The following is a 144,179-nucleotide window of genomic DNA, read 5'->3' on the forward strand; positions in this document are numbered from 1 at the left end:
CACTAACACTGCAATATGCCTCTCCCTACCATGTCTCCCAAATGTCTAATTCCAGCAAGGGTTGTTAATAAAAAATAGTGATGATTCATTGAGTACTCACCCTGTGCCAACAAAATACTCTCACCAATTTAGCTAGTGAACATTTGCTGCTGCATGGAGGCACTGTGCAACATGCTAGAGATTCAACAAGACACGAAAATCCCAGTCTCTCATCCTCACTGAGTCTCATTAGTTTCTTTATCTATTGTAGTCTTCAGTGTAGGAAGGTATTATTCTCCCAATTTCATAGCTGAGAATGATGAGGTTCAGAAAGATAAAGTACCTAGCTTATGATCACACTGTGAGTGCATGTCAGAGACCAGATTCAAATCTAGGTTTGCCTAATTCATTTTTAAATTTAATTTTATCTTTTAATTGACATATGATAATTGTACATATTTATGGGATACATAGGGAAACATATTTGTTTCCATACATATATAGTAATCAGATCTGGGTAATTACCATATCCATCATCTCAAATGTTTATCATTTCTTTGTGTTGGGAAGTTCAATATCTTCCTTCTAGCTGTTTGAAACTACATAATATATTATTGTTAACCATAGTCATCCTACAGTGCTATAGAACATTAGAATTTATTCCTCTTATCTAGCTATAAGTTTGTTTTATCTTTGAACAAATTTCTCCTTATCTCCCCTTCTTCCTACCCTTTCCAGCCTTTCCAGCCTCTAGTGTCCTCTGTTCTACTTTCTAATTCCATGAGATCACTATTTTTTTAGATTCCACATAAGTGAGAATGTGTGGTTTTTAACATTCTGTTTCTGGCTTATTTTGTTTAATAGACCCTATTATATTCACAATGGCATGCTGTCCCCAACTACACTTAGGGTTTAGCCCTTTTTGTCATGAGAATTCTAAAGTCTACTCTTTCAATGAAGCAGTCACAGATCCAGAGTGACTCTTTGCACTTAATTTTGTTTAAACCTTGTCTCAGGATTTAAACGATGACTGCCATCTATGCATGGGTTACTTATTGGGTTCCAGGCACCATGGATCTTTTGCTTACAGTTCCTTGTTTAACCTTCGTATCAATCCAGTGAGGGAAGTGTTTTTACCTGTTGCTATCTGCATCTGCAGGTGAGGAAACTGAAACCCCAGAGTTAAGTAAGTGAAAATGTTTGAATTCAAACCTAGTTCTCTGATTTTACACACTGCATTTGCTTTCCACAGTGGTGGAGGGTAGAGGTGAAGATGAATAATGTGATTCTGGATTATTATTTCTTTCCAGTGTATTCAATGAAGGCAACCTGAGTATAGCTCTGATTTGTAAATAACAACATTGAAGTTTAAAATTCTTACTCCCCAGCTTATTAGCCTTATAGTCTTTGAAAACTTTGATTCATTCTTCTGATCTACCAAAGAAAGCTAAGCATACTTTCCACTGTTACTATAAGGATTAAATGAGATAATTTATGTAAAAATGCTTTATGAATTATAAATCAAAGAGGAAAGTGAAGTATTAGATACTTAAGTGTCCTTAACTTTGTAAGGTGGGGGTATGAATTTATAATTCTAATAAGTAAGATAGTGTTTTCTTGGCCCCAGCTTCAAGGCAGCTCATGCCTGGAGAGAACTGTTAGCCTTTCCTTGCCACTACAATGATCCTATATGTGCCTGCCTTCCTCACTTGACAGCAAAAATCTGGAGAAGAGGCACCATGAGGTATTCATGTCTTTCTGTCTCTGGTGCCTGGTACACACACCAAAAGGAGACCCGTAATAAATATTTTGAAGAATGAATGAATGAAACAATGAATGGACGAATGAATTGAATTGTCTATTGGAAGGTGAGAGTGTGAGGGGAACATCAAGCCCTGGTAACTCATCCTCAAGTTCTGCTACTAACTAATGGCATGAGCACCGTTAGCCATCAGAGATGGTCCAAGATTCATATGGACCTTTCACATGTGGAAGTATTATATCTCTTTAACTACCTGAAACTATGAAAATACTAGCTTTTGGCTGGGTGTGGTGGCTCACGCCTGTAATCCCAGCACTTTGGGAGGCCAAGGCGGGCAGATCATGAGGTCAGGAGATCGAGACCATCCTGGCTAACACAGTGAAACCCCGTCTCTACTAAAAATACAAAAAATTAGCCGGGCATGGTAGCGGGTACCTGTAGTCCCAGCTACTTGGGAGGCTGAGGCAGGAGAATGGCGTGAACCCGGGAGGCAGAGCTGGCAGTGAGCCGAGATCACACCACTGCACTCCAGCCCGGGTGACAGAGCGAGACTCTGTCTCAAAAACAAAAAACAAAACAAAAAAAAAACAGAAAGAAAGAAGAGAAAATACTAGCTTTTATACTATCAGATGGTATGCCCTAGATTTATGAATTTATGGAAATTAAAGTTTTTAATACGTTACATTTCTGTGATTTAAATGTACACATTCTTAAAGATTTAGCCTTGATTTAGCCTATAAAATGGGCGGCCCCATGCCCCAAGTTGCCCAAAAAGTCCAAGTGTTTAATCTCCTGTCCTAGGGTAATTATTAGTTCTCCTTTCATTCTCAAAAATGTTTTGTCTTAGACAATTAAAGATAAATGGACACGGATATCATTTGCCAGATTTCTCTGCTCCCACTAGACACTGGAGGGAGCAGTATAGTTAAATGGTTAGGAGCATATGGGCTTTGAGGTCTAACAGCCTGGATTTTAGTACTGTTCTCTTTATTTACTAGCTGTGTAATCTTGGATGCATTATTAACCTTTTAAAATGTTATTAATAATTACTGTTATTAAAAGGAGGTTAATAACAGTATCTACTTCAGCAGTCATTGTGATGATTAAATGAGATAACACATGACAAGGAAGAGCAGAAGGCCTAGTGTGCAATAACCACTCAATAGCTGTTGATTATCTGCTATGAATGTAATTTTTCCCCTCATTTTTGTCCCATTGAGTTGGAGCACATCCACTAATAAAGGTATTTGGCTGTATCTGGACCTATGCCTAGGGGAAGAGCTCAGGAAATAGGCTATGATGGCAGACAAAAATGTGGTGGTAAGTGGCTTGTAAGTGATAAGGGCTCATAATCTGGCAGATCAAGATAACTTTCCAGTGAATGGAATCATTGTCCCATGTCTGTCTTCCTCCCAATCAGCTATATGCCCCATGAGGAGATGGACTATATCTGACTTTTTAACCATTAAAAAATTTGATTCTGAGCACCTAGCCCAACACCTGGCATATATGAAACATTAAATAGATATTAATTGGAAAGGTAAATAAATTGGGATAGAGTATTCAATTCACATATATTTATGCACATATATGAAGCCACCATTTCTTGTCTTTTACCTCCAAGCCAACCACTGCCCTTTATGATATAAAGACTTAGTCAATCAGTTTTGCCAGTTCAATCCAAGCTTGGCCTTTGGCCCTGCTGTTGGTTGAAGATATTTGATATGGTGGTACAATTCTTGATTTCTTCTGTTTCTGAGGAAATCTGCCATCTCACTGAATTATCAATTGAGGAGTCCCCACAGCACTGGAGGCTGGGGAAAAGAGATGGCAGGGAAGTAAAAAGACATGGAAGAGCTATTTCTTGTATTCCCAGGACATACATACTTAACTTATGAATAATCTTTTATGGAGCACCTGCTATGTGGTGAGCACTGTATTCTGCACAGGAGACACAGATATGAATAAGACAAGGTCCTTGTTGAGAAGTTGAGTTCAAGGGACAGATAAGGAGTGTTCTGGGGCAATGTCTTAAGTGCAATAATAGAAGTCCATTTAAGACATAATAGAAGCATAGAATGAGGACTGGGAGAGATAATTACTTCTGCATGTGAGCATTGTGGAAGGCCTTATGGAGGAGAGACACTTGAATCAAGTCTAAAGAGCAGATTTGCAAAATGAATAAACAAAAAGGACATAGGCATAGGTAAAGAGATAATCATTTGCAGAGGGATGGGATGAACAATGCTAACAGTGTGGGAAGTGATCAAGAACATGCTAGAGGTAAGAATGCTTGAATCATCAGAGGCAGAGGTGAGAAAGGGAAGGGAGACACCAGTGCCTTAATATGTCAATTGCTTGACTTAAGGAACATAAATTTATTTCTCCATGCTTCACTTTTTTTATCAAGAAGATGGGGATAATAAAAATACCAACATCATGGGGTATTTGTGAGAATTAAATGAAATAAACATCAGTTATCTTATGATTACTATGATTATTATTACTCTAATATCTGTTATTACCATAATAATGATTATTACTATAATTATTATCCTATTATATTATATATACCATATGATTTATACATTTTTAACATGTAACTTGTATTATATACTAATATATAAAATATATACTAATATATACAATTATTATTATACTCCTGGATTTGAAGATTTGAAGAGGTAGTAGAATGCTCACAGATTGACAGAGATAAGGATGATGGTTTCTAAGCATAAATAATTTACATCAAAAACCTCAGCCAACACAAATGCTCTAGAAGTTAGTGGATTAAATACTTTGTGGTGTGGTCAAAATCCTAAATTTCTTGGGACAGCCAATCTGGCAAAATCATTTAAGTCAGTTAAAGTGATAGAAATGTAGACTTACTCAAATCCCACTTTCAAATAGTTCCCAAGATGCCTTATCTCTATAGAGTGGAAATTTAAAACCAGGGTAAATGTATATTAAAATAATGAGAATGGACGATGTTGTTTTTTATCACATTCAGGCAGAGTTCATAATCAATGAATCTTCAAAGAAGTAAAAATAATCTGTTATTGAACTTATTTATTAAAAATAAAAGCTGAATTCTTATTTCAAAAATGACTACAGATGGTGATTTACCAGAGAAGAGACAAGAGAAGAGCTGGGGCATTGACTTGTCCTGGTCATCAGGCTGAATAAAAGCCTTCCCTTGGGGCTTTGGAGTGAGGCAGCAATGTCTTAGGAAAGACAGTACGCAAAGGAAGGTTGTTTCAGTGGAGTTTCCGTGAAATCCAGGAACACTGAGATGAATCAAATTGGAGTGTCCTTAGTCTGCATGATTTCTGTGCCATTTGGGCACGGAAGAATAGATAGTCAGCATGCAGAGAAGAGAGAGAACTTCGTTACCTGACTTAGTAGGCCAACACTGGTGGGCTGTGCCCAGTGACCACCCTGTCATTATCCCAAGTATCCTACAGGAATGTGATCCTCCACTCATTCACTTTCAGGTATTTCTCATGTGTGAAGTCTGATTCACATGACTCTGATGTTCAACAATTGCTACTCCCAAGGGTTTGAAATTCTACTCAGACTAGATGAAAAGATTAGGCCCTGCTAGTTTTTGTGACTTTATCTATATCACTGTATTTTGTTACCTAAGTCATTTGTATTTCAACTCAGCAAGAAAAACTAATAACACAAGTACTTTAACATTTTTTTAGAAATTATTCAGGTTTAACAAACAGTTTAGATGATAGGTTCTGATTTTTTCTTATGTGAAAAATTGCCTTATACTTTACCTCATTTTGTTATGTATAGACATAGCCCTTGTCTCTGCTCAAGGTAGCCATGGCACTGTTGTTTTTTCCTGCAAAATTCTGTGAAATAGCAGTGCAAAAAGTACTTAGATGGTAATAGACAGCGGAGTTGGGGCCAGGCTGGAGGAAGAACTGTGGCTGCAGTTTGAAATGCTTTGAACTCTCAAGGCAATGAGCCAGTGCGGTGCAAACAACTTTGATTTTCCTTTTCTCCAGCTCTTCTCTCTGCACGTTTCCATCTGTGACTACTTCCCCCACGTTCAAAAGGAAAGGGCAGTGATATGTGGTAGGGTTCATGGTCAATGCATTTCAGAATTCATTAGAAAGGAGAGCCAACAATCCTGACATGCAGAGCAATAGGCTTTCTGCATGGGCAATTTAGGGTAAGGTTTTAGCCATTATTGTATTCATTCATTCATTCATTTGACAAATATTTATTAAGTATCTACTATGTGTCAGGCACTATACAGCTTTTGGGAATTCAGGAGTAAACCAGACAGAAATGAAACAGGGAGGGATGATAGGGAGTGTTGGCATAGAGTTGCAATTTTAATAGGATTATCAGGAAAGACCTCACCGATAAAATAATATTTTTATAAAAATCTGAAGGAGATAGGAGAGCAAGTCACATGGCTATCTTCAGAAAGAACATTTTGGGCAGGAGGAATGTGAGGGCTGAGGCTCTGACCTAGAAACCTTCCCAATACGGTTAAGGAACAGCAAGGTCTAGAGCAAAGGCAGTTGAGTATTAAGAGTGTCAGAGAGTTTATGACAGGAGGGTCTTGCAGATCAATATAGGAACTTTTTCTTTTTACTATGAATAAGTTAGGAAGGATGTGGGCAAAGGAGGATGTGGGCAAAGGAGGCACATGAGCTGCCTTGCATCCTAGCAGGATATCAGTCTGATGGCTGTGTGGAGGATATATGAAGAGGGCCAAGGGTAAAAGGCAGGGATACTAGTTAAGAAGCTGCTACAGAGGCAGGGGGAATAGTTAAGAAGCTGCTACAAATAAACAATAGTGGTTTGGATGAGGCTGTTGGTAGTGAAGTCATGAGAAGTGGCTAAATTCTGGATATATTTAATTGGAAATGATGCTCACAGGGGCTTCTACGGAAACTGATCGAAGTCAGGGGAGATTAGTGGAGTAAAATTTTGGAATTTTCAGAGAATTTATCATGGTCGGTGTGGGCTTAGCACCTGCCTTGCAATGCTAGTGACCCACACCCATCCAAGAGTGAAGAGGTTACCTAAGGAAAAATTCAGCCAGTTGGCAAATGTTTGCAGACAAGCCATTACAGGCAGGGAGTGCTGAAGGCTTCAATGTCATTCAGATCCTCAGATTGACTGGGTGAGAAGCAGGCTGCAAGCTTTAGCAGATGGCAGGAAGTCCATTCCCAAGATAATTCTGGGGTGACCTCATGCATGGTTGTCCCCGCATTGGGTCAGAAAAGGCATCTGATTTGAAGAGAAATAGGCCAAAAAAAATGAGCTGAGAAGGTAGACCCTTACTCCCTAACCAAAATGACTGTTTAAGGAGCTTGGTGATAAAGAAAGCATAATTGGAAGAAAGAAAGAAAAGAAAGAAAGAAAGAAAGAAAGAAAGAAAGAAAGAAAGAAAGAAAGAAAGAAAGAAAGAAAGAAAGAAAGAAAGAAAGAAAGGAAGGAAGGAAGGAAGGAAGGAAGGAAGGAAGGAAGGAAGGAAGGAAGGGAAAGAAAGAAAGAAAGAAAGAAAGAAAGAAAGAAAGAAAGAAAGAAAGAAAGAAAGAAAGAAAAGAAAAGAAAAGAAGGAAAGAAAAGAAGGAAAGAAAAGAAGGAAGGAAGGAAGGAAGGAAGGAAGGAAGCCAGCCTGTGTTTCCCAATGTGGTAACCATTAGCTACCTGTGGCTATATTTTGTGCACTTGAAAAATGGATTGAGATGTATTGAAATTGTAAACTACTTATGGATTTCAAAGTATAGTAACACTATAAAATATCACTTTAATAAATTTTATATTGATTACATACTGAGGTGATAATGTATTGCATATATATTAAATATATTAACATATATTAAAATTATTTTTACCTATTTCTTTTTATTTAAAAGATTATCAGAGATTTAAAATTATACACATGGCTCACATGTACTCACATTACATTTCTATTGGGTAGGAATGTTTTAGAGTGTGCAAAACACTTTCCCAGACATTAAGCCATATAATACTTCAAGGTAAATGCCAATTTATCTCCATTTTACTTGAAGAAGTCCAGGTTCCAATAATACTTGCCAAAGAATCCCCGGCCAGTGGTTGAAACTCTTACTCTGTCAGTCATGATAAGACGACTACGTATCAAGAATGTAATTCATGGATATTCAAAAGCTCTAGTAGTTTAATTGGTCCACATTTGGTCTAACCCAAACATAAGCTTTTTTTTTTTTTTTTTTTTTATGGAAACAGGTTTCAGTGGCCCTGTTCCCAGATGTAACATTTTGTCCTTTAGAGGTCTGTTCCATCCTCACATCTGGTGTCCCTCATTATAGATATATTTGAAGCACAGAAAAGTCCACAGAAAAGTGTGTACCATGGCTGGGACATCAAGGCTTCTCCCTGAAGAAATGGAGTTCTTTCTTGATGGTGGCTCTGCTCACAATAGGGCCATCTCTGCATCTCTGACTACAGAGTTTTCACCCATTGTGACTCCTAGAACCTGGATGGGTTGTACATAATTCTGCAGGACTCCAAGAGATCCTTGTTCACATGATAAGCTGGTTTTGATTTCCTCAAGGCCTGGTTACAGAGTGGGAATGAAGAAACTAAAATTTATTGAATTCCTATGCTGAGATAACAGATAGATCTGCGGTGGTAGCAGGCTGCCTGGATATGGATCGGAAAACTCATCGCCATCAACAAGCAGGTTGAGAAGGACAGACAGGGGCCTTGGCATCATATAGTCTCCAGACATTGGCAGCTCCCAGTGCCTCTCCAGATCCTTGGATAAACTTAACACTACATGTCTTATATCTATAAACAGACCCTGCTATCAGAACTCTCAAAGACTATTTTGGGCATTGCAGTATCTAAAAGCAATCAAGATACTTACGCACTTAGAAGTAACTTCAGACTTAAGTTATTTATATATGGTTATATGCAGTGCTAAGAGTATGCAGTTGATTCTTTACTGACCTTTATACACACATTTTAATTCATTATCAGAAAGCATTATATTCAAACAGTTGGAATATGGACAGATATAGATATAGATAGATATTTGAGAGTCAGTAAGTGTTGGTAAAATGGGTTTTCATCTATGAGTTGTCATTTGAGAGGCTCAAGAAAAATAACTTCTAAATGTTTTGTTTATGTAAATTTCATGGTGATTTGGACTCTACCATTCTTTCATGTTCTGTTTTTTGGTCCTTTTCAAAAAAGACTTTTGAGAAAGCCTAGAGATTGGATTAATACACTGTAAATTAGTAGAAACTTAGATGTGAAAAAGGCAGCTTTTTAAAAAAAGGAAGCTAAGACCCCAAAGCCAGAAACTCCAACTTGAAAATAATCCAAGATCCAGAGGTGATCCTAAAAAAGCCAAAATATTGCCAATAAAATTATCTATGACCTTAGTCCAAGAAGAAGAAAGGGAGGTATCCACAGCACCATCAAGACTCCATAGGACCCTCTCCTGTGAGCTCTCCTGTGAGCTCAGATGGTTCCAGAAACAATTGAAGAATACACAATATATATATGAGTAGAGAAGATCAACATCCAGAGCACTGGAAAATCTGCACTTTTTTTAAAAAAAAAGCTATATAAATGTAAAAGATAAAGGGAAGAAATGAATTCATCGCTTGTTATTAATTCTAACAGCTGACAGAGAAAGCTGAATTCTTCTTTCACTTATTTCTATATTGTATACCAAAAAGTATGTTTTTTGTACTGGAAATACTAGGCCAATTACCATGAACAGGCAATTGATGAGGACCCCTGGGCCAGATGACAATGTGTCCCCAAGTGATCATTTCTATCTTTCCCAACTCCCGTTAAAACCATATACATGATACAGAAATAAAGGTGAGGAGACCAGCACCCTCACTGAAAACTAGAAAAGAATGTTATCACCATAACAGAAACACTAAGATGTTTCTGCCAGTAATGGAGTATGAGAGACCATTGGAAGGAGATGTTGTCAACTCCTGATTTCTCATCTTGGGGAAATAAGCACCACCTTCGGATGTAAGTTCAGGAGGTTTTGGTGAAATTCCCTAACTCAGAGTTACTATGCTGGAAATGGCGCTCTCCCTCCAGGGCAGTGAATGTAATTGGAAACTACTGGTATTCCTGGGCTGCCTTCAGAATTTATGCCCAATGAAAGTGGTGGCAGGAATTGACTATGGCATGACAGGAGTTGTGTCCTGGCTAGGGTGGCAGCACAAGGAAGAAATCTAGGCAATGCCACTTCCTGTATCTGCCCCAGGAAACCAGATCAAAACAAAGGCCAGGTCCCATTAGTACTAACCTCCTAGTGATGGTTGTTTTATTGAAAGCAGAAAACAAATGATGCCAAGACAGCTCACCGCCAGGAAAGCTGGCAGCTCTGGCATTTTCCGTGTCACTTCTGGGAAGAGCTTGAAAGACTTGAAAGTCCATTACTAGTTCTAAAAAAAACTGAGAAAAGCCCATATTGTAACTAGGAATGAGTAACTTCTTAATACAACAAAGATTTATCTAAAAAAATTACAATAATCCCGCCCACTGGTAAAATGTTAGTTTCAGATCTATTAATGTCAGGAATAAGATAAGATGCCCACCATGAGAGGTGTTATCAACATATTTTCTGGAAATTACAATCAATGGAATGGTTCACGAATATGAAAGTGTGTAAATATTAGAAAGGAAGATGCAAACTTGTTGTTGTTTGCAGATGCCATGATAGAAAACCTCATGACATTAACTAAAAAAAAAAAAAAGAGACAATATTAAGAATGGTGGTCAAAATGCCTTAGTTAGATGCCTATATAACAGTTCATTTTTTCTGAAATAAGACTGTTTGCAAAAACTACAAAATATAAAATAACTGAATAGTAACTAAACAACTAAAAATAGGATCAAGTTTACTGAGGGACAGATAAGGAGACATCACTATATAAAGGGCATGATGAGTGCTAGGTGCTCAATAATGGCATCCAAATGAAAATAAGCAAAGAACATGGAATACAATTCCTAAAATAAGAAATGCAGATAGTTAAAAATATTCAAACAGATGTTCAGTCTCACGTTAAAAATTCAAATGTGTAATGTGATACTATTTGTTTCACTTGTCAGATTATCAGAGATTTAAAATATTGCTAACACCAACTGCTGAAGATGATGTGGAGAATTCAGTGCTGTCATACAGAGCTGGGAGGAGCATCATTTGATGGCATGACCTTTCTGGAGGAAAAATAGCAAAATCTACAGAAGTCATCAGCCAAGAAATGCCACTTGTGGAAGTTTATCAGAAAACATCACTAAGTTTTATGCATAAGAATACTAATTGTTGTGTTTCTTATACTTTGAAAATGTTTAGAAATAACCTAAATAGGTTAATGGTATGGGATTAAAATGCAGTATTCTCTAATACTAGGCATAAAATGCAACATTCATGCAAAATACCTAGTAAATTATTCACATGCTATTACCCAAATACAAAAATGGGCTACAAAACTGTGGTCTATAACATAATCAAATTTTTACATACAAAAGTATATTGCTTGCATAGAAAAACGCATGGAATGAAAATAGAAGTGTTTGTGTATATATGTACATATATACCTATATGAGAGAGATTGATCATCACTCTTAACCCAGGGCAATTTAGCTCTTCAATCAGTGGACATTAGGCAGTATCTGAGGACGTAGTTTGTTTGTCACAACTGGACAGGGTGGTAATAATAGCATCTAACAGGTAGGGCCCAGGGATGCTGCTAAATATCCTACAATGCACAGGACAGCTCCCCACAACAAATAATTATCTGGACCAAAATATTAATAATGCTGAAGTTAAGAAACCTTGACACATATGAATATATATCTATATTTATAGTACTTATGAGAACATTGTTTGACTTGTCTTTGCTCCTTTATATTTTTCTGTGGTTCAAATGTTTTTGAAAATAGCACTAGATTATTTTCAGAATCAGAAAAGTTAATAAAATGATATCTAATTAGGGGAGGTTGCCCTTAAAGAGTCACATTCTCCTTGCCTCTTAATTCTTGACCAACCTTTCTCCTCCTTTTTCTGAATGGCTATAATACTTCTAGTTGGTATCACATCATTTAAGATAATTTGTAATTCACTTGGTTTTATTATGATATACTTTTCTGTGTGTTCATCTGAACTCCTCTCCAATTAAATTCAGGAACCACAACAACTTGAGGGGAGGGATCATGCTTCCCAGTTGCCTATCCTAGAGCCCAATATATGGGAAGGCCTTGGTACCTGCTAAGGAAAGCATGGAATAAAGGAAGGAAAAAGCAAAGAGAGAAAAGAAGGGAGGGAGGAAGAAGGAAGAAAAGGCTAAAGACTTTATAAATCTTTATACTTTCCCCTGCCCTTTCCCACCCTGCACCTGGCTCAGGGCAGCCCACAGAACAGGCACCATTATATGGGGGGAGGGGGAGCAATGTGGTATAGCAGAAATGGCACTGGCTTTGGGGTTAGAGAAGTGGGTTTAAAGTTTGATCTTGCAACTCACTATTTTATTTTTATTTATTTTTGATTTAGCAAACACAGTGCTTCCTACTTGCCAAGCACTGTACTAAACCTTGCAAATATTTCTTGTGTCATACTGGAAAAATGCATGAAGTTTCCAGAGACCTGACTGTTCATCTTTAAAATGGGAACAATAGTACCTTGCATGGTTGTTGTAAAGTTTAGAGGCGATAATGTATATAAAGTGCTAGGGACAGGGCATGATGCATGGTAGGCGCTCAATACATGGAGTGATTTTCATCATCGTCATTGTCATTATTTCCATAGCTCTGATCACTCAATAAAGCCTTTTCAGATGATAAGTTAATCATCCTAATAGACTGTAAGATTTAAAATAGATCTTGAAACTATTTCTACAAATGAATTACTAGCTTGTTAGAGGGTAGGACTGCTGTTTACACACTCTTGAAGGAAGAAATATTATCTTCTTTTTTGGAAGATCATCCTGGCTGGCTGACTGCAGAACCTGAGGCATATTATACAGAGAGGGTGGGGAAAGGGAGGCAGCACCCAGCCATATCATCTGAATTGAGCTCAGGAGCAGTGGGTGGCCTTCCTGTGCATCTGTCAGTCATCAGTGTTCTCGGCAATCTGTCTCAACCACTCTATCTTTGATCGTTGGTAAGCACCATGACTGCATGCTATGTTCCTGGAAGCTGTGCTTGAAGACCAAAAACTGAGTTGTGGACTACAGGGTAGAAACATGGAGAGAGAGAAACTGCTGAAGCAAGGCGAAGAGAGTGCTTGGCACTACAGGGAAATAGATTATTAACAGATATGGGAGGAATGACTATTGAGTTTTCAAACTTGCACATGATCCCAGCATGTTATGCTACATGGAATAAAGTGACATCAGGGCCCATTGACCCTGGAACTTGCCCAGAGCTGAGTTAGTTCAAAGGAAAGATATGAAAGATGGGAAGCTTGAATAGAAGAAACCCAGATGGATGGGGTGGGGTTTCCTTGGATTTACTTCATTGGTGTATTCAATTCACCTCCCAAAGTTTTCCCAATCAATAAGCCAGGCAACCAAAGTATTTCTTTAACAACTCTTCTTACATGTCAAGCTCATCTGAAGTGATTATTCCTTTGCCTTCTGATAACTTCACTCAAAATTCAAAGTCCCTCTTTCCCCTTTGTTATGATATCTCTCTCTTATGTTTAAACACTCATTTAAGGCGTGTTTTTCTCTATTCACACCTTCCCAGATAACACTGGAGGGCATTCTAGCCCAGTCTTCACTGTCCTCCATACTCCAGAAAGCTAAATATGTCTTTTAATCCTGTAACCCAGCCTTTAGCACTAAGTGGCCTTCCAGCTTATCTTGGTCCAAATGGTTCCATGCCCATATTGTGGAGACATCTGTTACCAACTACTGCTCCTTCGCCTGATCAGTTCTCTGTCTTCCATATGTGTGTAGACCTTTTCCTGCCTTCCTTTCATCCCTAGGACCCATGCAAATTTCCAGGATAACATCAAGGATACCAATTAGCTAGCATCCTGAATATTTTTCCCATCCCTCTCCCATGGAAAAATTGCCTATCCCAAAGATTTGCATTATTCATTTCCAGAAATATGTTGGCACCTGGCATTTTATAATTGCTACCCCCAGATGCAGACACTGTAGCTGCACTGTCTCCAAGTCAACTCTGTACCAAGCCCTTTAAATAGTATGTCTCATCTGATTAGCAAAACAATTCAATAACTACTACCACTACTACTACTACTACTGTCTTCAATTTACAGAGGCAAGAGGAGAGATGAAGTGAAGTAAAATAGCTTCTCTGAGGTCATATAGCTATAGGTAGTGAAGTAGAGATACTAAGCCAAGTTGGTCTGCCTTCAGAGACCATATTGTAAAAATTCCACACTAGATGGCTTGACTGAGGCTTTATCTTTAATCATCATTCTAATAAAAGGAAAACAACACTTGCATTGTGGTTTTCAAAAAGATTTTTTTGAACTATTTCATTTGATCCTTACAATAGCCCTGTGAATTAGAAGAAGAATCTCAGGCTGAAAGTGAAGACCAGTGTCACTGTCCCAGGTTGGTTCCTCCAGGGAACTGACTCTAAGGGAGAGGTTAGTGTGCAGGTCATTTGTTAGGGAGTAGGTTGTGGTTCAGCACCCGTGGAGGGGAGAGGAAGGAAGTGGTGTTGGCAAAACTAAAAGTCAAGCCTGGTGCAGGCTCAGTGGCAGCCTCCACCAAGCCCGGGAGCTCTGGAGGTAGAATGACCCTAAGTACAGGTCAGGAGGCTGAGCCTCATTACCTCACAGTGATGGGTCATTGGATATGGACTGATCCTGGCAGGCTGTGTGATCTTGTGTCTGTCAATTTTCTGCTGCTGCTGCTGCTGCTTCTGCTGCAATCTCTGTAGAGGCTGGTAGCTGAAGGAAACCTGAGTAGGTTGTTGAATTGTCCCTAACACTTACCAAATAGTCAATGATGTACCCAGAATAAAAATCTGGCCCACATATACCCACACAAACACCCTTGCCCGTGTACCACACAACCTCTCTAGAGAGACTTTCTCTGTACTGACAATTCTTAGCTGATTCTGAAGCAAAGTCAGAATCCAATAATTTGTGCTGATCAGGTTGCTATTTCCAGTTGCCTACATGGGTACCCAAAGTAGATGGTGGCGGGTGTCCTAGTGGGAGTAATGGTTACGGAATATTAAAACAGGTGAAAGTGGAACCTATGCCACAGTATTGCGTCTATTACAAGAGAAGACTAAAATTTCCTGAATTAGAAATAATTGTGAGGCATTGTTGAATTATTTGGTGTCCTTGAAAATTTATATAGGAAGAGAAGAATTCTAAATTTTTGAGGAATATATATAAAACCTGATGCAAAAATGTGATCAGTCTTGGCTTTTCACTTGTTAAAAATTATGAATTTACTGTATTTCTCTAATCAATCATTTTGCAAGCTCTTGCTTTTTCAGCCCCAAACTGCATTCCAATCCGAAAGCCACAATCTGGGAATGTGTTTATTTTTATTTACCTTCACATAGTATAGCTTGTCAGATTTTCCCTTTGGTGGTTTTAATAGAATCATCTGTAGTTGAGTTAAAGCCCCATATCTCTTTGAACTTCCAAGATTCTTTGAATTATCTGAATTATTTTCACTGTTCTAAATATTTTTTTCTCAATAGAAATCAACAGGAAACCAATCAAGAAAGACTCGCCTCTGAATATTTTTCCTCAGGGAGTTGGAAAGTTATAGTCATTTGGGTAGGGCTATGATGGCAGGTTGCTCCTGATAGTGGTGGCAGTAATTTTGTTCTTGATGGTGGGGTAATGTTGTTGGATGATGTTGTTGAGGGGTGATGTTATTGTTGGGTAGGAGTGATGTTACTGCGTGGAGTAATGTTATTGATAATGGTGTTGGTGGTGATGGGGTGATGTTGCCAGTAGGAGTGGTGTTGCTGATGGTAGTGGTAGTGAAGGAGTGATGTTGGTTGGGGTAGTGGTGGTGGATAATACTGTTTTTGATGCTAGTGACAATGATGATTGTGAGTTATACTAAGAAAGTCACACTTCAAACCATCTATCAAGAGGAGCTAAATATGAGTTAGACGTATATGTTTCTTGTCCAGCTTCTCAAATATTTAAGGCAAAATGGGGTGAATAGTATTAGATAAAATCCTTTTCTGAGACACATGACTTCAAGATGGCCAGCTAGAGGCATCTGGTAGGCACTTGCCCTACAAATAAGAACTGAATTAGCAGGTAGATAATCACATTTCCAATAGATCACCTAAGAGAATACTGGAATTCAACCGAAAAGTGACAGCAAACATCTAAAGCAATGAAGGAGAAGGAAGTGAGGCAGCCTACTCTACAGGGCTTGGCTGGGGGCCTGAAAAGGCTCCCTAACATGGGAAAAAGTAGATGAGTGACCCTCAGTGGTCCATATTCCCACCACATACTACTGCATCCTAGCCACAGGAAAGCCCCTTAACCTCAGCGGGCCTCATGACTAACACAGGGAGCTGCCTCGAGACAATGTGAAGACATTGCTCCAGAGATGGAATCCATGCTGGGTCCCAGAACCTATCTAAGTCATAAGCAGCCACAGCAAGAGGCTATTCCTGCAGTAATGCTGCACATTCCCTGAGGCTACAATAGCACCTGCATCTCCACATCTCTGGAGACCCATTGACATTCCCTGCCTATAGCCACCACCACGGTTGGCTGCTACCTTCAGAGCTGAAGCATGAACCACTAGTAAAGATTTCATTGCTTTCATCAGTGTAGCCACTGCACGTTTTCATGTGCACCAAGGACAAACTCACCCACCCACAGCAGCCACCACTGTGGGCTACTGCAGCTGGGGCTAAAGCTCAAGTGAAGTACACATTCCCCGAAATGTCTAGCATAAGTCTGTTGCCACTGAAAGGAGCCCCACCCTCCCCAGTGGCAGAGCTGAAGCTCAGCTGCTGCTGCCACTACCTAAGCATTTAGCCTTGGACCTGAGGCTCACCTTTCCCCTGTCTACCATAATAAGTGCCTGCATGTGCCCCTGGGGGCCTCAGGACAGGTCTGACTGGGCTGGCTTTGCCCTTTTCTCCCCATTCTCCAGTGCTTGAGTGGGGACAGGGTGCCTGGGGACTGTCCAGCCCAGTCCACCACTGTTAGCACCTGAGCATTCCCTTCAGGGACCTGAGGTTAGGCTCATCCAACCTGCTACTACCACCACAGTGGGCACCCGTCTGTACGCACAACCTATGGGCCTGGGGACTGGCCTGCTCAACCTATCACAACCACTTCTAACACCAACATTTGGGATCCAGAGGTTAGTCACTCCACTGCTACTGCCATCACCCATGACACACCCACTTCCCAGAAGCTTAAGAACCCACCCACCTACCCAGTCCACTATTGTTACTACTGGCACCTAAGCAAGCTGCCTGGAGCCCAAAAATCTACCTCTTCGGACTCACTAACACCAATGCCAACTTATGAAACCTGTTGCCCAAGAACAGGCATGCTCAGCCCACTGCTGTCACTACTGGGGCCCAAGGATTCACCCGGCATCCCTGTCTCTAGCAAAACTTCGCCACTGCCTCCATTAACAACCACACCCCAAGCCACTGAAAAAACAAAACAAAACAAAACAAACAAACAAAGAAAAACCACAGATACCACTGACATTGTTTACAGCAAAAGAAATCATATGAAGACTACACTACTGCACCCAACCAGAATCAAAGTCAAAGTACCCCACTCATGTGGCTTGGCTGCATCCCCATCCAAATCCCATCTTGAATTGTAGTTTCCATAATCCCCACGTGTGGTGGGAGGGACGCTGTGGGAGGTAACTGAATCATGGGGGCATTTCCTTCATGCTATTCTCATGATAGTGAGTGAGCCCTCATGAGATCTGATGGTTTTATAAGGGGCTTCCCCCCTCACTCACCTCTCTTCTTCTTGCTGCTGCCATGTGAAGAATAATGCGTTTGCTTCCCCTTCTACCATGATGGTACATCTCCTGAGGTCTGCCCAGCCCTGTAGAACTGTGAGTCAATTAAACCTCTTTCCTTTGTTAATTACCCAGTCTCAAGTACGTCTTTATTAGTAGCATGAGAATGAACTAATGCACTGACCCAACCAACACAATAAATATCACAGATACCTCTTCAGGAAAACATTCTTCCCCATGAAGACAAATTTTAAAAATTGAAAGAAGTGACTGTTATACCTGAGTGCCAATATCAGTGTAAGGACACAAAAAACTTGAAAAATCAAGGAAACATGACACTTCCATAGGAATACAATAGTTCTCCAGCAACAGATTCTGAACAAAAAGAAATTCATGGAGTCCCAAGTAAAAAATTTAAAATATTGATATTAAAGAAGCTCAGTTAGATACTAGAGAATACAGGAAAAATAATACCAAGAGATTAGAAAAATAATTAAGGATAAGAATGATGAATTTATCAAAGAGCTAGATACCATAAAAAGGAACCAAGAGTCATTCTGGAACTGAATATTCATTAAATGAAATACAAAATACATGTAAAATCTTCAACAATAGTGTAGATCAAGCAGAGGAAAGAATTTCAGAACTTAAAGACAGGTATTTGGAAATAGCTCAGTCAGACAAAAATAAAGAAAAAAGAATTAAGAAGAATGAACAAAGCCTATATGACATATGAGACACCATAAAGTGATCAAATAATCAAAATTTTGCCATCCCAGAGGGTGAAGAGAAAAGCATTAGAAAACCTATTTAAGAAAAGAGTAGCTGAAGACTTCCTAAGTCTAGAAATACATTTAGACATCCAGATACAGGAAATTCAGAGAACCTCAAATAGATGAATACAAAAACTTCTTCTCCATTGCAAATGATAGACAGACTGTCAAAAGCCAAAGACAAGGAGGAAATTCTAAAAACATCAGGAAAAGTGTCTAGTTATTTGTGAGGACACCCCCAGGGTATTTCTCAGCAGAAACCTTACAGGTCTTGAGAGAGTGGGATGACATATTCCAAAAGCTAAAAAACAAAACAAAACAAATAAAAAAATAAAACACTGCTAGCCAAGAGTGCTATATGCAGCAAAATTATCCTTCATTAATTAAGGAGAAATAAAGTCTTTCCCAGACAAGCAAAAACTTAAGGGACAATACGTATCATCATGAAAACACACAAAAGTATGCAACCTACTAGTAGATCAAACACACAATTAAGAAAGAGAAAGTTTGGGCAGGGTTGCTCATGCCTATAATCCCAGCACTGTTGAAAGTAGAGGCAGGTGGATCACTGGAGCTCAGGAGTTTGAGATCAGCCTGGGCAACATGGCAAAATCCTGTCTCTACTAAAAATACAAAGAAAATTAGCTGGGCATGGTGGCAGGTGTCTGTAGTTCCAGCTACTCAGGAGGCTGAAGTGGGAGGATGGCTCCAGCCCCAAAGCGGAGGTTGCAGTGAGCCAAAATTGATCCACTCCACTCCAATGTAGGCAACAGAGTGAGACGCTATCTCAAAAAAAAAAAAAAAAAAAAGAAAGAGAAAGGACTCAAATGTTACCACCATAGATGTTACCACAGTGATTAACAATGAGACAAAGAAGGAACAAAGGAGATACAAAACAAACGTGAATCAATTAATAGACTGACAAGAATAAACTCTCACATATCAATAACAATTTTGAATGTAAACATAGAGGTGAAAATGCTCAACAAAATATTAGCAAACTGAATCTAACAGTACATCAAACAAATAATAGACCATAATCAAGGGGGATTTATCTTAAAAATGCAAGAATGGTTCAACATACGCAAATAAATAAATGTAATACCTGATATCAATAGCATGAGAGACAAAGAATATATGGTTATTGCAATAGACACAGTAAGACCATTTGATAAAATTCAACATCTCTTCATGATAAAAACTCTCAACAAACTAGGCATTGGTGGAACATACTTCAGAATAATAAGGGCCATGTATGACAAACCCACAGCTAACATCATAAATATGGAAATACTGAAAGTCTTTCCTCTAAGAACTGAAACAAGACAAGGGACTCACTCTTATTTGACATAGTATTGGAAGTCCTGGCCAGAGCAATCAGTCAAGAGAAAAAAAAAAAAAATCCAAATTGGGAAAGAGGAAGTCAAATTATTCCTCTTTGCAGTTAACATAATCTTCTATCTAGAAAAACCTACACACTTCACAAAAAAACCTCTTAGGTCTGATAATAAATTCAGCAAAGTTGCAGGATACAAAATCAATATACAAAATCAGCAGCATTTCTATGCACCAATAATGAACTAGCTGAAAAAGAAATAAAGACAGCTATATAAAATATAACATACCTGGGAATTAATTTAACCAAGGGTATAAAAAACCTCCATAGAAAAAAACTACAAAACACTGATGAAATTGAAGGGGACACAAACAAATCAAAAGACACCCTATGCTCATGGATTGGGATAATTAATATCTTCCATATTAATTGAAAGTGATCACACTGCCCATGGCAGTCTATAGATTCAATGCAATTCCTATCAAAATACAAATGTAATTTTTCACAGAAATAGAAAAACAGTCCTAAAATTTATATGGAACCATAAAATAACCTAAATGGTCAAAGCAATTCTGAGCAAAATAAAAAAGCTGGAAGCATCAGACTACCTGACTTCAATAAATTACAAACTACAGTAACCAAAACAGCATGATATTTGTATAAAAACAGACACGTCAAACAATGGAACAGAGTACACAACCCAGAAACAAATCCACATATTTACAGCCAACCAATTTTTGACAAAGGTGTCAACCTCATACATTGGGGAAAGGACACCCTCTTCAATTAGTTGTTGTGGGAAAATTGGATTGCCATATGCAAAAGAATTAAACTGAACCCCTATCTCTCACCACTTAGAAAAATAAATGCAAGATAGATTAAAGACTTAATTGTAACACCCAAAACTATAAAGCTACTAAAAGAAAACATGGGGAAAACACCCCAGGACATTGGTCTAGGCAAAGATTAGGGCCTCAAGAGCACAGGCAACAAAAGCAAAAATAGACAAATGGAGTTATATTAAACTAAAAAGCTTCTGCACAGCAAAGGAAACAATCAAGAGAGTTAAGAAACAACCTGTTGAATGGAATAAAATATTCGCAAACTATTCATTCAAGGAACTAATATTCAAAATATATAAGGAATTCAAACAACTCAGCAGTAAAAACACAAATAATACCATTTAAAGTGGGCAAAGGACATGAATAGACATTTCTCCAAAGAAGACATACAAATGGCCAACACATATATGAAAAGATGCTCAATATCAGTAACCAGGGAAACGCAGATCAAAACCACAACGAGATATCATCCCATTCCTACTTAGAATGGCTATTTTTAAAAAGGAAAAAAAAAAAACAGATGCTGGCAAGGATGTCAGGAAAAGGGAACTCAGAGTGTTGATGGGGATGTAAATTGTACACTCAGAGTGTTGATGGGGATGTAAATTGTACAGCCGCTGTGGAAACAGTAAGGAGATTTCTCAAAAAAACTAAAAATAGAACTACCATGCAATCCTTCAGTCTCACTACTGGACATTTATCCAAAGGAAAAGAAATTCACATATCACATATCAAAGAGATACTGGCATTCCCATGTTTATCACAGCGCTATTCACAATAGCAAAGACATGAAATCAACGTAAGTATCCATCAAAAGATAAACGGATAAGGAAAATGTGGTATATATACAGAATGGAATACTAGTCATCCATAAAACATATAGAAATCATGTCATTTGCAGTAACATGGATGGAACTGGAGGGCGTTGTGTTAATTGAAATAAGCCACGCAGAGAAAGACAAACACTGCATGTTCTCACTCAGATGTAGGAGTTAAATAGTTGATCTCTTGGAGGCAGAGACTAGAGGCTAGGCAGGGTGTGTGAGGGTGGGGGCATAAAGGAGGTTGGTTAATGGGTACAAACACAAAGTTAGATTGAAGGAATTAGTTCTCACATTTGATAGCAGAGTATGGTAACTGTAGTTAACAACAATGTATTGTATATTTCAAAATAGCTAGAAAGGAAGACTTGAAATGATCCCAACACATAGAAATAATAAATAATTGAAGTGACGGACATCCCCAAAACCCTGACTTGAACATTATGCAGTCAGTACATGTAACAAAATGTCACATATGTAACCTATAAATATGTACAGATATTTGTATCAACTAAAAAACTCCCTTTCTGAGATGCTCACCAGAAATTCTTTCTCTGGAAACTACATGATATGGTTTGGCTCTGTATCCCCACACAAATCTCATGTTGAATTGTAAACCCCACACGTCAGGGGAGGGGACTGGTGGGAGGTGGTTGGATCATGAGGGTGGATTTCCTTCTTGCTGTTCTTGTGATAGTGAGTGAGTTCTCACAAGATCTGGTTGCTTGAAAGTGTGTAGCGCTTCTCCCTTTGTTTGCTCGCTCTCTCCTGCTGCCATGTGAAGACATGCTTGCTTCCCCTTTGCCTGCTGCCATGATTGAAAGTTTCTTGACACCTCCTAGCCATGTTTCTTCCATAGCCTGTGGAACTTTGAGTCAATTAAACTCATTTTCAAAAATGACCCAGTCTTGGGTAGTTCTTTATAGCAGTGTAAGAATGCACTAATACACTATATAATCCCTGGTAGAAAACAAGTCAGAAAACAAAATTTCTGCACTTTCTGAGAAATCAGTGTCCTCATTCCTGTTCTCACTTCAGTTTCACTTTCAGCTGATGTCCTGGCACACTCCTGCAGCCAATCAGACCGCCTCTTTCCTTTGACCCTTCCAAGCCACTTCACACTCCACTTTGCCTTGCTTACCCTCTGGCTTCTCTCTGGCATCCACTCATCCCCTGCAATCCTTTCACAATTGTATTCTTCAAGATTCATCTCAAAATCAAACTTCTCTACAGGGCTAACCCTCTATCTTGGTAGAATTCTTATGTCCCTTACCATCAATATCACGTGGTTTAGCACCATCATGTATCTGTATTGTTCTCGGTGGTGTCATGTCAGTTTATCTGGTAGATTTTCAGCTTTACAACAACAGTGCCCTTGTCTTGTATGTTCTTTTCATTCACCACAGAATCCAGCACTAAGTAGATGCTTAATTGAATACCATACTTTACTAAAAAACAAAAAGAAATAATACCAAAGTGGAAATGAGACCTTCTAGCCCAAGCTCTGCCCTTTATCCGCCGCATGACCTGAAGTGTTCACTTCTCTAGCCCTCATTTTCTTTATCAATAAAGCTCATTATTAAACCAGATTACAATAATAATTATTGTTATTGGATACTATTTTCCAGACAGGTAGATGTCATATAAATTTCTTTCGTTTTAAAACAATGTTATTCAGTAAATTGAAAGTCTGACTTTTGATTTCTTTTTTTTTATTTTTTATTTTATTATTATACTTCAGGTTTTAGGGTACATGTGCACAATGTGCAGGTTTGTTACATATGTATCCATGTGCCATGTTGGTTTGCTACACCCATTAACTCATCATTTAGCATTAGGTATATCTCCTAATGCTGTCCCTCCCCCCTCCCCCCACCCCACAACAGTCCCCGGAGTGTGATGTTCCCCTTCTTGTGTCCATGAGTTCTCATTGTTCAATTCCCACCTATGAGTGAGAACACGCGGTGTTTGGTTTTTTGTCCTTGCGATAGTTTACTGAGAATGATGTTTTCCAGTTTCATCCATATCCCTACAAAGGACATGAACTCATCATTTTTTTATGGCTGCATAGTATTCCATGGTGTATACGTGCCACATTTTCTTAATCCAGTCTATTGTTGTTGCACCATTCATATTATTCCAGGATAAAAAGTAACTTCAGAGTTCTTGTTCTGGATGTTCCAGACGGAAGCTTGAGCACAGACTGAATCACCCCTATTTTTCTGCTTCTCTCATAGACATGATAAAAGACAGTATTTCAAGATATTGATTTATGTCTGGCTGGCTCAAAAAGAAAAGCAAAAAGGGGGCCAAAAGCAAAAGCAAAAAGACCAAAAAAATTATGATGTATGTATCTCTTTAAAGAAAAAAAGAAAGAAAGAAGCAGCAGCAATACACAGAAAACTCAGAAATGAATATGGGCTGACTTTGAGGTCCGGAGAACGCTGGAGATGGCATTGGGTAGTACTGGAGGACTTAGGGGCTGAGTTTGTGCAGCTTCTTCTGTAATGGCCATTATTTAAAGACACAATACAGACAATGCATATGCAGTGTTTGCAGGTTAAAATAAAATGTAAACATGGGGTTAAAAAAAGGAGAAAAGGCAAATATGCCCAAAATATTTTCTAGTGGTGGTACTGTGAAAAACAGCTATTTTCTTCTTTGTCCATTTCTGTACTTTTTAAGTTAAAATACAGACAAATAACTACCACCCCATCTCCTCATCTCATTGCTCTGTAGGTCTCTCCTTATGCCCTGAAATAATTGCCGAAGTACAAACAATCTGAGCTCTAAGCCCAGCCTCGAGGTGGCTAAAGTACTGAAAACCAGGGCCTCAGGAATCAAATCTGAAACAGAAATGGTGGCCTCTTCCTGGTTGTCACTGGAATTGTCCTTGGCAAGATCAGGGTGTCATCTTTATGGCTCCTTGGTCTCTTCCTCCATGGAATTCTTACACAACAATACACGCATTTTATAATTAAAAGCTAAAAACACACCGGCTTCTGTTTTTGAGTCATTTCATTGTTTTGATACCTTGTGGCAGGGCAGAGATGAATGGAAGACAGGCTGACCTAATCTAGTCTAAATATTCAGACCCCGGGAAGGGAATCCTCCTCAGCAGAATGCCAACCTATGTCTCTTAATTGCCTCGGCTCCTGATAGATTGGCTCTTACCCTCTTTGAATTCCTTTGTTGTGGAGGAGTTAAAATTCATGAGCGTCCCATGCCTGGGAATACTTACTCCAGTGCTGCTATTTTCCTGAGCCAAGCTGGCCAACACCGCAAAAGAGTTGGAGGTCTGTTGGGCCATCTGTTACATAATAGTCAACAATCTCGAAAATCTAGGGAAACAGGGAGGGGGAGAGCAAAGATGATGAAGCATTTAAACAGAACAGATTGCTGCCTTACTTACAAGAGAAAAAGGGAGAGATGATATGCTTTGATGGAGGCAGAGACAAGCTTTATTAGCATAGGGAACAAAACAAACTTTAAAAAAGTGGCACCAATAAAGCTGACAGTCTAAAGAGGCTTGGTGACAAACCCCATGTTGAACTGCAGGTCACAGAGGCCCCAAATGTGATTGGGAGACACAACACACACATACACACACACACACCATACAATGTACGCATTGCACATGGACGTGCAATATCCCTGATGTATGAGTGAAACCACTGAAAAATTGCTGTTGTATTTAAAAGCTAAATATAAGCCTGAACTAGAATATCAAATTTTGCAGACCTGGGAAAAGCACTTTGCCTTAACCATCTTCCAAGTAAATACCTTCAGCATGAGGTGAAAGGAGTCAAGGCCTACTTTGACTATACAAAGCCCAGGCCTTTGCATTTGCCTAGCAGACTCTCAAGCTCCCTGATTTAGCCACCAGTAAACTTTGTAATCTTTACTAAACACAGGTCAGCTTTTAGCAGTGACCTATAACATTTGACCTGAAAAATATTGTTTCTAAAGGAGAGGAATGAAACTGGAGGTAACAAAAATTAGAAAAAAAAAAAAAAAAAAAAAAAAAGAGAGATTGGGGATAATTACGGTGAGAGAAGAAATAGTGAAAGATAAGAAAATCTGGGAGATACATGTCAGTAAAGAACCTCAAATATAAGGCAATAATGAAGTGTCTTAAAAACCAGCTAGTTGGCAAACAAATATTAAGAGTTAAATATTAAACTCTATTTAATGACATGCAGGCTGAAATGTTTAAGAAGCCAGATGATATAAGCAACTGACTTTGAAATTCACCAAAAAGTGAAATGGATTGATGAATGGATAAAGGATCAGACATAATAAAACTTTTTTTTTTTTTTTTTTTTTTTGAGACAGTTTCGCTCCTGTAGCCCAGGCCAGAGTGCAGTGATGGGATCTTGGCTCACTGAAACCTCTGCCTCCTGCTTTCAAACAATTCTCCTGCCTCAGCCTCCCAAGTAGCTGGCATTACAGGTGTTCACCACCACACCCAGCTAATTTTTGTATTTTTAGTAGAGACGGGGTTTCACCATGTTGGCCAGGCTGGTCTAGAACTCCTGACCTCAAATGATCTGCCTGCTTCAGCCTCCCAAAGTGCTGGGATTACAGGCATGAGCCACCGCACCCAGCCATAATAAAACAATTATAGATAAATGTTCACTGTAGAATCTAGGTGGTGAGTAGATACTATGCACCATAAAATTATTTCATCTTACCTGTATTTTGAAATTTTCTGTGATAAAATGTTGGGGAAAGATAAATGAACATTGAGACTCCCAGAATTAAAATAGAATGAACACAAATAAAAAAAAATAGAAATTAAAAACATCCTAGACATTTAAAAATGTCTAGGTATCCCTTTCATTTCTGTTTTCCTTTTACATGATATTGTCTCCAAATATGTATCTCAATGAAAGAAGCTGGTTAAAGGTTGTGATTATCAAGTTTGAGTGACTAGTTTTGCTGCTGTTATTTCATTGATGTTATTTTGAGGTTGTTGTCTTTAGTAAACTAAAATTAATGAGATTGTTAAAGTCATAATTTGGTAAAAATTTTGCCCAAAGTAGATTTTACTGTCACTTTCTTCCAAATGGACTCTCTCTGAGATGAACAACACAGATTATTAATTCCATCTCACAACTCACAAGCTGCTTCTTACAGATAACAACTTAAAAACATAATAGAACAAAGAACAGTTTACAACCCCATATATTTCAGGGTGCTAATTTGGGATGGTTTTGGAATGTTTTACCCCAGTCAAATTAGTTTTATCTGGTTCATTTTTCTTGCAAATCTTCAGTGGATCTACATAACTAAATTTGGTAGACTTAATTTTCACTGAGGACTGGCCCCAAAGTTAAGTGCATCAGGGAGAGAGAGAGAAAAGAGAGTGACAGCTTCATTTTACCCACCTCTTTGAACTAACCTATAAAATGACAGTTTTTATTTTGTGATTGGAGAAATCAGACAGGAAAAGGAAATGCAGAGGATAGCAGTTACTGTTAAAGGAAATCTAAAACCTCCATGTGAATTTGTCTGTATGTCTCAAAGAGGCTTTATCTCCATACTCAAGGCATTTTACGTATAACTCAACTTGTGCAGCAAACTACCTTTTTCAGTAATAACTAACAGTAAAAATATAAACATATATATTTTAATCAAGTCCGCCTAGAGTGTCAAAGACAAATTTTTAATCATAAGGCATTGAATTTCAAAGAGAACATATGCAATTCTATTTAATACACAAAACTGCATTGTGGGGAAGCCTCACAGCTCAAAACACGATCACACAAAGGGGGCAAGGTTGGAGGCTGGGGTTAGTTTAAAAATATCTGTCTCTGAGCAGCACATTTTACACTGGAACGTGACAGGCAAAAAGGTTATTGTCTGCAAGTTTTCACCCCAGGGAATAAATAGAAAGGGGAAAAAATGGGAAAGTACTTAAGCAACTTTCTGCCTTTGAAAAAGCAAGTGCAGAATAGTAGACACTGTGGGGTGTCCTCTTTTCTAAGCCAGCGACAGCATTTCCAATACCCTGACCCATGAAAGGAGGCGTTGGGAGTTCAATGCTCACCAAATGGCTGGTTTGGAGTCTAGAATTGGAAAATTAGTGGGTAGAAGTAGAAATAATTTATAAAAGCAAAATATGGCAGAGGATCTGGAGGAGTCCAGGCTCCCTGACTGGTAGTTTATCTTTGGTAGCATTCCTGGCCTTTGTCACTCTTTCCTCTTTGCTCAGGTCATACCTCAGTTCTGAGGAGTCAGGGGGTTCTAGGAACCCAGGACAGTAGAAACTCAGAAAACCAAGAAAACTGCTCTACTGTGGGTGTCAGAAACTTGCTTCCCCATCCCCATGGCTGGGATTGTTTTTGCAGACTCATGGCAGACTTTTAAGGCCTCACTCCATTTATGTGAGAGGAATGAAAAGTCACCTCTCATTTTATGAGTACCTCCAAAGGCTGTATAGTTCTAAGTAGTGTCTACAAAGTCTTTCTCTAATAGGAGAACAAGACTTTGAAGAATCTATTTAATGAAATCACAGGACTGTTTGGGGAAATTTTATGTAACTGTAATCTGTGAAACACAAACAAACCAAACACTGATTAAGAGCCAGATGGCCTGAATATTAATCCCAGTTCTGCCATTTACTATTTATGTGCATTCAGCTGGATTTTTATATCTCTAGTCTCAGCTTTCCCATTTGCAAAATGGGGATAATAATACTATACTAGTACTGCTACTAATCATCATTATTATTATCACAGGGTTATTTATGGTAATGATCAAATAACATAATACAGCACATACCATGGTGAATCACACAGATATTAAGTTTTAATAATTACTTAATAACTTCATTACTCCTATGTTTATCATTATTATTATCTTCCAGGTCTGAAAGAAAATATAAACTTGGGAGACTCTTAAAGAGTCTTGAACAAGTACTTCTGTAGCTTGGCTTGAATTGCTTTACAATAAGTTACTTTGGCTTCATTCTGTTAATAGAAAAAAAGAAGTCAGAGGAAAAAGAGGAGATGAGGAGAAAAATGGTAAAAGAGTACATTTGTAGGCAACTTTGGCTGGGAATACAAAGCCTCTTTATCTCTCCAGAGTTTTGTGGCTACTTGCAGTCACCTTAGCAAGACTGAGGAAAGTCCCATGGTGTTTTCCACCCATAAGCCATATTTGAAATGCATGAGGTAAGTCCCTTAATGAAAAATGAGATATCATAGAAGCAGAGAGTACAGTTTTCTGATGTTGCCATGGGCTAGGCAAAGTAGGTGCTGGTATCAGCTTTCATCACTGCAAGGCAATAAGAAAACTCTTCCAAAATGGATTTATTATACTTGAGAGTTGAGCTTTAATAGAGTCCTTGTAAATGATGCTAAAAAGAAACTTTTTATGGGTAATATAGTCTTGATGGGGGGCAGAGAAATTACTTAGAATTCACAACTTAAAAAAATCACATCATCCATTTGCATGTAGCTGGAGTTGGCTGCTGGCAACAGAAACTGACTTGGGCAACTTAAGCAGAAGGGGATTTTGGGGAAGGATATAGATACTGCTTAGGATGACTAGGCTTAGAATGAGCAAAAACCATGGAAACTCTGGAGGGCTAAACCATTGCTGCTTGAGATGCATGATTGACAACCGTCTTTATATCATTGTGTCCTTCTCTCAAGATTCAAAATCCCAGGAAAGCATATCTGATTGGCAAAGTCCTGGTCATGTGATCTACCCTGGATATATTGGGGCTGTCCTGTTTTCAGTAGACATCATCTTTTCCCATGACTACACACAATGAGGGATTATCTAGAAAAGCAATCAGGATGCTATAAGGGTTAGTACTGAATATTGGAGAGTCCCCGTCCCCCCAAAAAAGTCAAACTAAAGCATTTCAAACCATTTAGAATTTAACTCTGTTATTTCTAATTATGGCTATTGTCTTTCCCACATTTAAAATAATCCTATTCTTACTCCACAAAGGTAATTCTTAGAGTTCTGACTTTTCTAGTTCCGGTTCCAGTTCAGTTGCTCTTTGTCAATCTCAAAGAGCCATTTAGAGAAAAAGTAGAGACACTCACGGCCATTGACAGAGATGTTACAGTTCAGGCTCACCTTCATCACTTTGAAAAAGATGAACTAAAATTAATTTTTCTATGAAATTGACCAACATAAAAATAGAATGATAACAAGTGGTGGTGAGGGTTTAGCAAACCACTCTCATACATTATTGGTAGAAGATTAAATTGATACAGCCTATGCCATGAGCAATTTGACATTACGTATCAAAAGCCTTAAAATGTTCACATCCTCTGACTTACTAATTTCATCTCTAGAAATTTGCCATAAAGGGAAAAAACAGTGTAAACACAAAGATGTTATGAAAATATTACAACATTGTATATAATTGTGAAAAATTAGAAACCACAAAAACATTGAACAAAAGTGAACTGGATGAATAAACTATGGTACAACAAAATGACAAAATACTTTGCAATCATTGAAAGATGTTATGGAATTGTGTTTGTTAACATTTCAGATATGTAAAATATGTTGTTGAACAGAAAAAAAAGCAGAGTCCAAACAATATGTAAAGTATGGCGACCTTTTGATTTAAAAACATGGATATAGAGTTTGTGTGAATTTATATATATATATACATAGAGAGAGAGAGAGAGAGAAAACTATCTGGGAGGTTATACATCAAAATGCTAATACTAATCTAGAGTGGCAAGATTATGGGTGGTTTTTATGCTTTTACTTGTTGTTTTCTGTTTCTTTTGTCTTTATGTAATACATACTACAATAATATATATTTCAATACATATTATGTAATTAAAACATAATAAAAGTTATTTATAAGGTTTTTTACATTAAGAAAACATAGGGCTGGGCGTGATGGCTCATGCCTGTAATCCCAGCACTTTAGGAGGCCGAGGCAGGTGGATCACTTGAGGTCAGGAGTTTGAGACCAGCCTCACCAACATGTGAAACTCTGTCTTTACTACAAATACAAAAATGAGCTGGGTGTGGTGATGCATGCCTGTAATCCCAGCTACTCAGGAGGCTGAGGTGGGAGGATCACTTGAACCAGGGAAGTGGAGGTTGCAATGAGCCGAGATCATGCCACTGCACTCCAGCCTGGCCAACAGAGTGAGACCTTGTCTCAAAAAAAAAAAGAAAGAAAGAAAAGGAAGAAAGGAAGAAAGAGAGAGAGAGAGAGAAAGAAAGAGAGGAAGGAAGGAAGGAAGGAAGGAAGGAAGGAAGGAAGGAAGGAAGGAAAGAGAGAAGAAAGAAAGAAAGAAAGAGAAAGAAAGAAAGAAAGAAAGAAAGAAAGAAAGAAAGGGAAAGAAAGAGAAAGAAAGAAAGAAAAGAAAAGTAAACACAGGTTAACATAAATGAGCATGAGCATGTGGAGGCAAAACCAATGTCACAGATAATATATCAGAAAGTGTGTGCTTTAGAGTAAGTTGTGCTTTTTAACAATTGGAAACATCCTTCTATTTTTATGAGACAAAGAAGAATGTTATTTCGTATGCCTTTTTTCACAATATGAGGCTAACACATTTTTCCCCAAAGATTATCTACCAACTGTGGTTTGCATAAACCACTGGGTAATGGGAAATGGGGAGCTTCATTTGGCCATGGGAAGAAGATGAGAAAACTCCTGCATTTTGACAAATTAACAGAAAGCCTACTTACATACTAAGAAGGCTTCAGCCTAAATGCCATTCAGGCATGGCTCATGGAAGAACTCAGTAGATAAAGCAGCAAGAAAAATGGTCCTGACCCTCATTTCTATAAGGGCAATGTAGGCTCATGGAGCATGCTTAAGAGGGCCCCTAAGTATGCAAAAGACACATTAACCTGTAGAAGCTCAGGATGAACACCGCACACTTTTTATTTAAATTAAGCCTTTATAGTAGTTTTTACAGAGAAGGAGGCCTATAAAAATGCAGGAAAAAAGCACTAATATATATCTCTGTGCTGTCGTTAAAATTAAGTCTCAAAGGAGGAAAACAACCTAGTTTTATACCCTTATTTTGGCTTCTAGTTTTCATTTTCCTAAGCAGTTATTTTCTAATTCAGTTGCCTAGTAAGAATTTTCAGGTCAAAATGAAGAAAGGTACTTTGTAAAATGAAGAACTAGCATTATGTCAAATTAAAGTTTGGCCCTTTGCAGTGAAGGAAGCATTTTCTATATAGAAATCCATGGCTGTTACACAGAGGTTAATTTTTTTTAATTTTTCTTTTTTTTTCCTTTTTTTTTTTTTTGGTTCTTTCTAATGAAACTTCTGTCTCTCTCTTTTTTTCCTGCTGGTTGTTATTGTGTCTCAGAATTGAATGCAGCCCACCATACTTTGCCACTGCTTCTCTCTCTCTCTCTCTCTTTTTTTTTTTTTTGTAATGTACGACAGTAACTACTACACAAAATTTGCTCTGTAAAGCCGCAATTGTGTGAGGCTGGTGTTCACTTGGAATGTTGGTACAGTATATGTCACCATGTCACCATATTTAGTTCCCTGGCCCCCTTTTTTATCTTGGCTTGAAAAACCTTGTTCAACCATTACATGAGAGAACAATATGCCCAGAAAAATGGGAGAAAAGATTGCAGAGAAAGTCTGTTTACCCAAGACAAATGGACCAACAGCCAAGATAGCCTAACCAACTTTGTGGTTTAACTTTTCTTACAGTAGAAACCACAGGACAAAGCTCATGGAAAACCATAAGAGAAATAAATGTTGGTAGCATCCCCTCCCTTTTTTATTAGTCATACAGAAGAGAACGATTGAATTTCAGAAGGACAAGCACAGATGGTAGAATCATATCTTTTTCTATATATTATTGATGAGTGACAATAACTCAGATGGAAAAATGAATTCACTCCATTCAATAAAAGCAAACCATGCAGATTTCTGGAATTGGATCCTCACTGTGGTGTGACAGAACCATGGTAAAATTTATGTGTGGGTCTACTAAGAAGTCCAATTATTTTAGGTTCTTGCAATTAAAAGGCCTTACTAATTAATAAAGATCACTATTATATTTCTCACTCTATGGCTCTATCAAGAGTCAAGCCCTTAAATTTGACTTCGGTGTTACCAATCTCAGACTAAAGTATGTTTTGCTTTCATTCAAGCCACCCCCATAGTTCTAATTACATTTTAAAAATGCCTAATTTATAACCTTGATTTCTTATGGTCTAGCTTGGCCTATACTATACCGATTTTTTTGATGGTTAGACTTACATCATGATGGTCTAGTTCAATTTCTTTCTTTAGTGCTATTTTTTGTTCCCTGAGTCTCTGGACCATGGAGTGAGCAGATGCTAAATCAAGTTCATCCTAACTAATGGATTTGCTGGCAGTTGTAAATCATAGTGCTCATTTGAGTAAAATGTAATATCTTGGGATAACCAATAAATAAATTGGCATTAGTTTCATATTACTCCAATATTTCTTTAATTGTCTCTATAATGTAACACATTTAAACACTTAATTGTGGAATAATTTACTTAATCCATGTGGAAAGTGAAACTATTTCCTACTCTGGTCAATTAAGTGTTATTAAAAAATCATGCTCAGTCTTGAACCTGTTAAAATCAAGACTAGAGAAACTCTAGAAAAAGCTCCCTGAGATATATATGCATCCAGAACATTATTCGCCCATTACAACTCATGGAGGAATTTGTATATAATAACATTTCTTGATACAAATTTATATTAAGACTGCAAAGCTGTAGAGTTGGACTAGTCGGTGCATAATCCTTTATTCTTGTTTATCCTGAAAATCAAGTTGTCTTTGTAGAGGGTCAGGTGGCCCACATACCCAACTACTTGATACCTAAATATTTACTTGTCTTCGGAAATCTATTTTGGGGTCCAACGGAAGCAAAACCATTTTCAAAGACTGGGATTAAATTGCATCCTCCTCTCGTTGATTTTCAAAAAAATTCCCCTGCTCAGAATTAGTTCTCTGTAAGTAATGCAACAAAATTTTTTTTCTAAATTTGGGACCATAAAATGTAGTGATTCTTAAACTACTTCCATGGAACATTGTATGATAAAGGTTGCCCCAAGAGGTTCCACCACTAAAAGTAATATATTTAGGATTACCAGTTTAGCAAGTAAAATTGCAGGACACTCAGTTAGATTTGAATTTCTGATAAACATTGAATTTTTTAGTATAAAGAAATAAAAGTATGTCCCTCTGCCTTCTGTAAATGTCCAAGAACTAACCTAGTGATATGGTTTGTGTCCCCACCCAAATCTTATCTTGAATTGCAATCCCCAGGAGTTAAGTGAGACACTTGGTGGGAGGTAATTGGATTATGGGGGCGGTTTCCCCCATGTTGTTCTCATGATAGTGAGTGAGTTCTCATGAGATCTGATGGTTTTATAAGCGTCTGGCATTTCCCATTCTCCCACTTCTCCCTCCTGCCACCATGTGAGAAAGCCCAAGCTTGCTTCCCCTTTGCTTTCTGCCATGATTGTAAGTTTCCTGATGCCTCCCCAGCCAAGTGGAATTGTAAGTCAAACCTATTCCCTTTATAAATTACCCAGTCTTGGGTATTTCTTTATAGTAGTGTGAAAAAGGACTAATACACCTAGTCATAAAATTAAGATTTTTTTTTTATTCACTCTATGTTCCTTGATTGAAGAAGCATCTTTAAGGCTTAAATTAGTAAATCTGGATATGTTATACCTCACAGATGTATCAATGAAATATTGCTCATTATTTTTTATAACATCCTTCCCCTATACAATAGCTTATTTTTGCACCCATATTAAAATTTTCCAGTTAGCTCAAATCTAGGAAATTTACATAAGTATATTTTGCAGGATGAATTGATAAACCAAAAATTTCAGGTATATATATGCTCCTAAAATTTAAGATAATGCCATAAGTTAATAAATCTCTGTCATTGCTGATATTTGGGGATTGATTTATTTTTTAATTTGAAAATTTAGTAGAGTATTGAGTACCTGGTCTATGTTAGGCACTAGAGATACAAATATAAAGTAACATCCCCTCCTTCAGGAATCTCGCAGTTAAATAGGCAAAAGCAGAAACAGCTACATGCAAGAAAGTGTCAATGTTGCTATAAAACTTCAGAAACATCTGCACAAATTTGATACTTGTGTTAAGAATACATATTCTAGAAAACTGAAGTGTTTCTGAAAGTGATTAGGTAAAGCATTTTTAAAATTAGCTTTTATTGACTGCACACCATAGGCTAGCCACTGTGCTAATTTAGGTTAATCCATAATCTAAACGAATCCTCATAATTCTGTGACGTAGACAACATTATTATTCCTTTTTCAGGTAAGGAAGCTGAGGCAGAGTGAAGCAGAATCACTTATTCCAGTACACGCATCTACTAAAGGGCGGCCCAAGAGATTCCTGCTATGAATAGAAGAAACCAGGATATAGGATTGAGTCAAAGTGACCTGTAGTTTTTGTTTCTTCTGAGAAAATTCACTTATGGATCAGAGCCTCTATTTCTAATATAAAAAATACTGGAATGGTCAGAATATTATTGGAGCAATCCCTGACTATATCTGAGTTCTTCTCTTTTGGACTGACTCATATACATATATTTTTCATAATCATCATTTTGCTCAAGAAAATTTTCATAGATTATAGCCTTAACCTGTATATGAAGAGTTCCTCAGCATCAATTAAAACATCGGAAGGGAGTGTATCTGTTTTTTTGAGATAGAGTCTCACTCTGTCACCCAGGCTGGAGTGCAGTGGCACAATCTCAGCTCACTGCAACCTCCACCTCCCAGGTTCAAGCAATTCTCCTGCCTCAGCCCCCTGAGTAGCTGGGATTACAGGCGCACACCACCATGCCTGACTAATTTTTGTATTTTTAGTAGAGATGGGGATTTCACCATGTTGGCCAGGCTGGTCTCAAACTCCTGACCTTGTGATCTGCCTGCCTTGGCCTCCCAAAATGCTGGCATTACAGGCGTGAGCCACCACACCCAACCAGCAATGTATCTTTCAAAGTGATTAACACTGGAAGACACCGGATGGCAAAATCTCACACTCAGTCCCAGGATTAAGTTGTAATCACTTGGCCGGGCGCGGTGGCTCACGCTTGTAATCCCAGCACTTTGGGAGGCCGAGGCAGGCGGATCACGAGGTCAGGAGATCGAGACCACGGTGAAACCCCGTCTCTACTAAAAATACAAAAAATTAGCCGGGCGTGGTGGCGGGCGCCTGTAGTCCCAGCTACTCGGAGAGGCTGAGGCAGGAGAATGGCGTGAACCCGGGAGGCAGAGCTTGCAGTGAGCCGAGATCGCGCCACTGCACTCCAGCCTGGGCGACAGAGCAAGACTCCGTCTCAAAAAAAAAAAAAAAAAAAGTTGTAATCACTTGATGTTGTCTTAATTGAAAGGCAGATTACCCAGGTAGGCCTGACTTAACCAGATGAGTCATTAAAGGGAATGGGACCTCCCTGAAGTCCAAGAAATTTGATGCAGGGGAGATTCTCCTTTGCTGGCTTCAAAAATGGAAGAAGCCAAATGGCCAGGAATTGAAAGTGGCTGCTGAAAGTTTAGAGAAAACCCCAGCCAATAGCCAGGAAAACAACAACAACAGAGACCTCAATCGTACAACTGAAAGGAACTGAATTCTGCTAATGAATGACCTTGGAAGAGAATCAAGAGCTCCAGATAAGTACCTAGCCACAGGTTGACACCTTAATTTTAGCCTTGTGAGACCCTGAACAGAGTATCCAGTTGAACCCTGCCCAGATGTATGGCATACAAAAGTGAGATAATGACTTTGTATCGTTTTGAGTTGCTGAATTTATGGTAATTTGTTATTCAGCAATAGAGAGCTAAGGTAAACAAGTACCTAAAAATCTATAGAGAACATCATACTCAATGGCAAATATTGCAGACTTTCCTGAGATCAGGAATGCATTTTCACTATTTCCATTCATTACTGTACTGGCCATCCTAGCAAATGCAACAAAACAAATAAACAAATAAATAAAAAGCACAAATATAGAAAAAAATGAATAAAACTGTCATGTTTGCAGACTACATGATTCTGTACCTAGAATACTAGACTATCCAAAAGAATCTACAAACTAAGAATTGACAATAAATATAGCAAGGTTGCTGAGTCCAATGTCAATATACAACAATTTTATTTTCTTATAATGCAATATAGTAATTGTATTTTGTGGCTAATAAGCAACACAAAGTAGAAAATAAAATTTTAAAATATTATTTATGATTGCATGAAAAAACAGACACGTGAGAAATATGAAAAATGTGTAAGACTTTTATACTAAAAGCTATAAAATATTTAAATAAAGGGGATCTAAACAAATAGTCATACCATGTTCATGAATTGGCTCAATATTGTAAATCTACCAAATCCTCCACAAACTAACCTATGTACTTAATGCTTTCCCAATATAAACTCCAGCAGTTTTTACTTTTTCTGATAAAATTAACTAGTTCTAAAACTCATATGGGAATGCAAAAAAGTCCAAAAATAGCAAAAAAGGTATTGTCACACATCAGCTAGGTAGGGAAAGAATGGTCTTTTCAATAAATGGTTCTGTGTCTATTAAATAGCATTACAGAAAAACAAATGTGTCCTCACTCTTACTTTACATTGTGTACCAAATTAAATTCCAGATATACTGCAGATTTAATTATGAAGGAAAAAACTACAAAGCGTTTGGAGAAAAAAATACAGCAGAACATCTTTCTCACTTGGGTGTAGCAAATATTTTTTAAGACATGACACACAAGGCACATCTCTAAAAGATAAACATTGTTAAATCAAACTATATTATAATTAAAATGGTGTATTCTTCAAAAGACATAAAGACGACAGTTAAAAGGCAACCTACAGAGTGGGAGAAGATATTTTAGTACATATATTCAACAAATAACTCATATTCTAAACTTATAAAGAACCTCCACAAATCAATTTAAAAAATAGGCTTTCCCAATAGAAAAATAAACTGAAAACGTGAACAAATACTTTGTAAAAGAGGATCTTCCATGGCTATCAAATTTATGAAAAGGTGCTCAAATTCATTTATAATCAGGGATATCCAAGTTAAAACTAGCATATACCCACTAGGATGATTAAAATAAAAAAGACAGAAAGACCAGTATCTAAAAGGATGTGGAACAACTGAAACTCTAATACACTAATGGCAGGATGGCAAATTAGTGCAACCATCTTGCAAATTGTTCGGGAGTATCTATAGTATCTAAATATCTGCATATCCCCTCACTCAGCACTTCCTCTGCTAACTGTATGCCTAACAGAAATTCATACATATATGCACCAGAAAACAAGTACCAGAATATTTTATAGCATCACTATTCACAGTAGTCCAAAACTATAATTTTCAAAATCTCCATCAACAGCAGAATGAATAAGTAAATTGTGGTATTTTCATACAGTGCAGTACTAGACTGTAGTAAGATGGAACAATCTACACAGACATACAAGAATGTGGATAAATCTCAGCCAAAAAAAAAGAAAAAGAAAAAAAAAAGAATGTGGAGGAAAGAAGCCAGACCCATGAGTTAAAGCTATATGGTTCCATTTATGTAAAAAGTAAAAAATAGCATAACTAATTATTGTTGACAAATATCAAGCTGATGGCTACTCTTGTAGAAGGGGGTGATTGGATGAGGCATGGAGTTGGAGAGTGAGTTTCTGGTACGCTGGTAAATATTCTCTTTCTTAATTTAAAAGAGGTTATTCAGTCGGGTTTTGTTTGTGAAAATTCATCAATCTATGTAATTGTGATATGTCTGCCTTTTTGTTGGAATATTATACTTTAATAAAAAGCAAAACTTAGAAACGAGCAAACAAAAAACCCAACACTTTGGAAGCAGTTCAGGTACCCATCAGCATCATGAGGTTTACAGAAGAAGGCAGCTCATCCACACTGGATAAGAGGTTCCATCCTAGTTTTACATTCCATCAAAATTTTTTTTTCAGAAATGCAAAACATATGAAAAAAGTTTCAGCCTAACTTGTACTCTGAGAAATGCAAATGAAAAGAAGAAATATCAGTAACATGGAAAATACTTATGATAGAATGTTGAATGAAAGGAAATAGACCAAAATAATAATAGCAACTGTTTTGGATATAAAAAGGTGGATTCTTTCTCTTTCAACTCATTTATATTTTGCCAATTTTGTATACTAGGGAAAAATTAGTTTCATGAGGGAAAAAAGGAGGAAATTCCATTTTTTTCCATAAGACAGAAACATTATGCTCAGAAAGAAAACAAAGAGAAAAAAATAATGTTTGATGTAATCTTTGCTGGCTAAAAATAACTTTTTATTTAAAAAGTGAGTTAAATTTATGGATTATACATTTGCAATTGTCTACTGGCTTTGGCTCTACTTTAAATTTCATGTGTCTGGAATAAAACTCACCCTCCTCATACCATTACTACTTGAAAAAATAAATCATGCTGCTATAAAGACACATGCACACATATGTTTATTGCGGCACTATTCACAATAGCAAAGAGTTGGAACCAACCCAAATGTCCAACAACGATAGACTGGATTAAGAAAATGTGGCACATATACACCATGGAATACTATGCAGCCATAAAAAAGGATGAGTTCATATCCTTTGTAGGGACATGGATGAAACTGGAAAACATCATTCTCAGTAAACTATCGCAAGGACAAAAAACCAAACACCGCATGTTCTCACTCATAGGTGGGAATTGAACAATGAGAACTCATGGACACAGGAAGGGGAACATCACACTCCGGGGACTGTAGTGGGGTTGGGGGAGGGGGGAGGGACAGCATTAGGAGATATACCTAATGCTAAATGACGAGTTAATGGGTGCAGGAAATCAACATGGCACACGGATACATATGTAACAAACCTGCACATTGTGCACATGTACCCTAAAACCTAAAGTATAATAAAAAAAAAAAAAAAGAAAAAATACTTAGTCCTGTGTATTATCAGTGAACTGGTGCCCAAAGCTAGAAAACTCCCCCACTCCTCTTTTCACTGTGTTACCACAGTATATCAGTATAAAGCCCACTGCAGAAATTTGTGTGGAACTAGAAATTTAGCTGGAAATATACCTCAATATACTAGTCTTTCTTTTCTATACTCATGGCCCCTTTCTTAGTTTAGGCCCTTGAAGATAATGCTTGGACAATTACCTCCTAAATTATTTTCTTGCCAGTAATTTATCTTTTCCCCAGCGCCACAGCCAAATCACAGCTCTGCGTGGGGAATCACATTTGAACAGGTGGGTTTGGTGGTAGGTGGTATGCACCTCCAATTGGCATGAGACCTCAAGCTGTTGGGAATGTCACATTTTTGTGGTTATTCAATGGTGAAAGGTAAATATTTACAAATTTGTCAATTTGGGCCCTCCAATGTGTCTTCTATATAAGCTATAAGGCAACTAATAACAAAGACTGCAGAAAAAACAATGGTGAGCTGATTCTATGAGCACATAATGAGTTTCATAGCAAAGTAACGCTGGGGACACATTGGAGCTGCTGCTCCCTGTTTGGAAGCCTCTCTCTCTCTCCCAGAGAGCACATTGGGATGCTCATGGCTAATTCAGGTTATTTCTAAAGAATTTATTAAGAGTACTTGCTGGTGGGTTACCATTTTATATGTATGTGTGTGTCTGTATACATATATATACATACATATGTACATATACACATACTTGTATATGTACATATGCAAGTGTATATATATATATACACATTGCATATGTAAATGTGTACAAGTATGTGTATATGTACATATACATATAGTATAAAATAGTACATATACATATACCAGTATGCGTATATATAGATATGTGTGTATACATACATATATACATATATGTGTGTATATATACATATGTCTGTGTATATATGCCTCCTTTGAAACAAGTTGCACCTTTGTAGTCTTCTACATCTTACATTTAATTTTTTATTAGTATAAAATATTTTCTAATTAATTATCAGAATTTTATTATTATGACCATTTGTTAATATTATTCTATATTAATCATGAATAATTATCAATAGCAATAATTTTATTAAGTAGTGTTATAATTATAATTTATATTCTGTGTTTATTCACAGACTAGTCCCTTCTGCCTTCTGGGCAGGTCACATCTGAAAGATTATCCTTTTTGAATCAGTTTGAGTGTTCTAGTGACCAGGCCACACGGTTTCTCTTGACATTTAAAAATGTAAGTTGTTCCACCCAGCCACAGAAGCATACCTAATGTGGGATTCTTATTTATTTAAAGGCGAAAACAGACCAAGCTAATCTATGGTGTTATAAGTCAAGATGGTGGTTGCGTTTGGGGGTGGTAGTGACTGAAAAGGGGCATAAAGGTGGGGGCAGGGCTTCAGGAGTGCTATAATGGACTGCGTTCTCAATGTGGGTGCGGATTGCATGAGTGGATTCTGATTGTAACAATTCACCAAGCTGTGTGTTTTAATGTGCAATTATGTAAATAAATATTACACTGCAATAAAAAGTGAATTTTTTTCTTCTAAAAAAATGGGATACATGTCTAGAACATGCAGGTTTGTTACATAGGAAAATGTGTGCCATGGTGATTTGCTGCACCTATTGACCTGTCCTCTAAGTTCCTTCCCCTCACCCCCGACCCCCCAACAGGCCCTGGTGTGTGTTGTTCCTCTCTCTGTGTCCATGTGTTCTCATTGTTCAACTCCCACTTATGAGTGAGAATGTGCAGTATTTGGTTCTCTGTTTCTGTGTTAGTTTGCTGAGGATAATGGCTTCCAGCTTCATCCATGTCCCTGCAAAGGACATGATTTCATTCCTTTTCATGGCTGCATAGTATTCCATGGTGTATATAGACCACATTTTCTTTATCTAGTCTATCATTGATGGGCATTTGGGTTGGTTCCATGTCTTTGCTATTGTAAATAATGCTGCAATAAACATATGTGTGCATGTGCCTTTATAGTAGGATGATTTATATTCCTTTGGGTATATATCCAGTAATGGGATTACTGGGTCAAATGGTACTTCTGGTTCTAGTTCCTTGAGGAATCGCCACACTGTCTTCCACAATGGTTGAGCTAATTTACATTCCTACCAACAGCATAAAAGCATTCTTGTTTCTTCACAGCCTCACCCGCATCTATTATTTCCTGAATTTTTAATAATCACCATACTGACTGGCATGAGAAAGTATCTCATTGCGGTTTTGATTTGCATTTCTCTGATGAACAGCAATGTTGAGCTTTTATTCACGTTTGCTGGCCACATAAATGTCTTCATTTGAGAAGCGTCTGTTCATACCTTTGTCCACTTTTTGATGGAGCTGTTTTTTTCTTTTAAATATGTTCAAGTTCCTTGTAAATTCTGGATATTAGATCTTTGTCAGATGGGTAGATTGCAAAATTTTTCTCCCATTCTGTAGGTTACCTGTTCACTTTGATGACAGTTTATTTTGCTGTGCAGAAGCTCTTTAATTAGATCCCATTTGTCCATTTTGGCTTTCATTGCAATTGCCTTTGGTGTTTTAGTCACGAAGTCTTTGCCCATGCCTATGTCCTGAATGGTATTGCCTAGGTTTTCTAATCGGGTTTTTATGGTTTTGGGTTTTACATTTAAGTCTTTAATCCATCTTGAGTTAATTTTTGTATAACGTGCAAGGAACAGGTCCAGTTTTAGTTTTCTGCATATGACTAGCCAGTTTTCCCAGCACCATTTACTGAATAGAAGATCCTTTCCCCAATGCTTGTTTTTGGCAGATTTGTAGAAGATTAGATGGTTGTAGATGTGTGGTATTATTTCTGAGGTCTCTGAGAAATATTACACTCCAATAAAAAGTGAAAAATTTTATAAGTATCTTGTTCAAGTCCTTTTCTATAAATGATTTGCAGAAACATGACCATATATGTTAAATGGTATGGAAATTTAGAAATAGTAATTTCATACAATTCTGTTATACTCTGAAAGTTTCTTGATTCATTACTCTCTCACAAAGAAATATTTGCTTGATTATGATTTTTAAAATTTTCACTCTATTGTGTTCCAAAAGAGGATACTAAGAAACAATAAAAAAAGTGTTTTCATTCTGGTGGTAAGGATGCCAATCATAAAAATAACAACTACCATTTTTTGAACGTTTATTATACATCACAAACATTGCATGGATTATCTCTGATATTCCCAACGTCTGATGAGATGAGTTTTGTTATTTTCTTGCAGATGGGATAACTGAGGCTCAGAGACTTCATTTAATTTTCCCAAGTCCACATAGATTTATGTCAGGTTTAATTCCCAAACCTGTTCTTTTAGCACCACATCACATTGCCCATGGGTCTGTTTCTCACAACAATGTCAGTTCACTGAAATATACCACGAAGACAGCTTCTGCGCTGACCACTCAGCACTGTAGAGACTTGGAACACATTCGCTTCCACTTCTAAGGATTCCTAAGGAATCCTTAGGCTGTGGATGTTTTTGTTTTCGTTTTTTAACCTTATCTTCCTAAGTTAATATCCCTCCTAAGTACTTAGATAGAGCTTGAAGCACCATGAAAATGTATTGGAGATTCAATTTCATCTTCTGCTTTGTAAAAATATAAAAATGGATTGATGGCTGGGTGTGGTGGCTCGTGCCTGAAATCCCAGCACTTTGGGAGGCCGAGGCAAGCTGATCATGAGGTCAGGAGTTTGAGGCCAGCCCGGCCAACATGGTGAAACCCCATCTCTACTAAAAATACAAAAAATTAGCCGGGCATGGTGGCAGGCGCCTGTAATTCCAGCTACTCGGGAGGCTGAGGCAAGAGAATCACTTAAACCCGGGAGGCGGAGGTTGCAGTGAGCCGAGATCGTGCCACTGCACTCCAGCCTGTGCAAAAGAGCAAGACTCAAAAAAAAAAAAAAAAAAAAGGATTGATAGTCTAGATATCCTAAAGCTGATTTTTTACATCAATTACAGTAAATAAAATAAGGAGACATGAGTGAAAGGTGGTAGAAGGTACAGTTTTATCTGTTAAGAGAAAAAATAATTTTTCATCAATAATCTATCACAAAACAGAGATCTTCTTTGACTATCATGTGGAACTCTCAACAGAACTTTTAAACCCTCCTGGTAGAGAAAGGAGAGGATGGATTTATTTGTCTCCTTGTAAGAAGATAGGGAAGTAAAGCTTCTTACATTGATTTTTTTTTAAATATACATAAAGACTAAAATTAGACTGATAGAATTGCATTATAGACAAACTTCTCTCCCTGCGCCTCTTCTACCCCTTTACCTCTTCCCCACAGTCACACGACTTTTTCTTCCACTCCAGTGGTGCATGTCTACAGAGGCAGTTCCTGGGCTAATGTTAGTGATGACACAGATTTACTTAGTTCTAAATAAAAAATTCACTGAGTGCCTGCCATATATACCAGACGTTCTATGTATTGGATGATGAGGCTACTATGGTAAGTTGGATATTTCTCCTGCCTTCAGAAAGCTTCCAGTCTTGTCACTAATGGATTTGGGGCCCAGTACCCTTAAAATCACCTCAGAGCTGCCTGAATCCATAGACTACTTGCAGAATCACTGGTTTTACTTGGATCAAGCCATCTGAGAAGGTATCTGTCTCAACAGCCCCCCAACCTCCACCCTCCCTGCACTTTTATTTAACAAGTCACCTGTTTTCATGCAACAAACACCATTTGCCATCCATTTAATTTCCCCTTCAATACTCAAGTTCACACTCTCCTTTGCATTGTCCCACTTGTCCCTATGTTCATGGTTCCCTTCAGTTGTATCCTAGGAACACACGTGTGCACATGCATCATCTCTCCAACTCTTTGAAGACAGGGACCCTGACTTTTAGTTAGTGCATGCTTAGAATGCCTTGTTCAGAGTTGGTTTGCATAGTCAATTTAGCTTAGGAAATATTGTTGGTCAACTGACTATTTAATGAATGACTCTGAGACTACCTATTCCATATTTCAAAACATATTGGCTAATCCAGAAGTGTTTCTTTGGGATGAGGCCAGCTGAGGTGGAACAATAGGGCACGCTATTCAATGGGGGTATTTAGCTCATTGTGTTTGATGTATAATCACAGGCCAAGAGTTTGTCAAAAGTAACTGATAATGAGCATTGTGCTCTCCTTGCTAAACCTAATTCTGTGAGAAAAAAGTCAGATAGAATTAAATGAAAATTCAATCATTGATCCTTCCCAGAATCTGTCCTAACATCAAAAATTCCAGAGGTTCTACAGCAAAGTAGAGTGGAATAATTCCTAGAACCACAGGGAGTTGTATAGATTTAAATAAAATTCTTATGAGCAAAACTACCGAGTGCTATTCCATTCCCACTCCTCCTTTCCTAGAAAGGTGTCCAGTTATTCCAGAAATCAATGTGAAAGGTTTATAGGAATTACCCTCTTCTCTAATACCCTGTATTCACATTTTAGAATGGCTTTATGTCTTTAAATCTAATACCCTGAACATTGTTCTCTAATACAATTTTCCCCCAAGTAAATTTTTCCCCCAAGTAAAGCAAAGGATAAGCAGGAGTGAGACTTGAGATCACCATTTACAAGGTATGGGATGGATTCCTCAAAGAAGAGCCCTCAAGACTACAGCAAACGCAGGCTATCTACATTTGCCAATAAAATCCCTTGCTGAGTAGCCACTAAATAGTGCAACACCACAATCCCTTATTGAATCCCAGCCCATACTTCCTAAGGCAGTTAGACTCCTTCTAAGCTAGACTTCACAGATGATTTCCATGCTTTTGGGAAAATACAGTTTTGGAACACAACTAAACTGTGACCCTGGATGAGGCAGGCTATCTAGACATACCAACACAGTGTAGTGGATAAAAGTCAGATTGCCTCATTTTGTTCTGGACTTACTGGATTTGTTTGAGTGCCAGCTTCACCACTCACTCTACAGTCACCCTGTGGAGTAATTTGCTTAACTTCAGTTTCCTCAGCTGTGGAATGGTAGAAATAACCCTTATTGAGCTATTTTGAAGACTGATTTAGACAACCTGTGTGAAATGTTGAGCATAACATCTGGCATGCTTGAGTGCTCAGTAAATTATTATTTGTCCCACTCCACTGGATCTCAGATGCAAAACGTGTAATGGATACCATATCCTTCCAAAGCGGGGCAGGCTTTCCGCTCTTGTGACTGCATAAATTCTAAATCTTAGAGTTTCTGTTGGAGATACCCAAGTCTTGAGGAAAACCTTCACTGCTTAATCCTGAATTCCAGACTAGAAGAGGGAACTTATAACTTCCAAATAGTTAAGCATTGAAAGGTGGGATTGGAAAAGTGTCCTTTTAAAGTAATTTGAGGGCATCAGCCTTCTCACTAGCATGTCCCAAAGTGTGTTCTGCCTAGCACTAGTTCTGCAAAATGCTCAAAAAACCCATGATCAAATACATTTTAAAAAATTACCACCTACCATCTCCCTCTCTTGTAGATTTTTATATACATCAACATATTAAAGGTATGAAAAGATCATGCAGAAAAAAACCTGTTCAGCTTCATCTCACATAGTATTTCTGCCACTTATTTCACCACAGATACTTTGTTAATATCTTGGAACTCGTGTTTTGAGAAAAACACATTGGAAATGGAGGAGACTGTCAAGGACAATAATAAATGATGGTATTGGAAACACCGAGCATTCCATTTTGCCAAATTCTGAAAAAATAAAAATAGAATCTTAAAAATTGTGCAGTAGTTAGTACTGGGCACAATTAAGTTCTCCTTTCACAAAATGATCTTACCTGGGCCTGAATACCTGAGGTCTTGCTCACACTGGCATGGTTACAAGGGTCATGTACACAAAGATGACCTATTTGTTTGTGAAGAACTTTATGTACTTATTAAGCACAAATAGCTTGAGTTTAATTTTGATTTTTCAGAAGAAATTGTGTCTTTTTTAGAAAACTGATCATTGAACTCCATTCCACACCAGTTTGTTTTCCCCTCTCGCACTCTCTTTGTGTAGTAATCTACTATAGAATCTGTTCCCACAGGTTTGGGGAATATAAAAGAAGCCTACAATCCCCCAGCCCCCCTTCCCGTTTCCCTCCTAATGCCCCAGAGCAGCTGGCAGGGTTTATTGCTCTTCCCCAACATTGGCTCTCTTCTATACATGGAGTAAGATTGATGATCCTCATTCTAAAATGTGAAGATCCAGCATGCGCCTTTGTCCTATGTCCCCTGAGAGTGAATTGGCATCAGCAGCATTCGGTAAAGAGGCAGCACTTTTTGGTACATCAGGAGTGACAGTGACAGTATGGAGCAAGCCTGCAGGGGCCTCTCCACCACCCCCACCCCTGTCAATCTCTACCTTGAGCTCAGTACCCACTGGGGCAGACTGCTGCCTCACCAGACAATACCATGGAAAGAGTGCTCAGGTCCAAATCCCCTGCAGGGCCCACTTTGCAAGGTTGGCTGGGGGAAGCTGTAGCCATAGTGAAATGGCCGTTTATTTAAAGGTACCTTCAGTTACAACTGTGAGGGTACATAGATGTCAAGCCAACAAGCTGGTGTGTGTGTGTGTGTATGTGTGTGCAGGAGCATGTGTAACCACACATCTGTACACCTAAGAAGAGAGAAGCCAATCAATAACTACCCTGTATTTCTTAGCTCTCCTCTTGGAAGTCAGCCTGCATGACTCCAAAGACAGGTTGCACAAACCTGGCATCTTACAAGATTCTCATCAGGCTCTCATTTTTTTGTGTCACTAGTTTGGCTGAAATAAAAATTCAAAGCCCCCACAATATTGAACCACCATTCCAGACCCAGCCAAGGTTTGGAACATAAAGTGAGCTGAATGAACCAGCCTGTAGGCAACCCAGGGAAAGTAATTGTTCTTCCTAGCAGCACGGCTGCTTTTCTGCTTAGCATCTGAACAAGTTAATTTGGAAACATGGCCCTCTGGAAAGAAATGGCGCTTCTCTCAGCATCCCATGGATTCATGAGGAGAGATGCCCTTTCACCAGGTAGAAACAGTAAATTACATTTGAAACACATTTCTATTGAATGAGGAAAAATCCTTCTTTTTCCCAGGAGCTCCTCTTTTTGCCTGGTAGCACCATTTAACATCAATTGCCCAACTTCAGAGTTCACTTTTTGCTCACATCAGTGTCTGGCAACTAGGGGAAGAATTTTACTAGTTGAACAAGGAGCAGTTGAATTAAATACAAAATCACATAAAGAAGTTTGCTCTTTGCCAATCCTGGGCTTCAAGGAACTGATCTCAGCAGCATCTAAATTGGACAAATTGGCTAAATTGATCCTGCTTCATAGAAAGGGTACTTCATCTAGATCCAATCAATGGCAGATTGAGGTGTGATGTGAAATGAGGGGAAGGAATCAGGCAGCCAACTATTTCTAGGGTAGGAGTCTGGCTTTAAGGAGTAAAAATGCCTCCATTTCATGTTGGTTTTATTACCCCCTAAACACCAGTGCCCTTGAATTGTGTGCTCCAGGACTGCCCTTGTGTTTGAGCTGAGGGCTGGATGGCAGTGAGCTCAGAAAGAGAGAACTAGAGAAATCCAATCTAGACATTGTGTCTTTTGTTCTGTCCACAGCTTGACCAGTCTGTATTTGACCCTCCATCACCAATTAATTAAAAAACAAAAGCAGAGAGGACCTTCTAAGCTTCTGGCATTGAACTAGATCTTTACAAAATTATTTTTAATACTACAGGCCTGGAAAGTCAGTTATCAAGTATAACTGAGTAGGTTTGCCTGGATGTTCATCCCAGCCACCAGCGATTAGCTGTGTGATATGGGGTGAGTCAGTTTAGCTCTCTGAGCCTCAGTTTTCTCATCTATAAAATTGGGATATTGAAAGTGCCTACTTCACAGGGTCGTGGAGAGGATTAAATGTGATAATTATTTAACAAGCACTTGTTACAGTGCTTCTTATTCTCATCTGGGGAAAAAGGCTCAGAGAGGTCAATTTATCCCAGTCCTTACTAATAAGTCACAGAGTTGGGGGGTCCAAACTAGATTTACTGTACACCAAAGCCCATGCACCTTCCACCAGGTCATGTTGCAATGATCAGAAGCAATCATTATATGCCCAGTGCTGTATGCTCTGTGATAAGATCTGTAAAATGGAAATGCAAAATAAACCCAATATATCATTTCTCTTCTCAAAAGCAACCTAGACGATGAACACTAATGTATGGTGCTGACCATAAGTGGAATGAGTTTCCAAAAGATGCTCTGTGTCACTTCAGACAACAACAACCCAATTCGTATCTCCATATATCCTATGCTACCATGCTTGAATCTTAGGAAACTTTCAGTAGTCACTTCTTGTTCTCTAATATCACAGCTGTTTGTATACTTATAGACTCTCCTATCCCCTTTCATAGAAATTATACATTTATATATGACTCTTTCTTCTTCTGGGCAGCAACTCCTTGAATGCAAATATTGCCTAACGTTTTCATGGTAAGTTCTGAGCAAATAGATGCTTGATGAATGAATTACTGAATAAATGAGTACATTTCTTTATTTGCCAGGAAAGAATTGGCCATTGCTTGCATAACTTCTGTCTAAGGCACAGGGGGTGGGTGCCAGTATAAAAGACATTGTCCTGAAGAAATTTACATAGCATATCAATATTTTCCATATACTTATACTTGAATATTTTCAAGTTTGCATTGTTGTTTGTGTTACTTTTGTAAACCTTTTGTTTTCATCCAGACTCTAAGCTCTTGGAGAGTGGAAATCGTGATGAATACTCCTTTATTTATTCCATGTAACACTCTGGACAAGAGTAGGCTTTGATTTTGTCATATTGAATTCAATTACCGGTTCAGTAGGAGAGACAAGATAAATTGCAAGGCAACCCATGTGTATCAGTATACTCACAAATGTGGAATATTAGGATATTAGGATAAAATATGCTCAAAGTTGAGAGAATTTAATGAAACCCAGGATACTTAGGTAGGACAAATGTCTTCAGACAAAGAAATTAAGGTTTACTATCACATATGTGAACCCTGAAAGAGCCAGTCTGTAAAGTTGGATCCTGAGTGGCTAACTGGGCCTAAATTCAAAATAGAGTGAAATGACCGTTTGCTGACTAGAGGTCACACACATAGTCTCTGTTCCTGGAAAACCCCCATGCTCACTTAACTTTGGGATTTGTATAGCTGTCTGTTCCTATTTATGCCACCTGAATCAACCAATGGACAATGACCTGCATTGGCCAATCAGAACTCAAGGAGCATCAACCAATTCGAACAAAGCAAGTTTGCATTCTTTATCCGCATAAGCAAACCAAAGTGGGAAACCGGGCAGGAAATTTCCCTATAAAAGACAGGCCGTCTCTTTGTTCTCTTGAAACACGGCTGCATCTCCCAGGTTTGCAAACTGTTAGCTATAATAAAGTCTCTTTCCCCTTTTTAAAAGAAAATTATTTTCAGTGGATTCTGGTTCAATTTTCTTTATGACGAAATTCACCTGTGAAGTGAGGGAGAGGATTGCAAATATAGGCCAAAGATAACAATAGGTCTCAAGGTGGCATATGGAAATAGTGGCAGGTAGAGACTCAAACTCACGTAACTTAGCCAACTAATGGACTATCTCCTTCCTGTTTTTCTTCAACAAATGTAATTTAAAAAATGACACAGGTTAGTCTTTTAACCAATCATGTGCCTGGTGCTGTGTCAAGAGCTATGGAAATAGCAGTCACAAAGCCAGGCAAAATCACTGCCCTTAAGAAGCTTATAATCTGAAGACATCACAGTGCACATAAAGAACGAAGCCAGGCCGGGCGTGGTGGCTCACGCCTGTAATCCCATCACTTTGGGAGGCTGAGGCGGGTAGATCACCTAAGGGCAGGAGTTCTAGACCAGCCTGGCCAACATGGTGAAACCCTGTCTCTACTAAAAATACAAAAATTAGCTGGGCGTGGTGGCGGGTGCCTGTAGTCCCAGCTACTCGGGAGGCTGAGACAGGAGAACGGCGTGAACCCGGGAGGCGGAGGTTGCAGTGAGCCGAGATCACACCACTGCACTCCAGCCTGGGCAACAGAGTGAGACTCCATCTCAAAAAAAAAAAAAAGAGAGAGAGGAGGAAGGAAGAAAGAAACCACAAGAAGTGTGGGTAGAAACACAGGCCCTGAAGTCAGCCTTTCTAGGTTTGAATCCTAGCTACCAGCAAGGACTCTGAGACCTTATGCAAGTAATATGAATGTCTCTGTGGCTCATTTTCTCCAGTTATACAGTGAAGAAAATAGGATTAGGTTTATAGGGTAGTTGTTCTGAATATTTAATGAGATAATAGAGGAAGAATTTAGTGGAGCTCCTATTAAATGATAAATGCTTAAAAAATGTTAGCTATTATTGTTATTAAAGAAAGGTGATGTTCTTATTCTCAAGAATGAGACACTCTAATAAATAGTTTGTGTATTTTATTTTATTCCACTTGATTTTCAAAACAACTTAATGATGTAGGTATTATTATTCTCATTTTATGGACAAGAATACAAAGATTTTTAAATAATGTAATTATGGTCACATAATAAATGGAGTCAGAATTTGAATCCTGGTCTGTTTCTTCCCAAAAGTCATACTCTTTCAGCTAGTCAATCCTGATTTAATAAATTATTGAATTCGAAGGCAATAAACCCTTCTCTTCATTTTTAAAATTCTTGCCTGAAATGAGATATTTCATTTCATATTTATCCTTTTCTTCTTGTGCTGTCTTTACTCTTTCTCTTCATACCCATTTGATTTAGTGTAATGATGAGATGGGTAAATATTTTCTTCTCAACCTGCAAATTAACTTCTTAAGGCAAAGTTTCATCCATCATTGTTTTTTCCTTAAGTTGTTCTGCAGTACAAACAGCTCAAAATAGAGCTTGGCACCTATTAATAGCTCAGAAAATTAGCTTTTATTATAATTGTTATTAGTCTTTATCGACTCTTTTAAAACATCTACCTGACAAGATTTTGATATTTCTAGTCCTAAATTAATTTTCTCCTTGCTGTTATCCAAACGTTCACGCTTTTGAAATAAATTGTTCTTCTCACTAGTATGTATGGCCTGTGTGTCACATTACATCTCAGATTGGACAGGTTTCTCTGACCCTGATAGTCTTAGTGGTTGTGCAATCATGTTCTTCACATCTAGATCCTCCCAGGTGTGTGTTCTGGCCTGCTCCAACTTGGCCCAGCCCTAGGTACTACAGACCTTCAAACCCAAGTCAGTATCACCAAGGTCCTGTTCCAAAGAGAACCAAGTCTGGCAGGAGATTAGGAGCTGCATCTCCTCCAGAAACTCATGCAGATATTTGGCTTACTTTCCTAAGCCTGAACTATAGGGTTCCCGGAGATTCACTGGACAATTTTGTGTCCCCTCAAATTGAAGCTTCTCCCACTCATCCCCTCTACCTGGCTCAGGCTACAAATCTCTAGTCCTTGATTTGAACACTAGTCATTTCTCTAAACTGAGTCTTTTATTGAACTCATTGAAGCCCCGATAAATTCCTATCTCTTAACAGCTCCCTCAACCTGGAGCCCCAGCCAGTGGCTGGGTTACTGTTTCAACCCAGTGGATTTTTTTCCAGGAAAAAATATGTTGCTCCTCATTCACTATTGAACAAAATCTCCTCTTGCATTTCTTCCATCCACTGAAAGGGATTTTAACATTTCATTTCAATAAACATTTAGTATGATGTATCTCTTAGCTTAAGCACTTAACAGCACAAAAAATAAATCAGATTTATTCTTGAGAAACTTTTAGAGTTGTGAGACAAACCAACAGTAAATGAAAAAAGTGTGCTTTAAATGGAGGTAAAAAGTAAGCTAGAAACAGAAAGAAATATGTAACATACTATCTCTGAGGGGTGGGCGTGTGTGTGTGTGTGTGTGTGTGTCTGCGTCTGTGTGTGTTTGTGTATACTGCAAATGATTAGAAATACCAGTCTCTTACAACTGAATTCTAAATAATTTCCATGTTTTTAATTGTGTCTATGTTAATATGTATATGTATCTCTTTTTTGGTGAGGGAGAATGGGAGAAAAAGGAAATGATTACATTATTGTGGATACTTTTATTCACCACAATGGAAGTCTTTAAACATAAAGTTGATGTACATTAAGAGGCGAGACCCAGAGCGTATCATCTAAAGAAGATTCCTCCCACTTTTCTTCTGCTTACACCAATCCATCCAACCATACATGAATTTATATTCAATGTACTCAATTTATTCAGTGTATAATATTGCTTTGTGAACTATGGGAAATATAAATATGACCCAGTTTTTCCCCTCAAATAACTGACATGCTAGTTGAGCTGATAACATATTTTAGAGCCTGAAGATATCTTAGATATTATCTAGTTTAACTCTTTCAATTAAGAGAGATAAAGTAACTTTCCTGAGGTTGCACATCAGGATAAGGAGTCACATCCCTATCTTATTACCTAAATACATTATTGTCACTATGTTATACTTGCTTTACATAGTGAGCTTAAACTTACATGAAAAATTCAACATGGCAAGGCAGTATAGGATGAGGGCTAAAATATTATAAAACCAACATTAGTTTTCATTCATTGAGTGCTTACTAGGTATCAGACACCATTCTAAGTTTATTTATTAACCCATTTAAAAATCAGAACTGGATATATACCCAAAGGATTATAAATCATTCTGCTATAAAGACACATTCACATGTATGTTTATTGCAGCACTATTCACAATAGCAAAGACATGGAATCAACCCAAATGCTCTTCAATATTAGACTGGATAAAGAAAATGTGGCACATATATACCATGGAATACTATGCAGCCATAAAAAAGAATGAGTTCATGTCCTTTGTAGGGACATGGATGAAGCTGGAAACCATCATTCTCAGCAAACTAACACAGGAACAGAAAACCAAACGCTGCATGTTCTCACTCATAAGTGGGAGTTGAACAATGAGAGCATATGGGCACAGGGAGGGGAACATCACACACTGGGGCCTGTTGGGGGATGGGAGACAAGGAAAGGGATAGCATTAGGAGAAATAACTAATGTAGATGACGGGTTGATGGGTGCAGCAAACCACCATGGCATGTGTATACCTATGTAACAAATCTGCGTGTTCTGCACGGGTATTCCAGAACTTAAAATATAATATAAATTAATAAATAAATAAAATAAAAAAAGATTAGGGTGGAGCAGCCAGCTTCTTCGTGCACTATGTAAATGGAATACCTGGTTCAACCAATCCTCTGTACCCTATGTAATTCAGACACTGCCTTCTCAGGCTCATCTATAAAACCAGCCACATCTCACTGAGAACCGGGAGACCCATTCCAAACCTCTTCCTTCTGCACAAGGGAGCTTTTCTCTTTTGCATATTAAACTTCCATTCTTAAACTCAAAAAAAAATCAGAACATCTCTAGGAGGTAGACATTATTATAACATGCTTTTGACAAATTAGTAAATGAGGTACAGAGAAGACGAGTAACTTATCCAAGATCATATGGTTAGTATGTATAAGAAATGAGTTTTAAGTCTAGAAAATCCACCTCCAGTGTCAGTGCTCTTAAACACAATGCATTACTTTTTCAAAACCTGTAGATTACTCGGAAAATAAATGCTACTACAGTGTTATAGTGGGCAAAATAATTACATTGTTAATTGATTAGAGAAGGTGTTTTGGATGAGATAGGATATATCATTAAAAAGATATACATATAAAATTTTGATATGCTAAAAATAAAATAAAAAGGGTGAAATAAAAATAAAAAAAGATAGAACATGAATAAATATGAGTAAAAGTGAATGTGCAAGACATAGATTAGTGAACAGACCAAGGTTAGAGCAATGGTTCATGCTGAGAGGAATAGGAGGTTCAGAAGGAAAATATAAATAAGCTCTGGTACTAGACTAAGGAGCTCCCATTGAACTTTTTTGAACTGAGAATTGACATTGAATAAAGTATGTTTAATTTTGTATATGGATGGAACCAAAAGCAACACATCAAAAAATTGGAAAGTCAAGAAGCTAAAAGGCAACACACCAGTGTAGTACTCCAGGCTTGAGTGGTGAACACTCCACTAATTTTCTTCCCAACCTACTGGCTATGCCTTTGAGTCTCCTTTGCTGGGTACTTTTCACCTTCTTGGCCCTTAAATTTTGGAGTGTCCCAGATTTCCATTGTCAAATCTCTTTTCTTCTCTATGTACAATTATACCCTTATGCCATGACATTAAATAGCCTGCATATGCTGATAATTCTTTATTGCATGCTTAATATTTTCATTTGGATATCTAGCCTTACGTGTAATCAGATAAAAACCTGACATTTTAGTATTCCTCTGAAACTTTTTCCTCCTCTCTTCATTCAGTGGCTCAAGGTCAGTCTTGACTCTTCCTTACACAATGCTTGTCAGCAAATTACATCTATTTTCAAGTTTTGACCACTTTATAATACTTCCCCAATACCCTAGTGCAAGCTTCCATCAGCCTTCCACATTTCTCACTTACTTGCCCATTTCTCCTCTCTGCGTACACATACTCTGTTCTCTATATAGTAGTGTGATCCTTTAAAAAAAAAAGCCAAATCCTGCCATTTTCCATTGATTATCTAACCCAGTACAATCCAATATTTATTGTGATCCTCAACAAGTTTCTGCATGAGCTGTGTCCTGCCATCTCCCTCTGTTCTCCAACCCCTTTTCATCACTCCATTTACACCCAACATACTCAGTTCAATTCAATTCAGTGTATGCTACTGCTTTGTGAACTGTGAAGAATATATTAGTAAATATAAATTGACTTCTTGTCTTAAAATAACTGACAATGTAGTTGAGTTGATAAGATATTTTAGAGCCTCATGATATCTTAAAGATCATCTAGTGCAACTCTTTCAGTCTAGAGAAGAGAAGTGACATTTTTGACGTTGCACATCAGGACAAGAAGTTATATCATTTATCTTTTTACCTATACTCATCCCATTATGTTATACTTGCTTTTTATGTTATATGTTCCTGCCACATAGATTTCCGTACTGTTTCTAGGATATACCAAGTCCCTTCTTTCCTGGGGCTTCTTAGCTTTTCTAGATGACACTCATTCCAAATTGTCACCTTTATTTATGGAGATTTCTGCTAAAATATCACTAACTCAAAAGGACCACTAAAATAGCAGCCATCTCAATACCATCTATCCACTGACCCTGCACAATCTTTCATTATATCACTTATCAATAACAGATTATATAAACATCTCAGTATATACTTATTAGTTGTTTATTGTCTATCTTTCCTTCCTAGAGAGTAACTTCTATGAGAGGCATTGTCTGTCTTGTTCACTAAGAGGCCCTCAATAAATATTTGTTGAATAAAAGACTGGATGAGTGAGTGAATAAACAAATGGATAGGCATGAGAAGTAACTCTTAAAAGTATAAGTAAAGGATGAAATAGAAGGAAGAACTGTTAAGAAGGAATATTTTATAACTCTCACAATTGATTGGATCTGAGAAATCAATGGGGAGGGTAGAGTTAAAGAGTACACCAAGATATTGAGTCGCAGGAGCTGGAAGAATAGTATTTTTAATAAACTGAAGAGTTGGAAAATATAAGTAAGTGTTAGAGAAGGAAATTAAAGGCATTAGAGAGACAGTGGTATTGAAGTATGGGACTCCATAAGATTTCAGACTAGGGGAAGAACACAGGAGAACAACAAAGGCCAAAGATTAAGCCTTGGCGCCCACCTACACCTAGGTTTGGGGAAGAAGAGACAAGTCTTCTCCCTCTTCTCTGTATTGGTATTATAGGACTGAAGAATGTACCAGTGAGTTAATTAGTGGGCCAGGGATGACAAAGGGAACCCAGTGTCAATGGCACAGAAAGGTTAAAGTGGTGGGGATAACACAGGGAGAAAATGTAAAGGCCAGTGTCTCTACATTGAGCACTGTAGGAACTTACAATAAGAAAATGGCTTGTTTGGAGAACCAGGATGAATTAGGTAGGGCACAAGATAGGGCAGAATGGTGAGTCCAGAGGCAAAGGCCAAGTCCAGTCTGTTTCTAAGAATGGGCATCATTCATTCATTCCTTCATTCATTTCTCAAATTTTAGGCAGGAGGGAGGCTCCTCCTGCCTAAATTCATGAATAAGACAGGCCTCCTGCTTTCATAAATTTCCCAATCTGTGATAGCAGGAAAAATAGAATAGGGTAATAGGCGTGAAGGAAAGCAGGAAAGGTGGGGAGTTGAGTGGGTAGAAGAAATAGCTCTAAGGAAGTCTAGCTCATGAGTACATGGTGAAGTAACTAAGTGACAAGATGGTGTCAGGAAGTTGATGGAATGAGCCAGAGATGAGCAGCCTACCGTTGTGGGACAATTATGTTGATATTAGCAATTATAATATTTTTATAGAGCTATCAGTTTCCTTTGGTCTGCCTACCTTTTCCCCTTGCTGTTATATCTCATTCATCATAATGCTAGATGGAGTATATAATATTCCCCCACTATTTATGGATGAGGAAACGGGCTCAGAGAAGCAAAAGACTTGCCTAAAGCGTCACTCTCCCTAGATAAACTGTAAGTTGGAGGTGAGCTATTTCACTGCAGTGTCGTGTGGCAACCCCACAAAGTCCTCTGCCGACATCGCTGTATTTCCTAATAAATCATACCCAGATTTTATTGGCCTATTTCAAGGATATTTCTACAAAATATTTCCAACAGTTTCAGATGTTTTTCCTGGAATTTTATCCAAAAGAAGAACATAGTATAATAACACAATACTAAAGCTAACATAAGCCTCCTTTGTGCCTAGAATCTAAATTTCGTCAAATATATCTCTTGAACTCGTACCCTAGGAGTTAATAATTAAAGTTTCCACCACATAACCTCCAGAGGTATGTTTGTTTTGTTAGTTTATATTGCCCAATAATTTACCTCCAATGACAAAGCTTCTCCCAAACAAGGTTTTGAAGTGTGTGTCCACTTCTCTCCAGTAAATAAACGTTTTTGGGGGGAACATTAGCACCACAGTGGCTGTTAGAGATAAGCCAGTCCAGGCTCCTTAATTACAGACCAAATCTCAGGTACCAAAGAGTTTAGTGATTTGTTTAGGGGCCCAGAGTTGTTCGTGCATTTTACTAAATCCATTTTATTTATTTTTGCTGGCATCTATATAGCCTGTATATAAAACATGAAGTAAAATTGATCAGAAAATATCCAGTTTAATGTGTTTTATTGTATAAATGAAGAAACAGAGGCTCAGAGAGCCTAAGTGATAATTCTGAGTTCACATAGGAAAGCAGCAAAAAAGCTGAACACCCACTTCCCTATTTGGAGTTTCACATGGGACAGTGCTTCTCGAAATAGAGATTGATGGACACCTTCATGTCTTAAAGAAAATCTCCTTCCCACTCTAGACTTCCTAACATGAATTCTGGTGTTATCTGAGGAATCTAAAAGCCCCTGCTTGCAGACTTTCTGAGATCTTACCAAGTTTTTCATGCAGGTCTGAGTGCCTCATACTGTAACAAGACAACTTTTGTCTTTCATTGTATCCTAGACCTTTATGGAGAAATCACCAAAGGCCCTTTGTAACTTTCGTTAGACCTCCACTCCTTGTTCTTATATTAATGCCTTCCATTAAACAAATGCACCCTTCCCTCTTAAAAGTCCTCTCCCTGTGATTCTTTCCTTTGGTGAATAGTGCTTGACCCTCACTTCTTCTTTCTCCTGATTAATGTTGTGGTTTCTTCTCCATTTTTGTCTCTCACTCACTTCTCTCTCATCTTGTTCTGCAGGAACTGAAGCATACCCTGTATTTACTCATATTGCTCTCACTCTAGGTATTCACAGGTTCAGGAAGTGACAATGGATTTAAATACAGGACATTCTATCTGCATTCCTAAACATAGAAGACAAGGTGTTGAATCAACTTGCCCCACATAAAAGAGATTATGAATCCAAATTAGAGGCTAACTCTCTAGACTTACAGATCGCTGCTCATTTCTTGAAACAACACTGCCTCTATTGACGAATAAATGCTACAGTTACCATATGTTCAATACTTACTGTGTTTCAGGCATTCTGCCTAGTGCTTTATTCACATTATCTGATTTCATTACTATAACAATCCTATTAAGTCATTACTATGATTCTCATTTCATAGACGAAGGAATTCAGAAATTAAATGCTCTGCCAAAAGTCACACAACCTATGGCAGAGCCCTTACTTGGATTCAGGGTCAACTAAACATACATGTAGTGATTTTTTGAGAACAAAAGGACTAATGTGATTCAAACTGTGCCAAAAGAACATAGTCTCAGGATTAATTTGGGAGCCATGTGCCAAGCACTGGTCTAAGTATTTTACACGTGCTACATGACACAATTCTTCAGTCAACCCATGATGTAGATACTAGCATCAGCATTCTGACTTTACAGATGAGGAAGTGGAGGTAGAGAGAAGTATATTGCTCCAGATCACACAGCTAGTAGGTAATAGAGACAGGATTCAGACTCAGGGAGTCTGTTTTTTAGCCTGACTTCTGGATCAACCAAGGTTCCCTCTGAAAATCTGTTAGTTAAGAGCAATCTTCAAATGTTTAAAATATTTGAAAGTCATTTTGTAAACAATCAAAGTATATCAAAATTATGATTCATTTTTCTATCTCAAAACTAGAAGGCATACCTAATTCATTTTCAAATTCATGTCTTCTAACAGTTTTAAATGATATTCATAAAATTCAGGGACTAGTGGGAAGAAAGTGTTATCACATCTCACCAAGTGATGTCAAAGTTCCCAGAACTTTGAATTTTACTCCAAATGAACCAATATAATGTACATATGGTTTTTACTGATAGTTACTTCATGTATCCAGTGAAAAGTAAATTGCATTATGATTTGCCACACACATGCTAATGTATGAAATTATTCTGATTACCATTTGACAAATCAGTAGCACAAATAAAAATAATAATTACTGATATCCAACCAATTTAGATGCATTATAATTTCTATTTGCTCAAAATGCAAGGATATTATATGCTATAGGATATTTTCCCTTAATAGGTAATTACCCTAATAGGTAATCAAAGGCACACTTTAATCTTATTATGGAGTTAAGAGAAATATGTCCTATGGCATGAGAATCTATAACCAGTTTTATTCAAAAATAAAATGGCAGACCAGGCTGTATTCTATATATAATCTCTAAAAAGTCCCTTTTGTTTTTTTAATAGTGGTGGGACGAGATGCAAAGTCACTCTGATCCCAAGTTATAAATACAAAGTAAAAACAAAATCCATTCACGGACAAACCTACTATTCAACATTGTATCTAATAAACCACAATGAAAGGACAGTTGAACAAGAAAATGTTGCAAAGTTCATCCTAGCCAAGAGTTGGCGAGCTAGAAGTTTTAAAATGCATATGCCCTAAAAATTGGGTGCTCACCTTCACCACAGTAAAAATAAAGCCCAAGGAGTTTATGTGGCCTCGACTGCCAAAAAGAGTGAAGTTCAGGAATCCACCAAGTTTTAGAATCCAAAGGGAAAAAAATGGAATAATTTTCTGTTACACTCCACTTTCAACCTCTCCAGATGGATTACGAAAATAGTGAGAAATCTAACAAAGCATTGCACAACTCTTCAGGCTCTATTTGGGTATATGACAATGAGAGACAGGCAGCATTTATCAGTTGACTCTGCCCTGGAATATTTTCTTAATGCTGATCTCTGGCATGGTGACCGGGCACCATGACCCAAACCAAGTGGATGATTAAATCAGCCAATTAATAAGTACATACTGAGATGAAAGGGAGGACAAAGCAGCCAGGATAACTACAGCTGGCACATTTCCCCATGATTAAGCTTTGACCTCCTTAGATCAGCACACTGGATGCTGGACACTGGATACTGATCCTCCATCAAGACCACTGAAATTGCTTGCCGCTGCTCCATATGCCAGAGGCCTGTTGTCCTGCAGGCTTCATCAACCATGTGGCACTTCTCTTATTCTGCTTCTTCCCGCCATGCCATATCCCACCTCCCCCCAGTTCAATACTACTCCTTGGAATTGCTTACTGGCTAATTGTTTTGCTATTCTGTCCCTGATTGGATTAGACACTCTTGGGGACCAGGAAAATATTCTCAAACATAGATCATATAAAAATGTCTGAGTACATGTGTTTTAGAGTCAGACTTCCCATATTTATAGTCCTAATTCTGTGAGTTACCACCTTCTATCCCTGTGACCTTGGGGCAGGCAGCTAAGTCTCTCTATGCCTCAACTTCTCATATTTAAAACAGAGAAAACAGCAACTACATTTTAGGTTTCTTGTATAAATGAGATAATAATGCGCATAAGAGTTTACCGGAGTTCCTGGCACACTGGTAAATGTTCAATAATGAATGGAGTCCCAATTTTCTGTTCCAATTTCTAATTTTCTGGTCCCATTCTGTGGTATTATATGTGTCATTTAACTCTCATAACAACCTTTTGTGGTATCACTATTATCCCCATTTTGCAATAAGGAAACTGAGGCACAGAGAGGTTCACCTCATGGGTGAGGTCCTGAAGATAGTCATGGCAGGACCAGGATTTGAAGGTAGGCTGTCTGGCTCTAGGATCTGTGCTCTTCATCTTCATGCTGTACTACCTCAAAAAAAAGTCCAATCTGGCAACCACATAGGAAAACCCTATGGGACTCTCTCAGAACTTAGGTGCCAATAAGACACTGCGACCATTTGTAGTTGAAAATTATGTCCCCATGAGTAGTTATTATTCATCACTTACACTTTAGTGAAAACAGGTAGATCTGATTTTCTAAAAGGAACTGAAGTCTAATAGAAGCTATGTTTGAAGCCAGCCATAAAAAAAAAAAAAAAAAAAAAAATTCTCCTCATACTTTCTGTGACCCTTGCTCCATTTTAGTTCATTATTCAACAGTTTATGAGACTGTATCCTGAACTGCAGAGTATTCTTCTGTTAGGATAGCACTTGCCTGAACTATAACTGTTAAGTAAAGGCAAATGGAAAAAAAAATCTGTTGGAAGGATATCCACACCCTGCTTTATAATAGAATGATGACTCCCAAGAGGAAAACAAATAAGACGGCCTGATCCCTAGAAAATCAAGCCACACCATCTCAGCTTCTGACACAATGGCCCTTGGATGTTCAGTGATGTGACTAAATTTTTAAGGCAAGATGAGCCTCCGTAAAGTAAGAACAAAATGCTCTCCACAATCTAAACTATATAAAGGCCTTTGACCAAAAGTTACCCGTAAGTATCTGCCTAGAGCTACCAAAGAGAGAACCATTCCCTAGCCACTGCACTACCCTTTCTGACTCCAGGTTTCCAAAGAGCTAAAGAAATGTAAGGGACCCCAAGGAACTAAAACTGCTTGAATAATTTTTTGAGACAAAGCTTGAGAAACAGAAAAGCAGTTCTATATGGGGGAAAGAAATCATCGTTAAAGCATAGAACTGCCACCATGGGCCTTCCAGGGGCATGGCCAGAAACTCTGCTGAAAAACTGACTTTCTTTTACAAGCAATCAGATAATAAGACTCCTTTAAGAAGTACAGAATAGTTAAATTCATCACATAATTTAATTGTACAGGTTATTAAATAGCAGTTTGCCTCCCCTCCTTCTCCGACGCTGCTTTTGTGTATTAAACTCAGACTAATCAAATTGGGGATTCCAAGAGTACTGTATTAGTCATCCTCATCCCTTTTAATTTGTTTAACGGCCGTGTGTGTGTGTGTGTGTGTGTGTGCGCACTAACAGCAGTGCATCACTTAGCCTCACGACAACATGTAAATAAAGAACGGATAGGGAAACTTTTGCAGAAAAGAATAAAGCGTGTTTCCTTTCTAACGTTACATTTGATGTTTGGGTAATTCATGAAACGTGTACTGCAAGCAATGGTGCTTATTATTTCTTAGTGGTCTCCAGACACAGGAGAAGAGCGAGGGCGAAGAAAGGAAGGAAGGAAGAAAGAAAAGGAGCCTGAATTTACACTCACCGCTTCAAAAGCCCTTTTGTACTAAGCCAACTTCTCCTGGCTGAAGATGCAGTATCTGCCAAGAAGTCGCCTGCAAGAAAGCACACCACACAACAAAAGTATAAAACAGTCCTTTAAAGGACTCCTTTTCTACCCACCCCCAACTTCTTTTAATAATTTTTTTTCTTTTGCATAAAAGACACATTTTTAGAAAGTGGCACTCACTCGGTGCCCTACAATGCTGACTGGGATTAGAAAATAAGCTGCCTCGTTAGTGAAGTTTCGAGTTCGGTTTGGCTGTTTGGGTCAATTGTCTTTTCACCTGGCTCGAGCCACCAAGTCAACTTGAACTAAGAATAGGAGTTATTTAGCATGTAGGACCCGTCGGAGAGCAAGCCTCTCCGAGCAGTGGTCTGAGAGGAGCGAGAATGGCTGTCTTGTTTGGGTGGTTGTTGTTTTGAGCTGCTCTTACACATTCAGACTTTCTGTCCATTCAGCCAGAGAGGCCACGTGTCCGAAACCTGAAAGGGGCTAGTGCTTTAGAGCAACGTGGTTAAACTTGCCTTTTCATATGTGGGATTTTCCACGTGGACAATATTTGTTCTCTAGGCATTTTGAGAAGCCTGCTCATATATGGATGCTTTTCAGTGTTTATATTTTCAAGTAGGTGTTTAAAAACCAGCATAAATTGTGGGGGATGTGAGAGGGTAGGAGGAAGAGAAAGTAGAAATAAACAAAGAGTGGTCAGTAACTTCTTCCATCACAGGCTGCATAGACACCTGCTGGAAAGTCACAAGTCCGGTGAAATGACTCGCCGAGTGTTTTGATCTCCATGATGCCAAGTGGCTGACTTTTCCAATGAACTGACCAGTTGTTTTGGCATCTTTCAGGAACAACTCTGCTTCATTCTGAATTATTTAGAAGTAATTACCCCATGGGTGGATAATCAATGCCTGTGCTTTCTTTCTATTTTCTTTCTAGGCACCTGCTTTTTGGGGCCTATTTTAATACTAATTCGTACCCCAAACTTGAGAAGAGTGTTTCAGTTTAGTTCAGTGAACATTTTTATTGAACATCTGTCATGTGCCAAGCACTCTGCTAGCTTCTGGAGATGGAAAGATAAAAAGAGGTGATTGTTGCTGTCAAGAAGTTTGAGATTTTGTGGGAGACAGACACGATTTAAAGTAATGTCATGAAAAGAAACCCAGTGTGGTTTGGAGCTATTGGGAAGGAGACTTTTAGCATAACCTGGGACTTTCAGGAATGACCTTTCAAGGCAGTGAAGAATGGGCTGAGATTTGAAGAATATGGAGGAATAAACCAATTAACCGAGTGAGAAAGAAATTTCTGGAAGAAGAAGCCATGGAAGGCAAAGAGGCACAAAATGGTGGGATTAGCAGTTCAGTAGACCTGGAGCATAAAATGCGAGAACAGAAAAAGAGGGGATGAGATGGGGAAAAAGAATAGTGGATTATTGCACCGTGGAGAGTCCAGCCACCATTTTAAAGCATCTGTACTTTGCCTCAAGGGCAACAGGGAGCCACTGAAAGGCCAAATCAGAAATATGAGGGGATCAGATCTAAATTTAGTTATATCTTCATGTAAATGGATCTGAAAACAGGACGTGGGAGAACGGTTAGCAGACTATTATAACCATTCAGGGAAGAAAGAATAAAATTCAGAATGATGGATTTGGTGGTCCAGTTGAGGAAGAAATTCAGATTTGTAAAATGTATGTCAGGCAAAATTAGCAGGATCAGGAAAAGGGAGAGGCTATGATAATTCCCAGATTTCTAGTTTAGACAACAGGATGGTGACAGTGCTGTTGAGCAAGACAGGGCCTCCAGGAAGAATGATCTGAAGGCGAAGGAGGAGAGGAGAAGTAAATAGGGAGCATGACAAATTCTGGTGCCTCCTGGGACAGTGGGACAGAGTTTAGGAGGCAGTCAGACACCGGTAGAGTGAGCTTCCAAAAATCAATGATTTAAACCATGCCTTCCCAATGGAGCCAACATTTCCCTCAAAAAAAAAAAAAAAAAAAAAAAAAAAAGGTGAAAATTTACTTTTGGTGGGAGGAGTCAGCAAAAAGCTTTTACATATTACAATGGTTTGTGGCCCTTCAAAGGGTCACAAACACATACCTATACATCTATAATGCTATTACAATTTCATGGCGAGGAGGGGAGAAAATTAGGTAGCAAGTAGGAAAAAAACATGTCTGAAAATGATCCTTGGGATGGCAATAACGAACTAAAGATTGAGAAACAATGACTTAAATCTGTGGTTTTATTGTTGGCTGTTACAAACTCAAAGAGAGTTGACTTCATTGGCTAACATGAAGTTTGGAGCAATATTTGCACTGGAGAAAAAGCCCCTGGATAGCTCAGCACAGTTCTCTTGGGTCAGGATCTTCCAGGTTGCTGTTTATTCAAATGCAGATTCCAGGACTCACACCTTCTGTGATATTGATTGAGAATTCCACATGAGTAGAGCCCAGTGATCTGCATTTAAAATAATTTCCTTTTTTTTTTTTTGAGATGGAGTTTTGTTCTTGTTGCCCAGGCTGGAGTGCAATGGTGTGATCTCGACTCACTGCAACCTGCACCTCCTGGGTTCAAGCGATTCTCCTGCTTCAGCCTCCTGAGTAGCTGGGATTACAGGCATGTGCCATCACACCCGGCTAATTTTGTATTTTTAGTAGAGATGGGGTTTCTCCATGTTGGTGAGGCTGGTCTCGAACTCCTGACCTTAGGTGATCCGCCTACCTCAGCCTCCTAAAGTGCTGGCATTACAGGCACGAGCCACCATGCCCAGCCCACTAATTTGCTTTTTATACTTTGGCCTAACTGATTTAAAAATTCAAGGATCTGGGTTGGGCGTGGTGGGTCACGCCTGTAATTCCAGCACTTTGGGAAGCCGAGGTGGGCGGATCACAAGGTCAAGAGATTGAGACAATCCTGGCCAACATGGTGAAACCCTGTCTCTACTAAAAATACAAAAATTACCTGGGCATGGTGGCACACGCCTGTAGTCCCAGCTACTAGGGAGGCTGAGGCAGGAGAATCATTTGAACCCAGGAGGCAGAGGTTGCAGTCAGCCAAGAATGTGCCACTGCACTCCAGCCTGGTGACAGAGCAAGACTCCATCTAAAAAATAAATAAACAAATAAGTAAAAATAAAAATAAAATAAAAAATAAAAAAAATACAAGGATCTGAGATCGAATTAGGAAGCAATATTCCAACGGTGGATGAGAAATTTTCAAGAGAAGAAGCATTGTAAAAGCATAAGCATACCATAAATGGAACTTAGGAGCTTAGGTCTCACTTTCCATTTTGAAATGGGTCACTCAACAACAACAAAATAGATGTCCCTCTACAAAAAGAAGAAAGACAGAGGCGGAGGTAGCTTTGGCAACACGGCTACATTTGTTTCAGCTTGAAACACCAGTAGCCTGTGTAAGCTGAAAAGGGGAAGTTAATCTGAATCCACTGGCAGACATCAGTTCTCATGGGAGCCCCAACAAGGTTAGTTTTACATAAACTGTGAAAGTACCAGAATGATCTTCTTCATTCACCCAACAAATTCTACTCTGTAGCAGGTACTTCCTAACCTCTAGAATTACACCGTATCCATCAAAAACTCACCAGAGAAATAGCATTTATGGAAATTGCCTGAAAGATATCCACTCATCTATAACCTATACCTCTACCCCTACCCTGTCTCACAGGCAGGGAGAAAAGCTAAGACACATTTAATAAAATGCTAGGCTGACTTTGGGAAATGCCATAAGCTTATATTGTATTTCCCTAGAATGAAAGACTCCTTCTCATTTTGCCACCATGTCACTTGTAAGAATGATGTTGAGTGTGGTCATTACGTTGCCTAGTAATTAGAATGACCACTCTTCTGGTGGTTGTTTCTGTTAGGTGATTAGTAATCGTAGGGTTTTTCTCATGTTTTTATTTTGTTTTAACTCATGGACACTGAGAATTACATGGCTGGTCTTTATTCCCCCCTGTTAATTTAGGCTGCTAAAAAAGCAAAAACCAGACTTGCTCATTCCCAATAGCAAGTAGAAGGGACTCAATACTATGTATGTTTTTATTAGCCTCATTCTTACTTCCATTTTATGTTCTTAAATAAAATATATACAAGAGCCATGGCATTTATTGGTCTTTTAAGGGACTTGTAAATGAGGTTAAGGCATTATGTTATCTGGAAGTTACCAGCTGAGAAGGGATTAGTTATCTGATTGACCCATCCTAGCTCAGGGCAAAGCTGCAAAGAAACAGATATGAAATAGGTAAACTCTGAAGAAAATGGCAAAGAGGAGGAGCAGAGCAGGAATGGTAAGATCAAGAGAACAGCGTTGACCCAGTTCTACCCATGTGATGGCACTGCATTCAGTAGCGGGTACCCTAAGGAAAGAATTGGGTGAGAAACAGTTACTAATAAAGGTTTAGTTCATGGCACACTAACCACTAGGGGTTTTACTAATACCCTACCCTCAACTCCCTCCTCTTATATTTCTATTTTTCATATAAATTTTTATTGAGATAATTGTAGGTTTAAAATAATAGCAAAAGACTTCAATACCCCCCCTTGAAATAATGGACAGATCATCCAGACAGAAAATCAACAAGGGAGGCTGACTTAAACTACACAGTAGAGCAAATGAACCTAATGATTATATATAGAACATCCACTCAACAGCAGGAAATATACCTTCTTCTCAAGCACATATGGAACATTCTCCAGGACAGATCACATGCTAGGACACAAAACAAATCTTAACAAATTTTAAAAGATTGAAATTATTCCATAAGTATCTTTCCCAACCAAAATGGAATAAAACTAAATATGAATAAAAAATGAAAAGGAAAAATTCACAAATATATGAAAATTCACCAACACACTCATCAACAACTAATGGGTCAAAGAATAAATTTAAAAAATTAGAAAATATCTTCAGATGAACAAAAATAAAAACAACATACCAAAACTATGAGATACAGCAAAAGCAATATTAAGAGAAAATTTATAGTGATAAGCACCTATATTTAAAAAAAGAGAGAAACTCTAAAATATTTAAACAATCTAATAGTTTACCTCAAGGCACTAGAAAAAAGAAGAAAAAACTAAGCTCTAAGTTAACAGAAGAAAAAAATAATAAATGTCAGAGCAGAAATAAATAAAGGATAAAAAACAGGAAAAAATTATAAAGCTGAGTTCTTCCCTCAAAAAGATAAGCAAAATCAACAAGAAAAATAAGCAATTAAATAAAATAGGAAATTAAAAAGGGGACACTACAAGTTCCACAGAAATAAAAAAGATTGAAAGGAATTATTATGAACAATTATACATCAACAAAATGAACAATCTATAAGAAATGTATAAATTCCTAGAAACATACAATCTAAGAAGACTGAAACCAGAAGAAATAGAAAGACTGAATAGGCCAAAAACAAAAGAGATTGCATCAGTAATCAAAAACCTTCCAATAAAGAAAAGCCAAGGACCAGAAGGCTTTACAGGTGAATTCTACCAAAGATTTTTTAAAAAGAATTAATACCAATCACTTTTAAACTAGAAGAGGGAATACTTCCAAACTCTTTTTTGCGAGCCCAGCATCACTCTGATACCAAAAGCAGACAATGGCACCAACACAAAACTATAGGCCATTATCCTTGATGAACGTGAAGGCAAAAATCCTCAACAAAACATTTGCTAACAGAATTCAAACCACATTAGAAGCATCATACACCATGACCAAGTAAGATTTATCCCTGAAATGCAAGCATGGCTTAACACATGCAAGTTAATCAGTATGATAGTCCACATTAACAAATGAAGGATAAAATCATATTATCGTCTTAATAGACGCAGAAAAAGCATTTGAAAAAAGTTAACATCATGTTAAAAAAAACTCAAAAAAATTAGATATGAAGAAACTTACCTCCACACATAATAAAGGCTATATATGAAAAACCCATAGGTAGCATACTCAACAGTGAAAATTGAAGAGCTTTTCCTGTGAGATCAAAACAAGGCAAAGATGCCCACTCTTGCACTTGTATTCAATAGAGTACTGGAATTCCTAGCCAGAGAAATTAGGCAAGAGAAAGAAACAAAAGGCATCCAAATTGAAAAGGAAAAAGTAAAATTACCTTTGCTTGAAAATGACATGATCTCATACCTAGAAAAGCCTAAAGCACTCCACAAACTGTTAGAACTAGTAAATAAATACAGCATGTTTTCAAGAAAAAAATCAACATACGAAAATTAGTTGCCTTTCCATACACTAACAACAAAGCATACCAAAAGAAAATTCAAAAAACAATTTCATTTACAATAGCATCAATAATAGAATACTTAGGAATAAACTCAAGTAAAAAGGTGGAAAACATCTACAGTGAAAATCATAATGTAAACACTTATGAAAACAAAGAAGACAGAAAATAAATAGGAAGACATCCCATGTCCATGAATTGGAAGAATTAATATTGTTAAAATGTACATGCTACCCAAAGTGATCTACAAATTAGATTCAATCTCTATCAAAATTCCAATAACATTTTTTCCAACTTTTATTTAGTTTCAAGAAGTACATGTGCAGGTTTGTTAGGTGGGTAAATTGTGTATTGGCGGGGTTTGGTGTTCAGATTATTTCATCACCCAGGTAATAAACATAGCACCCGATAGGTATTTTTTTCAATCCTCATTCTCCTTCCACCTTCCAGCTTCAAGTAATCCCTAGTGTCTATTTTTCCTTCTTTGTGTCAATATGTACTCAGTGTTTAGCTCCCACTTATAAGCAAGAACATGCAGTATTTGGTTTTCTGTTACTGTGTTAACTGGGTTAGGATAATGACCTCCAATTCCAACCATGTTGCCGCAAAGCACGTGATTTTGCTTTTTTATGGCTGTGTGGTATACCATGGTGCATATGTACCACATTTTCTTGACCCAGTCCACCACTGATGGGCGTCTATGTTGATTTCATGTCTTGCTTTGTGAATAGTGCTATGATGAATATACATATGCATGTGTCTTTATGGTAGAATGATATCTATTCCTTTGGGTATATACCCAGTAATAGAATTGCTGGGTTGAATGGTGGTTCTGTTTTAAGTTCTTTGAGGACTTTTCAAACTGCTTTCCAGAGTGGCTGAACTAATTTACATTCCCATGAGCAATGTATAAGCATCCTCTTTTCTCCCCAACCTTGCCAGCATCTGTTATTTTTTGACATTTAATAATGGCCATCTTGACTGGTATGAGATGGTATCTCATTGTGGTTTTGATATGCATTTATATTATGATTATTGATGTTAAGCATTTTTTCATATGCTTGTTGGATAGATGTATGTTTTCTTTTGAGAAATGTCTATTCATGTCATTTGCCCATTTTTTAATGGGGTTGTTTTTTGCTCATTAATATTTTTAAGTCGCTTATAGATTCTATCAGATTCTGTCAGATGTATAGTTTGCAAATATTTTTTCCTATTCTGTAGGTCATCTGTTTACTCTGTTGACGATTTCCTTTGCTGTGCAGAAGCTCTTAAGTTTAATTAAATCCAATTTCTCAATTTTTGTTTTTGTTGTAATTGCTTTTGGAGTCTTTATCATGAAATCTTTACCAGGGCCTATGTTCAGAATGGTATTTCCCAAATTTGCCTCCAGGGTTTTCATAGTTTTAGGTTTTATATTTAAGTTTTTAATCCATCTTTAGTTTATATTTGTATATGGTAAAAGGAAGGGGTCCAATTTCAATCTTCTGCACATAGCTAGCCAATTATTGAATCCCAGCATCATTTATTGTATAAGGAGTCTTTTGATATGGGCATTTAGTGCTATAAACTTTCCTTTTAACACTGTGTTAGCTGTATCCCAGATGTTTTGTTATGTTGTAACTTTGTTTTCATTAGTTTCAAATAATTTATTGCTTTCTTCCTTAATTTCATTATTTATTCAAAAGTCATTCAAGAGGAGATTGTTTAATTTCCATATAATTGTACTGTTTTGAGAGATCTTCTTGCTGTTGATTTCTATTTTTATTGCTGTGGTCTAGAGTATGTTTAATATGATTTCATTTTGTGTTCTTTTGAATTTGTTCAGAATTATTTTATCACTGAGTATGTGGTTGATTTTAGAGTATATGCCATGTACAGATGAGAAGAATGTATATTCTGTTGTTGTTGGGCAGTATGTCCTGTAGATGTCTATTAGGTCCATTTGGTCAAGTACTGAGTTTAGGTCCCAAGTATTTTGGTTAGTTTTCTGCCTCGATGATCTGCCTAATACTATTAGTGGGATATTGAAGTCTGCCACTCTTATGTCGCTTTGTGGGTCTTTAAGAATATGTTTTATGAATCTAGGTGCTCTAGTGTTGGGCATATATATATATATTTAGAATAGTTAAGTATTCTTGTTGAATCGGTCTTCATTATTATGCAACACCCTTATTTGTCCTTTTAAATCATTATTGGTTTAAAGTCCGCTTTTTTCTGAAATAAGAATAGCAACCTCTACTCTTGTCTTCTGTTTGCTTGATATATTTTTTTCCATTCCTTTTCTTTGAGCTTATAGGTGTCATTGAATGTGAGAGGGTCTCTTGAAGATAATATACAGTTGGGTTTTGCTTCTGTATCCAACTTGCCATTGTGTGCCTTTTAAATGGGGTGTTTAGCCCATTAACATTTAAGACTCATATTGATATGTGCAGATTTGATCCTGTCATCATGTTCTTAGCTGGTTGTTATGTAGACTTAATTGTATAGTTGATGTATAGTGTCATTGGTCTATGGACTTAAGTGTGTTTTTGTGGTAGCTGGTAATGTTTTTTTCATTTCTGTGTTTAGCGTTCCCTTAAGTACCTTTTCTAAGGAAGGTCTGGTGGTAACAATTTCCCTTAGCATTTACTCGTCTGAAAAAGATTTTATTTCACTTTTGTTTATGAAATTCAGTTTGGCTGGATATAAAATTTTTGGTTGGAATTTATTTTCATTAAGGATGCTGAATGTAGGACTCTAATCTGTTCTGGCTTGTACAGTTTCTGCTAAAAGTTCTGATGTTAGCCTGATGGGGTTCCCTTGGTGGGGCTCTGAGATTCTTTCCTCAGCTTGGTCTATTCAGCTGTTAATACTTCCGATTATATTATGAAATACTTGTAGCAAGTTAGTTTTAGCTTTTTAAGACCAGTTTGGTTCCTTCATAAAATGACTGTTTCATCTCTCAGATCTTGTATTGTTTTACTGCATTCCTTAGATTCCTTGGAATGGGTTTCAATTTTCTCCTGAATCTCGATGATCTTCCTTGCCATCCAGATTCTGAATGCTATGTCTTTTATTCCAGCCATTTAAGTCTGATTAAGAATCATTGCTGGAGAGCTAGTATGGTCACTTGGAGGCAAGAAGACACTCTGGCTTTTTGAATTGATAGAGTTATTGCGCTGGTTCTTTCTCATCTGTCTGGCTGATGTTCCTTCAATCTTTGAAGTTGCTTCCTTTGGATAGGGCTTTTTGCTTTTATACTCTTTGATGGTTGTGAGGGTTTGGTTTTTGTATGAGTTGGGTTCAGTCAACTGGCTTTATTTCTGGATGACTTCAGTGAGACAAGCCTCAGCTCAGCACTCCTGGGCTGCACGCTGTAATTGTAGAGGGCTGGGACCAGGCCCATGGCTTTGTTCTCTGGCCCGTTAAGGTTGAGCACCTTGCTGTACTGAAGAGACCCAGGTGTTCCCAGTCCACTGACAATAACATTCCGATGGGGGAGGGGGTCCCAGCAAAAGTGTTTCACTGGGACAGAGGCAGCAGGATCCATGGTCACATGTGTGTGCTGCCAGCAGTAGAGTAGCAGCACCTGTGCACATACGCACACACAGAAGCAGGCAGTGGCAGTGAGGTCTGCACACATGCAATAGTGGTGGTGGAGAAACAGGATCTGCATACACACTCCAGTAACACAGTGGGGGATGGCCGTGGGTGAGTGAGTGCCAGCAAAACAGAGGGAGAGGCTGTGGGCAAGCATGCACTAGCTTCACCTGCAGAAGCTCTTTGACAGTTGGGTGAGCTCTGCCAGTGAAGGAGCTATGGCAGTGGCACTGGGAAGCACTGTGGTTGGGCATCTGAGGCTGCACTGCAATTGAGTGCAGCCAGGCAGGAACCCTGGGAGAGGCCGGCAGATAGATTGGTGCTCAGATCAGACTGACCCCACTCCACAAGCAAGACCACCCTACTCTGTCCAGGTCCAACAGTCACCAAAGGCCAAAGCCACCTAGAGGAGCATGGTGATCCTTGGGAGATGGGCATTCCTGGCCATGCTCCACTGTAACTCTTCTCATGCCAAACCATCTGGGCTCTGCACAGGCTGCAGTCCTGTCCCTGCCAACTCTGCAAGCAGCTCTCCCTTCCAGCTCAAATATCCATGGGGTTCATGGGGCCTCCTGCAGCTAGGATTCCTGAGGTCTATGGCAAGAGTGTGCTACTCCACACCTGCTTAACTCACCCTTTCCCTGGGATTTGCTCAGGATCAGGAACAAGTCCCTGTGTTTAGCAATCCCATGCAGGGTTTCTAGCTTCCTCCCCCATGATCCCAGGATCTGCATCTTCCCTCCATCCACTCTCAATGCCTTCCTTCCAAGGATTTACTCAGAATGTGCCAGTCTTCTTGATGGTCTGGTCTCTAGGTGGGGGCAGCTCTTCCTGGCTACTTCTAGTCAGCTATCTTGCTGCCCCAATAGTAATTTTTACAGATATAGAAAAATATTAGAAAACCCCAAATAGTCATAGGAATTTTGAGCAATATGAATGAAGCTGGAAACATCACACTAACTGATTTCAAAATATATCATAAAACTACAGTAATCAAAACAGTGTGGTTCTGGTGGAAAAACAGACATATAAACCAATGGGACAGAATAGAGACCACAGGAATAAATCCAGGCGTATATGGTCAACTGATGTTTCACAACAGTACCAAGAATACATAATGGGGAAAGAATAGTTTCTTTAATAAAGTGTTGCAAAAGCTGAATATCCACATTCAAAGGAATGAAATTGAACCCTCAACTCACACCAGACCTAAAAATCAACTCAAAATGAATTATAATAATAATTCATTATAAACACAATATTTGAAACCACATAATTCCTGAAAATGAGAATAAGGGAAAGCTTTTGGACATTGACATTGGCAATAATTTTTTGGATATGACACAAAAAACACAGGCAGTATAGGTAAAATTAGATAAGTCAACCTAAAAATCTTCCTCACAGCCAAGGATACAAAATGAGAAGATGACGGACAGAATGGGGGAAAATATTTGTAAACCACATATTTGATAAAGGGTTAGTACCCAAAATAGGTAAAGAACTTCTACAACTCAATGGCAAAAAACCAAATAACCTAATGTTAAAATAGGCAAACAAACTGTTAATAAACATTTCTCTGAAGAAGACACACAATTGAACACTAGGTATATAAAAAGTTGCTCAGAATCAGTAATAATCAGAGAAATATAAATCAAAAACACAATAAGGTACCAACTCACACCTGTTAGGATGGCTTTTGTTTCTAAATCTTTCCATTTAGAAAATGGAAGACAAATACTGGTGAAAATTTGGAGAAAAGGGAACCCTTTTACAATGTTAATGGATATGTGAATTGGTACGGCCAACTTGGAAAACAGTTTGGATGTCCCCAAAAAACTAAAAGTAGAACAACTGTATGATCCAGGAATTTCATTCTTGAATATGGATGCAAACACATTGAAATCAGAATCTGGAAGAGATGTTTGCACTCCCATGTTCATTGCAGTTTTATTAACAATAGCAAAGATATGGAAACAATCTAAATGTCCATTAATAGATGAATGGATAAAGAAAATATGGTATACACATACATGGAATATTAATCAGGCTTAAAAAAAGAAGAAAACCCTGCTTATCTGAAACAAAATGGGTGAACTTAAAGGACATTATGCTAAATGAAATAAGCCAGACACAGAAGGGCAAATACTACATGACACCCCTTGTATGATAAATCTGGATTAGTCAAATGCATAGAAGTAGAAAGTGGAATGGTGGTTGCCAGTGACTGGGGGAAAAGGGAAACAGAGAGGTATTAGTCAAAAGGCATAAAGTTTCAGTTATACAACTTAATCAAATTACAGAGATTTACTGTATATCATAGCACCTAAAGTTAACAATACTATATTGTATATATACCCTAAAAGGGTATTATTATATTGTGTTCTAATCACACACAAAAAATAAGAGCAGGAGGAAACTTTTAGAGGTGATGGATAGGTTTATGGCATAGATTGAGGTGATGGCTTCACAGGTGTATACTCTCCAAACTCATCAAGTTGTACACATTAATTATGTATGTTGAATTTGAAAAAAAGAATGACATTATTTAATGCAGTAAACATTCTCAATAACATCCTTACAATAAGTAGAATTACTTTTGTATGCCTGTTTGTTTTTCAATAACTTCTCTTAGTGGAAGTGAAAGACATTACAACTAAATATAACTATGTTTTAGGTTGGTGCAAAAGTAATTGCAGTTTTAGACCGAGAATTTTAAATCATTATAATTAGGCTCAAACACATCTTTATTCATCAAAATAGGAACAATTACAATCAACACATTTTTGCCAATGAGAAATAAGCTTGTTTATTCCTGTAGCATAAAAATCTGTGCTTTGGGATTCGACGATCTCTTGGAAAGCAATTTCTGCATCCTGCTGGTTATGGAAGCATTTTCCCTGCAAAAAATTGTCAAGGTGCTTGAAGAAGTGGTAGTCAGTTGGCGAGAGATCAGGTGAATATGGCAGATGAGGCAAAACTTCATAAGCTAATTTACTCAGCATTTGAAGCATTCGCTGTGCGACGTGCCATCAGGCATTGTCACGGAGAAAAATTGGGCCCTTTCTGCTGACCAATGCTGGCTGCCGGTGTTGCAGTTTTTGGTGCATCTCATTGATTTGCTGAGCAGACTTTTCAGATATAATGATTTTGCCAGGATTCAGAAAGCTGTAGTGGATCAGAGTGGCAGCAGACCACCAAACAGTGACCATGACCGTTTTTTGGTGCAAGTTTGGCTTTGTGAAGTGCTTTGGAGCTTCTTCTCCATTCAACCACTGAGCTGGGCGTCGTCGGATGTCCTGTAAAATCCACTTTTCATCTCAAATCACAATGCAATCAAGAAATGGTTCATTGTTGTTGCATAGAATAAGAGAAGACAACACTTAAAAATGATAATTAAAAAAAAAATTTCACTCAGCTCATGAGACACCCACTTATCAAGACTTTTCACCTTTCCAATTTGCTTCAATGCTGAATGACCATAGAATGGTCAAGGTTGAATTCTTCAGCAACTCCTCACGTAGTTGTAAGAGGATCAGCTTCGATGATTGCTCTCATTTGGTCGTTGTCAACTTCTGATGGCCAACCAACCATGCTTCTCATCTTCAAGGCTTTCATCACCTTTGCAAAACTTCTTGAACCACCACTGCACTGTAAGTTTATTAGTAGTTCCTGGGCCAAATGGGTTATATTGTGAGTTGTCTTCTCTGCTTTATGACCCATTTTGAAGTTGAATAAGAAAATCACTCATTTGCTTTTTGTTAACATCATTTGCATAGTCTAAAATAAATATAAAATAAGCAAGTAATAAGTAATTAGCAAAAAAACTTAAAGCAAGAAATGTGCATCAAAATGATGTGTAACATTACCACATTTATTTAAGAATGTATTCGAATATCAAACGGCAAACTTCAACAATGCAAACACCTAGTAACCAAGTAACTCTACCAGGGCCTGCAACCACAGACTCTGGGAATCCAGCTTTCTGTAGCCCTGGATTAATCCAGCGAAGTGTTTGTTTCTCTAAACTTACGATTTTCTGCGGAGTACTGGAAGGATCCCAGTGATCTCTAGAATTTGCCAAGGCTGGCAAGAATCAGGACGAGTAAAGGTGGATTTGTGTCCCAGAGTTCCATTCCATTTACAGTATCTTCTTGGATCTGTTTACATACGTCACTTGAAATAAAGTAGTTTGCTAAAGAGTCCAAACAAAGGCCTTTTGAGACCCATTGACCCAGGGAAAAGAATGGGTCTACCCATTCTTCAGATGAATCTCTACAAATACTGCTTCTTTCCAAGATTTTCTAAGTGTAGAGGGACAAGGATTTGAGATCATACACCCTGAAAATACCTGGAAAGGAGTTAGTATATCTCCACTTAACAGAAGACCATTGAGTGTTAACAGTTGAGTCTAATTGGAAAATCTGGGAAGAATAAACTGTGTATGCTTGCCTCAGCTCATCCATTTTTCCCTTTTGGAGAAGCTGCCACAGGAAGTTTTCTGCTTTTCTGTGCCATAAGTCTTATTCCATTTACCGTTTTCCTGACTCCAATATAAGGAGCATTGCTTCTGTCTGGTGGACAAATCTGTCTCCTTCTAGGGCTCAGGCAGCAAGTTTTTTGTCTCAAGCTAAGTCACTTCCTTCAACTTAGCTTTCACTGGTAACATGGGACAAATAGTAAAGACCCTGCATTGACATAGTAAGTGGTGAGGGGGCCAAACAATTCAGTTGTTGGATCTTGTCAGTTTATTGTGAGATTGACGGACTAATCAGGTATGCCTGTATAGCTAGCTGGTATTTCGATTTGTGATCTAAATTTGTCCTAGCACCTGGTTATGGTATTCCAATTTGTGATCTAAATCTATTCTGGCACTACACCATTGAGGATGACTGACTCAAGATTTTGTGCCTGACTAGAACTTGCAGGGTAGTGGCAGCAACTTCAGGCTCTCCCAGATATTTGATACTTGTTTTGTCATACTGATTCAGGGATATTGGGCCAGGAGAATACCAGGGATATGGAGACCCACCTTTCACTTCCCCATGTGTCAAGATGTAGTTGTCTGAAGTTTCCTCACCTAGCTTTGCCCTTCCCTCTGTGTCGCTCATCCCCTGTAACTTGAGAGAGGGAGTTGGATGGGGGATTGCCCCTGATCACCAATCCCGTGATTTCATAGGGCATGTTATCACAGGATTTTTGTCATAGTTCCTTCAGTGTTTTGTTTTATTTTTTCAATTTTGATCAAAACCTATGCAGTGAAAAAGAATAATGTTTACTGGATCCATGCAAAGTTTGGAAAATGTTGATCTTGAGTGTTTATTGAAGCCAAGTGGGTTAACCTATCAAAACTTGGAGACTTGAGGATTTAAAGCTCATAATTACTTTAAAAAGAATGTCCTCTCTGGGTTAATTAATTGGAAGTTAGGGGTTGTTCACATCCTTACTTGAGACAGAAATGGAAATTTAACTTTTCAGACGGGACCTCCTGGCACAAGGACACACAGACAAGACATCACTAATAGCAATACTGCAGTACAATGACAGATTGGGTTTCCCAAACATAAGAGCATGACAATTCCCCTTTTGTGGCCAGTCACTAAATAGTACCAAGTATCTAGCTAGCAACAAAAGGAGAGGTGTGGTTGCTTGATATCGGAGACTCTCAACTTTGGGTTACAGCACAGATATGTGTAACCAAACATCTACTGAAAAATTGAGATGCAATGCTAGGAAAGATGAGCACCCAACATTTTAGGCCAGAGAACGGCAAAGATGTAAAGGAGAAGAGCAGAAATTTATTTTTGATAGGAAGGACATTATTGAAGGAAAAGCCCAGCCCCAGGACCAGGTTACTTTCCCCCATAAGCTCCAGCTTCTATGATGATAAAATCACTTCTTCAGCTGGCAAAACCAGCAAGATGTACAAGTCAAACTCCCACTATGCAGGCACAGCTTCAATCTCCACCATCTTAAATTTGTGCCTACATTCTCGGCCCTGGGAGATGCACAGGGGAAAAGGAAATTCACAGTTTGAAATATGTCAGGGTCAAATAGCCTTGCTAATGGCCAGTGATGAGATGGCTTTAAGGAACTGCTGGGAGTCATTGCCCTAAGTGACATAGTTCTTAAAAGGTTATGGACAGACCCTAAAACTTTCAACTTCTTTAAATAATCCCATTACAAAACCATCAGTCCATTAACTCATTTAAACTCTTTTCATTTTTCCAGCTTGTACATGACAGATTTTCTTTTCTGCCTCTTGCTGAGTTAATTTTTTTTTCTTCAACTACTGCAATGATCATGTCTACTGAAAAGAGACTGCAACTTTGAAAAGTTAGTTGAATTTGAATTTGTACATTTTTATATCTTTGCAGGTCTCTTTTGTTCAAATAACTAGCTCCATATCCATGTGTATTCAATGGTCAAAATGAAAAGAACCTGAAGTTAAAATGAAGGTAAATTTATCTTGCAAAGCAAATCATTTCTCTTCCCAGACACTCAAAATGCTTTTTTAGGAAAAATAGCACAAGATATCGTCTCATCACACAATTGAATGAGATAGTATATTTCACTGTATCTGTATATTTCAAGGTATATGAATTCAAACTCCTTATGCAAACTCAAGGTCACAGCATTTCACAAGACAAAAATAATTTATAAATTTTGATTACCTTAAAATTAAAAACTTTTGGGACATGAAGAAGAAGAAAAGGCAGCCATAAAGTAGAATAAAATATTTGTAATATTGACCTAATCTACAATATTTATACATCTAAAATATATAAAGATCTTATTTAATTCACTAGGAAAAAGAGAAAGTTAAAAAAGGGCAAAAACAGGCTCCTCTACAAAAAGGAAATCTTAACGAATAACAAATATATTTGAAAAGGTGCTCAAATTGACTAGTCACCAGGGAAGTGGAAGATAAAACCATAATGAGACATGGCTGAATAGCTACCATATGGCTTCATTAAAAACAAGCAAACAACAAAAAAGATGACAATTAAAAATAGTAAGTGCTGATGAGGCTGTGGAACAATGGGAACACAAACGCTATTCGTTGGAAAATAAGCTGTTCGATGTTATCTTGGAAAGTTGAAAGTATGTATAGCCTGAGTACTAGTTCATTTTCACACTGCTAATAAAGACATACCCGAACCTGGGTAATTTATAAAGGAAAGAGGTTTAATGGACTCACAGTTCCACATGGCTGGGGAAGACTCACAATCATGGCAGAAAGTGAAGGAAGAGAAAGTCACATCTTACATGGTGGCAGGCAAGAGAGCATGTGCAGGGGAACTCCCCTTTATAAAGCCATCAGATCTCATGAGACCTATTTACTATCATGAAAACAGCACTGGAAAAACTTGCCCCCATGATTCAATTACCTCCTGCTGGGTCCTTCTCAAGACTTGTAGGGATTATGGGAGCTACAATTCAAGATGAGATTTGGGTGGGGGCACAGCAAAACCATATTAGCCAGTATCTCAGCAGTGCCACTCCTGCTTATCTACCTGAGACACACACATGTACATGTGCACCAAAAGACATTTATAGCAGTATTCATAGCAGAATTAGGTATACAGCCAAAGGCAGGAAGCAGTCCAATGTCTCTATAGTACAATGGGTGAATTGGGGTATAATCATAAAATAGAATACAATGCTGACATGAAAATGAATGTGTATTACAACCACAGGCAACTGTTGAATCTTAAAAATACAATGTTGAGTAAAGCAAACCAGGTGTTTAAAACATACATAAGAGGCATGTGTAAGTGTTCAAATTAACAAGCATATAAAAGAAGGAGCTATAATAGTTCTGTGGATACTGTGGTTCCAGGATTCCCTCTTCACATCCCATGTTCCATTCTCAGCTGCTGAGAATATTCTCTGCTGATGGTTCACACCTGAGTGACAAACTGGGAATTACTCTTGGCCACGGGGAACTTCTTCACTCAAGGCCACACCCCCTATCAGGGTTTGCCTAGTGACTAGGGTTTAGTGCCTAGTGATTGGCTGATGTGGGAATATAAAGATCCAGCGTTCAACGCCAAAGGGCTAGCCCAAATCAAAGAACCTATGTGGGACTGACACAGCCACTGATGGAACCACTGTGAACTGTCTTCTTCCTCTACTCGTCTTGCCTTCCTAATGTTCTTACAGGTATTTCTCCCAAGAATATCCCCAGTAAATCCTCTGCCTGCAATTTACAACTTAGAGTCTGTTTGCAGGAAGCTCTAAGACAGCCTTTACTGGTTATCTTTGCAGAAAAATGAGGGAGCTATTACTGGGAAGGGACACTTTGAGGCTTCTGGAATATTGGCAATGTTCTATATTTTGAGTGGTAGTTGCATAAGTGTTATCTCTATAATACATTAATCTTTTTTGGATCTTTTCTATATTTATTACACACACACACACACACACACAATGATTAAAAAGTGACTTTCATTCCTCACAGAGAAACAAACAAACTTAATTAATTAATAACTTAAGAGATGGGGTCTCACTGTCTCGCCCAAGCTAGAGTACAGTGGCAGAATCAGAGCTTACTATTTTTAATTTAAATAAAGTGTAAGTCATATTTGAAAACAGTTTCTCCTGGGTTCACTGATTTTTTCCTTCTTTTTCCACAACTACTACTCTGCTGTGATACATACATTTCATCCAGCCAAGTGAGAATTTCATATTCACCATCCATAATATTATGGTCATGGAGCGTTCTCTGCACTGGAGCACCTCCAGCAGATCTTCCTAGCTAGAACTGCTGCCTTACAGTGCCACTGAATGGAATGAGAGCTCTCTCACATTACAGATAGGAAAACTGAGCGCTGCCAGAGATTATGTCACTGTGCCTCCAACCAGTTCTGTTTCCCTCTTGTGGAATTCTTATCTCTCCCCACCCCGGTGATGAAAAGGTAGCTCTGTGGCATGCTTTCATTAAGGAAATGCGACTTGTGCCTCCTGTTAGTGGAGGTTTAAGAGTCAGTGCATGATTCGTCATGTCCCTCTGCCATTAGAGAAGTAATGTCCCAGACAGAGGTTGTTCCCTCCACCTGAGTGCAGGCAAATGGCAGAGGGCACAGCTGACCCAGATAGAAATATAGCATGATTAACCAAACTTTTTTGTTATGAACCACTGAAAATTTAGGGTTGTTTGTTACCAAGACATAACTCAGACTATGCTGACTGATACGGAGCCCTAACAGGGGATCCTGATACCCAAGCACCACACAGAAATAGTTGAGTAACTGGACAGATTCTCATGCAATATGCTTTTCAGAAGCCACATTGCCTCCTTTCCTTTGTATGTTAAAATGCGCATGCACACGTGTGCACACGCACTCACATTCATGGACATAATGAGCCACTGCTGATAAACAGACATCACTTCCAAGTTAAGCTTTTCTGGATAAAAGAGAAAATAAAACCCAGAAGGAGAAAAATGTACATAAAATGACAGCCATGGATTTGATCTTGCTGGAAAACAACTCTGCATTGAAAAGCTCATTGTAGCACCTCTGCAACCAAACTGAGAAATTTTGATTAAACCACATTTCTTGCCCCGACACCTGAAAATTGCCAGTGACTGCTATCTAAATCCAGAGATTTTCATCTGGGCCTATCACTTAAAACAGTTCCTTGGCATATCTGACCCATCTTCTTGAAGATCCATTGTTCTCTACCACCACCACAATATAAAAAGGCTAAGAAAAGAGAAAGATTTTCATCACCGGTGCTTACAGGCAAGCTTAATGGAGTACAAGAGAAAGGCTCATGGGCTTCATTTTTAACTTGCTTGAACTCCCTGTGACAGCTGGCAAAAACTTGATCAAACCAAATCTTCAGATGCTGTGACTCTGCCACATCAGGCCAGAATGGAAAAGCTTTTGTTTCAGCCGAATCCAGGCCTTATCATCTGATTCTGCCACTCACACTTCCTCAGTCCACCCACAAATCCTCCAGGATTTACTGCAGATGTAGCAAGCTTGCTGGAAATAATGGTACAAGCAAAGAGGCTAGTCGGCTATCGACTCCAAGCTCTGGGTAATACCAATGGGAAATTATTTGCACAAAAGGTGCGCTGGGGTGACAAATGAAGAGGGGCTGGCCCATTGAAGATGCTGGGACTTAGACAAAGCTAACACACTAATACCAAGCCACTAGCTTTATCTGATTACTTCTGGGGCTGATGGCTCCCCACACTGCCCCCGCTTCAGATCTCCCCACCCACCCACACTCTTGTGTAAAAGACACAGGTTGCTTTCTTTGGTGTGCAGTGTACCATGAAATGGTAATCTAGAGAATTACTACATTTATATAAAACGCAAAGTGTTTTGAGCCCCACAAAAACAATTTTCAGATCGACAATAAATTTGTTTTTACATTGTTGACTAAAGAAAAATGTAACAGAGAAAGCGTTACATTATGACAAAGGGAATTAAGACTGATTTTTGCCCAGAAAGAGCAATTTTTTGGCATTATCTTAGAAAAATTTTTCTTGGACTCTAGTCAGACTTGATTTAGAAAAACATGCAGAACAATAGCAATTCCATTCTTCACCCATATTTTTGTAAAAGAAAATGTGTTATTATTTCCCCCACTTTAATCTTTGAGTAGGCCTGTGTTTTAGGGTAACTTCTTGCATTCATTTTTGTTATTTTTGCTCAGTTTGCTCTCACTCTAAGCAGGTGCAATGCTAAATTCTGTGTGATGTAAAATGAGCTTAGTGTTCCTCATTATAAAAGCCCTCAGCTCTTAAAGTGAGAAAGACTTATCCCCATGAACAGTTTCCTCCTTTTTCTAATCTCCTCATTTTCACAGAAACAAAGTCGAATTCTTTTTTATCAGTGTCCCGATTGACTGTTAATGTCTTAAACCAATTTCATCAAGAAATTTCCCTTCACAGTGCTTCTCCTCAAGTTTAGTAAAAGCACAGTAGAATGAATAAACAATCAAATTTGAGCATCATTAATGCAACTCCAATGTGGTTTGGGAGTGAGGTGTTACCAGCAGAACGTGAAATATCAATTTCAGAAAAAAAAATTATTCTTCAGAATGTAGTCTTAACATCTGTATTTATATAATGATGTAACTTAAATAATGTGTAATGAGATATATTTGAATAGGAAAGTTGTTTACCTCACTCACAAAGATTCCCTCAAATGCCAGTAGTTTCCAGTTCATTGATTATATTAGGTGAGAAATACATACGTCTTAATTGTAACATGGTTGAGGAGACACAACAGAGAACAAAATACACTCCTGCTTTGGTGTTTAAAATATACATAATTAATTAGAAAGCTGTGTAAGTCAGCACCTTTTCAGCAAAGTTTCCTTCTCCGATTGCTCTTTGTTAGTGTGTGTTACACATTCCTTGAAGTATAATATTAATAAAAGGTGATTTGCAAACCAAGAAAATTCTAAAATTCTACCGTCTATTCTAAATCTCCTGCCTTATTGTTCTCAGTCCACTCTTTAAAGACAGCCCTTTCCTGGCATCTTAGCTGTTTCTTCCATACTTTTTTTTTTAAAGTGTCTTCTACTATGTGAATTTTAGACATTTTCTATTGTGTTTCTAAAGTGAAAGATGGTAATTTTCCACTTTTATGTTCCTCCTGCCCATTTTTCCTCTCCCATTATTCCAAATTATAATTCTATCACAATTTTTGGTTAAATGGCTATGAGATATTTACATTGTCGTGTCTAGGTAAATGTTCTTTCCTGAGTCAAGTTGTGAAACAATTCTATTTTTCTGTTTGCCTAACCTTTATCTTGAAGCAACCATTTCATTCTTCCATTTGCAAATTTTTTAATATTTCTATAATTATAATTCTTCCCAAACTCACCACTGAACTGTAAATCACTTCCTAATATTCTTTCCCACACAGTTAGATACGTACATATTCTACCACTTGCATCTCTCCTCACCTGGAGGCTGCTTCCTTTTTCACTCTGTGGGGCCATCATCAGGGGACTTCTCATTGCTATTGCCTGAGAAAGCCCATTGCCCCTTTGCCTCTTTTATGGGATATATTGCATTTCATGAACACTGTTCTTCTGCTACCATTGTTAATATCCTCATCTTGGTGTAACACCCTCTATTTCTAATAGAAGGTATACAAAAAGCTTTTTTGTGCATGTGGAGATTTTGTTTATCTAAACATGTTTAAAAACTAATGCAACCTCTGGTGGCACTTCCTCTTCTTATAAGGCCACCAATCCTATCTAATTAGGACCCTATCATTAGGACCTCATTTAACCTTTATTACTTCCTAAAAGCTCTATCAAAAAACAGTCATGTTGGGAGTCAAGGCTTCAACATATAAATTTTAGCGGAATCCCATTCAGCAGCCTGTTACTACTAAGATTAAGTTATGAAAACTGTGGCTTCCATCTTAGGTTTTGTCTCTCAAATCACTTGCCGTGAGAGAAGCCAGCTGCCAGGCAACCTATGAAGCTGGCCATGTGCTAAGGAATGAAGGCATCCAGCCAACATCCAGAGAGAAACTGAGTCCTGACACTAACCATGAGAGTGAGCAGGAAGGTCAGTTCTCCAGCTTTGAGAATCACAAGGCTAAGGCTGGGGAAGTCAACCTGATTGCAATCTAGTGAAAGACCCAGCTAAATCATTCAGAACAACTAGCTACATCATTCCTAGATTCCCAGCTCTCAGAAACAGTGGGAAATAGTAAATGCTTATTTTAAGCTACTATGTTCTGGAATAATGGTACACAGTAATAGATAAGTGATACACAATGGCACTTGTCAGATATATATGTTGCAAATATTTTTCTCAGTCCCTTTTGCTCCCTCAACATTATTGTTTGAAAGCATTTTTTTAAATTTTAAGGTATATTTTATAATTTTTTCTTTCATAAAGAGTACATTTAGTGTCCTATATAAGAAACTTTGCCTAAACAAAGATTTTCTCTTAAGTTTTCTTCTAGAACTTTAACAGTTGTAGCTCTTATAATTAAATATTTGATTCATTTTGAACTAAATATTGTACTTGGTGTGAGATAAGCGTTGATGTTTATTACCTATATTTTTTCTTTCCACAAAGATAACCATGTGTTACCTTTTTAAAACATAACTTCAATATTCTTATTACCCACCAAAATTAACAATTATTCCTTAATATAATTATTCTTTAATATAATCAAATACCTGGTCAATGTTGATATTTGATTGTCTTATAAATGTGTTTCTCCTTTTCACAGTTTGTTTGTTCAAATTGGGATCAAAAGGAGGTCCATACAATGCAGTTAACTAATGTATTTGTTTCCTCCTTTCATTTATATGTTTTCCTTTTATCTTTTTTGTTTAACGTTGTTGAGAAGAAACAGGTTATTTGTTCTTTAGTGTCTCAAATAGTTTGAGTTTTGCTAGCTACATCTCTCTGGTGGTGTTGAATGTGCTCCTCAGTTCCCTATATGTTTAGTGAATTTGTTGACCAGATTCAGGTTCAGATTTTGGGTGAAGGGCAAAACTATTTCATGCATAGTGTTGGGTATATCCATCAGAAGGCACATGACACCTGTTTGTCTCTCTTTTTATGATGTTAGTGGCTACCCAAAGTCATTGCCTATGTTCATTAAATCATTGGGAGTTGAGACATAGTAGAATGTTAATTCTATTATTTTATCATTATTAGCATAGTTAATTCTATTATTTTATCATTATTTATCATTATCATCATACTTCCCTAAAAAAACACTTGTCCTTACTACCTATCCAATTTGGCTATCCTGAAACACAGTATGTATGATTATTGTAGGCATCCTCCTGACTCTAACAATAAACATTTGGCTCCAGATATGTTTGAAACTCAATTGATAACCTACTATTCTGCAGTTAGATACACACACACACACACACTATATATATATATATATATATATATATATATATATACACATATGGTGTATGTATGCATATATATATATACACATATGGTGTATGTATGCATATATATATAAAATCAAGATAATTATACTACTTTAAGTGATTATATTATTAAAGTTATACAATAATGAAAATACTATGCAAACTTTGGATATTTTTACCAAATCTCAGGATGGGGTCACAATTTAAAATGCTGGAATTAACAAAAATATTTTAGGTCACAATCAAAGGCAGTACTGCTCAAAGCTGAAGAATCCTTAGGCTTATGATGTGCCAGGTACTAAGTACTTTCCATAAGAGATCTCATCCTCTTAACAATAGTACAGTGCTACTATCATTCCCATTTCACAGAGGAGAAAACTGATGCCAGGAGAATGACTTGCCCAAGCTCAAGTAAGTGATAGGATCAGGATTGGAACTTATGGTGTCTGACTCCAGATCCTACTCAAGATTATCATTGCTTTCAATCACACAAAAAATTTTGTAAATCTCTTTATTGAAAAGAGATTAAGCATCTCCCCAAATCAGCTAGCTAGACTCCAGAAGGGCTTGAATTAATTTGGGGATATGTGCTCTTGTGTCCAAAGGGAAGCATGCATATCTAAAGCATAAGAGTATATGCTTCACTAGCATAGCAAAGCATATGGCCGCAGTGCCAGCAAAACAGAAGCCATCCCAGGAACACTGGCCAGCACTCCTTCCTTTCCCTTGGATCTTCGCGTGGTTGTACCATCTTTAGTTTTCTCGAGGAGATTCAACACACGGGTGCAAAAAATGAAAGTCAAGAATCAAATAGGAAAATCTGTCCAGAGGAATCTAGGGAGCTGAGAAAAACTCACCAGAAAGTTTCCGATTGCTGCAGTTCTACTGTTTCATTTTTGACCATGGACTATGAGTCCCCCAGCTGTCTTTTCCCCATAATTTGTATTTAAAATATGAGTTCTCTCCCTTTGGACTGAGTCTGGGCTTGTCAATAGGACAGAATTTCATGAATCTCATTTTCCATGGATTGATACACAGCACATGAGCTGAGAAAAAGTGGACCAGCTTATTTCTAAGTCCTGTTTGTTCAACAATGATCAGATGAAAGGACAATGATCATGATTAACAATGACAACGATTGCTAATGCTCTTTAAATACTTCCTTAACAGAGTTTGGCACTTTTCTAAGCACTTTGTATGTAATACCCCATTTAATATTCAGGTGGCTTAACTTGAATACTGAACTTGGTCCCATCAAGTTTGAACAAGGAGCCTGTTCTCTGAATAATTACACCATAGCTTCCATGACTGGATGCTTGTGCCTTAGAATATTAGCTTTGTCAGATATCACAGAAGATAAAAAGAAAAATTTTATTGTACAGTCCATTAGTACAAGTCTGTAGTTTCTCCTTTTCTTTTTGTCCTGTAGGGATGATTTGGGGGCTATTGAGATGCTTCATGAAGGCTTGTTGAATGATGTCTATCTTTGTGAGGAGGAAACTGAGGCACAGAACAATGGTCTGAACATCCTCCTTTCCAAATTACTGACAAATGCAGTTTCTACTGACTGGGTCCCACCTCACCTTAGTGGGACCAGTTCAGTTCTCCCCACACAGAGATCTGGTTTATCCAGCAAGTGGCATCCTAATTCATAAAACGGGTCAACAAGCTGTGATTTTAAAAATTTATCCTGAGTAATAAGATTGCTGATGTAAGAGCAAATCAAGATCACCCCAAGAAAAGCAAGTCCTCCCCAGGGAAGATATTTTAAGGGGAAACATCTCCATTGCCCTTATTGGTTGTGTGGAAATAACTGTCATAGTTAAGGGAGTCCACTGAAAACCCAAAGAGATTTTCTCCAGCTTAGCTGGATGAGTCTACTGAATTGCTTATCACTATTTCTGTTGCATGTTTCCAAGCTTGGCCCATGGAGGGAAGGAGTTTTTGTTCATGCCATGCCACCATCACCATCCCCTGACATCCTGACCTCTTTACTTACCTTTCCTAGACCAAACCTCACCAAAATTGTCCAAATAGTTTTCCTTCTCTGCAGAAGGCTGCACCATGTTCCCAGGAATAAGTCTACTATGCAACATTCCTCTTGAGCAAGAATATTCTGTATATACCAAAGACAATACTCTGCAGTGGCAGTTCATTTGATTTAGTAAAATGATTCTTAATACATATTTATTGCATGGAAGAGAAAGTACCAATCTTTCCCAAAAGACAAAGCGGGAAATTTCAGTGCAGGGGAAAAAATAAACATGTCTTGAACCCCCATTTGTGCCACAATATTGTTCTAGATGTTTTATTATATTAATACTAACACTTTTTTATATTAATACTAACACTAACTCTGACACTGATACTAATAATAATGATTACACCAATACTAATGCAAATATAAATACATATACTAATATTAATACCAAAGCTCATATATATATACTAATACAGGTATTAATACAAATCTGATACTGACACTGGTACTAATAAAATATTTCTCAGGGTTTTTTCTGCATGGAAGGACTTCCACTTGAGTATCCCTCCTGGCCTCTTATCCCATCACTTCTGTATCCCTCTCCACAGAGAAGGAATGAGTAACCTAATGAATGGGTAACAGCCTCTGATCAATTAAAAGGCTATAACCCCCAAAGATTTATTCTCTTTTCATCTCTCTTTGCCCAGACACCATCTACAAAAGGCAGTAATCCTGGATAAGAGAGTCTGCTCTGTCCTTCACACTCTGTGTAAAGGCCGGGATTTCAGGGCTGGTGCCTTCAAAGAGGAAAGCAAGCCAGCCCATCTGAATGATCAAGAAAGTGCGCCCTCCAACCTAGCTCTATCCATAGCAAAGCTGATGCTATGATGTCCACCCTTAGACAGAATGAAAATGCCTGAGCTTTGGAACACAGTATTCAAAAGAGAAATAGAAATGAGACTTTCTGAACATGCTGGATGAGAAAGAAAAACCTCGGAATAAGGTTTCCTCTGCTGCAAATTTCTAAATCTTCTAAGAAGACAGAAATATCTCAAATGTCTCCCTCTCAGAGAGGAGATAATAGAGTTCATTCTAACAGAGTGCATTCTCTCATGTCATGCCAGCCCACCATATCAAAAGGCAAAAATGATGTTGACCTAATTTCTTGAAGGGAGAGTTCTCCCAGTTGTGGTCAAAGTCACATATCACAGATTCGGAGAGAAGTTTGGACTCTCTGGCATACATACTGACCAAGAAACTATGATAAATTTTCTCTCTGTCTTTCCTTCTTCTCTCTAATATGAGCCTATGGTCTTTGGCAACACAATTATTGGATTCTAGGAATATGATTTTTTCTGAGGTGACAGCTCTAAGGAGTATGGATTCGCTTCTTTGCAGGTTTGGGGTCAGATGCATAAAAATTTGTGTTCTATTATTTCTTTTTATACTTTAAAATGTGAAATTTCAGACCCAGAATTCTCTCTGGTGGAAAACAATACTTTTTTTTTGAGACAGAGTCTCGCTCTGTCACCCAGGCTGGAGTGCAGTGGCATAATCTCCGCTCACTGCAGGCTCTGCCTCCCGGGTTCACACTATTCTCCTGCCTCAGCCTCCCAAGTAGCTGGGACTACAGGCGCCCGCCACCACGCCTGGCTAATTTTTTTGCATTTTTTTAGTAGAGATGGGGTTTCACCATGTTTGCCAGGATGGTCTCGATCTCCTGACCTCGTGATCCATGCACCTCGGCCTCCCAAAGTGCTGGGATTGGAGCACAACACTTTTTAAAGATCATTGAAGTTTATCTTCACACTATAGAATCCAATAAGGAAGGCAGGGTATGGCATTTTGGTCCCATTTTTCAGATGCAGAACCACACCCAGAGATCATGTCCATTCCCCAAGGTCACACAGAGGACAAACACCAAGTCCTCCACTGTAAGCCAAGACCTAATTTCTTTTTCTCTCTTTCTGTTTTTGAGATGGAGTCCCGCTCTTTGGCCCAGGCTGGAGTGCAGTGGTGAGATCTTGGCTCACTGTATAACCTCTGCCTCCCAGGTTCAAGGGATTCCCCTGCCTCAGCTTCCCAAGTAGCTGGGAATACAGGCACGCACCACCACCACTGGCCCATTTTTGTATTTTTAGTTGAGACAGGGTTTCACCATGTTGGCGAGGGTGGTCTCAAACTGCTGACCTCAAGTGATTTGCCCACCTTGACCTCCCAAAATGCTGGGATTACGAGCGTGAGCTACCACTCCTGGCTGACAAGACCTATTTCTCTGGTTAACATAGTTATAAAATTCTGGTCCAGAACACACTGAAGTGCTGAAAAATGCTTGTTAAAAGAAGCTGCTTCTTAGATGAGTGCAGTGGCTCACACCTGTAATCTCAGCATTTTGGGAGGCCGAGGCGAGAGAATCACTTGAGGCTAGTTCAAGACCAGCCTGGTCAGCACGACAAGACCCTGTCTTTACAAAAAAAACACACAAACAAACAAAAAATTAGCTGAGTGTCATGGTGCATGCATGTAGTCCTAGCTACTTGGGAGGCTGAGGCAGGAGGATCCCTTGAGCCTCAGAGGTCGAGGCTGCAGTAAGCCATGATCATACCACTGCCCTTCAGCTTGGGGTGACAGAGTGAGACCCCATCTCAAAAAAAAAAAAAAAAAGCTACTTCCAAAAAATTAGATATAACTCTTTTTTCTGCTGTTATTGCTCTCTCCAGAACACCCTACAGATCACAGACACATCTCCCCAGGCTGTGCCGGTCACTTTCCTACACAAAACCTTCATGAGAGGCTTGCCGCTACTTACAGAATTCAATCTGAAACTTAGTGTGTGGTGAAATGTTTTTCATAAAGAAAGAACTGCTATTCCTCTCTAATTATGTTTATATATATTTGCTCACAGCCTTTCCTTCCTTGGAGAGCCCCCCTTACTCCCATGCTGCATCAATCTGTCCTTTCCTGGTGTGGTCCCAGGGTGTCCTTGCTAACATCTTTCTGATCAGAGCCCCTGGTTATCTCACTTACTGTTGAAATCCTGACACATTTCTTGTCTATACCATTCATTTGTCTCTGCGTATCTCATCATCCCTTTTCACTTATAGAAACAAAATCCTCGGTCAGGCACAGTGGCTCATGCCTGTAATCCCAGCACTTTGGGAGGCGAGGTGAGTGGATTACCTGAGGTCAGTAGTTTGAGACTAGCCTGGCCAACATGGCAAAACCCTATCTCTACTAAAAATACAAAAATTGGCTGAGTGTGGTGGTGCACTCCTGCAATCCCAGCTACTCGAGAGGCTGAGGCAGGAGAATCACTTGAACCTGGGAGGCGGAAGTTGCGGTGAGCGGAGATCTCACCACTGAACTCCAGCCTGGGCAACAAGAGCAAACTCTGTTTCAAAAAAAAAAAAAAAAGTCTTTCCTTCTCCCCACTAGACTATACTCTTCCTGAGGTCAGGGAAAATAGACTAAACCTGGTTTTAGTTACAGACAATGGTTGCACAATGTTGGCACTTAATAAAATAATTTCAAGTTGACAGTGATGTCCTCTGAATATTTACTCCCTATACACTCTTTGACCTCTCTAGTACTGAGCATAGGGATTTGAATTGGTGCTACTAAATACTAGTGGCAAACTGCAAAACCCCAGTATTCTGGGAAATGCTTCACTGGACTCCTGCATCTGTCTTGGGTAATTCTGGTACTACCCAGACACGGCAGGCAGAGGCAGAGGTGTCTACTTTTTATTTGAATTGTGGAGTCAGGCTGTGGACTGTGACAAGTGGCTCAGGATTTTGGCTCAAAGGAGAAAATATACAACCATCTCTGTTACATTCACCAATAAAGGAGAAATATGAGGCAGAAAATAAGAAAAGCTATTTGTACTTTCTGGTCATTTCCACAGTAGATCGAACTTTCCAATTTACAGAACAAGAACTGCAAAAAAATAAAAAATAAAAAAACTTAGCAAGAATCTTATTAACTGCCATTTTACATTTGAATTGTTAACACAACCCTGTTATGCAATCTCAGAACACATAGAAGAGATTCCCTCAGATGCCTACACCACCAGGGCCCTGGGTTTCAAGCACAAAACTGGGCAGCTGCTTGGGCAGACACTGAGCTAGCTGCAGGAGTTTTTTTCATATCCCAGTGGCACCTGGAATGCCAGGGAGACAGAACTGTTCATTCCCCCGGAAAGGGGGCTGAAGCCAGGGAGCCAACTGGTCTAGGTCAGCAGATTCCACTCCCATGGAGGTCTTGACTCTTCATCCAATTTGCCAGTCTGTGTCTTTTAATTGGGGCATTTAGCCTGTTTCCATATGCAGAAAACTGAAACTGGACTCCTTCCTTACACCTTATACAAACATTAACTCAAGACAGATTAAAGACTTAAACATAAGACCTAAAACCATAAAAACCCTAGAAGAAAACCTAGGCAATACCATTCAGGATATAGGCATGGGCAAAGACTTCATGACTGAAACACCAAAAGCAATGGCAACAAAAGCCAAAATTGACAAATGGGATCTAATTAAACTAAAGAGCTTCTGCGCAGCAAAAGAAACTGTCATCAGACTGAACAGACAACCTACAGAATGGGAGAAAATTTTTGCAATCTATCCATCTGACAAAGGGCTAGTATCCAGAATTTACAAGGAACATAAACAAATTTACAAGAAAAAAAAAAACCCCATCAAAAAGTGGGCAAAGGATATGAACAGACACTCCTCAAAAGAAGACTTTTATGTGGCCAACAAACATATGTAAAAACAGCTCATCATCACTGGTCATTAGAGAAATGCAAATCAAAATCACAATGTGAGATACCATCTCACACCAGTTAGAATGGCGATCATTAAAAAGTCAGGAAACAACAGATGCTGGCGAGGATGTGGACAAATAGGAATGCTTATACACTGTTGGTGGAAGTGTAAATTAGTTCAACCATTATGGAAGACAGTGTGGCAATTCCTCAAGGATCTAGAACCAGAAGTACCATTTGACCCAGCAATCCCATTACTGGGTATATACCCAAAGCATTATAAATCATCGTACTATAAAGACACATGCACACGTATGTTTATTGCAGCACTATTCACAATAGCAAAGACTTGGAACCAACCCAAATGTCCATCAATAATAGACTGGATAAAGAAAACGTGGCACAGATACACCATGGAATACTATGCAGCCATAAAAAGGATGAGTTCATGTCCTTTACAGGGACATGGATGAAACTGGAAACCATCGTCCTCAGCAAACTAACACAGGAACAGAAAACCAAACACCACACGTACTCACACATAAGTGGGAGCTGAACAATGAGAACACGTGGACACAGGGAAGGGCCTGTCAGGGGGTGGGGATAGCATTAGGAGAAATACTTAACGTAGATGACGGGTTGATGGGTGCAGCAAACCACCATGGCACGTGTATACCTATGTAAAAAACCTACACGTTCTGCACATGTATCCCAAAACTGTAAGTACAATAAAAAATAGGTAGAAAAGGGGAAAAGACTGGCCAATAAATATATATATATATATTTACAGACTTTTGCATGAAACTGACTTTCATTTGTAGACATATCAGATTATACCAAAGATCTCTTTTTATACATTTTTTAAAGGGTGGCAGCTTCAGTTCAATAGCGTTCGTGAGACAATCCTTTAAGCTGTGTCAAAATGCCAGTTATCCTAAATGCCACCCAGATTTGAATAATTTAAAGAGAGACAAAACACACAGAGAAAGAAGGAATCATCTTTTGACGACCGTTGCTTTTGACGAGTCGGCCTCCCCCTGCTCCCTCCCTCTTTTCTGAAGCATCTTCCTCTCTCTATCAGTGGTGACAACTGCCAATCAAGCCTTCTGTGGCTGAGGGAGGGGGAGGAATGGGCAGGGGAGAAGCCAAGGGCAGGGGAGAGGGGAAGAACATGAAACATTCTTGAACAATTGCTCAAGGAAGATTCCCTGTCGGTGTGTGGTCTGGGGAAAAGAAGTCTTTTCCTTTTTTCATTTCTAATCTCTAACTGACTATTTACCTCTTTTTATAAACTTGAATCTTTCTGTTGCTCCAAAGGTTCCCAAACAAATCGCCAGTCAGCCAGGATTAAGCTGCTTTGTTGCTGACGATTAGCAGGCTTGCTTATAGTTTTAACATCTTCAGTAACAGCTGAATGTCAAACGATTCAGGAAATACTTGTCTTATTTTGTCCAAAGCCATATAAATGTTTGAAATAAGCTGAGAGAAAGATACCACACAGAGAGGATTATAGAATATTTCAGAGAGATGGAGTTTAACATGAACAACTGAGAACTCTATCAACACTTGTACTTCCGTTGTTTTTATGCCACCATTATTTTTTAAAGTGTTATATTTTGGTCAACTCCCTTTCCCAAAGAAAAATCTGTAAATGTCTATTTGAATGCCAAACTCTATGAGATGAGCACATTGTAATTTACAAATCCTCATAGCACTCATTTATTGAATATCTACTGGGTACTGAGTACTGTGCCAGAATCAAGTCCAGTCTCAGTTTTCAAGAGCCTTCTATTGCATTCACTTGTATTTCCATTTCAGCATTTAATCGTTTTTAAAAAGCAATTAAATTACTTATGACTCTGTGTTACTTGCAAGACCCTGAAGGACAAAGACTATGTCTTCCTTCTCTACCATCCCTTACTGTGTTGTTTCTTATTAATCTTCTAAATGTTAGCTAGTCAAGAGCATCTTTTCCTTTTAAGCATCATGATACAGAGAAAGGCACTGGTTTGGAATCAGGGGCTCGGGCTCTAGCTCTACCTCACGTTATGGCCGTGGACAAACCTATCCTTCAGAAAGCCTTTGACTTTCAGCATTTATAACGTGAGGGGAGTTGTTTTCCATTGTTCCTTCCAATGCCAAAGTCTGTGATTCCTCGACCTCAGGGCAAGGAGAGAGAATAGCAAGGCTGAGGGACCCCTGCCCAATTTTAACCACCTTGAAGACAGGATTTGTCTTCTTCATTGAACCCCCTGTGTCAGCAAACATAGTGTCCTGTAGTAAAGGTCTACACACTTGAAAGGAACTCAGACTAGGAGTTTGTGAAGCAGAAAAGGAAACAATTTGGTAGGCATCAACATGGTCCTGGGAGGTAAGCCATAAGAAGGGCAAGATGAGAGCAGGCCCAAGATGTCATATGCGTATTTTTGAGTTAATCAGCAGCCACCATGTTCATGGGGTGTGCAGATAGGAGTGGACAGTCTCATCAGGGCCTTGCAGATGAGAGTATAGGAAGTGAGACTGGGGATGAAGGGAAGGCTTCTGTCCTGCTATATCTTGAAATACTTTCTATACAAATGTAAATTTACTTATTTCCCTTGTACTGAGTATATTTTACTATATTTTTCCATAAGAGCAATTTCTCCTGTCTCTATATGGATAGATCTACTCTGTCCCCACGCAGATGTCCCACATCAAGCCACTAATACAATAATGATCTCACCCTGTGTAGGGTATAAGAAGCATTCTAGATCAAGCCCAGGAGCTTTGCCACTTTCACTTCTCACTTGGGAATCTTGCTCTGTTATTTCTCTCATCTTTTCCTCTACCTTCAGTCTCTTCCTCTTCACTGGCTTCTTCCGTTCAGTCTACAAACATAATCTCATTCCATTTATTCATTGATTTCTTTATTCAGTCATTCACATTAATTGAACACCTATTATACACAATGTATAAAATTTATTAACCCTCATCCTCAACAACATATGTTTTCATCACTTTAAGCAGATATCCTCTTCTTCTTTCTCACTGGGATCAAAGTGAATTAATGAGAATATCTTCAGTATCCCTTTCTTCATTATAATTCTCCACATCTGCCTTCCTTCCTGCCTCTTCACTTTTGTCTTACAGGAGGATATTTCTGGTCTTCATTTATCAGTTAGGATGGTTTCTGCTTGCCTCTTAATAAGGATATGTATTATTTCATATAGCAGGAAATCCCATGATAGTACAGGCTCCAGGTAGAGTATGACCAAGGCTCTGGTTGCTTTCCTATGAGATTCTCTCAGTGATTCAAAAACACAAAAGCAAGGCAGTGGTTGTATTTGGGAAGGTGAGGGAAGAGAGAGAATGGAACAGTAAGCAGGGATCGTCAATTATATTTATAATTTATTTCTTTTAGCTGGTTTGTGGGTACTTGGGTATACATTAGTCTAGTCTTACCATTTTGTGTGAAAAGAAACATAAGATTTAAATATATTAATACGATGATTATTTGTAACCACACCCAACTCAAGAGTGCTTCTGAAGTCCCTTGTGTTTCCTTCCACATTTTTATTTTCCATCCAGACTCCCAGAGGGAAGGACTATACAGAAGTGTGTGAATCTTTGAATTTTATGTAAATTGAATAATCTTATATCTCATTTTTTACTTTTATTCTTCTATAATTTGACTTGTTTCTCTAACATAGTATTCTAGGATTCATACATGCTAATGCATATAGCTACAGTTCATTTGTTTTCAGCAATAAATAGTATTTTATTACACAAATTAGCTACAACTGAACCCTGTGGGAAATGCCAAGAAGCCACCACATCTGAGGAGTGAGAATTTTGAGGTATACCCAGGAAGTTTGCCAGATTTCATGAAAAAGTTTGTAAACCTGACAGTTTGATAAAGTTTGAGTTTATTGAACACATATTACTGTTCTATGCTGCAAAACAAATTATTGGCTAAGTGATTTGTTTAAATTATCAAATATTAATTGCATTGAATTTAAATTATTAAACATATTGGCTGAAAACAACACACAATTATTATCTCACAATTTCTATGAACCAGAAGTATGGGCACAGCTTAGCTGGTTTCTCTGCTTGGTTTTCACATGGCCGCAAACAGCATGTTAGCAAGGGCTGAGTTCTCATCTGGTGGCTTGGCAGAGAAAACTACCTGCTTCTAAGCTCCCTTGGGTTGTTGGAAGAATTTATTTTTTTTTAATGGCTGAAGGAGTCATAAAAGGTTCCTTCTTCAAAGCCAGCAACTGACAGAAAGAACTACTCTAGAGCAAGCTGGCTTGGTACCAAGGAGGAGTCTTATTTAATGAAATATAGTCATGGATGTGATAGCCCTTCATCTTTGCCATATTCTATCACTTAGAAGAAAGTATCAGGATCCACTCACACTCAAGAGAAGAGGATTATATAGGAAATGAACACCAGGAAACAAGAATCATAAGGGCTATTTTAACATGTGTCCATCACAGAGCCATCTTCAAAGATGCCACATTTGACAAGGCCTCTTGTCTGACCCCCACTACCACTGGAGAACAATGGCCTCTCTTTCACTTATTCATTCCCGAAATCATTGAAGTTTTCCTTCTCTGTCTTCATTAATCCTACTAGCTACATAAATGTTGGTCTTCTAAAATAATTAACTTTTGCTTTGTTGATTCTGTCAGTTATATGTTGATTTGCTATTTCATTTTTTTTGCTCTTATATTAAACATAATTTTTAAAAATTTCTTTGGACTTACGCTGTTCTTCTTATAACTTGAGTTGGATTTTTAGTTCATAATTTTTGACCTTTCTTTTTCTAGATTTAAGCATTCAAGGCCCTGCTCTAGCTATATCCTACAAGTTTTTATACATACTGTCTTTTATTATTTATATAATATTTACAGTATAATTTCCAGTATATTTTCTTCTATACCTATGAAATATTTAGAAGCACATTTTAAATTTACAAATGTATGGGGTTTTTGTTGTGGTCTGACATATAATGTTTTTGATGGACCTCACATTTTATAGCAATTTTAGTTTTATAGCAAAATTGAGCAGAAAGTGTAGAGATTTCCCATATATCCCTGCCTTCACACATGCATAGCCTCCACCATTATCAGTATCCCCCCCGCCCCGCAGAGTGGTACATTTATTACAACTGATAAGCTGCATTGGCACATCCTTTCCACTCAAAGTCCAGAGTTTATATTAGGGTTCACTCTCGGTACTGTACATTCTATGGGTTTGCACAAGTTTATGATGACATATATCCACCATTATAGTATCATACAAAGTAGTTTGACTTCCTTAAGAATTCATTGTGTTCTGCCTATTCATTTTTTCCTCCTCACTACCCCTCACAACCATTGATTGTCTTGCTGTCTTCATAGTTTTCACTTTTCCAGAATATTGTATAGTTGGAATCATACAGTATGCAGTTTTTCAAACAGTTTTCTTTCACTTAGTAACATGCATTTAAGTTTTTTCCTTGTCTTTTGATGGCTTGGTAGCTCACATCTTTTTAGCACTCATCATGATACATCCATTGTCTGGATGTATCAGTCTGTTTATCCATTCATCTACTGAAAAATAACTTGGATTCTTCCAAGTTTTGGCAATTATGAATAAAGCTGTTATACACATTCATGTGCAGATTTTTATGCGGACATAAGTTTTCAACTCCTTTGAGTAAATACCAAGAAGTGCAATTGCTGGATCATATGGTAAGAGTATTTTTAGTTTTGTAGAAAACTGCCAAACTGTCTTCCAAAGTGGCTGTACCCTTTTGCATTCCCACAAGGAATGAATGAGAGTTCCTGTTGTTCTACATCCTTGTCAGCATTTGATGTTGTCAGTGTTTCAGATTTGGCCATTCTAATAGGTGTGTAGTGGTATTTCATTGTTTTAATCTGAATTTCTCTGATGACATATGATGTGAAGCATCTGTTCATATGCTCATTTGCCACCTAGATATCTTTGGTGATAAGTCTGTTTAGGTCTTTGGGCCAATTTTGAATCATATTGTTTGGTTTATATTAATGAGTTTTAAGAATCTTTTCTATATTTTGGATAACAGTCCTTTCTCAGATATGCCTTTAGCAAATATTTTCTCCCAGTTTGTGGCTTCTCTTTTTAATCTCTTTATAGTATCTTTAGCAGAGTAGAATTTTTTTATATTAATCAAATCCATCTCACCGACTTTTTCTTTTATGGATTGTGCGTTGGAAGTTTTATCTTTAAAGTCATCACCAAATCCAAAGCCATGTACCTTTCTCTCATGTTATTTTTTAAAAGTTTTGGCTGGGTACAGTCCCTCACACCTGTGATCCCAGCACTTTGGGAGGCCGAGGCCGGCGGATCACGAGGTCAGGAGATCGAGACCATCCTGGCTAACACACGGTGAAATCTCGTGTCTACTAAAAATACAAAAAAATTAGCCAGGCATGGTGGCGGGCGCCTGTAGTCCCAGCTACTAGGGAGGCTGAGGCAGGAGAATGGCGTGAAGCTGGGAGGCAGAGCTTGAAGTGAGCTGAGATCGCGCCTCTGCACTGCAGCCTGGGCAACAGAGCTAGACTCCGTCTCAAAAAAAAAAAAAAAAAAAGTTTTATAATTTTGTGTTTTACATTTATGTCTATGATATATTTTTAATTAATTTTAGTAAAAGGTGTAAGGTCTGCATCTAGATTCATTTTTTTTTGCATTTGAAAACATTTGAATGTCCAGTTGGTTCAACACTATTGTTTCTTTAAAATATATTTCGAAGTTTTGAGTTTTTTTATTGATACATAATAGTTGTACCTATTGGGGGGCACATGTGATATTTTGATACATCACAAAATGTGTAATGATCTAATCTGGTAATTGAGATATGTGTCACCTCAAAGATCCGTCTTCCAATTCTGCTCTTCTAGCGACTTTGAACTATACACTAAATTAACATTGCTAACAAGACTATCTCTGCTCCATTGAGTTGCCTTTGCCTCTTCATCAAAGATCGATTGACTATATTTATGCAGGTCTATTTTTGGTCTCTCTATTCTATTTCATTGTTATGTTTGTCTGTTCTTTTACCAATACCACACTGTCTTGATTTGTAGCTTTGTAGTAAGTCTTGAGGTCAGATAGTGTCAGCCCTCCAACTTTGTTCTTTTCTTTCAGTATCATACGAGCTATTTTGGGTATTTTGCCTCTCCATATAAACTTTAAAATAAGTTTGTCAATATCCACAAGATAATCTTTGAGGATTTTGATTGGGAATGCATTGAATCTATAGATCAAGTTGGGAAGAACTGACATCTTGACAATATTGAGTCTTCCTATCCAGGAACATGAAATATCTCTCTGTTTATTTAGTTCTCTGATTTCCTTCATCTGAGTTTTGTAGTTTTTCTCATAAAGAATTTGTGCGTATGTTGTTAGATTTATACCTAAGAACTTAATTTAGGAGCAGTGCTAATGTAAATGGTATCGTGTTTTTAATTCCAAATTTCACTTATTCATTGCTGGTGTTCAAAAAAGTGATTGTCTTTTATATATTAACCTTCCATCTTGCAACCTTATGAGTTCCAGGAGTTTTTTGCCAGGAGTTTTTGTCCAGGAGCTTTACAGATATTTTTACAGAGACAATCATGTCACCTACAAAGAAAGACAGTTTTATTTCTGAATTCCCAATCTGTATACATTTATTTTGTTCTTATTGCATTAGCTAGGACTTTGATTATGATATCGAAAAGGAGTGGCAAAAAGAGGCATCCTTGATTTGCTCCTGCTGCTAGTGGGTAAGTACAATGTTAGCTATAGGTTAAATTGTAGATATACTTCAACAAGTTAGGGAAGTTCCTCTCTATTTGTATTTTCATATAAATAGAAACTGAGAGTTTTTATGATGAATGGGTATTGGATTTTGTCAAATGCTTTTTCTAAATCTATTGATATATTATGTAGATTTTCTCTTTTAGCCTCTTGATGCAATGGATTACATTAATCAGTTTTTGAATCCTAAGCCTTGGCATCCCTGGGATAAATCCCACTTGGTCATGGAGTGTAATTCTCTTTATACATTGTTGGTATACTAATTTTTAAAGGTTTGTTGCTTTATTCTTTATGATATATGATATGGTCCATCTATATAAGTGTTCTTCATGTGCTTAGGTACAATATTCCATTTAGGCCTATTAGAATAAGTGCATCAATTTTATTCTTCTCATTTTCTATATCTTATAATTTTGTGTGTGATTATTGTTCTAAAGAGATTTGTCATGGTGACTTTTTTGTGAATCTGAGGAAGTGAGAGGACTGAAGAAAGGGTTCTTAGTATTACTGTTATATTCATTGAAAAAAAATTTTTTGGGTAAGAACAATGCCAAATGGGCCCTCACCCTGCTAATGCCTACTTCATTGGTACACAGCACATCCCAATTACTGCTTAGTGTACTGGGGGATCATGGATCTCACTACATTTTACATTAAATTTACTTTCTTGGACTTTTTTCCAAAAATCACTAATACATTGGACCACTTAACTTGCTTTGTTTTCGAACCCTGTCTTGCCTTTGTTCCTTCAGTTCCCTCCTCTTATTCTCTTATAATGTCTTTCCCCAACCCACAGACACATATTAAAACCCATCAGGTCCTTTATGAGACATCTCAGGTTTTTCCTTCTGAACATATATAGCACTTACTTTATTGCTCAATTATGAATTGTTCTATTTTACACTGCATGAGAATCTTCATGAACATACTTTCTTTCTCCTACTGGATTACCGAATACCTTGACGTCTGGAAATTAATCTTGTTCATTTTTGTAGTCCCAACATTACCGAGGAAGAATTCAATATATAAATGTTAAAATAATATGCAAATTTCCATATTAAAATGCAAAATGTTTCATGGCAATAATTTCATTATTTAAAAATTATTTTGAAAGTGTCTATCTGCCTGAACATCATAAGTGTTCTGAGTTACAGCAAACTAATTGTTGGATATGAATAGACTTCCATAAATACTTCTGACATTTTTATACTAATTGTTATGTATTTCAAGACCCAGATGTTCCAGAGTTGTTGTGCTAAAACAACTTTAATCAATTTGGCAGCTCAGTTTACACCCATGGTAGGCTTTGTGACAAGTAAAATTACATTACCTTTTTAGCTAGATTTGTCCCTATTTTCTGTTAACTTGAACTGGTTAAAGAAACCAGGAGAGATTCAATATGAGGGTCAAGAAAACTATAATCTAATGATTGTTCTAGAAGTTTCTTTCCAACTGAAAATTTTCTTATTCCACATCCCCATTATTTTAGATGTTTTCAAATGTTGAACCAGCCTTGCATACCTGAGGTAAATACCAATCGGTCATGGTATATAATTATTTTAATCCATTGTTGGTATACTAATTTTTGGAAACTTATTAATGTATCTTTTATGATTTATAATAAAATCCATCTGCATAACTTCCTCATGTGTTTATGCATACTGTTACGTGTATGTATGTAACTGCCCTGCACTTCAACTTACTCATCTCTAAGTGGCTTTAATAACAGTTCGTGTCTGATAGTGTTGAAATGAGCATCAAAAGAGTTCATATATGCAAAGTTTCTAGAGCAGTGCCTTTCACGTGGTAGGTGTTTAACCACTACCACTGTATTGATATTGTGCTTGGAGATCCAACTATAACTACCTTCCATTTACATGTTGAATTTATGTTTTCAAAATAAAGCCATGAAGAAATTTGAGCTTAAGACATATGCATGCACTAACTTTGGAATAACTTAGTTTAAAATTCTTGCCAACTATGGTGGTGCTTTATGTTGGTAAAATAGCTCAGAGATGCTCCTTGTGGTTCTGGAAATAAGGTAAGTCATGCAAGATAATTTCTCTGCCACATCTACAGCCCAGTTGCCATTGATGAAATGCTCTGAGATTGCACTTTAGGAACTTCTATATTTTCCAAATGTTTTATTTTTTTCTTCATTTTATGAACAAATAAATTTTATTTAAATATTCTAATTACCTCTCACTTTTCAGAATCTTAGTTATCTACAAAATGAGTTGTGAGCCTGGTGCATATTCTAAGTCGACAACTGGTTTTGATCTTACATGTCAGAATGCTATATAACACTGAGATGCTTAAGTGTAAAACTGAGATAATAAATTACTGGGCCAGATTTTGCCAGATGAATAAATTCTTTCAATAACGACAGAAAATCTTGTTCCCTCAATGACTTGAAAAATGACTTGAAAAACACATCTCTGAAAACACTTACCTTGAATTCAATGAGCTGTTGATTTACCCCATGCGAGCTGCTCAGTTTTATCACCTGAAAGTGTCTTCTTTAATCATGGCTGAAATGTAGGTTTGCACTTGGATGGTATTTGTGATTATCTCAGTTCACTAAACTGCAAACCTGATTATTCTCCCAATTAAAACAGCAGTGGGTGCATATTTCTCAGCAAGACACATGGAGGGTCTTGAATGACCAAGATTTCATTTCTTTCTCAGAATATTTTATACGATTCAGTAATCAGTAAAATTGGTTCTTCTACAATGGGCCCCCTCTGTCATTAATGAGAATTAGCAAAGTCCTATTGCCTTAAAAAAAAGTAAAGTGGTCCATTACTATGAATGAACCTGCTTTTTTGTGAGAGGACTTCTTTTAATTTTAAGGGGGGCTTTCATGCTTTTGTGTTGTGAATTAAATCATCATTTCATGAGGTTTATCCTTGTCAAGGAAGAAAATCAATCTTTCATTAAATCTATGAGACCAAAAATCCTGCTCACAAAAAGGACTATAGACCTGGCAGATTCAGCGGCATATCGTAGGTAGGGTGTCTAGGGAAGCATTACATCCTCATCCAATGTCTGCGCTCTGCCAAAGGTGCATTAATATTTCTTTCAAGGAAGCACTATACTTTTTAAAGTTTTAAGTAGTATACAAATGTCAATATTTCTTAAGTAGCATGTTAGAATATTCGTTTGGCTATATTTGAGGTTAAATCTTGCCTGCTCTGAAATATATCACAGGCAATCTGGCCTAAGAGGTATAACACAATTGCAGAGTTGTTTTACAAAACTCCCTCAGTATCAATGTTGGCTGCTTTTCCTGGTGAGCTTGAACGTCTAGTCTTCAACAATGGTGTGTGTGTGGCATGTGTTGGGGAGATGCTGGGATTGAGGATGGAAATGAAGAGGGGGATATCAAACCTAACTGAGAGGACAGACAATATTGGCACAGTGACAAGATCCCAGGGTCTACAGTCAGTTAGAATCCAGCTTTGTCACTTACCCACTGTGCTCCATTGGGCAAGTTTACTAGCTGAACCTTGGCTCATTATTTGTAAAATAGACACAATACTGAATGTATGGGGTAGTTCAGAAGATCTTTGATAAGTCGCCTGTTTATCACATAGCAGGTGTATTGGTTAGCTTTTACTGCATAACAACCAACTCAAACTCTGTGACACGAAATAAAAATTCATTTGTTTATCCATGAATCTGAAATTTGGCAATTTAGACTGCGCTCAGCATGGCAATTCTGGTCTTGGCTGGACTCCCCCATGCATCTGTCAACAGCGCTGCTTCTGCAGTTGCTGGGGTGCCTTGGCTCTCCTCCTTGTGCTTTCTCATCCTTCATTGGTTAGTGCAGACTTGTTCCTTTGGGGAAGGAAGGATTCCAAGAGAGCTAAAGGGTGGAAGGCCTCTTGAGGACCAAGATGGTAACTGGTGCTACGTTAGTTCTATCATGTTCCATTGGGCAAAGAAAGTCACAGGAAACCTGGATTCAAGTAAAAGAGAAAGAGATTCTACCACCTCTTGAAGAAGAAATATGCAACATCACATTGCGATGAATGTAGATATAGGGAGGCCATCAATGGAATTAATATACTGCAGGAGGCATGTGGTGGATTGTGGCTGCCACTACAGAAAGACAAATCTGCTCCCTATGTATGGAGGGACTTGGGACTAATATGGCCATGGCTTGATTTTGTAAGTAAAATACTACTGAACTCCCCAGAGTAGAGTAGGAAGGAACATGGGACAAATATGGCCATGGCTTGATTTTGTAAGTAAAATTATATTGGAACACAACTGCATCCTTTTTTTTTTAACCTACTGTGTGTGGCTGCTTTCACACTGCAACAGTACAGCTGAGTAGTTGCAACACAGATGACATGGCCAGCAGAGCCTAAAATACTATGATTCTTTAGAGAAGGAGTCTCCTCTAGAGTTTTGATACTCCAAGTATTGTCTGTGGATCAGCAGCTTTGGCATTGCCTGAGAACTTGCTGGAAATGTAGAATCTCAGGTCTACTGTACCAGAAGCTTCATTCTAAAAAGAATCCCCCAGAAAATGCACACTAGAGTTTGGGCACCACTGGACCAGAGAGCAGCTACACTGCTTGGATATAATCTGAGGAATGTAGGAGTCCCAGTGGTAATTATTGAAAGGATAAACTCCAGATGGAAAACCCAACAACTGTTGTTTCTTTGGAGCCAGTATGACTGCTGTGCGGCTTCCAGGAGCTCTGTCCATCCTTGGGAGAGATTATGCCCTTGATCTAGGAAAACAGAGGGAAATGAAGGCCCTATGAGTGCAGCACCGTGAGAATGAAGCAGTAGGATGCCCCAGTCAAATCAGTTGGCCAGGACTGAGCTCTGATTCCTGAAAGACTAAAGGAAGAGGGACCAGGGAACAGCCAGCGACATGGTCTGAATCAAGGTGGTAGTAGCCAGTTCTATAAGCTCAATGGAATCAAAAAGGGATAAGGGATTCTAGTTCAGGGATTGACCCTGGTACTGCAGATGTCGACCATGGCTGGCAGCTGAGGAGAATTGTGGGCAACTGTTGCTGGGCCATTGGGCTTGCACCTGGGAGCATGGCTAGTCTCTGCTCTAGTTTTCTTCTTGGGCCTTTAGTTTTTTCTCAAGGGTATATGAGTAAGAATTAGTGCATATGGGGAATTTTTGTCAGGCTACAAATAGGCACTCTATAATATTTGGATAAAATAAAATCTTCCTCATGGATTTCTTGTGAGCATTGAGTTAATCCATATAAAGACTTAAAATACTGCTTAAAACACATGCAACGCTCATGAAATGTTACCTATTGTTATAATCATTGTCAGCAGCAGCATCTTTGTTGTCATCATCATGATCACCATCAGAATAAAAACTCAAAGTCATTAGGGTCTCAGGTAGCTCTTGGCATCAACTATAATCAGACTTCTTCTTATCTTTCTCCCATGTCTCACCTGTCTTCTCTCTGCACCACTCTCAGGATGTCTTTCCCTTTCTGCAAACCATCTTCCACCTCTTCCAATCCATGTGTTTTCTCGTCTTTCACAATTTTGGTTGCAATTGGCCTTGGCTTACCATTCTGAGTCAACCCGCTCCTTCAGCTATACTACTAGCTAGAAAATTCCCTTCATGTTTCCTACCGTAACAGAATCTCATGGGCCCTGCCTATCTTTCTGTATCAGACCATAGGTGGTTAGCTTGTTAATCTGGGATCAGCTCCCCATGAGTCAGGTATCCATCTTTGGTTCGATCAGCTGTTGGGGGGGCAAGGGTGGGTGATTTCCCTTGGAAGTGGGTGTGCATGAATAGGTATTGAAACTTAGTCTACTCAGTACTCTTTTAAACCATGTTGGTCTGGGGATAAGGAAGGAGATACTGAAGATGCAGGTGGTGACGGCTTTATTATCAGAAGGGAGGAAGGAATAGAGACAAAGTGCTCCTGAACTTCCAGATGGAGACTGGCTTGGGTCCTATCTTGGAAGAATTGTGGAAATAAATCAGAAGTAGGAAAGAAACTATGTTACCAGTAAACACCACTCTGAAAATGAGACATTCAACACAGAAACAATTATAGAACTTCTACTATGGGCAAAAGATACCTTATTGGAATTCTTCATATTGAGAATTATTAACACTACTAAGCATTTACTAATATACTAATACAATAAATATTATTACTATCAATATTATAAACGTCAACATTTATTAGGTGTTACCATGTGCTAGGCACTAAGATAAATCTTCACCATGTATTTCTTATTTAGATCTCATAGCAACTCTATGAGTCAATCATAGAGATCCTCAAAATGCCTCACAGACTATACAGTCCAGACATCAAGTGACCTAAACAGATGCCAGCCAGAAATAGTTAAGACCATACAAGGGCACATGGGTTCAACATCCGCTCTAGACATAGCTTCTATTGTCATCACCATTAGTAAATGTAGAAACTAAAACACAGAAGGAGAAACACATGCTAGCAAGTCATGATGCTGGGCATTTGAGGCCAGACCATCTGGTTTCAGAGTTCTCATAGCCTACCTACAACCTCCACAGCTCTGAGGAGTCACACTTGCTCCTGAAGTCATGAGAACTGAATTAATAGTGCACTCACAAGACACAAGAGTAGTTGGACTATGTGTAGGCTTATAGTTGGAGTCTTTATTTAATGCCAGAACCGCTGTTTCCATGTCCCAGGCTAAAAGAAATGCCAATCAATTCCTACTTCAAAATTCACTCCAGTATTATATTTTTTGCAGCATTTCCCAAGTGTCTCTACCCTGCATGATACACAGAATTGGAGTCACGCCATCTTTAATGCAAGGAGCACTTTACATTGCATTAAAATTATGTGAATGTACATTTCCCCAAGAAAACTGTAGGCTCCTAGAAGTCAGGGACTGTGGCTTTCTTGACTCTGTATCCTAAGCACTTAATATAATATTTAAAACACAGTAGATGCCCTGCATGTGTTGCTGAATGAATTAAAAAAAATAAATGAATGGTTGATGAAACAAATTGCTCATAGCAGAATGCAATGCTCTAATATCTTTTAATCATTGTAAAGAGACAGTCAGATAAAGTTATTGTAGGAGAATTGCAAATGTCTAATTATATTTCTATTAACCTACATTTTTAGAAAAAGAGGGCATACTTATTGACAAAGAAGTTATAAAAACCATTTCGTCTCAAAATACACAATGGCATTGTTTTCAAACCTCTATGAGAAGCATAGCTGTTTTGTTTAAAAAAAAAGAAAACATTTTATTAGGTTTTTCTTCCTGAGTCTTCCTTCTCCTGTTCCTGACAGCCCCCACCCCATAACAGCATACAGCTCTAAGATGTCACTTCATTTATTTAGATTCCATTTTAGTGGATTAGTCATTTACCTAATGGAGCTGGCCTCTCTTGTTCAGAAAGCAAACATATTGAAAGGTAAATACAACTGAACAGATCAAGTAACCACGTCCGGTGGCTGCACCTGCCATTTGGACCACTCTCCATGGGCAATTTGAAAAATATCTGGCAAATTTTCCTATTTACCTTATAAAAGTGGAGGAGTAGAAACAGCACTGCAACATGAGTTAGGAAATTTAGGTCACAGCCATAGCTTTGATCTTAAGTGCAATGTGACCATTGGCTGGTCATTTTCCTCTCTGGGTCTCACTGTCTTGGCTTTTAAAATAAGAGAGTTGGACTACGTTACTTATAAATGTCCTTCCAACCTTAAAATTGTATCTTCATTCACTTGATAAATATTCTCTCAAGACCCAGTCTGAGTAAGACACTTTGCAAGGCATTGTGGGAGAGACAGAGGCATAGACAGCATGGCTTCTCCCTACCTCTTGGGCTTAAAACAAACAGAGGATCAAAAGGAAGCCTGAAAACCTGTGTTACACTCATTTGTTTTAAGACTGTCTATTTAGCCTGTGTTATTAATCTTTTTCAAATAATGATTTTAAAATAAATGTATAGGCACTAAACCTCAAGGTCATTACTAAGACCTCTAGATTTAGTGCCTACACATTTATTTAATTAAACTCTTGCTGAATCCTAAGCAATTTGGAAAGCTCTTCCAAGGCCAAGGTAAAGTGACAGCTTTGAGAGGAGCATTTTCTCATGGTGGATGTGTCTTTTTTTTCTCTTCCTTTTCATTCATTGGCTCATGGAGTCAGCTACTCTTCTAAGTCTCAGAACATGAATCTTGTCTTGTCTAAGAGAGCCTAGAAAGAAAGTAATTGTTAACTTTCTTTTTAAGCGCTTTCCAAATTCAGCATCAGAACTCAGCTCTGAGATCCACCTGTTGTAAGACTGGAAAAGGTAAGGACACTCTAGATTGCAGTTGTGTTTGACCTAAATTTATTTTCTTTCAGTTGTGCTATGAAACGTTTTCTCAGACTTCAATTCAGCCTTAATTTTTACAATGGAAACTACTGGAATAATAGCTAAGTTGTGTTTTCTGCACTGGTAAGACCACATCAATATCTTTTTTTTAAATAAATAGTGGTTTGAACAAAAAGTTGATTGGTCTGTGAAATATTGTTTTTAATACTTGATCCTGTCTTTTTAAAAAGTTCTTTATTACACTTTTCAAATTTTTTTCTGCTTAAAAAAAGTTTAAAAGATCACAAAACACCAAAATTCTAATTTCTGAGAAGTCATTTTATCCCACTAACCAGCTGCAATAAAATAAGCATCAGATGTGCACTCACAAGATATTGCCACCCTAATATTTGGAATAGAAATAAATGGAAATCAAGTTGGAATAGGTGATTAAACATGTGTTTTAAGAAAGGAAAAACAACATTTTAATAATTACTTTGAAAAAGGTATATGGAAATCCAAATCAATGCAAAAATATATTTTTAATAATTCCCTTTACAAAAAGACTCAAAATAAAATATATTTCATATTAGATTTTCCTAATAAATCTAATAAAAATTCTACTTAAATCCAATTTTCATGGCACTTGTGTAATATTGAAATCATAATCTCCAGCATTGTTATCATGACTATTACTTTACTACTTGCCATTTACTTTAATATAATCATAATTAAACTCCGAATGTTATGGGAAATTTTTTTTTAAGAGATAGGGTCTCACTCTGTTGCTTAGGCTGTAGTGCAGTGGCACAATCATAGCTCACTACAACCCTGAAATCCTGGACTCAAGTGATTCTTCTGCCTCTGCCTCCTGAGTAGCTGGGAATACAGGCACACACCACCATGCCCAGCTATTTGTTTTTGTTTTGTTTTGTTTTCAGAGATGAGGTTTCACTATATTGCTGGGGCTGATCTCATACTCCCGGACTCAAGCAATGCTCCAGCCTCGGCCTCCCAAAGCTCTGGGATTAAACGTGGTAGCCACTGTCCCCGGCCAGAAAATATTATTATATAATGTATATGAAAGTAAGTAAAAATGGGGAAATATCAAAATGATATGTAGTTGACAACATTCCCATGCTATATATGCCCCAGTCTTCACAAATACATTCACAATATCTGTATCCTTACTGTAATTATTAAAATAATTGTATCCTTATTGTAATTATTAAAATAATTTTAATTAGATACTCAGGAAGTAATGCCCTGTTTTATTAAATGTCTTTTGTATTTTCCTGAAAGGCATATTAATATTATAATTCTATATTTAATGATTGATGATGCCTTTCTCGTAAGTAGAAAATGCTTCTTTGTTAGTAAAACTCTGTTCACAATAAGCTTAACAGTGTACTGGTAATTATTTGTAGTTGCTACATTTGATTTTATGAAAATGCTCAGATTTATCCCTTTTTCTCAGCTGTAGAGGACAAAGTCAAGTCACTTGTGTTTTGTCAGAGAAATGGTTGTTGTCCATGGCAGTGCCAGCAAGGAAAGAAAGCAAAATAAATGTGTGTTATATCAGGAAGGAAGACATCCTTTAGGGCAGAGGCTCTCAGTGTTGGTTGCGCATTAAAATTACTTGAGGAGATTGTCTAAATCCCATTCTACAGCTACGCCTCATTCCAATTAAATCAGAATATTTGGCAGTGTGGCCTAGGCATCATTATTTGTTAAATTTTCCAAGGTTGATTCCAATGTTCAGCCAGGGTTAAGAACTGGAGCTACAGGGTAGGCAAGAGAAAAATAGGAATCTGACCTCAGACTGCCTTTGTATGTCTCATTTCCAGTAGGTCGCATTTATGATGTTACCAAAAAAACACTCAGCCACCTGGATCTTCTGGACATGAACTTTCTAGTCCCATAACATGCACAGGTCCGAATCCCTGGCCTGCTGGAGGCTTGGGCTGATGTCAATCTAACAAGGGCTCTTGCAGTGATTGGCAGATACCCTCTAAAAAGACAAGGGTTAACTGCTCCAAGCACCCACACTGGCAGTATGGCATCTCTGAGATCACCTGTTCAAGGTGTTTTGGTCCATGCATAGGCTGGCTCAGGAATAGATGCCTAGACATAGGCAGTGATGGTACTCACTCTAAGTACTCCATGTACTAGGGGAATCTTCCCCCATGTTCAGCCTGAGCACCTGAAGACCTGTTCTGACAGTTCTCTGTCAACTGTAAATATGTCTCTTTCCCTAAGCAGTGTTCAGCATTCTTTGAAAAAAAAGAGGAGAAAAATTTCTAAATTAGTATAAAATCTCTAAATTAGTAGCATTCTGAGCAACAATGTTGCTATGAACATATATAACTATACTCTAAATAACCACATATAGAATTTCCCCTCTTTTGGGACAGCATTAGGAGATATACCTAATGCTAAATGACGAGTTAATGGGTGCAGCACACCAACATGGCACATGGATACATATGTAACAAACCTACACTTTGTGCACATGTACCCTAAAACTTAAAGTATAATAATAATAATAATAAAAAGAATTTCCCCTCTTTTTTGTCTTGATTCCAAGGCCATACATCTAACTTATTTTTCACTTGGATACAACGTATTTTTTACTTTCTTTTCTCACTTCCTTCCTGACCCCCATCTTGTCCTTAATGTTCTCTCCACTTCCTCCTTAAAATCTATCCAGTGTGCCATGGACACACCATGTTTAAACTAATATTCCTGCTAAATAAGCAAAGATGATTCCGAGGTACATGGACATCTCTGTAGGTCTTTTTATTTGTGGTGACATCAGAAGCACATATCTTAATTCATCTCTTTAAAGAACATGCTTAATGATAAAGAGTCAACAGAAGCAAAGGGGGAAAACAAGGAAAGAGGATATTGTTGTATTATCCTATTTTCACCAAGTGTCAGGAACAAATGTAATAAATAAACATCTAAAATGAATAGAATTGCTTAAGTAATTCCAGAGGATGAACAGTAATAATGTACTTTTCAAAATTTGAGCCCCATTCCAACGGTGTGACAGGTAACTAATACTATTATGTTGAGTTAAGAAAATTCAGTTGGAAACAGGTAGTAAAAAACTCACCTAGTGAAGATAAATGAGCCCAAGCTTCAGCGGTGGTTATTTTCTGTATAACCTTGGGCTAGATTATGAAGCTCACTTAGTTCCAGCTCTCTTACCTGTACAATGGTAATCGTTCTTAAGGGACATTATTTGTTCACAAAATAAGTACAAGCTACGGAATCACAAAGATGTGTGATTGAATTCCACTTACGTTGAACACTAGAGGAGTAATCATAGGCAAGTCGATTAGCTTTTCTGAGCTTCACATTTTTCATATAAAAAAAGAGTGAAAATAAACCCTAACATAGAGAGTTATTTTTAAAATAATGAGATAACATAAATAAAATGCCTTGTTAGATGCCAGGAGCACTCTAAGCACTTTATAATTGATATTGATTATTATTTCTCAGAACGCTAGGAGCTGCCACAAAGATTACTAATTGTAAGAGCCAAATACTGGGCCAAAAAATTCTTAATTTGTTCCATAAACATTTATTAAGCCTTGATACATAGAAGCCAGTGTGCAGAAATAAACAAATGTATAAAACATTACTTTGCCCTAAATCAGTTATGATTTAGATGAGACATGGGATGCATATACACCTAACTATTGGACCAGGAAGTCTGTTGGCTATCAAGTGCCTGATACCTGCCCAAACCAAGCCCATTAAGATACTTGGAGTGTCTAGCTAGAGCAATACAGAGGCCAGAGGGAAGAGGTGGCCTTTGAGCTGGACCTCGAAGGAGTTGGACAGGCCAACATGTGAGTGAAGGACATCTAGGGGTGACAGATGTGAATTAGTCAACAAAGTAGCCAAAATAATGGGCAAAGTTCATTTAATTTGGCCACTTTTTTTTTTTTTTTTAACAAAATAGAAGCGATTGGCACTAGTTAGCTTGCTAACCAATTATTATGAGTTATCACAAAGTTGCCAATTTGGTTCCAACTTACAGATTCAGTCATAGTAACCGGAAATAAACTAATATTTTAAAATTCAAAACATGGAAGCCCTCCACGTAACTCCAAGAAATGTTCTCTTTAAATAGTTGAAGCAGAAAGATGCCATGTCGTTGAGAATATCAACTCTCTCAATACCAAATCAAGTTTGGCGATTTCTTTTAAGTAAACCCAACTGGAAATCGAGGTGACTTTTACTGAGGGAAGTTTTGCTGGATAAACATTTACCATACATTAATTTACCTCTTTAGCAATTAATTCTATTTTAAGAGGGGTGGATTTAAAGGATTTGGAAGAATACCAAAATATATTCAAATGATCTTATGCCATATGACTCTGTACCATATGTGAACAAAATTAAACTGATTTCAAAAAAAAAAGATGTCACTGTTTGCCTACAGTGTGGATATAACCCTTGGAACCTAAACATTCCAAATATTGGAAATGAAGTCATAAAAGTAGTTCAACCGTGCAAAGATTTAATATCTTTTTAAAGACATAGACCTGAGTGAAAGGGATTATCTATTCATATGGTCAGAGTAAACAATCCACTTTGGGGCCCAACAGATGGAGGCTTTGAATCTGGGAAGGAGAAAGCAGAGAAGAATAAAAATGCAGGGCTTAAAATGACCATTGGACTATGTTTTTAAAAGCCTTCCCTACTCAGTGTGAGCCCAAAGGCTCATTATTACAGGTAGAAGGAAACATAAAAATCCTTTGGGTGTGAAATTTATCAGTCTATATTATTTATTCCTAGTAGGTATGCTTCAATTTTAATATGCATAGTTAATTTTGTAAAAACTGAAATAAAATTTTCATATTTTATTTTCTCTATTTGCAATAATTTATTTCATTTTATTTTTATAAAGCTATGTTTTATAAGAAATGAAAAAGTTTCATGATTTTTAAAAAGGAACAAACTATAAAATCAATATTTGATAAGAAATTTCAAGACTGAATTCTCAAGTTGATTCTCACTGCAACAAGTACCATTTTTTTCAAAAAAATCATTATCAATAGTCATCATCTTAGTATTTTGAGTTAATATTTAATTAAGATCATATTGGGAAAATATAATAGAAGTGTAAGTATTATAGAAAAACATAAAACAACAAAGTTCTTTGCAGTTTCTCAGACTTATTCCTGCTTGAAAAAAATAGAGCAAGAACAAACTTTTTATTTGTTCTAGACCTCATAAAACAGTATGAAGCCTGGTAAATAAATTAGTCTAACATTCTGTGCATTTTATGTCAAAAAATTTTATATGTAATGAGATATTGTTTATGACATCAATATTTCTTGTACAGTTTCAAAAAGTAACTATTCATCATTCTATTTAGGGATAAAATGTTTAAATGCTATGAGATTGAAACAAATAAGCAAAAGTAAATTTCTGACCCTCTAGTGCCCAGGAATATTCCTAGGCCAGCTTGTCCTCCTCGCACCCACCCCAATTCTTCTTTTCCTTTCTAATGAGTTCTCCTCCCTTTAAGATTCACTTTACTCATTGCCTTCGGTATATGACTCACCCTAATTGCCCCTAGTCTAGCTGGGCCAAGCTTCCCGACTCCTCTGTACATGTTTCTAGTGGTTAGGCTTGGCCATACTGGTTGGGAATTTAAAGCTTTTTTAAATGGTCAGGTAGCCATAATTGAACTGTTTAAGACTTAGTTATGAAGAGAAACAGTAGCTAATAGCTATTAAATGCTCAGCGGGGGCCCAGGCAATATGCTCAACCCTTTTACATGGATGCCATTCCATTCTCCCAATAATCCTATAGAGTAGGCACTCTTATTATTCCTATTTTACCAATGAGGAAACTGAGGCTTGAAAAAGATAAGTAATACACCCGAAGTCATGATGCAAGTAATTAGCAAAGAGAGAAAGCACTTCAGCTCAGGTCTTTCTGCCTTCAGTCTGTTTCCTTAATCACTGTGGTACACTTCTTTTCCTTAGGGTCTTATTCTGTGCTTAAGACCTAAAATTCCTTTGAGTTGTAAATTTGAAATTTATAAGAAGGATTTATGAGAAGAAAACAACTTCATTTTCTTTGTAAAACAATGAATCCATTTTTCTTAGCAAATGTTTAGCCATTATACAATGAATTGTCAGCATACACCACCATTATTCATTTACATCTATGGAAATCAACATGATTATGTTTTAACACTCACAATGCAAACATTATAGCCTGATATTACAGTAAGTCGATAGTAAAGTACTCAAAATAATTTGACTTAAACTCTCTAAAGCAGAGTGTTCAGAGCCAACCGATAATTCAGATAATCCACTCAAGTCAAGGCAATTATGCATTTAAAGGTTCTATGTGAAGAAAACATTTTTAATTCAAAAGTCAAATTGTCTTTCAAATGTTGTTAAACATATTTGTTTTATTTATACATATATTACATATATAATATATTTCTGACCCCTTTGAAAAGCATAGAGACATGACAGTGATTGAGAAAATTCCAAAGATTAAAGAAGTCATTAAGGAAGTGAATTTGTAGTTTTTTGAGGCAGCCTTCTGGGAACCAAATAGAAATGGAATAGGATCCTGTTCCAACACCCTCTAGCTGTGAGACCTTGCACAAACCACTTGACCTCTTTGTGTCTTAATTTCTCCATCTGTAAAAATGGTTTCTGGAAAGAATTAAATGTAATTATGTATGTGAAAGTGCCTTTCACAGTGTTTGGTATATGGTTGACTATTTTTTAATGTTAATTCCTTTCCTTTGAAGGTTTTACATATAATTGTTGAACCCCAACTAATATTCTAAACATGGTTCATTCTCTGCAAATACATAGATTGAAGATAGAATTTGGCCTCCAAAATGGTCCACAGTTTAGTGGGTAAGAATGATCAGAAAACCAACTAATAAAACACAACATTAAATGTGTTGCCATAGAGATGACCACAGAGTGGAGGGAGGAATCAAGCTTGAGTCGGGGCCGTGAGGGAGGTCATATTAGAAGGAGACGCTTAAGATGAGTCTTAAAAGTTCAGAGGATTGGAGTGAGTTTGGGGAGGCCAATCCAAGCTTGTGAATACTCATGGAGATTGGAAGCAAGTTTTCTTTACTTAAGTTTTTTCATTTAAACCTCACAACAACCCTTCAAGTTACATATAACTGTTCTTACCTTCTGGAAAATGAAAAGGCAGGACTTAAAGAGTAATTAATAATTATTAATTTTTATACATATGAATAACAGAAAATAAATAAAGATGACAATAATATGCTACTATGAGTCAAAGACAGCAAAAGATAATGGTTGACTAAGACCAGCTGGTCCAGAATCTCAACATAAGTGAAGGAAGAAACTAAAATAATTTTAGTTTCAACTCTAGACTCAGTCTAGATTTCTAAAGATAGCAAAGATCCTATTGGAAGTCCTTGGAGTGGTGAAAAGTTTGGGAGTAAATAAGAAAATCTCCTATTCTTACACTATCCCCTATCTATTTTCCCTGGTTCAATTCAATCCGAGAGAGAAGGCAGGCACTCACAAGAGGCCGCTGAACAAACAGGGACTACCCAGTTTCAGTACAGCACATATTAAATAAGAGAACAAACTCAAACACACAGGGCTGACAATACCAAGTGATGCAAATCAGTCTGCTTTATGTTATCATGCTGAAAGACTAATATTACCCATTCGTTAGGGAACAAAAGCCAGGGTAAGTGAGCAAACCAGTCAATCCTTAGATTTTCTAACCTTCCAGGAAAGAGTTACAAATGTCAACATTGACTCACCAGGGCTAGTTGCTATTCAAAAAGAAAGTCATGTTTTTCCCACTAAGGTTTTTGTTCAAGTTATGACAATATTCCCTGTAGATCATCAGTTTCTGCAGTTAGACTCATGATCTTAGTTGACGCAAATAATGTTTTTCCACTTTTAAGAAATCAAAGATTTCTATATATATATATATATATATATATATATATATATATATATATGTTTGATTTTCTAAAGGAGTCTAGTATGTTTTACTTCTTGGAATGTCAGCTAAGATTTTTTAGGTTAAGATTAAAATGCAAAGAGGTTTATCAGCTCATATAACTGAGCTAGGACTTGCTTCAGGAATGCCTTAATTGGGGGTTCCAATTATATCACGAGACCCTGGTTTTCTCGTCTCTCAGTTTTTCTCTCTTCCATGTTGGCTCCTTTCCCATGTTGTGGTTGCAAGATGGCTTCCACAGCCCCAGAGCTAACATCTTTCACCTTCACATCAGTAGAAAAGCACAAGCCTTTTCTCCAACAGCACCTACATTTTAAGGCCCAGAGATGCAGTATAATTGGTATAGCTTTGAACTGCGCCCATCCTGAATAAACCAATCATTATGGCCACTGGGATGCAAAATGTTGCTAACCCGGGGAAGGGAAAGGTAAACAATGAATGTCCAGTGCTCTTGTTCATGAAATATTGTTCAAGAGTTCCCCCAAAGGACAGAGGGAGAGGGTAAAAGCAAATTAAACTGATCTTCAAGAAATGTTAGGTGAGAAATAATTCACTATTACTGTAGATGTTGACTTATAGCAGTCACGTGACTTCAACAGAAAGTTTTATTTTCTATCTTTCTTGTTTTCTCCAATGCCACTTTTTCTTGGTTCTCTTCTTTCTCTAATCACTTCTTCTCAGAATCCTTCACGAGCTTTTTCCCTCCCACCTGTTCCCGTGAGTGTGAGTGTGTTCTTTCAGGGTTCTACCCTTGAGATTCTTTTATCACTGTGTGTGTGTGTGTGTGTGTGTGTCTGAATGAGTCCACCTACTCCCATGACTTCAAACATTACTCAAATCCATATTTCAAATTCAGACCCCTTTTTGGTAATCCCAAAGACCACCCCTTTCTGGCACTTAAGTGACAATCATTCATTCATTCATTCATTCACCTAGTGTTTATCAAGCAACTGTGATATGCCATTCACTACTTGATATGCTAGGATGGCAACAAAGCAAATGCAAGAAGTCGTTCCTGACCTCATGGGCTAGTCATTCTGGCATGAAAGGCTGGCACCATCAGACACTTGGTTGCAAATTTACAGTCAGTGCCCACAAACAGCAACCAACTTCTACACCATCCCCCTTTCCCAACCCCACTATAGCAGCTAGATGTGCCTAGCTTCCAGAGGTCTCTGCAAGCTTTGATTTGTCCACTGACATCTCTTCCTCATGACAGCTGGTTAGTGCCTCTTCTTTGATCCTCTAATTCCCTTACACAAACTTTAATGCCCAGCTCTTTCTGCATTGGGGAAATTCCAATTTCTATAATACATTCCTTAATCTGTATTATTCATACAGTGTTCTACTTCCTTATTTGAACCCTGACTGAAAATTGCAGTCCTTGTGCTGAGTCTGTAACCCAAGGGTTTTATATATTAATAGTATGTTTTACATCTCCCACTATACCTTCTGTAGAAAGGACAAGAGATTGCTCAAAGGAAGAGAAACTTGACCATATACTCTTATTACCTCAACTAATTTTGAACATGGCCTGCATAGTATGACACCTACTAGGACTTAAAGTATCAGTATTGGTCATGAGAATCCTTCACATTTACAACGTTTTATAATTTTTAAATGCTTTCATATATATATTGATTAATCTTCACAACTGCTACAAGTGATTGTTTATTGCTATGCACTGTCTTCACTCCACTAGATCAGACACTATATATAAGCATATAAGACCCTCACCATGTAATGAAATAAAAATATAAATTTTCTTAACAGTGACCACCAAGGTGTCTTTTAAGACAGAAATTACTTGGGGGCAGAAGGTATATTGATAAACAATTTATTTTATTTTATTTTACTTTAAGTTCTGGGATACATGTGCTGAATATGCAGGTTTGTTACGTAGGTATACATGTGCCATGGTGGTTTGCTGCACCTATCAACTCATCATCTAGGTTTTAAGCCCTGCATGCATAAGGCATTTGTCCTAATGCTCTCTCTCCCCCCAAAAATTATTTTTTATGGCTGCACAGTATTCCATGGTGTATATGTGCCACATTTTCTTTATCCAGTCTATAACTGATGGGTATTTGGGTAGGTTCCAAGTCTTTGCTATTGTAAATAGTGCTGCAATAAACATATGTGTGCATGGGTCTTTATAGTAGAATTATTTATAATCCTTTGGGTATGTACCCAGTGATGGGATTGCTGGGTTAAATGGTACTTCTGGTTCTAGATCCTTGAGGAATTGCCACACTGTCTTCCACAATGGCTGAACTAATTTACACTCCCACCAACAGTGTAAAAGCATTCCTGTTTCTCCACATCCTCCCCATCATCTGTTGTCTCCTGACTTTTTAATGATCGCCATTCTAACTGGTGTGAGATGGAATCTCATTGCAGTTTTGATTTGCATGTTGCTAATTACCAGTGAGGATGAACTGTTTTTCATATGTTTGTTGGCCGCATAGATGTCTTCTTTTGAGAAGTGTCTGTTCATGTCCTTTGCTCATTTTTTGATGGGGTTATTTGTTTTTTTCTTGTAAATTTGTTTATGTTCCTTGTAGATTCTGGATATTAGCCCTTTGTCAGATGAATAGATTGCAAAAATTTTCTCCCATTCTGCCCAACAGATAGGTTGCCTGTTCACTCTGATGATAGTTTCTTCTGCTGTGCAGAAGCTCTTTAGTTTATTTAGATCCCATTTGTCAATTTTGGCTTTTGTTGCCATTGCTTTTGGTGTTTTAATCATGAAGTCTTTGCCCATGCCCATGTCCTGAATAGTATTACCTAGGTTTTCTTCCAGGATTTTTTTTTTAATGTTTTAGGACTTACGTTTAAGTCTTTAATCCATCTTGAGTTAATTTTTGTATAAGGTGTAAGGAAGGGGTCCAGTTTCTGTTTTCTGCATATGGCTAGCCAGTTTTCCCAGCACCATTTATTAAATAGGGAATCCTTTCTCCATTGCTTGTTTTTGTCAGGTTTGTCAAAGATCAGATGGTTTTAGATGTGTGGTGTTATTTCTAAGGCCTCTGTTCTGTTCTGTTGGTCTATATATCTGTTTTGGTACCAATATCATGTTGTTTTGGTTACTGTTGCCTTATAGTACAGTTTGAAGTTAGGTAGCATGATGCCTCCAGCTTTGTTCTTTTTGCTTAGGATGGTCTTGGTTATACAGGCTCTTTTTTGTTCTATATGAAATTTAAAGTAGTTTTTTTCTAATTCTGTGAAGAAAGTCAATAGCAGCTTGATAGGAACAGCATTAAATCTAAACATTACTTTGGACAGTATGGACATTTTAATGATATTGATTCTTCCTATCCAGGAGCATGGAATTTTTTTCCATTCATTTATTTCCTTTCTTATTTCCTTGAGCAGAGGTTCGTAGTTCTCCTTAAAGAGGTCCTTCACGTCCCTTGTAAGTTGTATCCCTAAGTATTTTATTTTACTTGTAGCAATTGTGAATGGGAGTTCACTCATGATTTGGCTCTCTGCTTGTCTACTTTTGGTGTATAGGAACGCTTGTGATTTTTGCACATTGATTTTGTATTCTGAGACTTTGCTGAAGTTGAAGTTTTTAAAGTAAACTTTCACTCCTGCTTTGAAACTTGCCTCAGTCTCCCCTGCCTTATGCCCCTCAGTCAAATTCTTGCCCCATGGTCTCAGCCCAAAAACTCCTTAAGCTGATAAACAACATTGTCCACTTTTTAATGGGTTTTATTTTCTTGTAAATTTGTTTAAGTTCTTTGTAGATTCTAGATGTTAGGCCTTTGTCAAATGGATAGATTGAAAAAATTTTCTCCCACTCGGTAGGTTGTCTGTTTGCTCTGATGACAGTTTATTTTGTTGTGCAGAAGCTCTTTAGTTTAATTAGATACCATTTGTCAATTTTTGCTTTTGTTGCAGTTGCTTTTGGTTTTTTTGTCATGAATTATTTGCCCATGCCTATGTCCTGAATGGTATTTCCTAGATTTTCTTCTAGGGTTTTTATAGTTTTGAGATTTACATTTAAGTCTTCAATCCATCTTGAGTTAATTTTTGCATAAGGTGTAAGAAAGGAGTCCAGTTTCAATTTTCTGTATATGGCTAGCCACTTTTTCCAGCACCATTTATTAAATAGGGGATCCTTTCCCCATTGCTTGTTTTTGTCAGGTTAGTCAAAGATCAGGTAACAAACCTGCACATTCAGCACATGTATCCCAGAACTTAAAGTAAAATATAATTTTTTTAAAATCAATGTTTATCAGGGATATTGGCCTGAAGTTTGCTCTTTTTCTGTTGCATCTTTGCCAGGTTTTGGTATCAGGATGATGCTGGCCTCTGAAGGCATCACATTACCTCACTTCAAACTACACTACGAGGCTACAGTAACCAAAACAGCATGGTGCTGGTAAAAAAACAGACACATAGACCAGTGAAACAGAATAGAGAACTCAGGAATAAGATAGCACATCTACAACCATCTATGCAGCCATAAAAAGGAACAATATCATGTCCTTTACAGGGACATGGATGGAGCTGGAAACCATTATCCTCAAACTAATACAGGAAGAGAAAACGAAACACTGCGTGTCCTCACTTATAAGTGGGAGCTGAGCAATGAGAACACATGGACACAGGAAGGGGAACAACACAAACTGGGGCCTGCTGGGGGATTGTGTGGGGAAGGGAGAGCATCAGGAAAAATAGCTAATGCATTCTGGGCTGAATACCTAGGTGATGGCTTGATAGGTACAGGAAATCACCATGGCACATGTTTAGCTCTGTAACAAACCTGCACATCCTGCACAAGTACCCCATAACTTAAAATAGAAATTAAAAATTTTTTAAAATTATAAATGTTTCATGCATCCTTCAAAAAATATGTATTCTGTGTTATATGCAAGATTCTATTTATATATTCATTATATCAACTTTGATTATCATATTGTCAAGCTTTCTGTTCTCCTACTGATTTTTATCATACAGAATATGTGGGCCAGGCATGATGGCTCACACTTGCAATCCCAGCACTTTGGGAGGCTGAGGAGGGCAAATCACAAGGTCAAGAGATTGAGATCATCCTGGCCAACATGGTGAAATCCCGTCTCTCCTAAAAATACAAAAAATTAGCTGGGTGTGGTGGTGCATGCCTGTAGTCCTAGCTACTCGGGAGGCTGAGGCAGGAGGATCACTTGAACCCGGGAGGCAGAGGTTGCAGTAAGCCAAGATCACACCACTGCACTCCAGTCTGGCGACAGAGCAAGACTCCATCTCAAAAAACAAAAACAAAAACAAAAAAATGTGTGGTATGTATATATAATTAAATGAATGGCATGTTAAAATCTCCCATTTAAATTTTAGATTTGTTTATTTCTCCTTGAAATTATCCATTTATTCCTCTATATATTTTTGAGAACTATCTTCCTAGGAGTATACAAGTTCATCATTATATACACTGTTAGTGAATTGTTTTCTATTTAATAATACTATTTCTTTTTCTTTATTTTAAAAATGACTTATTGTTTGTTTTAAAGACTATTTAGTCTAAAATTAATATGTTAAACCACCCATATTTTGATTTAAACTTGCCTAGTACATTTTTTCTATCCCGTTACTTCAAAAGTTTCTGCTTAAATATGTCATTATTATATCTATTATAAAGAATATATGGCTGGGCACGGTGGCTCACACCTGTAATCCCAGCACTTTGGGAGGCTGAGGCGGGTGGATCACAAGGTCAGGAGATCGAGACCATCCTGGCTAACACGGTGAAACCCCGTCTCTACTAAAAAATAAAAAAATTACCCGGGTGCGGTGGCGGGCGCCTGTAGTCCCAGCTACTCAGGAGGCTGAGGCAGGAGAATGGCGTGAACCTGGGAGGCGGAGCTTGCAGTGAGCCGAGATCGCGCCACTGCACTCCAGCCTGGGTGACAGAGCGAGACTCTGTCTCAAAAAAAAAAAAAAAAAAAAGAGAGAGAGAGAGAATACATAACTAAATTTATTGTAGTAGTTGTAGTTTTTGCTTTTTAAATCCAATCTAGAGATTCTGGGAGGATCATGATGATAGTGACAGTATACTTTCCAATCTTTTTGAATCCTCACTTTAAAATAGATAGAGCAATTAAACAGCAAAACCAAAAATCCAGGAGCAATGTTTACAACAAAACTAGGCAACAAGATATGTGCCCTGATACAAACAAATGGAAACAAACCACCAAGAGCCCCAGGACCCACATGGTATTGGCATCTGTGAAGAAGAAAGTAGAGGAAATCAAATGGTGCCATGTCTAAAGGTGAATGGATCCCCATAAAAGCCAACAGTTATTTACTGAAAACCACAGTGGGCCAATTTGAGAACACCTATGAAACTGAAAATATATTTTTCTCTCCTAATACCAAGTGAGTTCAAAGAGCATGACGTAAGGATTAAAGGGGTTGGAGCAGCTTAACTGTTGTGAAATCTCAAAACTGAAATGGGCTCCTTTCTAATACAGGAAACACCTATGGAGAAACCACTAGAACTAGAATAAAAAATGAACAAGTTGGGGAAAACAGAGCCTAAAACAGAAGATTCTTGGTTGGGGAAGATAACCAAGAAATATCAAGAAACAAGCAATTATATATTTTTAACATTACATAAAATTTACACTCCTACAAGCAGTGTATAGGCATTCCCTTTTTCTCCACAACCTCACCAGTATCTGTTATTTTTTGACTTTTTAATAATAGCTATTCTGACTGTGTGAGATAGTGTCTCATTGTGGTTTTGACTGGATAAAAAAAGTGCAGTACATATACACTATGAAATACTATACAGTCATAAAAAAGAATTAGATCATGTCCTTTGCATTTGCTAAGGCCATTATCCTTAGCAAACTAATGCAGGAACAGAAAACCAAATATTGCATATTCTCACTGAAAAGTGGAAACTACATGATGAGAACACATGGACACATAGAGGGAAACAACACACACTGGAGCCTTTCAAAGGGTGGAGGTGGGAGGAGGGAGAAGATCAGAAAAATAACTAATGGGTACTCAGCTTAATACCTGGGTAATGAAATAATCTGTATAACAAACCTACATGACACAATGACACAAATTTACCTTGACAAACTTGCACATATACCCCTGAATATAAAATAAAGTTAAAAAAAGAAATGAGCCAATAAGGAGCTCAATATTATTTCCAGAGATAATTAAACCATGCTAAAATGTTACACCCACCAAACAAAACAAAATACAACTTCCGTTTCAAAATCAACTCAAAGACATTAAAGTATACAAGACACGAAGAAACAATAAAAATCAGAATTTTTAAAGCTGAGAACTGAAGTGATAGAAAATAATTAGAAATAAAAGAACATATCATTTTGAAAATGAAGACTAAACTAGGACACAGTGAGGAAAAACACATAGTTAAGGGAAACAGAAGACAGAAAGGAGCATTTCTGAAAGTCAAAGCAGAATAATGAGGTAAAGGGGTTCAAGAGAAAGTAGCAAATACAAAAATAGCAAGGAATATCTAACATAGAGATACTAGGAGTCCCTGAAGAAAAAAGCAAAGCAAGAAGAGAACAAAATTATAATTAAAGAAAACTTTCCTGATATTTAAAAAAAGATTTAAAGCAACATATTGAAACAACGTACTGACTACCTGAGACTATTGACCCAGAATGACCAATACCAAAAAAATTCTAGTAAAATTAATAAAGATTTTTTAAAAATCCTATGGTCATCTAGAAAAAAAGGTCATGTGATTTATAAAGAAAATAAAATTAGACTTCTACCAGACTTTTAACAGCAACACTTTATTTCTGAAGAAAATAGAGTAGCATCAGTAAGCTGTTTAAAACAAGAAAGTATAAGCTCAGGGTTTTATATTTATTAAGACAGACTTTAGAGAATAAAAGATACACACAAACTTTCATCCACATTCAAGAACACATGGAATATTATCCCAGTGAGCCCTTCCTGAGGACTTTACTAGGTAACTAAGTTTTAAACAATCAAAATAGAGAACTAAGTCTAAATAATAGCTTAAGAAGAGAGTACAGCAGCCAATGGATGAATGCTGTGATCATATAGATATTGTAAACTGCTCTAAAAAAAGTGATCAGAATAAAAATAGTATGTCATCTAACAAAAATTTCAGCAAATGTATAATTAAAAACGAAGCATTCAATTTAAAGGAATAAACAGGTCAAAGACGCCCCATCACCACATCAACATTATACCAGTGGTCCAAGCCAACACAATAGTGCAAAGATATTATATTGAATTATAACATTTCTCGTTTTTGTTTTTTTTTTTTTTTTTTTTTTTTTTTGAGATGGAGTCTCGCTCTGTCGCCCAGGCTGGAGTGCAGTGGCGCAATCTCGGCTCACTGCAAGCTCCGCCTCCCAGGTTCACGCCATTCTCCTGCCTCAGCCTCTCCAAGTAGCTGGGACTACAGGCGCCCGCCACCACGCCCAGCTAATTTTTTGTATTTTTTAGTAGAGACGGGGTTTCACTGTGGTCTCGATCTCCTGACCTCGTCATCCTCCCGCCTCGGCCTCCCAAAGTGCTGGGATTACAAGCGTGAGCCACCGCGCCCAGCCTCTCTTGTTTTTTGATATATATATATGTTTTAAAAATATATAGAGAGAGAAATCAAAAAATAAGAATAAAATATTATAATTCAGACATGATAGTCCAAGAGACTATAGAAACCATTAGAACTAACAAAGATCCAAAAAAGTCCTGTATATAAGATCAGTGACCAAAAACCTTGTCTCTATATATCAACAAAAGCAATCAGAATATGTATTCTTTCAGGGTGACTTTGCAAATAGCATCAAAACCTATGTGATACCTAGGAACAAATATAACTGCAGTTGTGCAAGATTTTAATGAAGAAAAAATCAAAAGACACAAAAGGGGATTGAAATAAGTGGAGAATTATACTATGTTCATGGATGGGAAGATTCAACACCATAAAGATATCAGTCCTCGTCAAATTTATCTGTCAATTTAACATAATTTTAAGTTGAACCCCACTAACATGCTGATCACAAAATTCACATAAGAGAAAAAATGGCCAAGCAATTTTTAAAAACAAAATGGTGTTCTTGCCCTATGAGACATAGAAAGTTGTGGTAATTAAGATAAGGTGTTCTTGGTACATGGATAGGCAAACAGACCAATTGAATAGGGCAAAGAACCTAGAAACAGAACCACACAACTGAAAATTTAAAGCCTAAGCCATAATTATGTTTTAGTAGATTTTGTTTTAGTGAATTCAATAGTTCGCCAGGGCTCAGATTTCACTACATTAAGACTCTGAACTGAAATTGGATTATAACAAGAACAGTTCTCCTACAGTCAATTTGTTACCTTACCTTTGTTTTTTCTTGAGACAGAGATTCACTTTTGTTGCCCAGGCTGGAATGCAATGATGCAATCTTGGCTCACTGCAACTTCTGCCTCCCGGGTTGAAGCAATTCTCCTGCCTCAGCCTCCCGAGTAGCAGGTATTACAGGAGCCCACCACCATGCTTGGCTAATTTTTGTATTTTTAGTAGAGACAGGGTTTCACCAAGTTAGCCAGGCTGGTCTCGAATTCCTGGCCTCAGGTGATCCACCTGCCTTGGCCTCCCAAAGTGGTGGGATTACAGGCATGAGCCACTATGCCTGGCCATCTTACCTTAACTTTAAATCTCAGGATGTTCAGTTTTTATATAGGTTTTTGTTTAACTATTAGTAAGACAGCGTGAGAAAACCTTGGCATAGCAGACAGGAAATGTCAATGTCAGTGTTGACTTTTGTCAGTGGTTCATTGTGAAGCACTTTAAAAATTCACACATACCTCTCTACCTCATGGTCATAAGTAATAATAATAACTGTTATTGGAGACTTTCTCATGCTCCGGACACTGTACCAAACACTTCGCAGTACATGGACTCTAGGCATTAATTCTGGAAACAACCATATAGGCAGGTACAATTCGTTTAATGTCCGGCACATTCCAGTTTAGAACAGTTAAATAACTTTATCCAAGGTTCAGGTCAATCAGATAGTAAAAAAAAAAAATGGAGCTATTTGTATCTATCGAATAGCAGCTCCTGAGCTCTTAAAAGCTACTCCACAATGTCTCTCTATAAAATATTGTCATTAACTTGTTTGAAATTGAACTAGTACATTTTCAGCCTTAAAATAGAAGAAAAAAAATTGTACAATCTGAATTAATTAAAACCAACTAATGATACCTCCCAGAAACATCTTTATAAAATAAATTGGCTTCTTCATAATTTAGTCTGCTAACAAGAAATATACAGGGGACAAGTAGGTACTTCTAAAAAACAACAAATTTGAAATGTGTGAGAAACTTGGAGAGAATGCCGTTTCCTGAAACAAGAGTAAACTCCTAATGCCCTGTTTATGGAGAAGGTCTTGCACTGACACATGAAGAAGCTCTTTTTAATTAACTGGATAGGAATTTAATATCTTCACATATGCAAGGCAAGTCGACTTGCCCAGGCAACCAGATACACCAAGCTTTGTATATTAGTTCTGCTCTTTTGGCTTCCAAGTGAACCTTCTAAGTCATGGGCATTAAGGCTGGGTCTTAAGTAATGGTTTTGTACTCAAGTGTTTCTTGGGAAAACTAGGATATGCTAACTAGTGGCAAAGAGTACAAAGTGACCTAGCAAATTAAAAATTATTAACAACAAGAATAAACCACAAGAGCCCAAGTTAAAACATCCAGAAGATTAATTTGCTGAATATCATGTTGTTTTCACTGAATGTGGCCAAAAAGATCTTCAGAGCGATGGCAAAATAGGAAACTGACAATTAGGCATACCATGCAAATGCATATCTGTTTTTGCATAGTTTATCCAGAAACCATTTCCAAGATGCCTGAAATGTGAGTTTTGCCACTTTAATGTAGTTGTAAGTGTGAAGGTATATTTTCAGACTCAGGGATAGTTCTAAACTCTGATATAGGATTTCTGGCTTTCTTAGTTGTCCCGAGTAGTCATGTTACCAAAACTGAGAACAGTTTTTCTATTATTTTTTTTTGATATTTTTATCCTAATATTTTGCACTTAGGATAAACATAACACCTCCTACGAAATTTCTTAGTTGTATTGTTTACGCTAAAAATTGTTCAAAATTTTTCTCGACATTTTATTAGTGTTATTTCATCTGAGTACACAAACTTTGGGTCTCTTTATGAGATTAAACACCCTAAGAGCAATTGGTATAATTCCTATTTATTTATAAATTTCCTCCATCAAAATTAATGTACAGGGCCAGGTGCAGTGGCTCATGCCTGAAATCCCAGCACTTTGAAAAGCCAAGGCAAGTGGATACCTTGAACACAGGAGTTTGAGACCAGCCTGGGTAATACAGTGAAGTCCCATCTCTACAAAAAAAAATGTATATATATATATACACAAAAATTAGCTGGGCTATGTGGTATATGCCTGCAGTCCCAGCTACTGGAGAGGCTAAGGCAGGAGGATCATGTGACCCAGGGAGGTGAAACTTGCAGTGAGCCAAGATCGTGCCACTGCACACCAGCTGGGTGACAATGAGACTCTGTTTCAAAAAAAAAAAAAAAAAAAAAGTATGGTTCTTGTTGCAAAAATACTTCAGGGCAGGAAGTATTTTTCTGTTTATATTTCTGTCTTCCATAATACTTAACATAGATTATTTCCCAGAGGAGACACTCTAAATTATACTTCGACTGGAATTTACTTTGTTTAATTACATTTTAAAAAAATATTTAACTTAATTTTATATATCTCATTTTATAATTTTCATTTCCCCTTATTCAACAAATATTTATTGAGCCTGTACTTTGTTTCAGAAATATCTTAACATTGTATTTCTTTTGAAACAATTTTTATGACAAAATTACAAAGAATAAAATAATAGAATTTTACCATTAGAAGGAGAGTTGAGGATTACTATTCAACACATTTATTTTAGAGAAGATGAAGAAATTTTGCTAGGGTTTGAAAAAGTAAGTTTGCAAGAGTAAATAGCTGAGCTGAAGGGAAAATAGCTGGTTGGTGCAGAAGGGAACTAACACTAACAGCCAGAACTATTGATTTTGCTGCCAAGACTTGCTCTGTCATGAGTTATTTTTAAAAATTTTAAGTATGGTTATAGATACGAAGTTCACAAGAATATGTCATGGTTTGTACCTGGAAATGGTTACTAGTCACTACTTATAATAATGCTACTTTAATAGAAGAGAAATAAATCTGTATAAAAAAAGTTCAAGATCACAGTCAAGAAACTTACAATTATTTGTACCTTTCAATTCAATAATTCTACTTTGGGGAATTTATCCTAAGGAAACAGTCAAAGATATACACATAAAGGTTTGTATTGCTGGTTTTTAATCAAAATGTCCAATCATAAATTATGATACACCTCTATGGTGGAATTATATGCAGTTTCAAAGGATGTGTAATTATGTGTCAAAATATACTTAGTATAATGTTAAGTTTTAAAAGGTACATTGCATACGGTTTAATTCCAGTTTTGTAAATTGAAATTGAATGTGTGCACCAGTGCATTCCAACCTGAGGAAAGCGAACACATTTATAACTCTAGTTATTTCTGAGTATTACAATGATCAGTACTTTTATTTTCTTCTTTTTATTTATTAATTTTTTTGTATACCCAACTTTATAAAATAAACATATGTGCATGTATAATAACGGAAGAGAAAAGGAACATTATCTTTAAAAGAATAGCTTCTATTAAAACAACAGATGCTGGAGAGGATGTGGAGAAATAGGAACACTTTTACACTGTTGGCAGAGTGTAAATTAGTTCAACCATTGTGGAAGACAGTGTGGCGATCCCTCAAGGATCTAGAACTAGAACTACCATTTGACCCAGCAATCCCATTACTGGGTATATACCCAAAGGATTATAAATCATGCTACTATGAAGACACATGCACACGTATCATTATTGCAGCACTATTCACAATAGCAAAGACTTGGAACCAAACTAAATGTCCATCAATGATAGACTGGATTAAGAAAATGTGGCACATATACACCATGGAATACTATGCAGCCATAAAAAGGATGAGTTCATGTCCTTTTTAGGGATATGGATGAAGCTGGAAACCATCATTTTCAGCAAGCTATCACAAGGACAGAAAACCAAACACCGCATGTTCTCACTCATAGGTGGGAACTGAACAATGAGATCACTTGGACACGGTGGGGGAACATCACACACCAGGGTCTGTTGGGGTGTGGGGTCCTGGGGGAGGGATAGCATTAGGAGAAATACCTAAGGTAAATGACGAGTTGATGGGTGCAGCAAACCAACATGACGCATGTATACCTATGTATCAAATCTGCATGTTGTGCCCATGTACCCTAGAACTTAGAGTATAATAAAATAAATAAATAAATAAAAAAGAATACCTTCTATTTGAGGTAGGAGCAGCAAATGGTCAAGCTAAACAGTCACCCACAAAAAAAAAGTTTGATTTCAGTGAAGCCATAAACCACTACCCCCCAATCCCTGCATTTTAAACATTTAGTGATCGTTTCACTATTGGACTTCCATTATGTTATCTTTCCTATCTGAACTGTCCTGTCAGGTGAGGAAGGAGTACCCACAAGCCCTGAATGCTCCAAGGAGATAGCGGTCCTGGCAGCCTGGTCACTGGTGGGATAGAGCCCTACATGCTCCTGGCAAGGAATTCCTCTGCTCTTCTTCCACACGTACTCAGCCTTATCAACCTAACCTGCATTTGATACCATAAGGTAAATCCCACCATGCCCCTGCATCCGTATTTGTGATCTCAAGTCATCCCATATAATCTGGACTCTCATATGTAACTGATCCAGTCTGTCACACTCCTTCCAAATCCTTCCACTGCAGCCTAGGAAAGACTGCTTGGTTAGCAGCAAATATGCTACATCATCAACCATCTTGCTTCATCATCATCAATGATTCCCTTCACTTATGTGCTTTAACTGGAACCTGGCTGATGTCTGGGACCACTCTCAGTAGTTCTTAGTAGAGAATGGCTGTTTTCTCTTCCATCCTCTACCATTGGACCTGAAATGTAAGTTACATTTCCTCTCTGTTTTTTACCATGACTTACAAAGTATTGTCCTTCTCCTTTTTTTTCCTGTGAAGTTCATGCCATCAGAACATATCCTATCTTGGACATATATTTACTTACTGCCTTGCATTGTCAGCATCCAACCTGAGAAAGTAACAATGCTTCTAAAATGTGTATCAAGACTAAGCTTCCTCCACTTAGAAGATTAGCCCTGTTTCAGGTCATAGAGCAGTACTGTGGCTGTAAAACAAATTCTGTCATTGGTATGCATTGTAAAATGAAATAAATGTTCTCCCTAAGCACTGTTGAGATGGTTAGAAGAGAAAGAGGTTTAATTGAGAGTGGGCTGCTCATTTGACTGCTCTGTCCCAGGGGATTAAGAAAAGAAACGAGCTGTCAACCAAGTAGGACAACTTCTGATGAGCCAAAGACCCCTATGGACCTTGGCATTTGCAATGCCCTCCACAGTCCAGGCACATGATAGGTCCCCTATAAATATTTATTTGCTAGCTTATTAATGGACTTTAATGCCATGCCACACATTCCAAACTAATTTAGCCTATAAATTCCTCCAACCTGACATTTCCTATTAAACAGATAATAAGTTAGCATGTTATTTTATCTTTCAGCTTGAGAGGTTTACTGAAAGACTGGAATTTGTAGGGCCTGTACCATAGAAGAATACAAAACAGGTGTTAACAAGTGCTAAAAAAAAATATGTTTATTTTTAACTTCAAAAGTAAATTCTAGAGCTGGAACACACTCCAGTCATATATGACACTTTTATTTGAGTGGACGACCATTTTTACATCTTCTGGTTTCTCCTCTTTTCCTTTATTTGTCTGGCTACCTATGAGAATGGTCCCAAGCAACATTATCACTCATTCTATCTTAGTCAGTTTAGACTCCTATAGCAAAGTGTCACAGAGTGGATGGCTTATTAACAACAGAAATTCATTTCTCACAGTTCTGGAGGATGAAAGCGTCTGATATCAGAATGCCAGCATGGTCAGGTTCTAAGAAAGACTCTCTTCTAGGTTGCAGACTGCCAACTCCACATTGTATCCTCGCATGGCAGAGAGAGGGCTAGAGGGTCTCTTTTATAAGGGCACTAATCCCGTTCATAAGGGCTCCATCCTCATGACCTAATCACCTCCCAGAGGTCCCACCCCCTAATACCATCATATTACAGATTAGAATTTCAACATAAGAATGTTGGAGGGGCACAGACATTCAGTCCATAACACATTACTTGCAGTTCTTGGTTTATTTCAGCAATTATTTATCAAACATCTTCTATAGGCTGCGTACTGTGGTAGGTGCTGGGGATGCAACAATAACCAAGACTGATCATGTCCCTGACCTGCTTCCCTTCTATAGAAATTATAGAAAACTGCTTTACTTATTTTAAATCTATTTCATTCTGTTTTATTCTAATAGAATTAGAATTGTACAATAAAATAATAAAAATAATATTTTAATAGCAATTTAAAATTAGTAAAGCAGTTTCACATTCAGCTTTTCATTTGATGCTCAAAGAAGCTCCATAGGATAGAAAGAAGGACTAGTTCTAATGCTATTTTACAGGTGACAAAGACAAGACGCTGAAAATGTTCATGGCATTAGCAGGAGCCATTCCAAGGACTTGTAGAAACACACTCAGATGGGTTGGAGGACCTGGAAACTGTCAGGGAGAGAAGGCAGGAGCCAGCATCTCATGGTAAAATAGAGTTCAGGCACACTGCTCATGATTGCTTTGGAAATTTCTTAGGCTTGTTTTGTTTTGTTTTGTTTGCAATGGGCACATACTGCTGCAATAACTATTAACTGCCATCTTGAATCTTCTGTCTAGGAGTGTGTTGATCAAGTTCACCTTTGATGTTCTTCTTAAATGGATAACCTTCTCACTCGCATTTAATGGGAAGGCCTCTTTCACAGCATAGTCTACCCCTGGATTAGACACCCTTGCAAGGAGAGAATATGATCATTGCCTGTAAAAGTTTACCAGTGTCACCTGAGGCACTGTTTATGCTCTCTGAGGACAAACAATGTGTCTTCTTTCTATTAGCCTCCTCAAATGCTTCTAAAAGCAATTTTTAAAGTGTATTATTGAAGACATCTCTTTAATATCAAATTTTGATAGTCAAACTATAAGAAAAATTGTATTTGGAAATGATACCTGCGCTCCAAGAACTACATATCCAAAATAGAAGGAAAAGAGAAAGATACATAAAATAAAAGCCCAAGACTGGTTGTACTTATATTTGTATCTTTATTTTAGAAAGTGGATGGCCCAGCCCTAGACTTTTCAGCTGATGATATCATTTAGGAAAATGTGTATAAACTCTGTTATCAGAGAAGTCAGAAGTGGAGAACTGGAGAATACCTTTTATATTATTTGATCTGATCAGTCCCCTTTTTCTCTACAGTTAAAGTAGCTATATTTGTACCCCTTGTGGTTTTTAAATTCTGAAGAATTAAAAGAAATAGTAAACAGCAAAGAAAAGGAGTATCAACCTGGTTGAGGTGAGCATGTGTAAAAGTGAGAGCTATCTCTCCCATTTTTTTTTAACCGTATCTAAGGTTGTACAAAAACTCAAACTAGGCAGATGGAGCCCAGGCTAACCTTGAATATTTCTTGCTTAATTTGACTATTTAAACTTTTTAATTTGGTTCCTTTCTGTTCTACATCTTTTTTAAAAAGTAGAGTATTTTTAGATTAAAGAAATAACATATTTTGTGAGCAGGTGGGGAGCTAGAAAATTCCAGTCACCAGGTGTCACATTATAAACAGCACATCAGGTGTAAAAAGTGGAAAACTAACCTTCTAGGGTATCTGGGGAAAATTCCAAGAAAGGTCAGACAGTGATTATTTTAACCTATGGCAGACATTTTGCTTTAAAACTTGACTGCAAAAAAACTATGAGTATTAGGAAGATATGTGCTAATTAGGCACAGCTTCCAAATCCAGAAACAAGCACACAGGGAGCAAAGCAGAAGCAGTGGGCACCTATTTTTACCGTCTCTTGCTTTGGCTCACATTATTCCTCAGCATGCAGGGCTGGTCCATTCTTCACCCACCTGTGTAAATCCTGCATGCCCTTCAGGTGTCAGATAAAAGACCATCAATTCCAGGAAGCTTTCTCTGGTTCGAGTCAATTCAATAAATATTTATCGTTCACCAACACTGTGCCCGGAATTGAGGGATCAGCAGCAACGAAAAGAGACATTGGCCTCAAGTTGCTGAGGGTCTAATGGAAAGAGAGACCCTACACATTCGACAAATATTGATTGAGTGCTCAGTGTAGGCCAGGCACTATTCTAGTAATACTCACTAATCTAGGTAAGTATCAAAGCTCAATTCTGAGAAAAGCAGACAATTGTAGCATATATGTATACACACATATACACATGTAATATGTATAAATGTGAAATTACACAAATTATATATGTATGTCAATTTGTGTAAATTATAAGCAGACAAATAGTATCACAATTGATTATAAATACAATTAGAATTAATAAAATAATAATAAACCTTTCAAAGTAATTAATTTGTAACTCACAAAACACTTCATATCAGTATCTTACTTAATACCCAGAACAGTCCCATGGGATGAGAAGGACACTTAGTTTCTCAGTGAAGGTGTTTTACAGATGACAAAGCTGAGAAGGGAGCAAGTGGGGTAAACTTATAAACACATAAACTGGAAGGATAAATTTAAAAATCCAAGAAAGGAGTAACATCTAACAGGGAGAGAGGAAGTAGAATGGGATGGGAAATGGGAACAAATGTGACTTCAAATTTACCTGTGGTTTTCCAGTTCTTATATTTAAACAAAATCTGAAGCAGAGAAGGCAAAACATAAACTTTAGTTATTATTGTGATGAATAGTCCTTCCTATATTAGACTCTACTTTTCAAAATCGTATCAAAATAACAAAGAAGAAAAATATACAACAAAAAAGAAATTAATAGTATTTTGAAAATACACCTTCCTCTTTGTTTTTGCAACATATTGTAAAAATCAAGAGTGATTATAGAATTGGAAGTTCTAGCGTGGCTAGTAGCAACAAGCATCTAATATACTGTCCTTTTTTTTTTCTTTTCTTATTTCTTTCCTTTTCTGTCTCCTCTTCTTTATCCCCCTACACAGCAATTAAATTATTGTTTTGTATAACAATTGGAGTAAGCTGTTTATATATCTTCCATTAATAGATCATGAGCATCCTGAAGGCAGGGGTCCTGTCTCAGCCACATCTGTATATTTAGAGACTGGCACCATGCCTGGTTAATAGGTATGTGATTTGTGTTTGTTGCAAAACACACCTACGCAGAACACAAACAGGGGACTTAAGCCTAAGCAGTATTAGCAGAGTCTGTTTTATTTTTCCCCCACAGTGACCTGTTTTTTCATTAGCATCCAGAAATGAATTAATAATTTTTCATTAAAAAAAAACCACCACCACTCAGGATCAAGCTCATGACGTCTTTGAAGTGTGACTGCTGAATCACAAATCCTCTTGAACGTGTAAGCAAGATTTGGTTGCATTATATACTTGGAGAAAATGAGGACTTGGTATTGATTTTTCCCCCTGATTCAAAGAGAGTGCAGGTGTTTAAGCACTTACAAAATTGATTGACTCCCCTCTAGAAGCCAATTGATAATAAGTTTAAGCTTTGGAGTGAGGCTGTAAAAGGTTTGATTATATTAACAATACTAATAGTCATGGGTTCATAAATCTTAAGAGAAAGCATGCATGTGTCACATATAATGCATGAAAAAGTTGTTCTTTTATCATGGATAACTCCCTTTTGTGTGGAGACCCAGTTGATCAGCTATTCCATTATTTGAATAAGTATCTGATGTCTTGTTTTCTTTCAAGAAGGCAGGTGCAGGATGAAGCAGGAAACCTGCCAAGAAAGATGATAAATTACCATTTGGTGCTAGCGACCAGAGCTCTACAAGTACAGGGCTGCCAGGAGCTGTGAGGGAGAGTAACCAGAAACAAGGAGGGAAATGACTTCTGATGACAACTTCAGAGATGTTTACTTTTTGTCTTCATTATCTTTGTAGTATTTTAAGGATCTCTGTTCATTTTGTAACCTACAAAACGAAGTGCTATTTTAAAACAATCATGTACTGCCTTAAAATATTCTATTACATCTGCTGAGGTCAAATTTAAAAATCAGAGTTGAGAGGGATCTGTTCAGAGGAAGGAAGCAGATGATGTAAGTAGACAAATGACATAAAGCAGAGGTGAAATGTGGCTGCAGCTTCATTTGAGGGAGCACCTGGGCTCGACTTGGAGGAAGCACTCTGCCTCAGATCAACCGCATTGACAGAGCCATTCTCATATTGTGTCTCATCCCCCAAAACTCAGAAGAATAAAAAGAGTAACAATAGTCATGATCATAATAATGGTTTTTGGAGTCAGTCTATTTCATTAATATCTCCTGCCTACAGGTTGACTGTTCTGTTGTCCTATTACAAATTTATCAATCAGTGTTTAATATTCATCAGTGACTCTATTGGAATCACCATTGGCAATGGACTATTCTAAATTTATCAAATTCAACAAGAATTTCTTGAGCCCCTAAAATGTACCTGGCACCCAGCGGGGTGCTTGGGATATAAAGATAGAAGACCCAGTCCTTCCCCTCAAACTCATGCTCTAGCGGAGAGGGACAAATCCAGTGCTGTGTGCTCAGTACTATGGTAAGGATGCAGTGGGTGTCACAGGAGAGACTCACCTGAGGAGCCAGGAAGTGCAGGAAAGGGCTTCTAGGAGTGGTGACATCTGAAATGGCAAAGGATGGAGGAGAGGGATATTCGAGGCACTGGGGAAAGAATGAGCTAGAGATGTAGACTTGAATAACACAGCCATTTACAACCTTCCAGCTTTGTGTCTAGAACTCAGGATGAACATGTGGATGGTAATATATGAAATAGAAAGAGTCTCAGAGTTTATACTACAAAGGATTCTGGGTTTCAGACTAAGGAGTTTGGAATTTATTTTGACACTAATGGGAAGTCCCTAAAGAATTTTGAGCAGGGGAGCCATATGATCAAATAGCATCTGGCAGCAAATACTTACAGTACAACATAGTGGACACTGTGCTGAAAACATGACCTAAGTACTACAGAAACGCAGAAAAGGAGGGGGGTAAGGCTGTGCTTCCAGAGGAAGCCACATGTGAGATGAGTTTGAAAGGATCAGGAGGAGTTTACAGGCACAAAGGGAATGGAGAGCATTTCTACTAGATGGGAGTAGGTGGGGGAAGGGAAGGAAGGAAGGAAAGAAGGAAGGATGGAAGGAAAGAAGGAAGGATGGAAGGAAGGAAAGAAGGAAGGATGGAAGGAAAGAAAGGAAGGAAGGAAGGAAGGAAGGAAGGAAGGAAGGAAGGAAGGAAGGAAGGAAGGACTGAAAGAAGGAAGGGAGGGAGGGAGGGAGGGAGGGAGGGAGGGAGGAAAATTGTAAACAGACTTCAATAAAGCTGTGAAAATCTAAAGAAAACCTTGATTTGATTTAGATGATGTAGACTTGATTTACATTTTTATTATTGATTTTTTGTTTTTAATTATCTAAAACATCTAGGTCTTAAAAAATGAAAAACATCTAAAATATGTCAGATTGATAAAGGAGTTGTAATCTGTTCTCACTTTATCAAAATATAATACTTTTCTTCAGTTATGATAATATCAGAATGGGATAATTTTGACAGTTTCCCAAAACAAGGTAGGAAAGAATTATGAAATAGAGGACAAAACCAATAATCCAGAAATGTGAATTATATGATTTGCTTTGCCAGGGGCAAAGCAGTAATTCTGGGAATTTTTTTCACAGCTCCAAAATAGCAGGACAACACCTTGTTATGTATCAGGCAACAGCTGTGTGACTTTTTGCAAGCCACAGTGGTCCCTGTAATGTGGGGCACGGGGAAGCCTCCTCTGGATTTGAGGTTTAGCACCTACCTACCCAAGGTGTGTTGTGTGCACCCTGAGTTAAGAATCAGTTACTGTATACTTCATGTACAACAGCAGCTTAACAACAACAGCCACACAAATAAACCACGATGAAATAATTGTCTTTGGGAAGATACAATGTTTAGATGCAATTTTCACCAGAGGAAAAGACAATCCTTTGAATTTCCATATGTAGCTATGTCAAACAGGAAGCCCTGGACAGTGGCTTTCATACAGGGTGAGAGGCAGGAAAGTGCAATGGGAAGGAGTGAGACCTATCAGCTCTGATCCTGGTTCTGCCATTCACTACTTGTGTGACTCCAGCAAGATATTCCCTTTTAGCCTTAGTTTGCCCCCTCTTTAAAATGGGGACAGTAACGCCAATTTCACTAGGTTTTTATTAGGAGTAAATGAGACAGAGTAGGTAAAGCACTTAGCACTGTGGAAGCTGGGAAAAATATTAAGTAAATGGAAGCTCTAGAAGAATGACAACAAGCTATGACCATGAAGAGTAAGGCCAAAGACACAAGACACTGGGGAATATAGTACTCTGGGGCCTGTGTTCCCCCACTCTAATGCTGCAACCATTACTCATTTTCAACATATGCATTTGAATGGTTTCATTTCATTGGCTTTTACCTTGCTGATAGATTTTAATAATTATTTAAAAAACAAACACAGCACTGGATATTAGCTGCACTCTACTATGAAGGAGAATGTATCACTCCAACTGCTAGAGAGCATGTGCTAACAATGTAACTTTAGCTCTATTACCAGCTCTGTAATTTTGGATCCATTATTTAAATCTTTGGCATGTTTTCTCATCTATGAAATGAAAGATCTAGACTGCTCATTTACATGATTGGCCAACTCTCAAGTTTATTAATATTCAGGATGCTGTGCCTAAAGATCTAAGAGGTGAGAACAAGGAGGTGATATGGAAATAGAGTGACTAAATTACTTTAAGCATTACTTTAGACAGTGTGGTGAAATAAACACAGCAAGAGGAACACACTTTCCTGGGGCAAAACATTGACCATGGAGGTCTTATTTCTAGATCTCTAGCATCATAATTATGTTGGCATTAAAGGAACCACTCAGGCAATCTGCTCAGTTGAACATGTTTAGACCAAGAAAGGGAATGATAGGAGATCTTAGTGTTTAGCATACGCCAAGCACTGTGCAAAATTATTTACTCCCTACCCAGCACCACTGAGCAAACTGAGGCCCACAAAACAATTTCATCCTTTGATGAAGATCATTCGATTTCTTACTGATTGGTATCGGCCTCCATGGCTTGAGTACATAACCATTATGTTAGGCTGCCCCTCATGAGAAACTGTTTTGAAAACTAGATTTCATTTAATACATTTTCAAGAAAGAACACCCTTATTTTCTAATACACTCCCTCTGACACCTGATACAGAGATGGTAGTGGGTTTCTTTTTCAATGAAAATGGGCTCAAAGAAAATAGTGTAAGACCAAGACTAGACAGAATTTTAGACTTTGAATCACTGAGAGTCTCTTTTTCTAAAGAGAATTTAGAAACAAGCAAATCTGAAGCTTTCCAAACACACAGGAGAAAACCGGGGTCCAGGGAGGCAGGTTAACTTAAGTCTGTAGGACATGCAGCTAGTCAGAGGCCACAGCAAGAAGGAATGATCAGGCCTCCTGACTAGCACATGATCTGCTTTTCTGTCTCTTGAATGTCACCTAAGTGTGTTTTCTGTTCAGTATTTTCCAGACTCTCCGCTTCTAGTAAATCACAAGTTTATTATAGTCACACCAAACACTACTTTGCTCATTTGTTCCAGTTATTATTTTTATGCTACCTGTGTGTTCCCTAATAGACATGAAGTAGAACATTTTTAACACAGGTTGTTTTCCTCCCACATCTGCAACACCTGATGACATTTAGCTGTTAGGATATTAGTCATTCTTCCTATGCTGATATGACTCAGTCTGGGACCATCTGGGAGCTAGAATCTATATTTTCAGCCTAGATTCACCAATGACCTGTTAGATGACCACTGGGAGGCCTTTGCCCAGGTTCAGTTTCATTAAAAGAAGAAGGAATGTGGCCTTCTTTTTTCACGCAGGGTCACTAGGATTTTTTTAAAGGTAATAACAAAATCATAAGAATGTCTTGAGCATACGTATATACTATATAATTAAAACTGGAAATAAAATTTTAATGAACATAATGATTGCTTTAAATAGTTATTTTAAGAATAAACACAGCATTGTATATTGGCCATTTTAGGTGGTAATGGAGGGTGTATCACTCCAACTACCAGAGGACACATTCCATTTATGTAGTTTTACCTCCACCACCAACTCTGTAATCTTGAGCCACCATCTGACTTTCCTAGCATTATCTCATCTGTGAAATGAAAAGTCTAGACTCTTAAATTTCTAATACCATGTCAAGTTTACTAATATACAGGATGTTTTGTCTAAAGACCCAAGAAGTAAGAATAAGAAGGTGGTATGGATATAGTACAATTCAATTACTTTAGGAAGCCAGAAATTAGGGAAAAGAAGAAGGAAAAGGAGGGGGAGAAAGAGAAGAGAAAAAGAAAGAGAAGCCCTTGTCTTTTACCTGATGACTTCATGGGTCTGAGTCAGCGTTAATATGTGAGCAGTTTCAGACTTTCAGACTGACACACTCACAGTAGGTCTCCTCATAGTGGCTATTTTACCTAGAAAGCCAAAGTCCAAGGAGGAAAAGCAGAAAAGTGCTTTTTGCATACTCACAGTAAGTACTCAGTGTGCTGTCCAGGGTCAAGAAAGATCCCCCCAAGAGCACTCCTATTGCCCTGTCCTGCTTTTTTAGCTCCTCTCTGCCTTTCAGACACTCAATAAGTTATGACTAAGGGCTTAGTCAGGGACGGAAACCCCTCTAAGTGCTTTATTATGTACTCATTTATTTAATCCTCACAACATCCTAGGAAATAGGTACTGATAGTAATCCTATTTTACAGATAAGGAGTTTGAGGCAGAGAGATGCTAAGTAATACAGCCAAGGCAACAAAGCTGTCAAGTGGCAGAGCAGGATTCAAATTCAAGACAGTTTATCTGTGATGTCTGTGCTCCTAAACATGGACTTGGAACTCTGGAATCAGATGCTCCTGTGTCCTTCCCAGATGAGATGGTTAACTGTGGGTACATCTTTAAACTGAGAACAGTAAACCCTACCTCCCTGGGTTGTAGCAAGTATTAAATATGTATAATACTTAGTATATATGGAGGGCTTAATAATTTTTTTCTTTCCCTTAGAAGTCTCCATTTAAATCTCTCCATTTCTCAGTCTACAGAGCTAGAATTCTTCTTATAGATCATTCCTCATTTGTTACCCTTTCTCACTGTGGCTGATTTTGGGAACCTAGTTTCCTATACATTGATTCATCTGGGCATAGAAAAAGGTACTTTGTTTTTCTACTGTTTGTGTCTGTCTGTCTGTATATGTCTGTGTGTGTATGCGTGCACATGAACATGCTCTTGTTTTAAACCTTATTTTCATATTTACTGAATAAATGAATCCTTCTCAAGGTTCAGCATTTGTTGCCAAAAGAAAACAAAAACAAAAAAAACGAATACAACTTGTTTAAATTTGATAAACAGAAGTTTCCAGCTGCTATGCTTTCAATCTGGCGGAACACTTTATGCTCACTTTAAAATTTGTTTCCTTTAGTTTTCAAGCTCCTAACTGGTATGCCAGAATTGAATTATCTTTCCTCCTGATATCTTCACTGCTTGGTTCTATCCACATTTAGCAGTTTTAAACTTTCATTCATGAGAAAAGAGATGACCTTTGGAGAAAAAAAAAATCACGACTCTTTTTTTAACCGATATTTTAGTTACAAGCTTTATAGTAAATGCATTGCCTAAATTCAGTTGAATTTCAATCCTTAAATACTAAATATATGTTTTTATTGATATCTCCTACAACAACCTGAGGTTGATAACCCAAAAAGCAGAACCTTATTTCTATGAGTAAATAACCTTGAAAAGCTTCAGGGATACTGATTTTGCTGAAAAAATCTTACAAAAGGGAAAAATAAAACAGGTTGATAGAATTAGTAAAAAATTGTATACAGATGTTTTTAAAACTATAAAAGAGTATCATGAACAGCCATAAACCAATAATTTTGAAACCTATATTAAACATATTAATTTTGGAAAAAAATGTAAAAAGCCAATATTGACACAAGAAACAAAAAACTTAAATGCACAAACCTATGAGATACATTGAAATTAAATATATAACAACCTCTCTCTCCCCTCCAAAAACTAGACTGAGATAGTTTTATGCCAAACTTCGAAGGAACAAGTAATTCTGACCTTAAATAAATTGCTCTATAACACAGAAAAATAAGAAAAGCAGCCCAATTCCTTTTATAAGGCTATAATTTTACACCAAAAATTAAGGAAGGGTATATGAATAGAGAAAACTTATAGGCCAATTTCATTTAGTAAAATAGGTGTAAAATCCTAAATACAATACTAGCTAGCAGAATTCAATGGAATATTGATCAAGTATTATGATCAACTAGGAATTTTTTTTTTTTTTTTTTTTTTACTCAGGAAAACAAGACAGACAAACTTTTTTTAAAAAATCCATTTAATTGGCTGGGCACAGTGGGTCACTCCTGTAATCCCAGTGACTTGGGAGGTTGAGACCAGAGTTTAAGACCAGCCTGGGCAAAATAGGGAGACACTGTCTCTACTAACAATAAAAATAAATTAGCTGGACATGGTGGCATGCTCCTGTAATCCCTACTACTCAGGAGGCTGAAGCGAGAGGATCTCCTGAGCCCAGGAATTCAAGGTTACAGTGAGCTATGATCATGCCTCTGCACTCTAGCCTGGGTGACAGAGCAAGATTCTGTCTCTAGAAAACAGAATTCTATTTAATTTACGTTAATGTACTAAAAAAGAAAAATTGCATAGTCACCTTAGTAGACATATGGGGGAAAAACTTTTAATAAATTTTAGTGTCAAGGTAATATGTGTTTTAAAAAGTTAAAACTGCAAATAGTAGTTCTGTAACATGATAATAAGCTATCTACCAAAAACCTACGGCAAGCATTATACTTAATGAAGAAATTTTCACTCATTTTCCTTAAGGATGGAAACAAACAAAGTTGATGACTCCCATAATTATTATTCTTCCTAGTGTTTGCAGAAGATTCTAATGTTCATCCTTCATAATTACTTACCACCCTCTGCACTAGGCCCACCTCTAGAGACCTCTTCCCTGGTACTCTCCCCATTGCAAGAGTGAACTTCTCATCCCATTGTTCGCAAGTGTGACCATCCCATGTCCAAGGAGGAGCATTAACAATTACCCTGTGGTTCTGCCATTGTGCTCTTTTCTCTGCCATAAGAAGGCCATGTCTCAGCTAGGGGTTGCTACTTCCATCTGGATCCCAAAGAAAGGAGACAGAGCTGCTGTCAACCACAACCAATGGGGTAGGTAAAGGTGACCAAAAAATAAATCTTTGATCTTATAAACCTCTGAGATTTGGGAGTGATGTGATTTATTATCTTATCATAACATAATGAAAGCTGACAAATACAGTGCATTGTAGGTTAGGATGGCTGTTATTCAGTCTATTTGTGCAATTGATGAACAGGCTAGGAGTTTTCATAGTTGTTTTTGATTTAGTCCTCCTCATCCTCCTTCTAGAATTGATAATATGTGATAATTAATGTTACTTTTAGGTCAATTGGTGATGATACTTGAAGTAGGGTTGAGATTAGTGCTAGTTTTTGAAATATTTTTAAAAATTAGAGAACGGATTGAAAGAGAAATAAAATTTTTACAATTAGATAGTATAATTATTTACAATAAAAACAGGAAATTTTGTTAAAGTACTAGTACTAATCAAGTTTGGGAAGATTGCTGGATACAAAATCAAACAAAAAATCAGTAACTTACACTAGCAAAATGATACCAAGTGATACTCATTCTTCAACGTGAAAAACCATAGCTCCCTGTAATTTCTGTGTCGCCTGCCCATGGTGACTTCCTTCCAAAAAG

The 144,179-nt window shown here is 37.7% G+C and overlaps 1 long non-coding RNA gene across 1 annotated transcript; it reads right to left on the reverse strand.

The window, feature by feature from the left end:
• Nucleotides 1-24,777: 24,777 nt before the first annotated feature.
• Nucleotides 24,778-94,432, reverse strand: LOC129459501 (uncharacterized). Its single transcript, XR_008649991.2, has 3 exons — nt 94,246-94,432; nt 62,479-62,548; nt 24,778-24,816 (listed from the first exon to the last, which is right to left on the reverse strand). It is a non-coding gene; the product is annotated as an uncharacterized lncRNA (long non-coding RNA).
• Nucleotides 94,433-144,179: the final 49,747 nt, after the last annotated feature.

The sequence above is a fragment of the Symphalangus syndactylus genome, chromosome 13, assembly GCF_028878055.3.
Source record: "Symphalangus syndactylus isolate Jambi chromosome 13, NHGRI_mSymSyn1-v2.1_pri, whole genome shotgun sequence".
Taxonomy (NCBI): domain Eukaryota; kingdom Metazoa; phylum Chordata; class Mammalia; order Primates; family Hylobatidae; genus Symphalangus; species Symphalangus syndactylus.